The 143,262-nt window shown below is 39.8% G+C and overlaps 10 protein-coding genes and 1 pseudogene across 17 annotated transcripts in view; 5 read left to right on the plus strand and 6 right to left on the minus strand.

The window, feature by feature from the left end:
* The first annotated feature begins 396 nt into the window (after positions 1–396).
* On the plus strand, positions 397–11,050 carry LOC103971328 (protein STRUBBELIG-RECEPTOR FAMILY 6). 2 transcript variants are annotated; one of them, XM_009385322.3, is made up of 16 exons: positions 397–852; positions 1,578–1,710; positions 1,800–1,871; positions 1,943–2,014; positions 2,093–2,164; positions 2,236–2,307; positions 2,688–2,759; positions 2,836–2,901; positions 2,984–3,049; positions 3,143–3,441; positions 5,283–5,563; positions 6,368–6,639; positions 7,980–8,115; positions 10,003–10,139; positions 10,411–10,567; positions 10,731–11,050. In XM_009385322.3, the coding sequence occupies exons 1-16, from the start codon at positions 747–749 to the stop codon at positions 10,878–10,880; spliced, it is 2,163 nt and encodes a 720-aa protein (XP_009383597.2). In that variant the 5' UTR covers positions 397–746; the 3' UTR covers positions 10,881–11,050. The 2 variants fall into 2 exon arrangements, with proteins under 2 accessions (XP_009383597.2, XP_065028804.1); XM_065172732.1 differs by lacking the exon at positions 10,731–11,050 and having other exon boundaries at positions 693–852; positions 10,339–10,475.
* Positions 11,051–12,236: 1,186 nt separating this feature from the next.
* On the minus strand, positions 12,237–29,809 carry LOC103971327 (vacuolar cation/proton exchanger 2). 2 transcript variants are annotated; one of them, XM_009385321.3, is made up of 12 exons: positions 29,447–29,809; positions 27,478–27,726; positions 25,973–26,040; positions 25,843–25,871; positions 25,516–25,712; positions 25,214–25,426; positions 20,945–21,079; positions 19,302–19,418; positions 19,127–19,180; positions 15,991–16,107; positions 13,025–13,118; positions 12,237–12,448 (listed from the first exon to the last, which is right to left on the minus strand). In XM_009385321.3, the coding sequence occupies exons 2-12, from the start codon at positions 27,724–27,726 to the stop codon at positions 12,441–12,443; spliced, it is 1,281 nt and encodes a 426-aa protein (XP_009383596.2). In that variant the 5' UTR covers positions 29,447–29,809; the 3' UTR covers positions 12,237–12,440. The 2 variants fall into 2 exon arrangements, with proteins under 2 accessions (XP_009383596.2, XP_065031478.1); XM_065175406.1 differs by having other exon boundaries at positions 27,574–27,726; positions 29,447–29,587.
* Positions 29,810–31,072: 1,263 nt separating this feature from the next.
* On the minus strand, positions 31,073–44,386 carry LOC135652864 (pectinesterase 31-like). The gene is made up of 6 exons (XM_065174169.1): positions 44,135–44,386; positions 43,930–44,034; positions 43,729–43,806; positions 32,536–32,723; positions 31,814–31,987; positions 31,073–31,442 (listed from the first exon to the last, which is right to left on the minus strand). Exons 1-6 carry the CDS (start codon positions 44,378–44,380, stop codon positions 31,280–31,282), a joined length of 954 nt encoding a protein of 317 aa, XP_065030241.1. The 5' UTR covers positions 44,381–44,386; the 3' UTR covers positions 31,073–31,279.
* Positions 44,387–44,854: 468 nt separating this feature from the next.
* On the minus strand, positions 44,855–46,445 carry LOC135652863 (purine-uracil permease NCS1-like). Its single transcript, XM_065174168.1, has one exon. It carries the CDS (start codon positions 46,409–46,411, stop codon positions 44,861–44,863), a length of 1,551 nt encoding a protein of 516 aa, XP_065030240.1. The 5' UTR covers positions 46,412–46,445; the 3' UTR covers positions 44,855–44,860.
* Positions 46,446–46,742: 297 nt separating this feature from the next.
* On the minus strand, positions 46,743–61,568 carry LOC103971325 (cystathionine gamma-synthase 1, chloroplastic-like; annotated as a pseudogene).
* Positions 61,569–63,111: 1,543 nt separating this feature from the next.
* Positions 63,112–66,857, minus strand: LOC135653350 (protein BOBBER 1-like). Its single transcript, XM_065175242.1, has 6 exons — positions 66,365–66,857; positions 64,983–65,155; positions 64,808–64,856; positions 64,563–64,729; positions 63,636–63,719; positions 63,112–63,532 (listed from the first exon to the last, which is right to left on the minus strand). Exons 1-6 carry the CDS (start codon positions 66,771–66,773, stop codon positions 63,494–63,496), a joined length of 921 nt encoding a protein of 306 aa, XP_065031314.1. The 5' UTR covers positions 66,774–66,857; the 3' UTR covers positions 63,112–63,493.
* A 15,722-nt stretch (positions 66,858–82,579) lies between these two features.
* On the plus strand, positions 82,580–83,839 carry LOC135652549 (myb-related protein 306-like). Its single transcript, XM_065173551.1, has 3 exons — positions 82,580–82,890; positions 82,980–83,109; positions 83,186–83,839. The coding sequence occupies exons 1-3, from the start codon at positions 82,758–82,760 to the stop codon at positions 83,709–83,711; spliced, it is 789 nt and encodes a 262-aa protein (XP_065029623.1). The 5' UTR covers positions 82,580–82,757; the 3' UTR covers positions 83,712–83,839.
* A 216-nt stretch (positions 83,840–84,055) lies between these two features.
* LOC103971322 (meiosis-specific protein PAIR3) lies at positions 84,056–94,414 on the plus strand. 6 transcript variants are annotated; one of them, XR_010502150.1, is made up of 12 exons: positions 84,056–84,168; positions 86,255–86,333; positions 86,672–88,453; positions 88,560–88,704; positions 90,177–90,326; positions 90,402–90,465; positions 90,560–90,709; positions 90,781–90,839; positions 91,113–91,247; positions 91,883–91,974; positions 92,112–92,264; positions 94,283–94,414. XR_010502150.1 is itself a non-coding variant. In XM_009385313.3 (11 exons), the coding sequence occupies exons 2-11, from the start codon at positions 86,301–86,303 to the stop codon at positions 92,181–92,183; spliced, it is 2,682 nt and encodes an 893-aa protein (XP_009383588.2). In that variant the 5' UTR covers positions 84,056–84,168; positions 86,255–86,300; the 3' UTR covers positions 92,184–92,489. The 6 variants fall into 6 exon arrangements, 4 of the variants coding, with proteins under 4 accessions (XP_009383588.2, XP_009383589.2, XP_009383591.2 ...); XM_009385313.3 differs by lacking the exon at positions 94,283–94,414 and having other exon boundaries at positions 92,112–92,489; XM_009385314.3 differs by lacking the exon at positions 94,283–94,414 and having other exon boundaries at positions 86,672–88,444; positions 92,112–92,489.
* On the plus strand, positions 94,333–98,359 carry LOC103971320 (origin of replication complex subunit 6). Its single transcript, XM_009385312.3, has 10 exons — positions 94,333–94,582; positions 94,657–94,703; positions 94,797–94,901; positions 94,989–95,069; positions 95,480–95,591; positions 95,667–95,729; positions 95,823–95,910; positions 96,016–96,092; positions 97,924–98,017; positions 98,130–98,359. Exons 1-10 carry the CDS (start codon positions 94,463–94,465, stop codon positions 98,207–98,209), a joined length of 867 nt encoding a protein of 288 aa, XP_009383587.2. The 5' UTR covers positions 94,333–94,462; the 3' UTR covers positions 98,210–98,359.
* A 35,071-nt stretch (positions 98,360–133,430) lies between these two features.
* Positions 133,431–135,726, minus strand: LOC103971335 (uncharacterized). The gene is made up of 4 exons (XM_009385329.2): positions 135,421–135,726; positions 134,431–135,177; positions 134,196–134,313; positions 133,431–134,113 (listed from the first exon to the last, which is right to left on the minus strand). Exons 1-4 carry the CDS (start codon positions 135,724–135,726, stop codon positions 133,431–133,433), a joined length of 1,854 nt encoding a protein of 617 aa, XP_009383604.2.
* A 4,623-nt stretch (positions 135,727–140,349) lies between these two features.
* LOC135652873 (probable F-actin-capping protein subunit beta) overlaps positions 140,350–143,262 on the plus strand; it is a 3,289-nt gene continuing 376 nt past the window's right edge. Inside the window, exons 1-7 of the mRNA XM_065174176.1 lie at positions 140,350–140,628; positions 141,433–141,503; positions 141,659–141,772; positions 141,953–142,035; positions 142,143–142,216; positions 142,328–142,447; positions 143,135–143,230. Of these exons, the coding sequence (XP_065030248.1) occupies positions 140,500–140,628; positions 141,433–141,503; positions 141,659–141,772; positions 141,953–142,035; positions 142,143–142,216; positions 142,328–142,447; positions 143,135–143,230 (687 nt within the window). The 5' untranslated portion in view covers positions 140,350–140,499. The remainder of the gene's footprint in view (positions 140,629–141,432; positions 141,504–141,658; positions 141,773–141,952; positions 142,036–142,142; positions 142,217–142,327; positions 142,448–143,134; positions 143,231–143,262) is intronic.

Genomic DNA, 143,262 nt, shown 5'->3' on the forward strand with positions numbered 1-143,262 from the left:
ATCCCTTATTTGGGGGTAATATATATATATATATATATGTAATATTATAAAATAAAAACATTAGTTGCTTGCCGGAAGAGAAATGAAATGAAAGAGTAGTGGGAGGAGACCAATTGGCCTTCAATTATGCAACAGCTCATGATGGATTCTCTTAGTCATGCTATCTTGCAAGACATGTCATCGATGTCTTCCTAAATATTCTAATCTCATAACTATCTTATTAATCTTTTGACGCATTCTTAGCTTTTAAGTCAATCATATGATAATTCGGATCAGATTAATCAGCATCAAGATTATCACCGTCGGAATCCGACGGTGCCGATCCGCCCACCGACATGAGTCCGGTCACCGGACGGTGCCCATCTCTGTCGCTTTCTGTCTCCGTTCTCTTGGTTGGTTCTACAGCAGCGGCAGCAAAAAGCCCTCTTCTCTCAGCTCACAGTAACAGGACAGTAATCATTTCTTACCGTGATCGAGCATCTACTACCCGCCCCGATCATCGAGATCGGAATGTGATGATTGTCCTCTTTATCTTCTATAAATTCTTGGCTTTTGGATTCTTCTCCCTCGTCGTGCCAGCTTGCTTCCCTTCCTTCCTCTTTTCGGTGAATAATAATATATAGCAGAAATAGTCGAATTATTGGCATTATTATTGTTGTATAGTGTAGCCACAGCAGAGAGTCGAGGGGAGGGGGGGGAGAGAGGGGCTTGTCTGTTCCTGTAATCCTTGGTGCCGAGTGGGGAGAATGGCGAAGGCGAGAGGGAGAGAGACGCTGGCGATTGGGGTTCTCTTCGCCTGCATTTTGGTCGGCAATCCGGGAGGTGTCGGTGGCGCCACGGACCAGAATGACGGTGAGTGGTTTCAGATCCTCAGCAGCTTTTTCCTTTCTTTTTCTTGAAAGAAAAAGGGAGCTTCTTTTCTTCTCCTTTTCTTTTGGGTGGAATCTTTTTCGAGTCGGACTTAAGGTTAGATTTGAATGGAAAGATAGAGAGGATCGCCGCATTAACATGTTGATGCTGAATCTTGGTTCTTTTTTTATGTGGGCATTGTCTAAAAGGCGAAAATTCGTGTTCTTGATCCTTGTTCTTGCCTTCTTTGCTGGATTTTGGGATCAAAGATTTGGGTACCTTTTGGTTTATGGTGGGTGGTAAACGCTGGAACTATTTATGTAGATTTTGGTTGGATTTGAAGGAAGATCTAACCTTTGACGGAAAAAAGAGAGAAGATACGTTTCCAAACAAGGGGAGATGCCTTGATTTCTTGTTTGTGGGTTTAGGAGACAGAAGAGTGCTTCTACTTTTCAGGCGAATTTTACCCTTTGCTAGATGTTCCTGGTGTTTTGGCCTGCAACCCTGAGAAATGTAAATGAAAACCGTCCCGATTGCAACTGCATCACTCTCTTTTAAATAAAAGTTGCAATGAGCTAATTGAAATTGCCAATACTTCTGCTTCAATTTTTTTTTGCTCTTATCTTGAAAGCATTGGTTCCTACTGTATGTAATGAAGGGCATAGTCTGAGATTCACGATTTGCTAAGTTGAGTACTAAATTTTTTTGTTGTAATGTTCCATTTGCAGTTTCAACTCTCAATGTCCTGTTTACGAGCCTGAATTCACCATCTCAGCTAACCGGCTGGATTGCAAATGGTGGTGATCCCTGTGGGCAATCATGGCTGGGTGTTACATGCACTGGATCGGCCATTACAACTATGTGAGGTTTCATCAAAGTGGAATTGATGTTTGGAGATGTTGCTAATCCCTACTTTATCTGATACATGTTTCCCTTTTGGACTATATCAGCAAATTATCTGGGTTGGGACTCTCTGGAACACTAGGCTATAATTTGCAAACCATGACTTCACTGGCAGAACTGTGAGTTGGATAACTCTTCACTGTGTATATGTATTTAGAATTTGGAATTTAATTTCTTGATATTGACACAGTGACATGAGCAATAATAATATTGGAAGCGGAGGCCAGTTACCTTATAATCTTCCTCCAAACCTCCAGAGCCTGTAAGTTACCGTGAATGTGGATAGCATCAACTGTTTTCTTGGTTTCTTGTGACTATTTTATAAGGATAACATGTGCAGAAACCTTGGCGGTAACCAATTTTCTGGAAATATACCTTATTCAATCTCCCTGATGGTGACACTTAAATATCTGTAAGTGGCTTTGTAATTCCATTACTGATTATTAGATGCTTTCAAACTAAACCAATTTCTGATTGATGTAGAAATCTTGCTCATAATCAGCTACAAGGAAATCTGACCGAAATGTTTGGAGGCCTTACTAATCTCACAATAATGTAAGTACAACTTGTACTTTCTTGGCCTTGTTTTACTCATTGTTTCATAAAAAACACCTGTCCAATCATCAACCTTTCGGTTTGCCAGAATTTTTTTTTTCTGGAACACCTATTTCTGAATATTAAAGCTTGCATTTGGTGTACCATGTCACATTCTTAAATTCAGTTGCAGAGCTTGGGCTAAATTTCATGTTCTGGAAAATTATTGAAAATGGTGAATGATAATTTCTAGAAGGTTCATTGTTTTTGCCAATTTGTTCATTTCACCAGCAGATATTCCTGCTAGAAACTGATAGGCGATTGATGTTGCACTGATGTTTCCTTTGATGACATTATCCAAGTGAATATCTAAGTTAAAGATTAAGTTCTTCTTACTGCAGGGACCTGTCCTTCAATCAACTGACTGGTGATCTTCCGCAGAGCTTCAGCAACCTATCAAGTTTGACAACCTTGTATGTTGAATATATTTATTTCTAACATGTTTTCATAAAAAAGGTACTCATGTTAACATCCATTTACATTATGCAGATATTTGGAGAACAACCAATTTACTGGCCACATAGACATCCTTGCCAATCTTCCCCTACAAGATTTGTAAGTTTGTATACACAGAAATGTCCCTGTATAATAGAAATAGTTTGCATATTGTACACTTTTTACACATTCTTGCTTTTAGGAATGTGGCAAATAACCGCTTTACAGGATGGATTCCTGATCAGTTGAAAAAGATTAATAATCTTCGGTGAGTACTCATTGTTTTGTTGGCATAAATGATGACCTAATAACCATGTAAATTTCCATATAAAAGCCTCATGTACTTATCTTATATTTGTAGTACTGATGGTAACTCATGGAGCTCAACACCAGCACCTCCACCACCACCTTATAGGCCTCCTCCACCAGGTCGAAAAAGCAACCCAGGCCAACATTCTGGTGGAAGTAACAAATCATCTGGTGGCGGAAATAACTCTGGTATAGGTGCTGGGGTTATAGCGGGAATCGTCATATCTGTTTTGGTCGTAGGAGGAATACTTGCATTTTTCTTGATGAGGAGGAAATCACAAAAGCATTCAAAGGAAGAAATTTTTGAAAAAGATCCGCCTTTTGCCCCTCTTGCTTCCAATGATGCTAAAGGTAATTGGACTCGTATAAATGTATTTTCTTTGGATTATTTTATTTTATTTTATTTATTATACACATGAAGCATGTGATCTGCCAGCCTCTCTTCAATCAACTGCTGCCTTTAATTTGCATTTCCCACTTGAGGGCATGAGATCTGCTGTCCCATGCCATCCACTTCATCATTGGCATCCATTTCTTGCTTCAGTTTAGCTGCATCAACCAACTAAGAGAGAATTTTTGGCAGATCTCATGCAACCACTTGCAACAAGGGATGTGAGGGAGCATTTTTTTTTTTTTCAAATGTTGAACAAAGGACATTTTGGATTAATTTCTGACTCTATAATACCAATATGTTGCACAGATCGAAGTATTCCTATGTGTAATGTTGTATCATGACTTGGGATTGGACCAAATAGTTGCCTACTTATTCTGAGTGAATGTATCTTCACGCACTTTTAACGAAGTATTAACATGTACAAACTTATTAACTTCTCTGAACATACAAGGCCCGAAAGTTCTTTAGCTGAATGACCACTCAGCTGGGCCTTATAATTTATTAGAGACCTGTAACAGATATTTATCTGATGTATTTTTTTAATTTCATTTTTTAGATTTATGTTTTAATGACTAAAAACTCTACTTTTGAACAAGAATAATAATTTTAAAGCTATATAGCTTCGGTTTTTTTCCTTTTATTTGAGGTGTAATGTTTATGGTTTGTTGCATGCCATTCTTGATTAGTCATGTTTGTAGTGCTTTAACTTTTTTGTTGATGAAATTAAAACTCATCTATTGTTAGGCTACACCAATTGATTTAGATGGTTGATTTCTAGTTGTGTAAAGTTCTATTGCATAAGTTAGCCACTGATATAAAGCATCGGATTCCCTTTACATGTTGGTTAAATCTATAGAAAGCATTTGATAACACACATTTGGAACCTGTCAATGTTATATAACATTATAACCTCCAAAAGATAAATTGCCAACTAGATCTTTCTTTTTCACTTCATCGGAGCACGTTCTTTTTCAAAGTTCATCAATCCTTTTAATAGCTGGTAAAAAGCAAAGGCTGCTAAGTACAAGTAACGAGGTAGCCACTTTTCTTTTCACATAAACTCCTAACATGCATATAACTCAGGTAACTATCATGAGGTCGCCTGATCTGGAAGCATGATGAAATCATTCATAAATGCCTTTCATCCCATTTGACTTACTAAAGAAGGTAGAATTGAAATATAAAGGTGCAGAGGCACCAATACTCCAAGAACTTTATGTGATGGCATTGGGCACCATTTATTTAGGCCCTATGCAATTAAGGCTGCTGACCTGGTACAAGCGACCATTCATCAGGACTATTTGCTTGTCTCACTGTATCAGAAACTGGCTGGTTTTTTGGGAGAAATGTTGACTTAAGAGGTTCCCTATTAGAATTACTTGTATTGGCAAAATGTGCAGTTTGAAAGAACATCAATGCATTTTGGTTAAACGTTTGATGAAAGCTTTTCTTACTTGTTGTCTATTAGGATTCATATCAAGACTTTTGGACCATAAAATTTGATGAGTTGGACAAGTGTTGTAAACATGTTGTAGGTTAAATTCTTAAATAGATAACTCATGACAAATATCTAATCATAGTAGACTCAGTGACATTCAAAACATCATAAGCTGATTTCAGTCTTTGGCTTTTCATTTGTGCCTGTTGGTCTTTAGTTTTAGATTTGTACCAGACAAATTTTAAGATACTTTCCATGTGAAATGAACATTAGCTATTCTTTTCACTGTTATTAGGTAATTAGATTTCTGGTTCATACTATGTATTATTTTTTTGCTTATTGTTGAACAATCTTTTATAGAGATGAAGACAATCCAGGCATCCTCTACATCTCATACAGCAATATTGCCACCACCTGCTCCTATAAGCCTTAAACCTCCACCTATCGAGAGGCATAAATCATTTGACGAAGATGATTTCTCAAACAAGCCTATTGTGAAGAAGGCTAACACAACACCAATAAAGGCAGCTGTTTATTCAGTAGCAGATTTGCAGATTGCCACAGATAGCTTCAGCATAGATAATCTTGTAGGTGAAGGCTCTTTTGGTCGTGTTTACAAGGCACAATTTAGTGATGGAAAGGTAATATTTACTTCAAATGAGAGTGTTTCTATCCTTACATTGATCTTGATTCATTTTTATCTTTTCTTTCTCAACTAAGCATCTCTGTTATTTAGGTTTGAATAGCATATTTCATGTGAGGTGTCTGTTTCTCTTGGAAAAGGAGACTAACTTGGGAGATGAAACATTGGAGATATTTTATCATTAAAAATGAATCATATTAATGGGGAGTATTTGTTGTCACTAGAAGCAGCATCAAGTTCTGCAGGATGGCTGCAAAACTGATGGAACAACCATGCCAACTATATTGACAAATCAAAACCAAGTAGCATAAATTTCAAAAATAATTTTCTAAAAACACAAACAACCAACTATTTCTTTCACTTTCTAGCAGGTTCATCATCAATAATAAATAGAGATGGCATGTCTAATAATAGCTCATGAATTTTCATATTAGTAAGTTAATGCACTTCTATAACGACAGTAGAGCTCATGAATCATCATGCACAAGAAAGCACTTTAATTTTTCTACTGCAGTAGTAGTGGTTGTCATGTTCTTGTAAAATACTCGCTTACCTAGTTACAAGCTTCTATTGAGTTTCCATAGTAATATCCTTTCTTTTTTTCAATATGTTCATGAGACAAATTTTCTCGACGATGTAACTGAAAATTAGTTCTTGGAGATATTACTGCCCCTTATGTCCATAAATAAACATGTACTTCACAACACTCTCTTCATTAATGTTTTCTGCTCTTTGAAATTCTGTATAATAGTAGCTTCTTTCAGGAATTTAGGAACTGAAGATAAATACTATTTGTCTGTAGATTATGGCTGTGAAGAAGATAAATTCTTCAGCTCTGCCCAATCAATTACCAGATTGCTTCATTGAACTGGTTTCAAATATCTCACGTCTGCATCACCCAAATTTGTGTGAACTGGTAGGTTATTGTTCTGAACATGGGCAGCATCTACTGGTATATGAATTTTACAAGAATGGCTCGCTGCATGATCTGCTTCACCTCTCAGATGAATACAGCAAGTCATTGAGCTGGAATGCTCGTGTCAAAATAGCCCTTGGCACAGCACGAGCATTAGAGTAAGTGAAAATATGTTCTTCTTTTTTTGTCTTTTTGTTAAACCTGATTTTTTTTGTTTCTGTGGTTGACAAAATCATATATGCCATTTGATCAAGAAATTACTTCTAATCTTGCTTCAGGCTGGCTAGAAATATTCTCTGAGAATTTTCTTGTGTTGACACAGATGTCTTCCATCAACAAAATCAATGATCTCATTTCTCATCATTAGACTTAGAGAATCATTATTCTGACTCACAATCTTTACAGTATTGCATTTGTCTCTTGTATGGTGTTTTTGGCCTTCCTGAACTATTCAAGTACATGTTTGGACCATCTTCTCCGTGCAAATTTTTTAGGACTTAACATTGCCTTACATGATCAACCCATGAATCTTGTTCAAAGCTAGTAATGTCTTGTGGAGAAATTCAGCCATAAAATTGGACAAGTTTGCTGGTTCTACAGAAACTGTCTTATTGCAGAAGATTTCAATGGCTATGACAAACTTAATGGTTGACAGTCATTTTTTCATCTTAAAGAATGTCAAATTTCTCACAACCAGATAATAGTTTAATTGAGTACTCAGATTGAAGTATGTTATGTTAAGTTGAGGATTTGAATTGGTAGCATTAGTTATACATTTCTGCTGCTCTCTCGTACCCATTAGCAGTATTATGTTAAACGTCTTATCCTTTTTGCAACGAGGTTCTTCTATCTCACCTTTTTTTTTAAACCAACGAATAAACTATTTCTTTCAAGCAAAGTTTGAAATATCGTACCGTACCGACGTTTCGATAGTCGCTTGGTATGGTACAATACTGTATATCGAGCGGTATACCATTTGGTATACCGCTCGGTATATATATATATATATATATATATATATATATATATATATATATATATACCGTCCGGTAATGGGTGGTCCGTGTACCAGTCAACTGACAGACCGGTACATACCGCTCAGTACGGGCGGTATTATTCGAAACTGTATACCTTGCTTTCAAGTATAACAGGCATGAATGACCGACTTGATACACAAACTTGAGGTTGGGTGATTGAGTCCTAAATGCCTTGATACACAAACTTGTCAGTGACCTTTCACATCATATATGAAAATTGTCATAGTTACCAAAACCCCATTTAGGTATCAAATGATATGATTCCTAGTGAACAAATATATTATTTGCAATAAACCGAATAGTAATGTATTATGCAAAAACTCATGAATATTACAAACTATATATACTAATTCATGAATATTATCTACGAGTTGTAAAAGATGTATTGGTATTTCATATAGTTGAGGTATCTGTTCCCCTTTTTACTTCAAATCAATCATGTTGTTAAATGTTACTTGCAGGTATCTGCATGAAGTTTGCTCACCGTCTCTTGTCCACAAGAATTTTAAGTCATCCAATATATTGTTAGACATGGAGCTCAACCCACACCTTTCAGATTGTGGGTTCGAGAGCCTTGTTCCTGATGCAGAATTTCAGGTAAAGCTCTATGTCATATATGTCTACTTTGAATTAGTTTTTCTACAAGGTTTTAGCAGTAAATATATGTCGTTGATAATAACATTATATCTTTAGAATTATCTGCATTTTACCAGAGAAACATTTAGCAATTTCCTGAGGAAAAATCAGTTTCTTGTATTCTATGGTCACTTAAGCTAATCTCTGTTATTTGCCATTGTTATTTCATTCACAATATCAATTAAACAAAACTGTATACTATGTGACATTTAAGTCCTGCTTTATAGGAGGATGTGAATGAAGTGAAAGAATATGGAAAAGGAGGGGAGAAATTCAGTATATTAAGCAAGTTACTTAAGAATGAAGATGAATAACTGATGGATACTGATCCTTTTGACTTCTCAAGTTTCAGAGGTATGTCAGAAAGTTAGTTTCCCTCTGACAGTGGGGATTCAGAGAATCGTATAGCATGTAACTGGCTAACTTGCAGGAACAGATACTAAGCTTAAAATTGTGGCAGCATGTGTTGGTGCTGTATTGGATATGATTAATGGAGAGACTGACTAAGCTGTTGATGACATAGGATCCATTGGTTAAGAAGCTTAATTGCAGCACTAGCCATATAGGTTTAAGTTCAGGTGGATAACTTGGGTGTTAAAAGAAGAATGTGAGGCTAACAGCTATATGGACTTATTATATCTGACTGATGGAAGAAAGCATAGATCACAGATATGAGATGATAGTTGTGATGTTATTTTATGCATATGATTAGGGAGCTAGAGTTTGAAAGCTGTGTAGATGATGTCAAACAAGGGCTGAACCTGTTGTCCATTTAATAGGTCCGGTCTTATGGTATGTTATAGCCATGAGTAAGTGCTGATGAAGTTTTTTGTTTCTCATCTTTTTGCCTCATTCCTGTTCTTCTGGTGACAAGTGTGGTGGGGTCACTGTTCAGATTGAGGATTTCATAAGATCAGTCTTTAGAAGTGAACTTTAAGTAGTTGTAACAACAGTTTGAGATCCATGGCTGAGAAATATTTAACCTTGCCATAAGTCAAACAGCTCAACAAAGTGGATTAGTAGCTAACATTATTTTCTCTAAGATAAACATAGACCAATGCAGGGATCAGCCTAGACAAATTGTACTGAAATTCTAGACCCAAGATTTAATAGGAAAAGATATCAAGAGCTGCTAATGGCTGTGGCTCAATCCATGAAGCACAGTTCAACATGCTTGCATAAGTGTGTAAGACACCGACCCTGACCAGACACCTCTTGACATGTGCCCAACAGTTCAAAGAGATATTAGGATTATATATGTTTGCTTAAATCATGGATCTAAGGCCTTAGTACATGTTGATATTGACAATATATATGTATTTGGACTTTAGGCTTACTCCTTAATTTTGTATTATATATATCTGTTTATGTACATCTGTATGTGTGTCAAATACTTTTGTGAATGGTGCTTCTTATATGAATGGTTGTTATACTTCATTTTAGTTTTATATAAAAACTGCATCCCTGTGCATATCTACACATCATGACCATTGATTGTCTACGCTATACAAATCATAATATTATTATAGCCTATGAATTATGAAATATATATGTATCAATCGCCTCATAAGACTGTCAATGCGGTGCCCTGTCCTTTTGTTACATCTGCCATATCAGCATCTATATTGTGTTGTGTCCATGTCCTGTGTCCATATGCATGTTTAATACAGCTCAAGTGATGGATTCACCTCCTCTAGATGATAATTTTCTAGTTGTTTTGTAGGCGGTAGTACTGATATTTACATAGGATTCTTGCTAGAAGCAGTTATTTTTATCAACATGCTTGGATTAGTCTTTGCCATATAAATTTCCTTAAGATAATTAATTTTCCTTAATTTTTCTCTGAAGGCATCTGAACAGAATATGGCATCTGGATATAGTCCTCCTGAAGTTGCCATGTCTGGCCAGTATACTTTGAAGAGTGATGTCTACAACTTTGGTGTTGTCATGCTAGAACTTTTGACTGGGCGGAAGCCTTTCGACAGGTAACTCTATATTTGCTATAACTTGATTCACAAACAGAATCCAAGCACCAAATTTCTGTGATTCCAAACTTAACCTTGCTCTGCCTTTCAGAGTCAATTGAAAGGCATCTTGCCAGTCTACTTATTCGCATTCAATATACACATTCCTATAAGGATTTTCTTTTCATGCCTTGGGTGATATATTATCCATGTGGCGCAGCTGAAATCAGTTGGTTTTGTTGTTTGATGCTGATGCTGATGCTCTGGTTTGTCGTCGCAAAACTCCTTACAGCTCGAGACCAAGATCTGAGCAGTCATTGGTTCGATGGGCTACACCTCAGCTCCATGACATCGATGCACTAGACAGGATGATCGATCCTGACCTCAAGGGGCTATACCCTGCAAAATCGCTTTCTCGATTCGCTGATGTGATAGCTCTCTGCGTACAGGTAAAACCATGCATCACATACAATACTTTGTTTGATTCATTTTGCCTAGGCAAAACTTGACATATCTGGCATTGTGTACCAAAGCTGCAGTGTAGCTGTTTGCACTCATCTGGATTATGTTTGAACTTTAATTGAGTTCGTTGGATTTTGTTTCTGTTGGCAGCCCGAGCCTGAGTTCCGACCACCCATGTCAGAAGTTGTGCAAGCGCTAGTTCGCCTGGTTCAGAGGGCCAACATGAGCAGCAAGCGAACCGTAGGTGGAGAAGGACCAGAGACTCGGCGAGCCGATGAATCGGATGACTATACTTTCTAGTTGCATGAGATATATCCAGCTTGGTTTTGCAAAATCTTTTGCATGTTTATATACTTATTTCTCAGATATTGTTACACGTTACCTCTGTCTTTGGTTTCGTTGCTATGAAACATATTTTCGACTACAATCCTTACACTGCAATGAAATAAGCCTCTGTATCGCAGACTGAATCATTGTCCTGTCGCATCAGCCATCGGCGAATTCCGCCATGGACAAGGGAGAGTCTAGGGGTGCTTCAATTGGGCATTGGTACTGTTTCCAGGGTTTTAGGAGGAGAGAGGGAGGGTCTGATGGCGGTGGGCTGGCGAATGGGCCTTCAATGCTACCCCCGTCAAACTACTTTATTAAGTTGTTTAATTGAGTTTTAAATCGGCTTATAATAAGTTCTAATTCGGCCCAACTCATACATCCTTTGTAGTGATTACAGCTTATTTTATGATTTTTTTTTAATATGACTAGTCCCCTTTTCTAAAGTTAGGAAATAAGTTTTTCTTTGACTAAGAGAAGTATTTTTATTTAATATTTTTTTAATTATATATATTTGTTTTATTATATATATACTTAATTACTTAAGTCCTTATGATTTATTCGTATCTAAAATAATTTTTATATTTTAAAAAATATAACATGTAGGCTTCTATTTTGAAATCTGAGTTAATAAATATTAAAATCTACTTATCATTAATATAATTTATTTTTTTTAAAGAAAATCACTTCCTCAATAAGATGAACCATAATCTTTTTTAAACTTAAATTATACATATCATTATATTAATAATTTATTATAAATCAACATATCACATAAATAAACTATAACAGAAATAACTTATGTACTATGTTTTTAAAAATATAAAAATTATTTTAGATAAATAAATCATACAGATTTAAATGATGCATGATAAAAATCACATAGACTAAAATAAATTTGAACTCTTTTATAAACTTAAATTATACGTATTATTATATTAATAATTTATTATAAATCAATATATCACGTTAATAAACTATTAATGTTTGTTAACTGTTGAGAGAAACTTATATGTTATATTTTTTAAAATATAAAAATTATTTTAAATACGAGTAAACTATAAAAGATCCATTACCAAAATCAGATAAGCTAAAATAAATCTTAAACATGATATATATATATATACATATATATATATATATACATATATATACATATATATATATATATATATATATATATATATATATATATATATATAACACGGAAAGATTGAATAACAATGCAACTACTTTTAAGAAACGTTCATTTCCGTGCTTTAATCACACATTTTGGCAGGCCATCCTCGAGACCACTCCGATTCTTCCATCACGAGAGAAGATCAACAATGTGAAGAAAACAAAGATTATATAACAGCCGTGTGTCTTTTTCTTTTTAAGGGTGAAAACCTGTGATACAATAAACTGTCGTATAAAGGGTACAGATCAGTCCCCACATCCTTGAACAGCTAGCAGAGCATCCATTCTGCAAATACTAATCATGTTCCGCTCTAGCTTTGCCAAAATTCGAGATGAACTATTCCGGGGGATCAATCAATCACCTGACAAAAAAAAAAAAAACCCAAATTTACCATTTGCCTTTAAGTATTTTTGAAAAAAAAAATTAGGAAGAAATCTTTATTATATTAAACAACATATAAGACGCTACATATAGCAATTGTGCTAGGTTCCACATCGTACATTAGGCATAGTTTGTAGACAGAATAAAAGAAGCATTGCTAACAATTACAGCCTACCACAATATTTTTGAATGTAAATAAGAATGCTAAAAAAGCTGCCAAGGGAACAATGGCTTTGTCGTCAAAATAAGCTGCAGAAAGTACACGAGGAACAATGTGTGATAGGTTACTCCTTTTGACCTCAACTCAACATGAGAGTTTCTAGTGTTTCTCTGATGCAATGTTTTTAAAGCTCGTTCACATTGATCATGGACATTGTACCCTATTGCCTTGACTGTGTTCCTTGAGAGTACATGATTTATACAAGACCTTATACTGAAGATGCAATCCATTACAGGGACAACTGTGTTGATTAGTGGGGCAAAAAATTGGTTCTTATATATATATATATATATGTATATATCTCTTTGAACTGAAAAAAAGGTTTCCAATACTTACTTGCTACAGGATCTATATGTACAAAGAAACTTGCAGCAACTACGAGGTAGCACAAAATAAGCATTAGTCCCTTGAAATAATTTGCAGTACCTTCCTGAAAGAAATATCAGACAACAAGTAAAACATAGTATATTGCTTATCTAAAATTTATATTTATAATCTGCAGTTTAGATTAAACAGAGCAGATGAATCTTATGAAACTTGGAAAAATTCTCAAGCAGGTCAGAAGCTTATAAAATTTCCAGAGCAAATGAACCAAATTGTAAAGTTACTACAAACAATACCGAAAAAATAAAGACAACATAATTCTAAAAGTTTCATAAAAACATTTATGTACCAGAACATATCACAAAGTCTATTTTTCTCTAGATACAAACTTTCATAAGTATTGAGATATATGCTTCTTTCAAAGTTGATTATGATAATTTCTTGAAGCACCTCACAAAAGTACTAGATAATAACAGAACAATTAAAGCAGCTCTACCATTCAACAATTCCACCAATGCAAAAATATATATATCACATCAAAGTTAAAATTAGATGCTTAAGTGATCACTAAGGACTTATCATCAACCAAATAAAACTTCAACCACCGGATGCCATCAAGCTTGATCCAAAGTTACAGATATCAAAATAATTATACTGATATCTATTTATCAGTTTCTCCATTTTTAAGAATATCAGATGATTTATCAGTTTTTATCTATTTATATGTTTTAAAAAGAAGAAATATATACTAGCAATTATTTCACTCTCTAAATATATAGAGATTAAGTTTTCTTAATGTCAGCAATTATTTCAAACATAAAAACATACCTTTATCATAACTATATATCGTATTTGAATCTGTTTCTAGCAGCCAAGACATGTAAAACTTACACTTTACAATATGCAATTCTTCCAATCTAAAGTTAGGAACTAAAAACAGCCAAACAATTTTATTTGAATCTGTCTCATGGTGCTTGGTCTTATGCATAAGGATTACAAAATCATATAGAACAAGATGAGATTTTATAATTATGTCTTTCAACCTTTCACTTAGCAATCTCTATTCTCATTTAGAATAAACATAAAGTTATCCAGAAAATAGGGTACAAAATTAGTATATTTGCAATAACAATATAGATAATCATAACCAGAAAAGAAAATTATATATATATATATATATAAGGATTGTAATTTTAGCCCGTACCGGTATGGTATGTTGTGGCATATTGACAGTACACCCAAAATCATCAAAAAAAACCTCTAAAAATACCTAAAAAATAAAAAAAAAAATTAGATAAGGATTTTTAAGTTAGAAATAAATATAAATTTAATATAAATTTAGTAAAAATAATATAAATTGATCGAATATCAATCAAATTTTGATTAAATCATCATTAAAACCACTAATTATAATATTAAAAAACTTAATTAAAACCTAATATACATAAACATATGATCCAATCCTTAATATGAATGAAAAATAAAGATTTCACTTATTAAATGTCTATTTTTGAAAAAAAAAATCAATATTAAACACACTAATCACAACATTAAAGACCTTAATTACACCCTAATTAATAATATTTTATCATCAAAATATACCGAACAATATATTAGACATTAAGTCATACACCACATATAATAGGCTTAATCATCTCATAAATCGATAAAAATCTAGAAAGAGAATACACACCGTTTTATTAGAGTGTTCTTCCTATTAATCCTCTCAAATTAGCCTCCTAAATTTAATCCAATCCACAAATTATAGCTTTGTTGAGTTTTAGGAGAGTGAAAATGTAAGAATCAAAGTGAGAAATGAATGAAAAAGAGTTTGAGAGAGTTTAAAAGATTAAGTGAAATGAGTTGAAAGAGGGGGGAGGAAAGGGTTTAAAAACCTTTTTCTAAAACTCAAACGATTAAATTGACCGTTTGAAATAGGGCAATTTTAGCCCTTGATCGGCGACAGTCAAAATCCGATCGTTACCGGTAACCGGTAACGATCAGATTTCAACCGTTACCGCTCGGTAGAGGACGACCGCATACCGGACGGTATGCATCGGTATAACAAACCATATATATATATATATATATATATATATATATATATGTACATATATATATATATATATTCTGTTTGTACCCTGGTTTGAATTAGTGGCTGATGCAGTTTTACAAATATCCCCATCTAGAGTCCTCTTACAACTCCCGTCTAGATAGAGTCCTCTTAATTATACCACTTCGGTTGAAGCTGCCTGCCTTTTCTTATAATGGTTTCACTAACACTTAGAGTTAGTGTTTATAATATATAGTAATAATTCACACCCTCGATCATTATAGCAATCCTTAGCCCAAGTCACTAGCATATGAGAAAATTGATAGCCTTACCAATTGCAGTGGATACACTGCTATATATATGTTCAAGCTATCACTCTGTGCATGAATCTTTTCTGTCGTTAAAAGTTAAAAATTGCTTCCATGATAGTACCATATGAACCTTAAATACTTTTTGTAATATCATTCATGACCTGCCCCGTCTGATTTTAGTAACCTACCTGTAGTATCATCTGGTATCATTGAAAAAATAATACAAAAATAAATAAGAATGATAATGTACTTATATCAAGCAATATTTTTCAATACTGAAACTTAGTCGGACTAATAAATACTGATCCTTACCAACCAGTAAGATTGAAATTTGACACCTTGATTGGAAATTGATTGTAGCAAAATAACAGTAGAATGATGGTCTTTCATGGTTTTCAAATAGTGAGATAATAAGTAAAAATCTCAAAACAAATAATCATGCTGGCCAAGTAGAAAATTGGTCTAGACACCATATTAGCCCTAACAAAAAATGGAAAAAGGATCACATTGAAGTAATAACCATTTCTGGCATAATGCAACATAAATGATATAGCCAAGTAGTTATAATCAAATTATTATAAAGCTATCAAGTGGTAAAACTATTTCGGAGAGACCTGCAACATAAATGCTACAACCAGTACTGTTATAAAGAGAGTGGCTGTTTCAAATAGTTGGAAGTTCAAGTCCATTTGCCTCCCCATAATCCAACCAACAACCACACAGAAAGGAATCTGCAAATACCAACAAGAATCAGTTTATGTACATGATATCAATTTTCTATTATTAACACATGCAAATCTCAGAATCATCAGAAAGGATGAATGAGACCCGTATTATGGTTATAATGTTGCAATATAAGATATAATCAGCTCACACAATAGCTAGAATTGGCCAGAAAATTGGAATGCACTGCTCTGGCCTAAAAAGATAAAAAAGCAAGCACTAAACATTTCTGTGGATAAAAGGGGTTAAAAAATTGTAGGCTATTCATAAAAGCATGGATTGCAAAACCAAACGATTCGGTATGGTTTGACCTGTTTTTACTGGCCACAGTGCTGACCAATGCACTGAGCAGCCTAAATTAGATGATCTGGTATGATTCACCACATATATACATATATATACATATATACATATATACATATATACATATATATACATATATATATATATATATAGAAGGCATGCACCCAATGCAGCTCAAGAGGATTCATGAGTTGTCTCCACCCGTTGTCACTACTTGACGTCTGTCGCAGACTTAGCTGGTTTGGCAAAGAGGGAGGGCCCTTGCCCTATGAGGGTAGGTCAACTATGCTTAAGGCTTCCCTAACCCGTTGTGGTCAGGTTGGGGTCAAGGAAGAACCAGGCCTGGTCTACCGCGACAACATTCGGTTCGTGGCCAGTTTATCCTCTCTCCTGAGGTGTTCAGTGTCCTCTTGAAGTGAACATTGTGCCACCTGGATAGGCTGTTATTCCACCTCCATGTACAGTTGCACCACATAACTGCCCTTAGAGGGCAATTATGCCACCTCAGACACCACATCAGCAGGTAGTTGCATCATCGAGGCATCGACTATGCCACCTCAGTAGGCAATTGTGCCACGCCGACAATTGCCCTAATCATCCTAACCATTAATAGTTATAGACTGTGGGTATAAATAGTCTCTCATTCTCTTCTCTCTTTCCTGTAGTTCATATTCCACTACACTTCGAACAACCTATTAACTTGAGCCCTAGAACTGCACACGTAGTTTCGAGCCGGATGAGGCTATGGTATTGTATTGCGCTCTGGTATGGAAAACATAATCTCATACGCAAAGTGTGCGTAGGCTTACAAAGCACTCCAAAACCCGATTGAGCGGCTATAGTTGGACTTGCGACTATCTTTTTACTTTTAAAGTCCATGAATTTCTTCTTGTCTTCCAAGTGTTTGTTGAATTCATTAGGTGTTGTGCTTTTGAGCAAGATGTATGTCGCTTGTTTTTTAGACTAATCAAGTTTTTGTTGAATTGTTTGAGTGTTGTGCTTTTGAGCGAGATGTTAGGACTTGTCTGCCAATCATTTTTTAAACTAATCAACTCTCTTTTTGCATGTCTTTGGGGACCTGAGAAAGGTTACACTTGGGTTAACCCTTTGTGGACGAATATCACAAAGGTATCTCATGACTTAAACAATTCCAACTAAGTTCGTGATATTTAGTATCGGAGTGGGCAAGCGATTTGAGCAAACAACAAAGTTTGCAGCTCAGCCATGATGAAGCACCATGGTGAATCAAGGTTGAATCGAATGGGGCCACAAGTGTACTCTCGCTCTCAAAATGTGGAGCCACTCAAGAGGAGCATGACAGTCATAATGGTGTGCAAGTAGTTCGCAACTCCCCGCAAGCGAAGGACTTTGAACAGTAAAAACATAGCCGAAAGTCCAGCAACGATTCACGGACATGCATCAAACACCTTGATTGCATTGCACCATACAGTTCACTTTGGTACACCTCCTCTGCCACCTCTTTTCCACCTCTTATTCTTTCTCCTTTTTCTTCCTTCTTCCTCTTCCTTCTTCTAGTCCTTTCTCTCCCCTAGTAGTACCATGCTATGTTCCAATGTACCAATATCAATACATTAACATGGCGCGGACCCATACAGGTCCGACAATCAAAATTGCAAACCTTGGGTAAGAGACAAGCATAACAATAGAATTTCAGTAACAAGCATTAGATTCATGCATACTGTGGTCTGGAAGAAAACATACCATGACTCGTTAAAGGCAGTTAATCATCAGCATAGCAGAGAAGTGTAGCATTTAATTTTATATATTGTGTGTGTTGTTGTCTATTGTACCTTGCCAATGCCCGAAACATATCAAATGTATCCCTAGGTTATGTAAGTAATTGTTGTGCATGCAACAACCCACTGGAAAAAATTTACTATGTCAGAGTACAACTAATATATTTTCTAGCATAGGCACCTTCAATAACCACTAAAAGTTACATTTTGGGTTACACTAGGACTTCTTTACACACATTAAAATCCATAATTCTTCCATCTCTTCTATCAACATAGCTTGCTCATTTCTGGTCAGGCAAAGTCAGATTTGTTATCTTAACCATTTCTCATAAATGAAACTAGTTCAGGATGAGGAACCAAATCATGACAGTTTGTATACAAGTTTATAAAATTATCATTCATACTGGTTAGTATGGGCCAGTATTTACTGGCTCAACAACTTACCAAGATATAGACTGGATCTCTTCAGTATGGTTGTACCACTCGCATCAAAGTATGTTGAGATATATCATTTTGTAATTTTTTGGATGCATTAAAATTAGTCAAGTATATACAGATGTTGTCACTGCTCATGGGTGAACAATAACCCACATGGACAGAAGATACAAATCAGTTGTGCCTCGTCAGTATAGATCAGGATTGATAATAAGAGTTTCTTATTGTGTGCTCAATTTTCATATGAACAAAAACCAATTGTCAAAACTTTTGATATCTTTCTTCCTACCCTAGATTCTTTCTCCCCATATTTCACTTCCTTCCCAAATATTATATGGTATATTTGTTTCATGGCAGATTGTTATCTCATGCACATAAATAATTTCTTTTACCACATCTTATCCTCTTCAAACATCAAAAAGTAAGACTTAGTTCTAAGCAAAGAAATCTCAAGTACCGCCAGTCACTGACTGAAGAACTTGCAAGTGCAAAGCACAAACAAACTGAACACTAATTATGTCCATATGATTACCACAAACATCGATATTTGTGTAGAGGATCCAATTGCGACACCCAGTGTGATGTCCTGCAAAAAAAAGAAAACTTGTATCAACAAATATTGCCAATTGGATTTGAAATCCTCCAAGAAAAGTCAAACTAAAACCAATAGTGGTATGATAAAAGCAGATATGCCTCAAAGTACTAACCAGTTTGTCTTTCATAGCAAACATTATTGCGCTAGCATGCTCAGCAGCATTTCCAACAATAGGTAGCAAAATAACACTGATAAAAGCCACCGGCATGTTCATTGACTCTGATGCCCCCTGGAAGAAAATATCAAAAATACAATTAGATCATGGGCAACCACAGCAAATTATTACTTTAGTAAAAGAATATAATGTAATCTCCATAGTCTGCTTTACTAAATGAATACCGTACAATATCTAGAGTCTAATGTAAAAGCATGACAAGACAAAATTCAGTACGCATTGATTCAGAAGCAAAATATCAGCTTGGTCTACAAAGAAGAAACTATCAAGTAAGAAATCTATATACATGTTTGGCCTAAATTCTCCTATGTGTTCTAGTTTACCCTACATGGAGGGACCATACATGTCATATTTGTTGTGACTTCAGATCAATCTTGACATCAGCCAAGTCCACGATCATTTAGTAGAAAACAGAACATGTAGAGGGTGACTATGTTATAATAAATTATGGTACCTTGAATAGTCATGCCCAGAAAAATATGTACAAACTTCATTTGAAGAAAGAAAAATTGCAAGTCATATAAATTTACATAATCAAAATTTGTCATATGATCAAGCACAACACAAATGGATGTGAATCCAATAGCATATGGAAATATATTACTCAATTTCAGTATGGATAAGAAGAGTAGATCATAAAGATTAGAACAAAGTCCAGTTCCATTGCAGTTCTTTGTCTTAACATAAGTTGGCACACATCCACATATGCTGTGTGTCATATCATATCTCATTCCTATATGGCTTATCCATGGGAAACTTCACCAGATAGTAGACACCTGATAAACAATGGTAACAACATTTGGATTGGGGAAGGGTCAATGTGTGCAGCCTTGCCTTTATATTTAGAGAGATTGTTCCTCAATGGAACTTCTCCAAAGCTTGTGCTGTTCTTAGCAAAATTAAAATTGGGTGAGATCCTCTCATATTATATTGCATTCCCATCCAATAATTTTGCTCATGATCACATGTCAACAGCTAGTCATGCCCAACTTAATTTCTCTTGACTGATATTAACTTTGGGCTGTTAGTTGTCCTACTAGAATTAGATTGATATTTGTTTAAAAAAATCTTATGCCCACTGCATATCTTATACACAACTCTTATATTCTGAGATGAGAGAACATGAGAATAGGATTTTTTACTACAAAAATCAATTCTTTACTGCAGTGATGGAAAAACTCCATGCATAAAATATGCATGTGGGTTTTACATGTGGGAATATCATTTCTCTCTTTCATAACTGTATTAGCATTACCAGTTAGTCATTGACTTTTGGACATTGTCATAACAGTTCCAATTCTAGAGTTAATAAATTAGAGTGGGATGTCTATTACCCTTAATTTAATTAACAATCTGATGAATGAATGGAAATACAACTGCTGCCAAATTACATTTGTTTCCCTGTTATCATGGAAACTTCAAAACAGCTGCTTTCATTAAAATAAGGATTGGGTTATTCTATATCCCAAAGTGATAACTGGTCAAGTAACTCATGAATATCTATAATAACATGTAAGACAAACACACAAGATTGTTATGAATGAAGCAGAAAAAAGGGTACAAAAGGAAGAATCCAACACCTGTATAGCATCAACAAGGTATCCAGAGAGAATAGAAACCCAAACAGTCAAGACAGCAAGCCAGGATATTGCTTCCCATTGAGTTATCTCAGGAGCCTCCTCATCATCACTGTCGTTCTCATTCGCTACCTCTTCCTACAATGTAATATGAATTTTTAGGAACCATGTGTTTTGATGCATATCTAACACAAAATAACAATTGGTTAAATTTCAGACAATAGATTGACCACCAACCAATGTTTAAACAAATAAAATGACCTTTTGTATATCTTAGGCAAAAAAAAAAAACAAAGAATTTGTGATAAAAAATTTGTGATTAATGCTTTCGACTAAAGCTTAAGGCCAGACCTTGAAAAGTCAATAAAGAAAAAAAGAAAATAAAGAAAATTAAAATAAAGCTAGATGTATGACGAGCTAGAATTCACTCAGACACGAAGTCCTTTTATAGCTCCTTATGTTGAAACCCTTAAAATGCACTTAAAAAAATAGAAGAAAAAATTTATTTTTTGAAAATAATAATATGTATGCTATGACTAAAGCTGAAAAATATCAAGTTGTCTATTTGGTACAGGCCTGCATCGTATTACCCTAATTTATTGCCCCTGCAACCAAGATTTTAAATACTAGTCAGATTTATCCTAACTGATATTTACTGGTATATCCAAGAAACTATAAAAGACCATCCACTTGGTACCCGTGTTTGATGTACCATCCAAAACAATACGAAGCAGGCCGTACATGCCAGTCTGTCAACTAACCGATACATGATGCATCAGCCGATACAGTTCATACTGTATCAGCTGACACGAGTAGGTATGGGTTGGAACTGGACTGCTACCAACCAAAATTGGGTCAAGTTTGCCCCCAATGGTCAAATTGGTCTTTGGAACCTCTTTTGAACTATAAATCCCCTCCCTCCCCCCTCTTTCACTCACTCTCACTCTCATTCATTGTCATCCGCTCTCTCATTCTCACTCTCACTCCTAGTCACTGTCATCCTTATAACTTAGAATTCCTATTCATTTATGCCTCATATACACTCTATTCTATATAAATACAATAAAATTATCATTAGATTAGGATAAAAAAACCCTAAGAAATGGTTTTCTGTAAATTTTCGGCCATTTTCAATCTTTTTTCAAAAATCTGTACATGTCAGCAACAGAGATACATTACAGTATTCATGTACTGGCCCAAAAGTGAGTGAAAGAGGGGAGCAAGGGGCCTAAAAGTGGCCCCAACAATCAATTTGACCATTAGGGTCAAAGTAGACTCAATCTGAGCTACATCGGTCAAATTCCAATTGGTCTTGACCCGTATCATCTAATACATGACATGTTTCAATCGTGTCAGTCGATACATGCCCCGTACCAACCCATATTAGGTCATATTTCAGCATTCTTTTCATAACGGGCTAGTCTGTGTACCAATCAACTGGCACACAGTTACACACACCATTATGTACTATCTGTTTCATACCATTTCGGGTGTATGTGAAACCTTGCTAGCCAATATGAAGCAAATAAAAAATACAAGAAAAAGAACAAGAAACAACAGAAGCAATAAAAAATACAGGATAGAACTCTCTTCTCTAAACCCTTTCCTTCTATTATTCATTTCAAGACACTAGAGATAGGAGCGAGAACCAAAGAGATTATGCTTTTCTAATGTAGATGTGGGTTCATCATGCTTTAAATGGAAATTAAAATCCTTTATCATATTAAAAATGAATAGCCCAAGCACCTAGCCATCAATATTGGGTCGTTTATCATGCAAGTTAATAGCGCTAAACTATTTTAAGCTTAGTGTACCATGGTTCAACATGGGATGTGATATTGTATCAGATATGATTGATTAACTAGATGAACCTAAACCCACATGACCAAAAATATTTAAAGTTGTAAACCCAAGTTAATGGCTGTAAACCCATCTAGCCAAAAAATTATTATCACATCCATCCTCTCACTTCTAATAATCTCCACTGGGGTATCATAGGTATACCCTCTTATTAATGGATGATCCATATCTAAAACCTTAGGCTGGTGGTATAAACCACCTATACGATGAATTTGAAATGTCTTGCTTATTAAATAATATAGTATAAAATAGATAAGGTAAATATCAGATATTTGATGGTATTCTGTATGCTGTATAACCAGTGAATTCATAAATATCAACTAATTAGCTAAAGTAAAATTTTGGCACGAAAATTGCGTTCATACATTTAACATTGATTTTGTCACTATTGCTCCTGAGAAACTAACCAAATAAAAGCAAGCATGATGAATCCCTGGTAGTACACAAAGCGCTTATTCAATTGATAATCCTTGACAGTACAATGTGACCTCAACTTATCGTATGGCTAACAAAGAAAATTGCATGTTTAAGGACCAGAACATTTTATTTAAGGTGCTGCACCAGCTAGACCTACGACATCACCCTGACTAAACCTTGTAGCAACCTGTGCAAAATCACAGATGAAAGAACATTTAGATACACATGTCACATACCCAGACTAAACCTCGTAGCTACCTGTGCAAAATCAAAGATGAAAGAACATTTAGATACACATATCTAGACATGTGTATTGAAGCAAAATCATGCATGAAAGAATATTTAGTTATGCATATTGAAGCAAGCATCATCCCACAATAAGCAATGATTGCTTTCCAAATGAAATACATAGTGCAATAAACTAAACTTATTAACAAAGATATTCGATAATTTAAGCATCTCTGGCATTAAGAGAAGAGAGGTACAGATAATCCTTTTTTGCAATTTATATGATCAAATATGTACTAAACCACTCCTGAGCAAGGTTCACAATTTCGTAGCATACCGACGTATCGAGTTCAGCTCGATATGATACGGTACGAGTATACCGAGTGGTATGCTCTAGCGTACCTCTCGGTGTGTGTGTATATATATATATATATATATATATATATATATATATATATATATATATATATATATATATATATATATATATATATATATATATATATATATATATATATATATATATATATATATATAATAAAAAAAATTAATAAACAAAAATCGCCTCATTTCTTCTCCCCGTGCAGATGAGGAGAAGTTGTCGGCGACGTCGAGGCCTCGTCGCCTAGATGAGGAGAAGACGATATCTCATCTGCGACGTCCAATGAGGGAGGGCGGCAACGGATCGGGATCGTCGAGGGAGAGCGACGTCGGATCTCCAGGTTCTCCCTTTTCTTCTCCCTCTTTTTCCTTCTCCCTCGGCTAATATCATCCCATAGCATAAACAACCCCAATCGACCGTCACCAATCGATTTCGCTTGGTAATAGGGCGCAAATAGCCCTAATTGACGGTACTGCCCGATAGCGGACGATCCGCATACCAGTCTGCTAGCGGACCGGTACATACCGCCTGGTATGGGCGGTATCATTCAAAATTACAAACCTTGCTCCTGAGCACCATTAGAAACTTTTATATGCATCACCAATTAAAGGCACTCAAAATGTAGCAAAAAAATTAAGTAAATAACACTTGATGACTATAGTCACAAGTCTTGATTTAACGAGAACATATTCCATTTGGGTCTGCTTATGGGTTGGCAAGCTATAACAAATTAACAACTATGCATAATGAGAAGAAGATAACCACTTTCACATAACTAATGAGACATCTCAGCTTGAGAAACCTATAAAAATAAGAAAGAAATTCAGATCACGACATATTTCATATATATGTATATACAAAGAATGCAAACTTCTGTGGGACCTGTACCGGTCCCAGGCTGAACCGGTACATACCGTTGTAACTAGCATACCGACATTCGTACACCAATGTGTAACATAGAGGAAGTATTAAGAAGGACATGGAAGGAAAAAAAGTTGGCAGTGGCGGGAAACGAGGAAGAGGAAGGAAGAAGAGGAGGCCGTGGAGGAAGAGAAGGAAGAGGAAGAAGTTGGAGGAAGAGGAGGTGGAGGAGGAGGAAGTGTATCCAAGGTAGGCGAGCAGCAGATGGTAGCGACCTTCGCATGTACAGAGAAGAGGGCTGATGATTTCGGGCTCTGCACATATGGAGAAGAGAGGCCACAAATTGAACCCAGAAATTTAACTTTTTAAGATTTTATTTTAACTGGACAGGACTGGATCGGATCACCCGAAACAGGGGCAGTCCTCTTATCCGTTCATGCCCAGACCGGTACGAACCGTTCCAGGAAAACTTGCAATCTTTGTATATAAATTTCCAAGGCCACAAACTAGAACAGCTAGCTTACTTCGCCAATTGGTTTATAAAGTTCATGTTGACTCTTCAATTGAAAAAAGAGGTAGCCAGCATATGCCACAAGCATGATACAGCTGCTGAACCTTGAAAGAGCCAGTTCTGATCTTCCATAATGTAATTCTGAGTGTGTAAAATGAAGTACTGCTGGAAACATTAGACCCATCACTGCCATTAATAGCAATCCTGAGTTCACGACGGCAGCAGCCTGTTTCGCATAGAAGCCATATTATTGTTTCATACAAAAAAATACAACCAATCTATTGGACAAGAAGTTGTTCTGTTCGATAGAGTTACCTTATTGAAGACCTGATCTTTGTTGCAATGGACAATTCCACCAGTGAAGAAAGCACATCCCAGAACTAAGAGCATATTTGACAATATGGAGCCCAGCAAAGATTGCTGAACAACACGAATCATTCCATTGTTCAATGCATAAATTGATATTATCATCTCTGTTGCATTACCAAATGTAGCATTCAAAAGTCCTCCAACTGCAATTCCATGTGGTTAATTGCATCATTTAATGCTTGAAATTGACAAGAAAAAAATCAAGATAGTTCCATCACATAAGTGTATAATATTTATATAAGAAACAAAGTGCAACAATAAATATAGATGTACCTGTTGGACCAGTGTAACTTGCTAGCTGTCTGTGTTATAATAAATCAGCAACAACATATTAATTTGCAAACTCAGAATGAACAGATAAGAAATGCAATGGCAACCCAGATTGACAAACAGTGAAACTTACTCTGTGGCATAACCCAAACGCTCAGCCAGAGGTATTATTCCAATCAGACTGAAAAAGAAAACCCATCCCTGTAATTTGAAAAGTATGGTATTAAAAATACAACACAACTCAGAACCAAAGACGGTATATAATTGTCCCATATCAAAGATATAGCTTCCAGGACAAAATAAAGGTGCTTTGCACCCTTTCATTTATCAGTACAAGCAGTACGACTTGGTATGCATCTATATTAGTTTCATCAAATGAAAAAATAACTGTGACTAATATGAGCCACAGTACAAACCATCCACTTGTGGTACAAAATTGCCACAAAACACTGGTAGAGAATCAGTCAGGATGATAAGCAACTAGAATAATCATTTTTCTAGTAAACTGTGAGTGAACTGCAGCAGTCAAGACCTCAGTAATTTCAACCTGATACATTAGAAACTATAGTCACTTGTTCCAGACAAAACTTATAAATATGAAAGGAGAATGAGTCATAAACTATTATGATAAAGTCGTAGAAGCAATTGAGAAGTTATTCATAGTCTGTGAAACGTTGGATCACCATAACAACCAACTTGCCCAAATCAGATACTCATGTATCCACCAATACTACACGTTTATGTTTTAGATTTTTAATGTAAGCATTCCCTTTAAAAGGGTTAGTACAATGGTGAATGGCTAACATTGCCTGGATATTTTTGGCTAGAGTCAACGTTTCAGATATGTTGGCTTCAGCTCAAGATCAACTGATTGATAAAAGGTAATTAAACGAGTGGTTTCATGATTGATATGATTCAAGTGCCGATCTTCCACTCGAGTGCTTCATGGAAAGTTGAGGCTAGCAATCACTAGGAACTCCATATTTCTGACAGAATGAATGCATTATTATTCTGTCCCTTCCAGCCTAGAAAAAGGAAAAGAATGACTTTCTTGGTTAACAATTAAAGATGTTTATTGTAGTGGTTAGCACTTATCATAATGTAAAAGCAAATATCATATATCAGTAAGGAAAATATAGGTTTTCATCCATGCCATATTAAACAAACATTATAAGAAAGTCCTATATTTACCTGCCTGCAACCTTTGAACCTTATCCACCTTATCTACACTGATAGGCTGAAAAAGCCCGATTGGTGGGTCCTCTATGGCTCCCATGTGCTCTCTCCAGTTATTCCAAGGGGGTGAATTGGAGAAGACACACGTTGGCCAAACAGAATTGCTCAATATTATATCTTTTTTTAATGAATTGCTATTTTGGTATATATTTGAATCATGTTATATCAGAATCAGGCACTGGCCTTCATTCTTTATAGGCCATCATCGTTCCTCTATGCTCAGATGCATATTTACCATTATGAAACAAGCAAAGACAATAGGAGTTAGACAAGTCCACTATAAGATTGAGAAAGTAGGCAAATTGATTATTGCATGTAAAAGCAGTTTGAAATGAGAGTTGATCTATGGACCCAAAAAAGGCTTTGGAGCTGATAAAACTAAGGTGATAAGTAAATGCTTACATGCTTTCCGGTAAGATAGTGAAGCATGATTGCTAAAGGTCCAAAAGGTAATAACACATTAATTTTCGCCTTGATTAGCACAATGTAAATACTCATCAATATTCTATTTCTTGTCCTCCCAGGGGTGTATTGAGCAACAGTTGCAAATGATCCGATGTGATCAAATGTGTGCGTCTTCCTGGTAGCCAATGGTGAACCAACAATTGTATCTTCTGGGAGTTCAAGATCTGTCTTCTCATTAGGTCCCATCTGCACATGCACATCTTTTTGAGATCATAGTCATTTTTTATAAGAACAAGAGTTATAATTCTGAAGCACTAAACAACTAACATCATTTTACAGCACTAAGCATGATTTGCTTATCAAACATGAAGCACCATTATGCAAAATTAAATTACTCTAAAAAGTGCATCCAAGAATGGATAGATGAACATGGAGGACAAAAATTAGTCATAGTCCGAAAAAGAATCAGTCAATTTTTTTATTTGGAATTTGAATCACAAGGTAGTTGTTTGGTTGAGGTACCAACGATAAAATATAACCAAGGCTTAAGGCTTTGGTTGGTCAATGTCTACTATTCTGACCATGAGCCAGCAAGCAGATCAAAAAATGTCTCCTGGTCTGGATTCATACAAAATATACCACCCACGAGTTTATTCTATACTACTCATACTTTCACTAACGTCAAGCTGTACTAGGCTGTACTCTTGCTATCGATGACCCCAAAGATGAAAAAATGGCTGTCTCGGCAATTAAACCATTGGAACAAGCCTGTGCAGCAGCCAGTTCTATTAACAGCAGTCTCCCCCATGACAATAGAGTTTCCTGCTTGCCAACTGTTTTTGAGACAGGCCAAGATGCTAGTTTTCTAGTTATTAAAGATTTTATTGAGAAAAAAAAATAGCATTAATAGGGAGTCTGCCCTGCCCATGACGTATTAGAAAGTTCTGAAACCCCAAAAGCAAAGAAGGTAAAAAAATAACTAGAGTTACTGCAGTGAGACACATCCCAGAAACTAGGGTTCCCAAGCAACCTTCTAAGAGAAAGCCCAAGAGAGATTAAAAAAGAAAAAAATTGATGAGAAGATTTATAACCTCGTTTATATTCCAAAGAGTAAGGACAATTTTCCAATGTTCCAATTCCAATGGATGGAAACACCAAAATATCTTGAGGGTGAGAATAGTAAGAACAAGTGGATGGAAACAATTGAAGACCAACAAATGCGAAGATGAAGAATTGGGTTACCAAAAATGCACGCAAGGAACGTAGAAGGTTCACCAATGCAACGATTAAAGATTCAAGAGGTCTATAATGATCAGCATAAAGGACACATGAGCTAGTTTGACATTTCTGGGCATTGTTACACAACGAAGGGGTTTCTTTTAGTGTTCACCGCAAAGCAGATCGAGAGGCTCATTCCAAATCATACTCTAATTTCTCACGTTGACTACAGTACTTACCAATTCTACATATTGATGGAAATACGGGTTAATCTAAAGCCATCTTGATCAATTAAACACAACTTCGTCCCATCAAAGCAAGCAGCGAACAAGATGATATCGCCGGCTTAGACAAGATGAGGAAACCCAGGGTGACGATCCCAATTCCAAAGTAACAAGAAGTCCTCAAATCATGCCCAAGATGTTACAAACGAACCACAAAATTAACATCCCAACCAATGCAGGTAGAGAAACCTTGTCCTGTGTTTCTTGATTGAAGAATCAAGAAGACGGCGTAATGAACAGAATCTCACCATTCTGTACGATAAGATGATGAATGAAACACAGTTTGGATGCACGAGTAATATAGCTTTCAACAACAAGAGAGGATCGCGGGTTAGAGAAGCGGAAGAAAACACCAAGATAAAGCCCAGAATTGCAAAGAAACAAGAAATCCTCGAATGAAGCCCAAGATGCTATGATCGAACCACAAAATCAACATCCAAGGAATGCAGGTACGAAGGTCTTACCTCGGATCGTTGAATTTCACAGAAAGAGGGAGGAGGAGCCAGATCTCGGGTTCACGGCAGCCCAAGGACCGACGTGTCAAGAAACCGCATGTCGAAGACCGGACCAAGAACGAACCGGAAGAGAACACCAAAGAAGGTAAGAAAGGGCAAAAGAATGGGGGAGGGCTATAGTTAGGAATTCACGTGGATGGGGGGAGAGAGAGGGAGAGATCCATGAAAGCCGCAGAAAGGGTCGCAGGCGGCATCTCTTGTTCTTGGGTTACCCGGAAGGTGGCATCCGACTGCCACCGTCTCCATCATCTGCTCCAGATCTATCTTCGAACGATAATGCATACATAATATATAATGCTGGTAATCAATACTTATTAGCACGAGGACGAGCGCCCCGTGAAGTAATCTGGAGAAGCGGAGCTGTGTTGTGGAAAATCTGTCCTGCATCAGGATTCGTGCGGGTGCGAATCTCGAGGCTCCGGGCGGTGGTTTCGTCGGGCGTTGCTGTTTCCGGCAGCAGGGAGCGGACACGTGCGATCGTCGCGCCCCCAAACCCAAAGTTGCAAGCCCTAAAAACTGTCAGGGGTGATTCACGCGCGCGCGCATCTGACAGATGTTCCCTCCTTTCTGGGTCCCGCGTGGGATCCTGTTGCCGCTCCAACGGCCTTGACTGCATTTACTTTCCCGAGGTAAAAATATCCCGTCGGCATGGGTCAAACCGACCGGTGGAACGTTCCAGGTGTGATCCGGATGTCCTGTTAGATGACATCACCTTGACCTCTTTCGACGGGTGATTCAGTCCTCCGACAGGGCACCGGCGACCTCTCTGCCGTACATTATTACCACGTGCTAAGCACGTGGAGGACAAGGGACTACGGATAAACGATTGAAGCAATAATAAATTAGAGAGGCCAAATAGTAAATAAAGAATAGAAAACAATAAATTATTTATCTAAAAAAAAATTCTCACCAGCAATACGAATCGATTGTATCGGTCTTCTTACAATAGACCGATCGAGCCGACCTAATAATATTTGGCATTTGTTTGGAAGTTGTCTTCTCCCTGTTCGTTTTTCCTGTACGGCTAGAGATTCATGCAAAGTTGAACCTGCAATGTCCGGCTTTGTGGAAGTCAATGTAATAACAGCATCAAGATTTTGGCATGTTAAGAGGAAGACGAACAAACGAATTCTCAAAACTATACATATATTTCACGCTTTTGCTGCGGTGTCAGCCAACCTCGATTCTGAGCTCTGGTTCTTGCAAATGCTTCTGTTGCTGCTGGTCTTCAAACATCTACACGCCTGTGATGAAACCAGTTAATGCTCGAGGCAAAATTAAAAAAAAAAAAAAATTACTATCTCCAACATTGAAGTAAAAAATCAGCACCAGCACCAAAAATTTAACCTGTAATGTTTGTATAGACCATAGACATTCTAATGCAGAATTATAAAGAGTCGAAAGCAATCCTCCAAATGCCAGAAGAAGTGGCCACGGCAAGAAAAGAAGGTAGCAAATTGCTGCGAGCTCTTCGAGAGTCTCCACACTTGGTAGTCTACTGCAATGGATTAGCATTGCCACATAATCATATATAAGAGACTCTAATTTCCAGTATGTAACTTTAGTAGGACAAAATAATCCACAATAAAACTCTTCAACCACAACGAACATAATTGTTATCTGAATGTTCCATGTTAGGTGTGCAAATATTCCAAAATCGTTTAACTTTTCTATCAAAACCATACACTTTTACCCACTTAATTCACCAGTCAAACATAAACAGAATGACACTCAATTTTAGTGACCACAGCATTCGAATGCTAGACGATATCTTTGTGAACTCTAAGCTGAATGTGGTACTCTAATTGCCATTTTCTGCGCAAGCCAAGGCCAACTAGGGTCTGGGTCTACAAACAAGTGTGATATAAATTGTTCAGCCTCCTCGTCAACCAGTTCTCTTGACCATGTGGCTCTGTTTGTGAGACAACAACCTGGTCCAGAGCATCTGCAAAAAAATAAAAAGGCAGTTGAGACAAGAAACATGCAAGACTATCTCTGAGGCAACAAAGTGATTCATGAGAGACGATGATATTAAGACCATTGGGAAGAAACCACAATGAAGCAGATTCTCTAATTGTCAGTAAAAAATGATCTACATGCACAAAAAATGATGGTTTAATGCAAACATTGTAAGATGGATATTTCCAACCCCTTTTGATAAAACATAACAGCTTTTGATACCATGCGCATTAGATCTATCAATGCAACATGGATTTAGTGTTGTTTAAGCCCTTCCATGCCCAAAACAAATCTTCAATGGAGTGAGCCAGGGCAGTAAGAGGGGAACCAGCTTGAATCTCACAAAATGTAATTTACCTATACTCATAGAAACATGCACTTCGTTCATTCTCAGACTTGTCCCAGTTGTGCCACCCGACAGGTTTGATGCAAGCATCCATCCAAGTATATGCAAAAACAACCCTTCCAAAAGGTCCCCATGGACGCCCAAGATATGCATACGAAGTTCCACCATTTCCAGTGATAATACATCTGCATGGAACAAATATAAGAACACAACTTGCCAACAAACTCAACTTGACATGGAGAGTGTGTTCCAGATATCAACAAGGGAACCAAGTTCTGCAATGAAATGCTAATGAGGGTATATAGCAACTAATTGACAACAAGAGTAGTACGTGATGTATCTTTTCTACTGTGTAAATGCCAAATTGCTGGCATAAATTCTCAATCTAGTGATTTTTAATTCCTAACATACGTTATCTGGCTCAAATTCTCAAGATAATCCTTGGACACAGTATTACGCCTATAATCTTAATCACTTTGTAGTGAAATAACCATGAACAAATATTTGTAAAATCTATAGTTCTGACTTCTGAGAATCAAAAACTAGATGGTGTTTTCTTTTTTCTTTAATTACATGCTTGAGTGTACTTACAACCAGGAGATATTATACATGCAAAAGATCTTTGGCATCAAATATTAGATAAAGAAAAAAACACTAATTTGTTCTGACAAACCAAAATTGTGGAACTTTTCAATTACTAATCTCGTGCAGTTGGTGGAAAGGAATTATGTACCTTAAGAAGACATAACCAGTTGAATCTTGAGAAGATTTTCTACTTTGGGCAGTTATAAATCCTTGGGATTTGCAGTGGATATGACAATGTTCTAGGAGGGCAGTAGAATTCCCAAAAATGAAGTCGACACTTCCTTCAATGTAGCAATCTCTCAGATATTGCTTTCCATGATGTAAATACAGGGTATCCTGCACAAAGAAAGTTTGAACAAAAAAAATAACACCCTGTGATTTGTAGCAAAAATTCTGAACCTTACTGCTCGGTTGGAACCTAAACAGTATTAACATAATATTTCTTTATAACTAAACAGACAAACTTTCTCAGAAGAAACTTATTTCTTTATACACCAATTAGGTGTGATGAGTCATCCAGATTAGTGGCACAATGAGAACTCATCTTATGAAAATTTGAAGGCTTTTAGCTTTTAGAATTCATTTTTTCCTCAACATTGTTCGGTGGTTAATCGCCAACACCATATACTTGGAACTTACATCTTGTTTTGTATCAGAACTCAACCATTGGCAAACATGCACGTTGGACCTAGAATTCCAAATTTATTCCATACTTACATTCAGAATCGAAAATGATGTTCTTAATTTGAAAACAAGAAGCGACCAAATTAGAGGGCTAATTATATATTACCCCTTGTAGTTAGACCTCTTTAGCATCTCAATCCCTATATTTAAAAAATTTACATTAGAATCCTATAGTTATTAAAGTGAAATATCTAACTCCATTTACCATAACATCATCGGGTTTACCAACGAAACCACGAACAATGGGAAAAAAGATAATTTCAACATTCCAATTATGTTTTCAGTAGTGGGGGACGATGACACCACTAGGGGCTACGATTGCTGTTGTGGATGAGGAGGGAAAGCGACGATGTGAGGTAAGGCAAAAGGAGAGGAAGAAGAGAATGACACTGATACCGACGCTCTGCATCTGCATCAACGTTGCTTGCATCTGCATCGGCACAGACGCAGATATAGAGAGACACCTGCAGTTGTGGATGAGGAGGAAAAGCGACGGTGTGAGGTGAGGCAAAGCGAGAGGAAGAAGAGGACAACGCAGATACTGACGCTCTGCATCTGCATCAACGCTGCTTACATCTACATCGATGTCGACGCAGATGCAGAGCGGTGACGCTCTGCATCTACGTCAACGCTGCTCGACAACTGCGTCGGCGCTGATGCAGATGTCCAGCGACCCTTTCGCCACTCTGCATCTACGTTACCAAGCGACGTCAACGCAGATGCAAAGCATTGACAACTGCATCGTCCTCTTCCTCCTCTCCCTTTGCCTCACCTTTCACCGTTGCTCTTCCTCCTTATCTACAACAGCCACTCGTGGATAAATGGAGCTATATGTTTCACTTTCATAGCTATAAGGATTTTAATGTAAATTTATTAACTCTAGAGACCGAGATGCTAAAAAAGTCTAACTACAAGGGGTAATATGTAATTAGCCCCAAATTAGATGATCTTTTAATTCTTAAACATTCCAAATAGTTGATGTTGGTACTAGTATAGTGATAAGTTGCCCAATTGCCAACTGATATCATGGATTTGAATCTCAATCATTCTCTTGTACATGGAAAAATATTGCATGCATTTGACCCATCCTTACCTTGTAGTGATAGAAGTCTCATGCACTGGGTTATCCATTGGACATTATAATAAGATGGACCAAGCTTGATGTGGATATTTGAAAAGGAATTTAGGATGTTATATACAAAAACGAGCACATAGGATGCAAGTTTGCAGTTGTTCTCTGGAATGGTAAATCTTACTGGATCTATCTATTCAAAACTTATTATTTGCATATCGTCTTGGATTTGAGAGTATGTCACCTTTTTTATTGTCTTATGAAAAATGAAATGCATGAATTACAAGCATTTCATGGAATTAAACATGCTTGATCTTTTCAGTTCAATGGGAATATTCTGCACAACATACATACAGTATACACCTTCGTGAAAATGATGGCCATATATATTATGAACAGACCATTACTTCATGAAAGTATAACAATAAAAACATGATATTAACCAAATAAACTCCTTATGACCTTGTACAACAAAATGAAGTGATTGTCATAAAGATACTTTTTTTATCTTTAACGTATAATTTAAAGGATGATAAAAAATTTCAATATTTGGACTTTTTATGGTCCTATATATAGGAAAAAATGAAAACGTTACAGAGCATTTAAGCCATTAGAAATTCCAAAATTACCAACTTATAAGGGCAGAATACATATCTCTTTGTGCACTTTACAGACAAATATAATATTATCAAAGATAAAAGCTCCTTCGATGATGTTACCAATCATTTTCATGAACTAGGTGACAGGTGAAGAGGAAATCTGAGCATTGCCATCACAATCACTAGATCTTCTCTTCAAAATGCTAGGTCCATATGTTGAGCAAATTTCAACATACCATGTATCATTCTGGCCTTTATTGGCCAATCTGGATTGAAATCAATAATAGATAACATCAATTTTCTTTTTTGGAAATGAAGGATTTGAGTTAAGGGTGGGTCTTAGTACAATAGTAAGATTACTCCTTTGCAACTTAGAAGATCAGCTTCGCATCATAGAAATACTCTCTTTATATTTAGAAATTTTTCTTCAAGTCTTGAGCTTATAATAGATAACATCAATTTTCTTTTTTGGAAACGAAGGATTTGAGTTAAGGGTGGGTCTTAGTACAATAGTAAGATTACTCCTTTGCAACTTAGAAGATCAGCTTCGCATCATAGAAATACTCTCTTTATATTTAGATATAGGGCTATGTATATTAATCCTCCAAAGACCCTAAAAAGTATGAGAGTGAAGGATCTGAGTTGATTGAAGCAAACGAAGAGGATCACCCTACAAGGGACTTTTCTCTATTATAAGCTCAGGACTTGAAGAAAAATTCCCCTCTTTGTTTTGCAGCTTTTGCTTGATTAAGTTCCCAGCTGTAAATTCTTGAATTTCCTTCCAGTGACAAAATATTTTCTATATAATCCACAAATTTCAATGTAAACATTTAGTCTTGTAATGCCTTGCTGTTAATATTTGTTCACAAAATCACATATCATTATTATCTTTTATAATAATCTATTCAGCCAATTGATGGATCATTTATAGCTCCCTAGCCTACATAGTTTTTACAGAATCTCTTAATTTTAATGTTTCTATTTCTTTCTTGATTTTGCTTGTTTCTTTACCTGTATCATTTGCTTTCACACATTTTCAATAAAAATATCTAACCGAGTCAATTTATTACATCTGATCACATCGTAATCCTATGGACCAGTAACCATCACTACTGTGTGCAGGTTCATTCAGATACAATGTCCATTTCATCACTCTTATGCTTGGCAATCTCAAAAAAGAAAAACACTGGATCAACTAGGAAAACAAAGAGAATAGCTAAGCCCACATGGCTCAGGATCTCATATTGTTGAATCTTGTGATGTCAAGGAGTTTGTCTCACACTAGTCTTGCACTAAAAAAAAATGAAAACCTAAAATTGCCAGATTGATCCATGTATCTGCAAGAGCAGCTTCAGATCATACAAGGAGACTCACCTTTTGAACTCCATCCTACACTCGATTACAATCCTGCAGAAAGCAAGGGGTAACAGAAGATCCAAACCCCAATCCCATCATTGATCAGGGATGATCTCAACGACATTCAACCGGAGTCTCAAACATGCTCCACAGTTCACCCAACTGAGTCATCACACAAGCTTCAAAGCCCAATTCAGCCAGCCCAAGTCAAGCTCCTACTCAGTACCACATCAGCCAAAATCCCAATCCAAGTGGAACTCGGATTAGGGTAGCATGATGTCACGGACAAACTTCTAAACAGGATGTTTGATGTAATGCTTATATATGTCCGTGTCTTTTGGTATGTTCATGCTTTGTACAGCATGTAGAGGGACGGCAGAAGGCTTAATAGTCCCATTTTAGTTAGGTTGGTGGCCGCTTTAGGCTTGTAAATAAAGGTTGTGTCATAAGGACACGTGTGAGAGATTTTCGATCTGTAATGGACCATTTTACCCTTTGTTGTGCAATTGTTCAAAGCTTGTAAAGTTTGTTTGTAATTTGCATTGTCTATGAAGTGTTTTAGGAGATGTTTGCTTGTGGATCCCGAGTGAGGCGTTTTCTCTATCTTGTTCTCTCTTTTGTGGGTCCTAAGGGACCATGGGAGGCTTCGGGGAGGCTGACCTTTGCGGACGGACATGCAAGGGTGCCGCACGACTTAGGCAAAACCAGCTAAGTCCGTGACAGATGGCATCAGAGCGAGACAAGCACTCATAAAAACACTTAGCATGCAAATGTGGGGAACCTAGCGGGGCTGCGTTGAGGGCAGTCAGCACACGCGTGACCGTTTGGGGGGAAAACGGGCATGGAGATGTAGAGAAAAGGAGTCGCTCGGAGGAGCGGACATCTGACATTGGCATTCAGAGGAATGGCCAACCCTTCGCGCAAGAGGCACCACGAGAACAGGCAAGCTTGGAAGAATGCGGAGCGCACAAAGGTTGGGATGGCTGAGTTTGAGCTATGGCTCAACGTTGACAACTATACTTGATGGTGCTCAAGGCAAGCGAGGCGCTTGGTAAAGGATGAGACCATCCAAGGTGGAATAAGTTGCTCAACGACCAAAAGAGTTATGCAAAGCTCACAGAGGTGAGGGGAATTGCTAGCTCGAAGAATTTGGTACTCATGCATGAGCTTGTATGCGAACGATGGAATGTTCGTGGCCATCCCAAGGCGACCGAAACTCGGTGCCATGGAGCATTGAAATTTTCTCTTCGGTATGTGAAGAATACGTCCGTAGGAGGCTGAAGTGTGCAACGAGTTCAACATGTTGCTAGGCCTTGAGTGGTGCAACGGGGGTTGTATTGACGTGGAGTCGCAATCTAGCAAGTGCGTTTGCAGGAGGCAGAACAATGCACAGTTTGTTCAGCAGATCGAAGTAGTCCAAGGGGATAGTGGTCCCCGAAATGAAGAGAGATGTTGCTCCAACGGGACAGTTATCCAGGAGGGATAAGTCCCGGCTCTCCAAAGGGAGAATCATGTGGAACGAACCTCACAAGTTGAGGAGGAGTACCTCAACAAACAACAACTCCACGAAGCTCAATGGACTGAGCAAGCGGCGAGGAGTCGTCCCATGATCTCGCTCGAGAGAATGCATTGGTAGATGCATTGCGAGATCAAGTGGGGGAGCGACCCAAAGCAACACAAATGAAGGCACACTTGGAGTCAATATGGAGATCGGACTCAAGAGAGGGCTGACCCGTGGAATGGTGGGTGCGAGGGCCACCATCAACTCAATGCAAAAACGAGCGAAGCAACTTGGGTGTAACTTGGCGAAGTACCCAAGTCGCATGAAGGGAGCCAACATAGAATATGGAACATGGAGCGGAGGCATAGTGCTTTCCTTGGACAGAGGTCAAGAACATGAACTCTTGCAGAGGCAAGAGCAGGATCATGTTGTTCCATGGTCGTTTATTCTGATGGAGCGGACTCATCTTGCATGGTGCCAAAGATGAAGGGAGCTTTTGGACACATGCACCTTATCTCGGAGGAGCATTTGATGGAGGAACTAAGGCGACTCAATTTGCGGAGGCGAAGTTGGGTTCAGAAGGCCTTAGCACGGGGCAAGAGGACTCAGAGGCGGGTACTCTTGAAGATGTTAGGATCGGAGCGGCACTAAGAGGGGGGGGTGAATTAGTGCAGCGGTAAAGTGTGATAAACTTTTGACGATTTAAACACTTTCGGAAACTTCGTACGATAAAAGTAATGTTTTCGTTTGAAACCGTTTCGATTGCGTTTTAACTTGAAGAAATAAGTAAGACGGAGATAAAGAAGTAGAGCATTAAAGTGCAACTGGTTTGCAGTAATGTAAATGACAATAAGTAAATGTAAACCAGAGATCACGCCGATTTTACAGTGGTTCGGTCAAATGACCTACATCCACTTGCGAGGCCCCTCTTCGATGAGGCTCCCACCTTCCACTAGCAAATCTCTTGAAATGGAAGAGTAAATACCCCTCTTACAACTTTTACAAGCGGTTCACTCTCTTACAGATTTTCAGCAAGAAAGAAGGAGGTGAACACTAGCAAATTGAAAACAAGAAAGGCAAAGACTCTTCTAAGACTTTTCTATCAATCACTTGCTGCACAAAAAGTTGTATTCTCAGCTGAGACTTGAGGGGTATTTATAGGCCTTAAGAGGATTCAAATTTGGGCTCCAAAAATTTGAATTCTCTTATGTTCCCGATGCTGGCGGTGCCACCGCCCAGCCCAGGAGGTGTCACCGACCAGCTCTCGGGTGCTGGGCGGTGCCACCGCCTAGGCCAATTCAGCTCACTGGTTGGGCTCCAAACTTGGCCCAAACTAGTCCGAACTCGGGCCCAATTGGCCCCTACTTGGGTTATAGGATTAACACCTAATCCTAACCCTAATTAACGTGCTAACTACGAATTTAAAGACATTTTCTAAGCTATTACAAAGTCCGTAAGTCAAGACTTCTTCCGGCGAGCTTCCGGCGAACTTCCGATGGTCTTCCGATAAACTCTCGGAAACCATTTTGCGGACTCCCGACAAGCTCCTAGACTTCACGATTTGATCTTGGCAAGTTCCAATGAGCTTCTTCGGTAAGCTTCGATCTTTCTCGGTGAGCTCCGCGAACTTCCAACGAACCTTCCGGCGAGCTTCCGAAAAACCCTTCGGCAAGCTCCCTACTCATTCTTGGCTAGTTCCGGCAGCATTCCCGACGAACCTTCGGACTTCTGTCGAACTCTCGAACTCCCAACGAATCCTTCGCGCTTGACTCCAGCACTTTGTTTCGCTTTATGTCTTCATCGTTATCGTAGTTAATCCTACACACACAAATCAAAACTCAACTCCGATCTAGACAATTATTACAACGCGAATTGACATTCTGTTGCCCGGCACGTTATTGGTTGGCGCTTCGTCCGATTCTTCGGTGCATCGTCCTCTCTTGCGACTTGTTGCCCAATCGGCGATTGACCTCCGCAACCCCGATATCCTTGGCGCAATTTCGCTCTCCTTGGCCCGATGCCCAACATCCGAAGCATTCAGCCATCCAATATCCTGACGTGATCTCTTCCGGCGCAACGTCAATTCCTCCTGCGTCAACTGTCTAAACCTGATCGAGTAGACCTGCATCGCTCAAAATGCAGTTTAAATCATAAACACATATCAAGTGGTTTCATCATCAAAATACGAGATTCAACAGAATAATATGCCACAGTGTTGCCATTCAAGTTGCCATGAAAGAAACGGTGCGCAGCGGAGATTGTGCTGGTAGGGGCAGAGGCCCAAGATCCAAACAATGGTACACTAATTACAGCGAAGTCGGTGGACTTCGGGAGCTACTAGGCGATGAACTGTCCTAGAGCGGTGCTTCATCTAGGTGTGACCCAAGAGTGGGTGGATGAAGGTCGATTGCCAAAGGAGCGAACAAAATCGAAGGTGGAAGAGACCCTGCGATGTATTGGTAGAGGCCACACATGGAGGGATCACAATTCGAGTTCATCCCATAAGGATCAGAATGCAATGGAGATGTCACCAGGAGGCGACATGGTGCAGCAGATCGTGGTGGAACAGTTCGTGACAAATGCGATACACACGATCTAGTCCCGTGAGGGACTAAATCATATGGAGGTATGATCGGGAGCTACTGGAAGCTCCACTTCGGTGAACAACACGACGGCAAGAATGGCTATGGATTCAAGGAGTGAAGGTCATGGTACCGCAGAGGCGGGTCTTCCGTGCATACATCGAATTTTGCATCGGATGAAAACCTTGGTCATTAGCATATGGGGGTTGTGTTCCACCAAGGGAAAAGTTCGAATGCAAATACCAGTGAGTCCCATGGGAGGGACTTGATCATACAAAGGTATGATCGAAGCAGCTGGAGAGTTGGACTGCTCTAGAACTCATATTCGCTTAAGGGAGCCCGGCAAGTCAGAGGACAAGGTCGAGTAAGCGAACGTTGCTAACCAAGGAAGCTAAGGAGAACAGAATCGGTGCAAACCCTATAATGCGATGGCAGAGGCCATGCATGAGAGTTGTGCGATGGCAGAGGTCATGCATGAGAGTTGCAGTCTGTCTTTCCATCGACCAAAGGGAGCTGCTTGGAGAACACAGAGGTGTTGAAGTAGGGGATCGAAAGGGGGCGAGGAAGCGACGATGAGTCCAGAGGGACTTAGCTACCCAAAATCAAGCATCAGTTAGAATGGAGGTGGACTCGGAGGAGTGCCACAGAGACATATCTACTGATTGTGACAAAAAGGGATGCAGATGCGAGGCGACGGATAGTAGGGCCATGGGCATGATAGCGTCATGGTACCGTAGAGGCGGGACTTCCGTGAAAGTCATTGATCCCTTACTCTCATGGAGGGAGAGCGCTTGGTCGTGAAAGGGGCCGAGGAGGTGGAGCATGCAGAGGCAAACTCTAGGTACCGAGACAAGGCTGAAGGGCAGAGGCCAAGAAACTTCGTAAAACCGATGTCAACGAGCTTCTCATCAAGATAACCGAAAATGAAGGACTTCGGGTCAGGCAAGAGTGCATGACCAAGGAACGAAGCAGGCAGTACGCGGTGCTGTACCTTTGCTACTCAGTGGAGTAGGCGGCAGGGTTGATGGAGAAGACGGTACAATCCCAGAGGCGACCAAACCTATGAGAGAATTACTCCAATTTGGGGTGAAAACTTCCTGCATTCCAGAAGTTCGATGGCATTGAGAAGGTGAATCACAGTAACTTACTCGACGCAAGGAGTGCAAATACTTCAAGTGCTTCAGAAGTGTGAGCAAAGAGCAGGCGAAGGCCAGTAACCAGCTCGATGCATGGAGTACAAACTCGAGGAGGCGGGCGAAGTCAAGTAACCTTTGTCTTCTCAACTCTTAAGAGAATGGGCGAAACTGAGTACCCCAATTCTCTTATCTATCCAGCAAAGGAGCTCTGTATATGTTCAAAGACCCTTCAAAGATAATGGAAGACAATAGTTGTTAAATCCTCACCAACGGTGATCAGTGTTACTGAGAGTAGATTGTCCGCTTTATTTCCCAACGAAATGCCAATCGAAAGCGGAAGTGATGCGAACCTACTTGGATATGACAACTAAGTTAAAGAAGAGTCAATGAGCAAATTTTGTGGAGGAAGGACCCAAAACTTCATAAGTTTGTGAGACGATGCTCGTTAAAGCTCCAACAAGCATCCACCTAATTCAAGCAGCATGAGGCATTTGAGAGACTAGCGCAGTAAGGATGGTCTTTTCCTTCATTTGGAGGATTCGCAGGAACCAACAGAGATCAACACAACTCAGCCAACCCCACACTAGAGTCAAAGTCATTGGCGAGTTGAAGCAGCATAGCGGATTAAAGGTTCGACTACTCAAAAACAACAGCGGAGAGCAGCTGGGAGCCAAGAGGCGCATTACAACTGGAGCAGAAGATTGAAGACTCGGCAAAGGCGAGGAGTTGCAGTGTTGACAAAGGCTTCGACGAGGACGTCGAAGGAATAAGTGGGGGAGAATGTCACGGACAAACTTCTAAACCGGATGTTTGATGTAATGCTTATATATGTCCGTGTCTTTTGGTATGTTCATGCTTTGTACAGCATGTAGAGGGACGACCGAAGGCTTAATAGTCCCATTTTAGTTAGGTTGGTAGCCGTTTTAGGCTTGTAAATAAAGGTTGTGTCATGAGGACACGTGTAAGAGATTTTCGGTCTGTAATGGACCATTTTACCCTTTGTTGTGCAACTGTTCAGAGCTTGTAAAGCCTGTTTGTAATTTGCATTGTCTATGAAGTGTTTTCGGAGATGTTTGCTTGTGGATCCCGAGTGAGGCGTTTTCTCTATCTTGTTCTCTCTTTTGTGGGTCCTAAGGGACCATGGGAGGCTTCGGGGAGGCTGACCTTTGCGGACGGACACGCAAGGGTGCCGCACGACTTAGGCAAAACCAGCTAAGTCCGTGACAATGAGGCTAACTAAAGTAGCCACAAGGGGAGTCAGCCCTAGTCCTAAAGGGAACAGGACTTCCCATCAGCTGGCTCTAACCAAAAGTCCTAAAACCATCGGGACTTTCTACGCCTCATAAGCCTTTAAAAGAAAGGGGTCGCAGCCCCTTGAAAGCATCCCAAAACCAGTCAGCCCTAAGAGTTCCTTCCAGTCAAGAGTTAGAGTTAGAGAAGAGGAAGAGAAGGAGAGTTTGAGAAAAGAGCATCAGCCTTCTCCCTTCCGACTTCGACAGCCCTTCTTCTTCTTGTTCCCCAACCCATTGTAGCAGCGTTGTAGCAGAGAAACCATCAGACTTCAGCCGGCCTTGCAGCTCTTGAGGAGATCAAGTTGACAGCAACAAACAAACAAACAAGGCACAGCCTCCTTCCCTTGCAGCAGAAAGTTCTTGGCAGAAAGGAGTTGGAGAGTACTACAATCAGCCGGTCCTAGTTGCTGCTTTATCCCTTCCACAAACAACACTGATGTCTTCAATGTCTGCCTCATCCAAATCGCAGCCTCTTTGAAGCTGCAGAATTCGGCAGCAAGCAAATCTCAATAGCTCCTTCCAACCTGCGGCAGCAAACTTCAACCACAGAAAGAGATCTTCTTCAAAAATCAGCAGCTTCGTCTTCATCTTTGACTTCAAAAGACACAGCAGCAATAACAGTCCTTCTGCAGCCCCTAACCGAGGTGCGGATGGTTGAGAGGAACGGAGGGAAGAAAGAGAGAAACCAGCAGCAACCTGCGTTCTGCCGAGAGCGTTTTTTCAGTGCTTGCGCACGAGAAACTCTAAGCCTGTGTCGCTCAAGAACTCTTGATTCCTATTTTAGGTACTTCTGATTCTCTGCAAGAGTAGATTAAGATTGCTCTTTCAAAGTTGTATTTATTTATTTCAGTAAAGGCGCAACTCCTCCATCGAAACTTTCCATCCGAGACGTGATGGCTCGATGGATCGTCAAACCTAAACCCCATACAGACCAATTATATCAAAACTAATCCCAAGAACTTGCAAATTTGCCTTATTATTGAGTCTCTAGGTGACAACAAATTAAATTCAGATCGAAGCTTTTCATCTCAAGGATCATTAAGCTGATCCAAGCAGAGGACCCATCAACTTCACACAAGAACATATCATCAATAGAGTGAGTGGGAGGAAGGCCGGTACCTGCCACCCGAGGAACCTGCAATTGTAGAATGCGCATCGGTCGGCAGTTACCCGGACCGCTACAGCCTGCCCCGAACCCTACACGTTCATCCACAAGAACAAGATATGTGTCGGTGCGTTTCTACAGCTAGAAAAGATAGCACGGTAGCAGTAGAAAAAGGGGAAGCAAAGGACGGGCTCAAGGGCACGAATCAGCTAGACCTGGGGGGCTTTGTTCTCGAAGGTGATGTTCTCCGCGATGAAGTCCTCTCCTTCGACGATGGTGCTCCCGCACCCGAAAGTCCCCGTCCCAATCACTCGAGACGGCTACAAAGAATGGCGGAAAAAAGGGGGAAAAGGAAGCACGTTTTATGAGTCCATGATGATCAACAAGTGCGTGCGCGAGGTGGGGAGAAGAGCGTGAGACCTGGTGGTGGTTGATGCGGGTGGCGGTGTTGTCCCAGGAGAGGATGGTGGACTCGGGGCGGGAGGCGGCGAGGGTGATGAAGTTCTTTGTCTTGGGCACGTAGACGGGCTCCCGGTACAGGCCCGGCGCCACCTGTATAACTGTCCGCACCCGGTTCGAGAGCGGCACCGCGTCGATCGCCTCCTGCACCGTCCGGAATTCGCCGCTGCCGTCCGTCGCAACCCTCAGCACCCGATTGGAAGGCATCTCCTCTCTCTCTCTCTCTCTCTCTCTCCTCTCTGTTACCTGTTGTTGTAACCTTCGTTTCGGTTCCTTCTCCTACGGCGGGAAGGGCGTTTGCGACAGCGAGGTCGGTCGACTCCACGGAATCGTTCGTCTTCACGCGTGGATAGATATCATCACATCTGCTTGGACATCACGCTACTTCTGACTGCTGGGTCTCCGAGCGGAACCGGTCCGGACCGACCGGCCAATTGAATTCCAAATGTGCGACACACTGACGTGATCAATTGAGGCCCGCACCGGGCAATTGCGATCCAACACAGTTCGAGAAGGTTACCGAGTCGAGCATGGAGACGAGACACCCGCCATTAGCATGAGCAGCTTAACGATGTTTGGGAACTTGTGCAAATCCAATTGATTCTTTTGGTACAATAATACCATGCATTGATCCTCCGATGCATTGCGTCCCATTTTCGTATGAAGATTTACAGAGAAACGAATGGCCTACAATTTGATCGTCCAATGCCGAAACAGGGGCTCCTCCAATGCCGGAGGAGAAGAAGAAGACAGCGTCACCTGGCAGTCATCACGACCACCTCTCCTGCTGCAGAAAGCAGAGATAACCAAGTAGATGCCCACCGACGAGAAGAAGCCAAAGAACCAGCTAACGTTGTAGATGAAGACGAGCGCTCCCGGTACAGACTTCACCACCCTCACCCTGTGAAGGAAGCCAGGGACTACCGGCGCGAGGCTGGCCATGACCGTCGCCATGGCCACCACGTTGTATCCCCCGGTGTAGTAGTACCTCCCCGCCGCGCTGCTCCAGTAGAGCTCCTCCACGTCGAGCTCCATCCGCCGCACGACATAGTAGTCCGCGAGCAGGACGCCGGCTATCGGGCCCATGACCGCCGAGTAGCTGACGAGCCACGTGTATACGAAGCTGTCCGTGGACCTAAAGATCCGCCATGGCTGGAAGAGGATCGCCGTCAGGGCCGTGAGCAGCGCGCCGCCCCTGAAGCTGAAGGTGGCCGGACGGAAGCTCACCAGCGCGTTGGCCGGAGCCACCACGTTGGCGGGGATGTTGGTGGTGACCACGGCGAGGGTTATCCCCGGGACGGCGAGCAGCTTGGCCAGCGTGCCGTCGATCATGGAGAGGAGCTCGATGGGGTTGGAGACCACCCGACCGAAGATGACCATCGTGGAGGAGGTGACGGCGAGGCCGACGAAGGCGAAGGCTCCCATGTAGAGGGGGAGGCCCAGCTGCCCTGCCACCTGGTCCGCCTGGCTCCTGGCGTAGCGAGAGAAGTCCGGGATGCTCAGTGCCACTGCCGCCCAGCTGCCGACGTTGGCGGTGAGCGACGGGAAGAAGAGTGCCCAGAATTCGGGTGGCGACAGCCGGGGCGGCAGAGAGAGCATGGGGCCGAACCCACCGGCGCTGCGGTAAGCCCAGCCCAAGAGCAAAGCGGCGAGCAGTGCAAGAATGGGAGCTGAGATCTTCTGTAGCGCTCTGATGCCATGCATGCCCTTCCACAGCAGCACGAGCTGGGCCGCCCAGAAGAGGAGGAAGGCTGCGAGCTCCAGCGGCGAGGTGGCGAGCCACGGGAGCGGCGTCGCGTAGGGGGAGAGGCGGAGGGAAGCCGGGAGGAGGAGGAAGACGGCCTGGCCGCCGATCCAGGTCTCGATGCCGAACCAGCCGCAGGCGACGAGTGCGCGGAGGAGGACGACGACATGGGCGCCGCGGACGCCGAAGGTGGCGCGGGCGAGGACCGGGAATGGGACGCCGTAGCGGGTGCCGGGCTGCGCGGCGGCGAGGAGTGGCCCGAGGAGGATGACCTTGGCGGCGACGACGACGGCCACGCCCTGCCACCAGGACATGCCGGCCTCGACGAGGCTACCGGCCAAGTAGTAGGACGGGACGCCCACCACGAGGCCGATCCACAGGCTGGCCATGTCCCACGCGGTGGCGGTGCGCTGGGCGGGGGTGGTCGGGTGGAAGTCAACGTTGCCGCCGGGAGCGGCGCCTCCACCATCATCGTTCCCGCTGGGCAAACACATGGTGACCAAACTTTCGTTAGCTGCAGCGCGATGCCTGCGGTTGTTGAAGGACATTAATATAAAATGGATGGATGCGATGCCCGCGGAAGTTAAAAGGACATTAATATAATAAGGTAAAGGACAGTCGGGACACCGAAGGGTGTTGACAACGACGGAGAAGGATTATTGCAGAAGGTAGAAAGAGGCAGGAAATAGGATAAGAGAAATGATGTCCGAAAATAATTTCAGAAGAGCCCAATGTTGTTGTTTGTACAACAAAAATAAATAAATAAAAGGCAAATAATGCAACAATAATTTCCCTTTGCAAGCATCACTTAGAATCCCAAGTAAATTGAGACAAAACTCCAACCTATAAAAAATAATTAGTACACAAAGGCCTCTCTCTACCTCTACATATTAGATAGTACACATAATACGAAGGCTATTATAGTTATCCACACGACATGTGCCTGCACTCGAACACTTGAAAAAAAAGTACTGCAACATGTACCGACATGCTATGCTATGCTATTCTATTCTATTCTATGATTGTACGTCAATACATACTGATTCGACCCGAGATCAGCATGAGTTCGATATCTGCAACATCACACCATACCTATAAGTAGAAAAAAAGAAAGAAAACTTACTCTCTGAGTTAAATCCTATCGTTGTGTTAGAACTGTCTAAGAAATTACAATCTTGAGCATCATGTAAAAATGGTAAGGCGAAAGCAATAGATAGATAGCTACTGCTCATCACTCTAACCATCTCATCTCATGGAGCATTCAGAAGCATAATGCACAACGGCTTGTGCTCGATCAGGTTCACAAGAGAGCTCAACGCTAATTAGATCTTGTCCAAGGCCTGAATGATATCAGCTTTGAGATCCTCGAAACCCTCAATCCCAACACTGAACCTGACCAGGTTGTCCTTTGATTCCATATTTGGCTGCTCTTTCCGAACCGCTGAGGTCCCTGTGTAGAAAAGATGACTGAGAAAACTAGCACTGGTTCTTTCGTGTGTCATCAAATATTTCGTGCCTAGTTTATATTATTCTAGCATGTGGATAGGATTCTAAGTGTTGCCAAATCCTTCGTCAATAATCTACCGTAAAATAGCGTAGACACGAGGTATTACCAATAAGACATGATGGCAGGTTGGTCTACTATGCTCTCGCAGCCTCCAAAGGAAGGGGCAAGGTACGGTATATTTAAAGAATCAACAAAATTCTTTCTAGTGTTCAAGTCTCCGGCCACCTGCATCATCAACATGTAGAGATACAAACAAACAAATCGAAAAATGCTGATGATGATGATGATGGAGTGAAGGAACTTGCCTCAAAACTGACAGACACCCCCGAAACCAGTCATTTGGCGCTTGGCAATGTGATGCTCCGGGTGACTTGGAAGGCCAGGATAATAGACATGAATTATCTGGCAAAGCTGTGTGTTAGGTTTCTCACCAACAAGATTGATAAAGCAGTATAAACCAATTGGAGGTTCTTTCCTGTGCACCATTTTTCTTTTTTGAGTCAATGGGCAGAACACAAAAATTTGTGTATAAGATCCAAGATAAATTTTCAAGGCATTCCTAGAAAAAACCAAATATCTAACTTCCAAAAGAAATGCAGGACAAATAGACAGGCAGACTCCTGCACAACATTTAAACATGAACCTAAATGTTTCCATGTGAGGAAAGAAGCTTATCACCAGTAGGTGTTCTAAGGTGATGAAAAGCAGTGGACAAGGCATCTTGTTGCCCATGGTCATATTCTAAAATATACAAAATATTAGTTATGATCAGGTATTAGGGAAGAGTAGAAGGAGCGATTGATGGGGATATAAATAGGAATAACCTTTGTATACGAATAAATACTAGAATATCATAATACGCAGCGGAATTAAATGGAACCACAATCAAATAGAACACCAAGATATACGTGGAAAACCCCTTCAATGTGAAGGGTAAAAACCATGGGGCAAACTAGAGATAATCCATTATGAGAATAATGAATATACAAATCTCAATCTCTTGCCCTAAACCCTAGCAACAATCACAAGAGAATAACTGGGATACAAGGATCACGTCACTGCCAACAATATCTAAAACCTCCCCAAGTAATCACAGCAAGAGTCTACCGTAGATTTGATCTAACCTGAAATGAGAATACTGCTAGATGATTGAGAACAGCCTCTCTGCGTTGTCCTTGTCTTCTTCCCTTTCTTTCTCTTCCTTTTTTTGCCTTGTTTTCCTCCTTTTCTTTGGAATCTATTAGGAACCTTTTTATGAGCTTTTGAATAATGTTTATTGAGTCTGTTTAGTCCAGTTGTTTATTGAATTGGTTTGGTTCACTTAGAGTCAAGTAAAGGTTTATTTAATATTTATTTATTATTAGAGTTCAAGTCATGATGGACTCTGGGTGGAACTCTATAAATAGAGATGTAACTGCTTCTTTTCAGTAATCTATGAAAAATACTATTTTTGTCTTGTGACAAACTCTAGGAGGTCGATCCCCTCGAAGCGATCAAGGAGGTCGATCCCCTCGAAGTGATCATCCCCTTTCTCTTCTTCTTTTTTACGATAAGACTTTAGGGTCTTATCATTTGGTATCAGAGCGACGATAAGACTTTAGGGCCCCTGTTTCCGGCCAGCCCACCTACCGCCGCTGCTGCCCAGTCGATAGCCACCACCGTCGCCGTTGCCCTCCCCCCCGGCCAGCGACCTCGCTGCCCGCATCTCGCTCGAGCGAGAAGGGCCGCAGCCGCCGTTTCCCAGCCAGCAGACCACCCATCGCCGCTTCTACCGTCGGCGATGCTGCCCTAGCCGCACCGCCATGGCTGCCTTACCTCGGTTGCAGCTTCGGCCGCGCAATCTGTCAGCGTCACTGTTTCTGTGGTGCGATAAAAATAAAGCAGCCGCCGGTCCCTCAACTGCTGCAAGCGCCGGTTGCATCTACTGCCGCCGCTGCTTCTCGGCCACTTCAACGTCACCCCTCTCCTTCGTTGCCGAGCCACCACCGCTGCCAGCCACCGTGCGACGACCATCGCATGCCTCCCAGCTGCCGATCCTCCTTGCTCTGCATCCGTAGTGACAGAAACAAGGCAACTCACCGGTTGCCCTTATTCCCAAACGCGACACCGCCGACTCCTCCTTCTCCACCGCCGCCGTTGCTTCTCGGCCGCTCGACCATCGCCGCCGCCACTCCCCAGCCAGCAACGTCCCCTCCTCGTTGCGTCGTACCCGCCACAACCACATCCTCTCCCCTTTGAAGCCCATCTGGTCGAAAGGGGCCCCTGCCTCCCCTGCTTTCGGCCAGCCCCACCACAGCCGCTGCATTCCGGCCAGCGACCACCGTCGCCGCTGCTCCCCAGCCAGCAGCCTTCCCTCCTTGATGCTCCACCCTGTTTGAGCGAGAAGGACCATGGCCGCTGCTTCCCGGCTAGTGGACCAACCCCGTCGTCACTTCTACCGTCGGCGACGCTGCCACAACCGCGCCACCATCGCTGCTCCGCTGCCCCCAGTCGCACCACCGTCACTGCCTTCCCTTGGGTCGCAACCGTCGCAATTGCAGTCGCTCGACCTCCCCTCTTCGTGGCAACCACAACAGAGTAACTTTGCATTTTTTTGCCACAGCCACCAATCACCACAGTTCTTGGCTAGCAACCACTACCGCCACTACTCCTGGCCAACGATTAACCCATCGTTCTATACCAGCCGCCCTCCAACAGCGAACGCAGCAATCACAGCAAGTATACTGCCCTGCCTCAACCCCAGCAACGCACGCAACACTGATTCTTCTTCTCAACCCCGGCCGCTTTAACGCCACCTCCCCCTTACTTAGCATATTCTACCACAACTGCAGGTTGCCATCACCACAGGTTGCCATCACCGCAGCCTCAACCCCGCTGCTCGGCGATCGCCCCTTAGGTCGCAATAGCTGTAGCCACATCGACGCAGTCGCCTTCTAGCCCCGGAGCTCTCACCCTACGCAGCGATAGAAACAGGGCAACAACTCTTCCTCTAACGCAGCGACCGCAGCACTGCCTTGGCGTCCACCTCCTCGGCAACTTCGCATCGACAGTGTTGATGCCCTTGACTGACACCAAAAATAGGAGTTGAGATTATAGATTTGCAGTCTTACGCAATGGCCACTGATAACTTGGTGAAAGCACAAATGGAAGCATTGGAAATCAGAATTGAGAACCGACTGCAAGAAACACTTAATGATTTCAAAAAGAGCCTACTGGAGAGTCTCAGCAAATTTCAACAAAATGGGGGCTCAAGTTCTACGTTGCACAGATCTAAAAATACAGGGCCCCAAGATTGTGACACAAATTACTCACACATGAAGATGGAATTTCCGAGATGGAAAGATGGAGATCCGACCAATTAGATCTCTGAGGTAGAAAATTTTTTTCCGTTTTCACAGAACCCCAGAAGAATCCAAGGTAGAAGTGGCCTCAATCCAGCTCGAGGGAGATGCACTCCAGTGGTACAATTGGTATGAAACTTTCCACGGAGTTCCTTCGTGGGAGCAGTTCAAAAGAGAACTTCTTGTTCGCTTTGGCCCATCCGAATATGAGAATGTTGATTGCCAGCTTGCCAAAATTCGTCAGACTTCTACAATGTTAGAATATCAGAGTAGGTTTGAAAGATTATCAAATCAAGCTAGAGATTGGTCAGACCGACAACTTTCCACGGAGTTCCTTCGTGGGAGCAGTTCAAAAGAGGACTTCTTGTTCGCTTTGGCCCATCCGAATATGAGAATGTTGATTGCCAGCTTGCCAAAATTCGTTAGACTTCTACAATGTTAGAATATCATAGTAGGTTTGAAAAATTGTCAAATCAAGCTAGAGATTGGTCAGACCGACAACTTCTGGATACATTTATTGAAGGGCTTATTCCAGAGATCCGGTGTGAAGTTAAGGCTCGTCAACCCCGCACTATGATAGCTGCGATCTCATTTGCAAATCTACATGAGAAAAAAATTGGCAAGGAAAGATTAGCAAGGGATTTGTACTATGATAAAAATTGGAGTATAGAGCACTGATGTAAACAAGGGCAACTTCTGATGATTGAGCCAATTAGAGAGGAACCGGAAGTAAAAGAGTTGGACTCCGATCATAAAGGTATGAAAACCGATGAAGATATTGAAGCCATCACACATACAGTACATGCATTGGCTGGCTACACTAACCCACAAACTATGAAAATCGGAGGAACTTTGAAGCATCAACCTATTACTATTTTGATTGATACAGATAGCACTAATAATTTTATGGACAGGAAAGTTGCAACCCAATTAGCCTACCACATTGAAGGCTGTGATATATTCGAAGCTGATGGACGGATTTTAACTTATGATAGCAAAGGCCAGGAATTTCTTGCAACGATTACTACACTGAAAGATCGACCTATTGCTTACACTGTCAGAAAGTGGAGACTATACTTACTTGATCAAACGGTTGTGATGCGTTACAGATAGCTTATGACTGAAGTGCTAAAAGATAAGTTCCCCGAGATTGATGCTGCTTAGCCTTGAGGACAAGGCTGATTTGAAGAAGGAGGAACTGTTAGGAACCTTTTTATGAGCTTTTGAATAATGTTTATTGAGTCTGTTTAGTCCAGTTATTTATTGAAACGGTTTGGTTCAGTTAGAATCAAGTAGAGGTTTATTTAATATTTATTTATTATTAGAGTTCAAGTCCTGATGGACTCTGGGTGGAACTCTATAAATAGGGATGTAACTGCTTCTTTTCAGTAATCTATGAAAAATATTATTTTTGTCTTGTGACAAACCTTAGGAGGCCGATCTCCTCGAAGCGATCAAGGAGGGCCGATCCCCTCGAAGTGATCATCCCCTTTCTCTTCTTCTTTTTTACGATAAGACTTTAGGGTCTTATCAGAATCCCGTGGCTATTTTTTTCTCCCACGTTGCTACCCTATTTATGCCTTTTTCTACCTCCAAAATGTAGCCACCACACCCCTCGTAATGTTAATTAGGTTAGGTTAAGAGGGGGTGAGTTGTGGGCTGCCCAAGCCCACTATGGGCTGAATTTGTGGGCTGTCAGCCCAACAACCTCCCCCTTCAGCCCATAAGGGAGGTTGTCCCATGACTCCTCAATATGAAGCCATGCCGACCAGCTGTCGGCATATCTCCTGTCTTTCTTTTGGTAAAGTTTTTGTCAACATGCTTGCTCCGTTGTCATCTGTGTGAATTTTCTGAAGCTGCAACTGCTTCTCTTTAAATACATTTCGAATCCAGTAGTATCTGACATCTATATGCTTTGACTTGGAATGAAACATTGGGTTCTTATACAAATGGATGGCACTCTGGCTGTCACAATACACCACATAATTTTTTTGTTTCAGCCTCAATTTTTGTAAGAATTCTTTCATCCATAACATTTCTTTGCATACCTCTGTAGCAGCAATATATTCTGCTTCTGTGGTGGAGAGAGCAATACACCTTTGCAACCTGGATTGCCATGACACAGCTCCCCTTGCAAAAGTAAGTATATAACCTGAAGTAGACTTTCTCGTATCTATATCTCTTGTCATATCTGCATCTGTGTAACCTGTCAACACATGTGGTCCACCTCTAAAGCTTAAACAAACCTTAGAGCTCCCTCTGAGATATCTAAAAATCCACTTCACTGCTACCCAGTGCTCTTTGCTTAGATTTGCAAGAAATCTGCTAGTAACACCAACTGCATATGCGATGTCTGGCCTCGTACATACCATTGCATACATTAAACTTCCAACTGCTGAAGCATAAGGAACCTTTTACATTTTCTCATTCTCCTCATTACTTCACGGACTCTGTTTTGAGCACAACTTGAAGTGACCTGCAAGAGGAGAACCAACTGGTTTTGCATTGCTCATACTGAATATTTCCAATATCTTCTCGATGTATTTCTCCTGTGACAACCAAATCTTCTTATTTTTCCTGTCACGGGAAATCTGCATACCTAGTATTTGCTTTGCTAGCCCCGTGTCCTTCATTGCAAAAGACTCACTCAATTCCTTCTTCAATCTGTCAATTTTAGACATATCTTTTCTAAGAATAAGCATGTCATCAACATAAAGTAAGAAAATAATAAAATTCTCACCAAACCATTTGATGTACACACAATGATCTGAAGCCGTTTTTTTGTATCCATTTTCTATCATAAATTAATCAAACTTTTTGTATCACTGTTTTGGAGCTTGCTTTAGCCCATACAAGCTCTTCTTTAATTTACAGACAAAGTTCTCTTTACCTTTAACTTTGAAGTCTTCTGGTTGCTCCATATAAATTTCCTCCTCCAAATCCCCATGAAGGAAAGTTGTCTTCACATCTAACTACTCAACCTCCAAGTCCTGACTAGCAGCAATACCAAGAGTAACACGAATAGAAGACATTTTAATAACAGGAGAAAAAATCTCTTCAAAGTCAATACCTTTCTTTTGACCAAAGTCTTTCACAACCAATCTAGCTTTGTACTTTGGTTGAGAACAATATTCTTGAGTCTTCAACCTGAAAACCCACTTGTTCTTCAAGGCCTTCATTCCATTTGGTAGTAGCGCCAAATCATAAGTGTGGTTCTTCTGAAGAGCATTCATCTCTTCCTACATAGCAACTAACCACTTCTCTTTCTGCTCACTTTCAACTACTTTTTGGTAACTCTCTGGTTCACCTGCATCAGTAAGCATCACATACTCATATGTAGAGTATCTTCTGGAAGGTTGACGTTGTCTAGAAGATCTTCTCAACTGAGGTTCTGCTGGAACTTGCTCTCCTACTTCTTCTTGCTCAACATGTCCTGTAGGTAGATCAACGTCAGGCTCTACGTCATCTTCCTACACATCTCCCCTATCACCCTGATATACTGGAGGAATAACTGGGTCACAATCTGCTAATCCTTCTGTAGAAGTTTTGGTTGGTGCCTTCTTCTTCAAATCCTCAAAGGTTTGATCCTCAAAGAAGACCACATCTCTGCTTCTAAACACCTTCTGCTTTTCTAGATCCCAAAGCCTGTAACCAAAATGATCATGTGAGTAACCAAGAAAAATACATTCTTTAGTCTTACCATCCAGCTTGGACCTCTCATTATCTGGAACATGTGCAAATGCACGACAACCAAACACTCTCAAATGCTTGTAGGAAACATCTTTCCCTAACCATACATACTCTGCAACATCACCATCTAGGGTTGTACATGATGATAAGTTGATCACATCAACTGCAGTCCTCAAAGCCTCATCCCAAAACCTTTTGGGTAGCTTGGCCTGTAAAAGCATACATCTGATCTTTTCCATGATGGTGCGGTTCATCCTCTCTACAATTGCATTATGCTGAGGTGTACCAGGAACTATCATCTCATATTGGATCCCATGTGACCTGCAATAGTCATTAAACAATCTTGTATACTCACCATCATTATCTGATATTATGCATTTCAATTGCCTTTCTGTCTCCCTTTCAATCCTAGCATGAAACTCTTTGAAGACATTAATTACCTGATCTTTAGTCTTCAAAGCATAGGCCCAAACTTTCCTGAAAAAATCATCTATAAAAGTGATAAAATAAAGTGCACCACTTATACCAAGAACATCAACAGATCCACCAGGAGTTTTTGTCCTCAAAGGACCACGTACATCTATATAAACACGATCTAAGACATGCATTTTTCTAGACAAAGCAGGACTAGCAAATGAAACTCTATGTTGTTTACCTGCCAAACAATTAATACAAGGGTTCAGATGTATACCTCTGAGGTCTGGTAATACCTCTCTCTTGGAAAGAGCTTGTAGCCCCTTCTCTCTCATGTATCCCAGCCGCCTCCATGCTGAAGTCTTTTTCTGTAACATTTAACTGCTCACCATAAGCTTTAGCTTGCAACATGTACAAAGTATGACATTTCTTTCCATTAGCTATAACAAGAGAACCCTTACTGAGCTTTCATTGCCTTTTGTGAAATCTGTTATCATAGTCTTCATCATCTAGCCTTCCAACTGAAATTAAATTCAGCCTCAAGTCAATCACATGTCTCATATCCTTAAGCACCAACTTGCAGCCTAGGTTGGTCTTTAAATGGATATCACCCATGCCTATGATGTCTGCCGTGCCATAGTTGCCCATCTTGACAACACCAAAATTTCCATACCTGTATGTAGCAAAAAACTCCCTCCGTGGTGTAGCATAATAAGAAGCATCTATGTCAATCACCTACTCAAGATCCTGACACACACAAGAAAAAATATCATCAGAAGGAGACAAAATCAAATAATCACCACCCTACATTGTAGTTGTGATATTATCTTTTGACTCTATAGACTCCACTTCTTTTCCCTTTTTCTTGCTCTTCTTAGGTTGCTTACATTGGTTCTTGTAATGTCTTTTCTCACCACAATTATAGCAAACAATATATTTTCTTGATCTTGACTTGCTTCTACCCATGCGTGAACTGCTTCTAGACTTTGACCTTCCTTTGTTCTATGAGATAAGTGCTTGTGAATCATTCTGAGATGTTGCCGAACTCTTTCTTCTCAACTCCTCATTCAATAAACTACTTGTTACTTGACTCATAGTGACAATACCATCTGGCGCAGAATTACTGAGGGAAACCACTAGTGTCTCCCAACTTTTTGGTAATGAATTGAGAAGTAACAATGCCTGCAACTCATTATCAAGAGATATTTTCATAGAGGATAACTGGTTAGTAATACTTTGCATTTCATTCAAATGTTCAACAATAGAAGTACCTTCTCTATATTTTAGGTTCACAAGTTTTTTGATAAAAAAAGCTTTGTTGCCGACTGTTTTTCTTTCATAGAGACTTTCCAATATTTTCCAAAGAGAATATGTAGAAATTTCAGTAGAAATATGGTGAAAGTCACTATCATCAAACCACTGTCGAATAAATCCAATTGTTTTTCGATCTAACCTCTTTCACTCATCATCTGTCATAGTTATGGGTTTTGCACTATCCCCCCGCAAAGGTCCATACAAATCTTTGCAACACAAGAGATCTTCCATTCTTGGTTTCCATATCATCCAATTGTTTCCGTTTAAACTAATCATGCGAGAAACATTACTGACCTCTATGTTCAAATACAAAATTAAATCACCAAAATCCTTTTGTTCTGATACCAGTTGATGAGGATATAAACAGAATAACCTTTGTATATTAACAAATACTAGAAGACCATAATACGCAACGGAATTAAATGGAACCACAATTAAATGGAACACCAAGATATACGTGGAAAATCCCTTCAATGTGAAGGGTAAAAACCACGAGGCAAACTAGAGATAATCCACTTGAGAATTATGAATATACAAATCTCAATCTCTTGCCCTAAACCCTAGCAACAATCACAAGAGAATAACTGGGATACAAGGATCACGTCACTGCCAACAATATCTAAAACCTCCCCAAGTAATCACAGCAAGAGTCTACTATAGATTTGATCTAACCTGAGATGAGAACACTACTAGATAATTCAGAACAGCCTCTCTATGTTGTTCTTGTCTTCTTCCCTTTCTTTCTCTTCCTTTTCTGCCTTGTTTTCCTCCTTTTCTTTGGAATCCCGTGACTGTTTTCTTCTCCCACATTGCTATCCTATTTATGCCTTTTTCTACCTCACACCCCCCTAATGTTAATTAAGGTTAAGTTAAGAGGGGGTGAGCTGTGGGCTGCCCAAGCCCACTATGGACTGAATTTGTGGGTTGTCAGCCCAATAACGAGTAGGTGGAGATGTGATAGATGAAAATCAGAAAATCATGGAGTTGACGAAGGTGATGTAGAGAAAGAATAGAGAAATAGATGATAAGAGCTTCAGAAGAAAAGAGGATAATTAGTCGAGAGGAGATGATGCAAAAGAGTTGGAAAGAAGAAAAAAAGCAAAGGAGATGGAAAGGAAGTAGAGTGATGATGAGGACATGATTGAGACTATACTAAAGGGAGATGGTTGAGGAATTGAAATCTTATCCAACAAATTTTAGAGGATGTATGCGACTCTGCTACTTAGCTAGTTAAAATTGTTTGACTCTGTTACTTATCAAAGCTTCAAGATCGAATCTCATCCTCCCCATTTATCACTTGCAAAGAAAAAAAAAAAAGGAAAAAGAGATGATGGAATAGAGATGGAAGCGACAAGCAGAAAAAAGCAAGATTTGATTTATAGTTATCTATCTAGATAGTTATCATGATTTAATAGTTACAGGATGATTTCAATAACCACCTCAATCATGATCTAGTAGTGATAAGGTGGTTTCAATAATTACCTCAATCTAGTAGTCATAGGGTGGTTATCACTAGGTCCTATAAATAGGATCATAGTTTATGAAGTAAGACAGAGTGAGTCTGTGTGCATTTGGTATCTTGTAAGTATTTTTATCAATCCTCCTGTTTTTTAATACTACATCAGTTTTCTCTTCTTTTTACTTGCATCGTAGTATTCTGTTTTTCCTTTGCTCCTCCATCCTCAATACAGTATACTGAAAGAATTCATCATACATATTCAACCAAAACACTGGATCCATTGGCACTATCAGACCCACCCAAGTGGGTGTAGCACATATGTGACAACATGGAACACAGTACTCATCAGCTTCCATGGTTGGCCACTTGGAGCAACTGATATGGCATAGTCCCAGCACTAGATATGATAGATAGTATGCTACCACCTCATATGTAGTCCACATGGCCCATTTCAGAACACTACTCCAGTATGTAAGGTCATAAAAGAAGCCAATACACCAAAAATCTAGCTATAAAGATGACTTCTGCAGTATTTGTAGGGTGACAAGTTCGGAAAGTATTAAAGATCTCTATAGATTCTGCAAAAGAAGACAATGAGGAGAATGTGGATCGGAAACAATTGAGTAAAGAATTCATCTCGAGGAGACTAGAGATTTGAAATGAGACCCAAGCACATGCCCTTTACCTAGGGAAAGAATCACTCTGTATCTCACAAGCCTTCATTTTCCTAGTCACAAGGACTCCCTTAGAAGGTTGTAAGATCCATGTGTCAATATAATTTTCCCCAAGGTCATGCATGCATCCTTGGTGATTACCATCTTGAGGAGACCAACTGCAATGTGATTTTGGAACAAGGAAAGGGGTCATGTAGGTTCATGGACAAGTTGTGGAGGTTATGCCAGTCTTTCTTCATTGTTATCACCGGATGGCACCAAATGGTAAGAATTACAAGTCGCAACCTGATGGGTACAAGGGAAAACTGAGAATTGAATAAGCGAAAATATAGTAGGCCTCCTCCGAGCAAGAAGACTGAAGGATTAAAATACTGTTAGGTGAACATTGAACATTTGCAAAATTCTTGACCATTGGTTACATGATTGACATTGGTGATTATGATGTCCTAGAACAAGGTTCACATGAAGTCTTACAAACCAACATCGACCAATTTAATTGCCATTGTGGTTATCAGCGGCCATAGAAAACTGCTTCCCATTGAATCATGAGTGAAATCGAAATACAATTCATATTTCAGCAGAGAATTACCCAAAAACCCTAGAAGGAGAAAACACAAGGTTGCTTTTTTCATGTACCTTGGGATGCTTCTCTAAAAATTGGGCCATCTTTATTGCTGTACTATTCTGGTACTCTACGCGCAGATGCAGCGTCTTCATGCCTCGGAGAATCATATATGCAGCATTCTGGAAATAAGATTCTGCCAGTTAGTTAAATGAATTTTGCAAAATGTCCAATCCATTTAAGTGCAAAGATAAAGATTTACGTAATAATACTATAGCTAATGATTTGCACATGTTTGATGTAAATCATCAGTGATCAATATTTCTCCCAAATCATTCTTAACAGGCCATGCACAACTGGCAGGGAACTAGAGAGTGACACATTGCAGCTAAAATTAAAAACTTCTTGATATCAATATGTTGCTCTGAGAACTGTCACACACAACTTGAATAAAGAGAACACAAGGGATAGGAGAATTTGCCCATGTTTTCGTAAATCTTAAAGTCTGAAGCTCACAGCTGACATCGTGTGTGTAACAAATACAAATAATTAAGAGTCCAATGGAAATTCCCTTACAGAATTAAGAACACCACCGATAACGTGATGATACTGGCGAATTTTGGAGACAAGTTCCTCAGAACCACTGATGCAACCACCAAGCACCTAAAAAAGGTTAAATCATTTTTATATGTTAAGCAAAAACAAGAAATGAGAAAATAATTGTGTAGCTATTTTTGATGGCTTACATCATTGTGCCCAGCAATAAACTTTGTAGCAGAATGTAAAACTAGATCACCACCCAGAGTTAATGCCTTCTGATTCACAGGTGAGGCAAAGGTACCATCTACACAAACCAAGGCTCCTTTGTCGTGGCAGAGTTGTGAAACCAACTCGATATCAACACATCGGAGGAATGGATTAGTTGGAGATTCCGTAAAGAAAACAGTTACCTAATAAAAACACATTTGTTAGCTTGACTGCAACTGGGAGTATTCTAAAGCATAAGAGTAAAGTACTCATGGCCTTATTTACCCACATTATTTTGATCAAGTGCACCTTTTAGGGACTCGATGTCAGCAGGATCAATGATAGTGACCTTCATTTCAATGACAAAGAAATCAGGAACACAGAATAACAAAAGAAAAGTTGGCATTTGGGCACATAATTGCAGAGGCTAAGTTTATATTATACACTGCTATGAATTTATACAGCCTCCCGGCCAGTCAACCAAGATAAAGCAGTCTTCATATGTGACGAGAGACTTGGAGGATTACCGAAATTCCCATTTTTGGAAGCTCATTTTGGATGAAGATTCTAGTCTTCCTATGACAGTCTATGGTGGTCACAATGTGCCCACCAGAAGGGACCAGAGCCAACAGCATAGCTAGCCACACTGGCATACATGCCAGATGACACAAACAAAGTGGATTCGGCTCTTTCCAGGGCACTGCTCCAGCAAAAGAATTAGCATCAGCATAGAGTATATTTCAGCAGATCCCACATATCCATCAAGCACAAGCAACAGGCACCTCATCTTCTCCTCCAAAGCCTGTGTTGTTGGGTTGCCGTATCTACCGTACTCAAAGCTAGCATGTCTCTTTTCCTGCAAATTACTTACAAGAATTAAGACCTTACATATCACCAAAAAAACCGGAAGAGAAGTTATTGCAATTGATAGTTATCGAATCGATCAGATACCTTGAAATCAAATCAGCTCATCTGAGTTGTTGAACCAGTAAGCCGATCGACCGGAGTGGTAATGGCATCTGTGGCTGTACGGCGTCCAAATCTCTCACCTATCGGGCCATGACAACAATGTCTTTGAAGCAACGCATGCAATAATCTCAGATCCCAATATGAACATATATTTGGGCGGGCAAATAATCTGAATAATTGGCCGAGATCTCACGAATTTGGGGGGGAGGGGGGGAGAAGGCCGATTTCTACCATCAAAACCTTAGATCGTGAAAGGAAGTGGAAGAGATAACACGTCAAAGAGTAAGATGAGAGAGATCAATCACCAGCGTGGACCGCGAGGCTCCCATCGGAGTTGAGCGACGCTGCAGCCTTTGCGACGGCAGCGGAGGCCTTCGCTTCCCCCGTCAACGGAAACGGTGACTCTACAGGCGTGCTCTGGGACGCACCACCACTAACGAGGGTCGCGTCCTCCGCCGCGACGGCGGCGTCCTCGGAGGCCGCGGACCGGGGGGTCTCGAACGCTGGCGAGCTGTTCGACCACGAGGCCGCCACGATCTGAGCGACGCCGATGTTGCAGCAACTCCGGCGCGCCTTGGTGCTCAGCTGGCGCACGAAGTTGGGGGGGGAACCGCAGGATGAGAGCGGAGGAGAGGCCAGCGAAGCGAGGTGCGACGCTGCGGAGGAAGGAAGGGGAGAAGGATGACGCCTGCTTCCCGGGACGAGGGCGGGCGCCGGATTTGGAGGATTGTCGGTCAGCGGCGGCGGAGAGGAGGAATGAAGTGTCGACGGCGGCGGAGAGGGCCATCCGTGGCAGCGGCGCCGGCGCGACCTCTTCTTTGAATACGCGAAGAAACACTCGTCCACGTCTTCTTCTCTCCGGTGACGTGACGGGGTATTTAAAAGGCAGGAGTGGGTCCCACCATGGTTCTCCTGTTTGATTGGCCAACAGGAAATGTGTGGCCGTTGTCGGGTGAACTGCGGTCGCCTTCTGGGGAGGCTGCGTTGGCGGGTTAGTGCAGTGGGCTGCCAACGCAGCCATCCAAGACCAGGGCAAAACAGCGGGTCCGCCGTGTGGGCTGACACAGTGAGAGGGAGAGGTGATGGTAATGTTACGGGCAGTTAGGTGTCCGAATCAACTGGTGCCTAAGTGGGAGATTGACGTGTCCCGCAATCTCGTACCCATCACGCGAATCACGAGGCGGTCTCCCACAGAATCAGGATCATATGTGTCCAAACCCGGACCCGTTCTATTTCCTGGGTAAAAGTGAGAGGATAACAAACATCGATACTAAGTCAATGGTCGAGAAATCTCAAACTGGAAAGTTTGGATTCGGGTCGAAGATACTGGTATACGACGAACCAAGGATCCGTCGTTTAATGGATTTAGATCCAAGAATTTGCACCCATTTGCAGCGTTGCGTTGTGTTAGCGGTCCGGATCATTAATGAAGGTCCACCCGCGTAGTAGTTGCTGTATCCAACGTCAAGGCAGGCAATTACAATGATGATAACCTTGAACCGAATAGAGTTAGTCATTATTGGCCAAGAGAGTCAAGAAAGGCCATTACAATGATGAGAAATATATATATATATATATATATGACAGCAACGGATACAGGAGGAACAAGTCAAAACTCACAAGGATTCCATGCCCCATTCCAGCACGAATATCTACCAGCTAACCGACACATCTCTTTCAAATGCAGCATGTTGCTTGACTTTGTGTGCAAACTATGAAAGAACAGTCGACAGCTTAGTCTCAAGGGAAATAAAATATCACATGACAGGCGCAATACGATATCTTATAAGATAGCTTTGTTTATCGTAGCAGAAGCATCCTTTATGGGCTGTTACATACAATTAAAGTCGGTATTCCCCATCATAATCCAAGAAATAAATCATTTTATTGTATTTATTTACTTATTTTTGGATCTGACTGCTCTCTGCAGTTGCAATGGCTTCTCATGACGAAATCTGTTATTTACCTTCTTAAAATCAAAACACACAGATAAAAGCATACTCTACATTCTGTTTCCAAACATAAAGAACAAAGATGATGGAAGCACACATCAACATCAATCTAATGAGAATTTCTAGTATCTAAGCTACTACTATTGACTAGAGAAACTCGGGAAACAAGCTGTTGGTTGACAATTACAAGAGTAAAAGGCCAAAAAATGTCAACATTTACCCAGCTACAGACCATTCTCTCATGTAAAGATGGCGGCAAAGTCATCTACTAAACATAATCAAAGTTGCAAGTCTGTAACAAATGTCTAACATTGCCACCTGCCTCAAAACGTATTCATGAAAAGATGTTTCCAATATATAACTGCAGCAGCAAACATGAAGTCAAAGAGCAAGAAAGCACTTTAGAGGAGCAAGCATAGTCAAAATGCCAAGGAAAATAAGCAACATAGCAGCAATTTACCAATTAGTTGTCCAGGGAACAGTAGACATGTTACCATTCATTAGTCTGAGACAGATTGAGTTCCTAGCATAAGAGAACAACCAAAACATATTTGCAATTGGCTCGTTGACATAAACAACTTCATAGCAAGCGGCATAAATGCCCAAAGTACCACAATGTCACAAAGGCAACAAGGTCCCAACCATGAAAAGTAATACCTCCACAAGCAAAACATAGATGCAAGTTTCAGTTGCAAACATCACGGCTTTTTCCGTTACCAAGAGATCAATTAGTCCCTCAAGTTCACAAAACATGGCAGATGATTGTACTACTAAGCACTACTAAGGAAAACAAGGAACAGAAAAGGAGGGCTGCAAAAGGATCTTCAACCAATCTGCCAAACTGACAACTGCTTAAGAGCATGATTTTCCTAATTCCATTATCAGGTATCCTTGAGCTTGAAGAGCTGCTGCATTTATAACTTATTTGCAAGCAGAAAAAGGAAATCTTAGCCTAGTTTTGCCCTTGAAAAGTCCATCTCTGGGTGCTGCACAAGCAAAAAATCAGAAATTCTATGAGACTCAAAAACAAACAGGTTGGTAAACGCTGAATCCTGCAAAGATGTTAAGAAATTAGAGAAGCTTATTCACCTGGGCCATGAACTTTTTGAGAATTTCCTGCTTCTGCATCTCATCACTTGTTGGAAGACCCATGGATTTCTGTCGCTGGTCAAACTGTAAAAAAAGAAAAAAATCAAGCTAGCTCCAGACAACATAAAAGTATAACATAACACTAAATCCAACTCATGTTAAAAAAAAAGAACTATTAAGATATATCAGGGATAAACCTGATAAAACAAAGTGCAAGTTTAGCAAACTTTGTGATAATTATATTGCAGCAATTATTTTAGGAAAGAAAAAAGAACATATTATTTCGTTAAAGCAAGCTGAATGCAACAGTCTCCTGCGAAGTCAGAGCTCATGCAATACCCAAATATTATAATTAGGAAAAAAATATTGATTTCTATGGTTTAAAAAGATCCATTTATCTATCACATATCAGGGAGATCATAGAAGGTGAACAAATGGTTTAAAAGCAAAAGTTTTTGAGATACTAGATTGCAAAATTCAAATGAAAAGAAGACTAATTTTTTTAGTAAAGCAAAATTACAGTAAGCTCATGAGGTATCAGCGCTCATAATGTCAACCAATTCATTTAGAATGGAGTTGAACCACTCCAGAAATTCAAGCAAATTTAGCCAATCAATGTCACAGATGGCTCAGGCATGATAGATAAATGGCTCAGGCATGATACAACTTATACCGGGTACTGAAACACTCCAAAACAATGTCACAGATGGCTCAGGCATGATACAAGTTCCATTCAGCAAAATGAACATTATGCAGGTTGAAAAATAATTTCTGACAGAAATGTAGACAGAAATCATAAAATACCTGTTGTCCAACCACAAGAAAGAATATTTTTTAACGATTGCACCACAAACAAAAATACTAAAACAATCCAAGACAAAACCAGATAACAAACATAACGGTTTTCTTCACAAATGAGTAATTTACCATCATTTTCTCTACAGTTTGCCGAGTTTCAGGATCCAGATCAGATAACTTGCTATTCTCAGGTTCTACTTTCTGCGTATCAATTTCAGGGTCACCCTTTACCACACATTTCCACCATTCCATCTGATTTTGCTTGGTCAAAAGTACAGAAATGAATTTTCCATCCTCTGTGTGCCAATGGAATTTACTAGTAAGCTCTAAAAGCAATAACATAATTTGCACCAAAGGTAGTCACAAAAACATACCTATGCTCCAAAAACAATCTTCTGCTTTCACTGGTTGATAAAGATCCCCCTGGAAAGGTGTTAGCAATAAAAATGTAAGCGCTCCAAGAAGAGAAGAGCGTACCAGCAAATAATCCAAGAACAATTTCTCAATGTAGCATTGCCTAGAAAAATGACCCGTTACATAGACACTTACATCGATAATTAGAGGTTGTCCCCTTAAGCCAACCTTCAGATGAGTCTTCTTTATCTCGCAAGTAACAAACCTTGATTTTGTCCCCTGAGGAACTGGAATGCTCACGGTGACCTCTTGAAGTGTTTGTGTCCAAGAATAATTATCTAAGTCCAGACCATTTCCAGAATTTGGCTCTGCAAAATGAGGAACAGAATAAGGAAAATATTTTTTCCCAAGTAAAAACTTAAAAACATACAAGAACTTAACCAAAGACATCAAGAATTAAAGACTGCTACATATAAAGAAAACAAGTGTTTATCATTTAATTCTCAAGGAAGGAAAGAAAATGGCGTTTACCAGTTCTAATAATATTGCCAAAACACCCTTGGCCTTTTAGAATATCCCCTCCTGCTCTCTACTACAGCCCATTAAATTTTGCTGTCTGCTCTTTTGTAATCTCTATTTGGTGTATTGATTAATTTTTCCATTTATACATGTAATGAAGCTCAGTGTACTGTTATATATCACGTTATGATGTATCCTCCTCTCTTGTGGTCTTAAGTTATTTTTGTAATGGTGTTGTTTAATCAACAGAGATTTAGTTGACATGGAATACTGTTGGATTGCCGGTTTAATTTGCTCTTGTTCCTGAGTCTTGCTTGATGGGAACTACCTTTTAAATAATTCAGATATTCAAAACTGAATTAACAACTAGTATTAGAGGAACCCTTGGCCTTTCAGTCAATTTAAATATTAAACATGTTCTGAGTATCCATCATATATAGAATTTCACATTTTGCTGTTCTATTCAATCATCCATAGAATTTCCCACTGTAGTAATGTGACAGATTCTGCTGTTCCAGATTGATAATCATAAAAAGTTATTGTCATATGTAACAACTTGTAGAACAATACGACTATAGCTCATACATGTTAAAAATATTAGACATTTTAGCCCCCCTAAAGAGAAAGATAAACCCTTGCCTTTTCCCATCGATCAAAACATTAAACATGTTCCGAGCATTCGTATCTAAAGAATTTCCCACTTTGCCGGACCTAAGACCACCATAAAAATTAAAGAAACAAGCACAATCAATGCACGTCCCCACGAAGTATCTGATTTGCTGTTCCATTCGAAGCATCCAAATATACAAGGATCCCTCCTAAAAATCAAATTTTGCATCTTCAGAAGAACCACAAATAGTCATAGTCTGTTCCTTTTCTAGTCATTCGCATGATCCAGAACCTATTACTCATGTTTCAGGTTAAATCTTGGGCATGTGCACAGGAAAGCAGGCAAACTCTTCAGAATCGACATCATAGGTTCAAACTTATTACCGGACAAGTACTACAGAGCTAAATGTTACGGAAATAATGATCTCAAAAGGAAGAAGAGAGCTTACTCCGCACACCCTCCTTCTCCTCATCCTTGGCCGCCGCAGCGGCCTCCGTCTTCTGATCCTTGGCCTCCGTCTTCTCAGCGGCCTTCTGTGCCGCCTCCTTGAGCCGCTTCTCGGCCTTGGCAGCCTCATCGGCCGCCCTTTTCTTCAGCCTCTCCTCGGCGTCGACCTTCTCCTTGGCGGCGGTCACCGCTCGTACGACCTTTGTCACCGCCGCCTCATCCGTGAAGAAATCCGACTGCCGTCTGACGAGGTCGATGGCAGCCTCGAGGAAGGGCATCGGCCCCTTTTTGGCGAGCACCGAGGCCAAGGACTCCTCATCGGGATCCGCCTGCGGAGCGGGGGGCGGAGAAGAGGAAGAGGGGTTTTGCTGCTCTTGCGCCTCTTCCTCGACCTCAGAGATCACGGCCATGGCGGCGGCGTCACGTTGGAGGGAGAGAGAGGGAAAGAGGAGCAGGAAACAGAGAGCTAGATTTAACGGAAGAGTTGCGAGGGTTTGAGAGAGAGAGAGAGACGTGGGTTGGAAGAAAGCCTAGAAGCTTCTGTAGGAATGCCATAGGTGTAACTTCAACCATTAAACTTACGGAAACTCTTTCAAATACCCAACTTATGATTGGACAAAATGTGGGGTTAACTTGTAGGGCCACCAAAGAGGCTGTGTTCTTCTAATCATAGGAAGGTATTCGTTCAAAGGGCTAAATCATGGGTTACTGAAGCCTCGTTTTTCCAGATACTTCAGGAAAGGGTGCGGTCCGATCTGATGGATCATCAACAAGTTTGTCTCCTCAACGTGTGTTTTTGAGCTAAATCGATGTGTTTCTGTTTTATGTTTTAGCTGCCTGCAACAAAATGTTTAAATTGAATGGCATCATTTTTGGCAACAATATGATAATGTCTTCTTATTCGGCACATTCTCTTTTCCAGTATTTGGGTTTTGTATTTTATGCGAAACATTTTCTTGTTTCCCAATATTCTGAAAGTAAATAGAACGTTTTCTTGTTTTCAAGATCTTATCATGAGATGATGTTATTTTAATTAACATTAATTAGATGCTTGTGAGGATTGTTCTTGAAAACAAGCATCTAATTATGTTAGGTTACGTTCCTACTAATTAGATCAGTGTTACCTCTCATGTTCATAGTTAATATGAGATTGTGTAGTGAAGGAAATAAAATAAGAAAATTGATTATTTTTGAGAAAATAAGAATAGAAAGGTAGAGACAGAATATGGATATCATGTTGTATAGTTTTGAATTTTTTATTTGGAAAAATATGTTAAAACAAAATAATTATTTTTCCTTCTTCATCAAAATAACAACTTGATATCAAAATGTAAATATCAACCAGCACAGCATAAACAATAGAGCAATAAATCAATGAGACCAAATTTTTAATGTGGAAAACTCAATGTGAAAAAAATCACGGGACCATAGTCCACCTCAAACTTTCACTATCAATAGTAATGATAACAAGTTTACAGTAAATCTTCTTTAGAATAACCAGAGGATCATAATAACATCAAGAATAGCATATCATCATCACATAGGATGGATCTCATCAAAAAGAATTCTAGATCTCACAAAATGGGTATAATAGGAAAGTACCTCAGAGAGGGTAAACTGCAGATCAACACCGTTAGGATTGTAGAGCTTGCTGCAAGGATTCTCTGCATAAAATTTGAGTCAAAACTGATAATATTTGGTCATTGATCGTCAAGTAGAAAACTCAAGATCCTAATCTTTCTCTCTCATTTTCTCTCTCTCTCTCTCTCCTCTCGCTGTGCGTTGTGTGTCGTCGTCGTTCTCTGCACGCACGCTGCCCTCTCTCCTTTTTCGCTCTTTGCGTCGTCACCACTCGCTGCACAATCTCGTTGCACCGATTGCCCTCGTTCGCTGCTTTCTTTTTAATTATTGATTTGGGCTCCAAATGCCCAATTGTCCAAGTCCACATATGGGCTGGACCTAACAATTCTCTTCCTCCAACTCATAGTGGGCTGTACCAAGCCCGCTCTTCGTCTACATGCTTTAAGCTTCTCATTAGGTAAAGACTTTGTCAATATATCTGAATCATTCTCATTGGTATGCACTTTTTCCAACTATAATTCTTTCATCTCAAACACATCATGAATCCAGTGATATCTCACATCAATATGCTTAGATCTAGAATGATATGTTGAATTATTGAAGAGCTGAATGACGCTCTGACTATCACAGTAAATAGTATATCATTTTTGTTTCAAGCTCAATTCCTGTATAAACTTTTTCATCCATAAAGCTTCCTTGTAGGTTTCAGTAATTACTATGTATTATGCTTTTGTGGTTGATAGAGCAACACAATTCTGTAACTTTGATTGCCAAGAGATTACTCCCCCTGCAAATGTCATCAAGAACCCCGAAGTGGACTTCCTGAAATCAATATTACCAGCCATGTTTGCATCTGTGTAACCTTTTAACACAGGTTCATCATTGCCAAAACATAAACATAACCTGGTACCTCTTGTCTGCATCTGTGTAGCCTTCTAACACAGGTTCATTATTGCCAAAACATAAACATAACCTGGAAGTACCTCTTAGATATCTTAATATCCATTTCACTGCTGTCCAATTTTTCTTTCCATGATTAGAGAGAAATCGGCTGACAACTCCAACTACATGGGCTATATCTGGCCTAATACAAACTATAGTATACATCAAACTGCCTACTGCAGACGAGTAAGGCACTCTGGACATTTCTTCTTTTTCTTTCTCACTTGTAGGACATTATTTCGAACTAAGCTTGAAATGACCTGCAAGTGAAGAACAAACTGCTTTGGCTTTACTCATGTTAAATTTTTCAAGAACCTTTTCAATGTAAGTCTCCTAAGATAGCCAAATCTTTCTTTTCTTCCTATCACGAAAAATCTTCATGCCAAGTATTTGTTTCACCGATCCCAAGTCTTTCATGGCAAAAGACTTACTTAGCTCTCTTTTAAGTTTTTCAATTTTACCAGTATCATGACCAACAATTAGTAGGAGAATAATGAACATATAGCAGGAGAATAACGAAATCATTATCTAAATTTTTTTTCATAAACACACAATGATCAGATGTGGTTCTATCATACACTTGGCTCATTATAAATGAATCAAACTTCTATCATACCCTTAGCATATCATATCACTATCTAGGTGTCTATTTGAGTCCATATAAGCTTTTCCTAAGCTTACACACAAGATTTTCTTTTCCCTTAACTTTGAAACCTTTTTGTTACTCCATATAAATTTCTTTTTCTAAGTCACCATGATGAAATGTTATTTTCACATCAAGTTGCTCAACTTCTAAATTCAAGCGGGCAACTAAACCAAGAACAACTTGGATAGAGGACATTTTCACAACTAGAGAAAATATTTCTTCAAAGTCAATACCTTTCTTCTGACTGAATCCTTTCATAATTAGTTATGCCTTATATCTTTGTTGTGAGCTATTATTTTTAGACTTCAATTTGTAAACTCATTTATTCTTGAGAGCTTTCTTCTCTTTATGCAACTTTACCAAGTCATAGGTGTGGTTCTCAAGCAAAGATCACATCTCTTCTTGCATGGCTTTAACCCACTCATTCTTATGCTTATGTAGAATAGCTTCTTGATAAGTTTCTGGCTCTCCCCCGTTAGTAAGTATAATATACTCATGTGGAGGATATCTAGTAGATGGTTGTTGCTTTCTAATGGATCTTCTCAATAGAATCTCAATTGGTGGTGGAGGTGCTTGTTCAGTTGGTTCAGCATCATCAACTATAGGAGTCTCACCACTAGCATTCTCACTATAATCTTCTTCTTCATCTCCCCCATGATCATCATGAACTACGAGTGAAGGAACTGGACCCAAACTCCAAGGAATATAAATAGAGGTTTTTAGCTTCTCAACATTATTACCATCATCAAATAATTGGTCTTCCAGAAATACAACATCTCTGCTTCTAATAATTTTCTTATTCACTGGATCACATAATCTGTACTCAAACTCTTCATGATTATATCTCAAGAAGATACATGCTTTTGCCTTACTATCAAGCGTGGACCTTTCATCTTTGGGAATATGAACAAATGCTTTACACCCAAAGACTCTTAAATAATTATAAGATATATCTTTTCCTTTCCATACTCTCTTTAGAACATCACCTTTCAAAGGAACTGATGGAGAAAGATTTATGAGGTTACTTGTAGTTCTCATAGCCTCCCCAAAATGACTTTGGTAACTTAGTGTGAGAAAGCATACACCTAATCCTTTCTTCAATGGTTTTATTCATCCTTTCTGCCACACCGTTCTGCTGAAGAGTTTTAGGAACTGTTTTCTTAAGCCTGATACCATGAAACCTGTAATAATTCTTAAAAGGACCCCTGTACTCGCCACCATTATCTGATCGAACACACTTTAACTTTCTACGAGTTTCTCTTTCAATATTGACATGAAACTCCTTGAAAACATCGAGTACCTGGTCTTTAGATTTTAAAGTAAAAATTCACACTTTTCTAGAATGGTCATCAATAAAAGTAACAAAATAAAGAGCACCTCTAAGAGTTCTAGTTTACATAGTACAAACATCAATATGAACTAAATCAATAACATCCGATCTTCTAAATGATGGATAAGTATGAAATGCAACTCTATGTGTTTTTCCAACTAAACAATGATCACAAGATTTAAGAGATGTACCTTGCAACTCTGGTAAGAACTACTTTCTAGTAAGAGTTTGAAGTCATTTCTCGTTGATATGACCAAGTCTGTTGTGCCAAAGATCTATACTTTCACCTTTTTGAATTGCATTAATCTCTCCTTTATGTAGCTTAGCTTCCATGACATAAAAAGAATTAAGCTTCTTTCCTCTTGCCACAATTAGAGAACCTTTGGTGAGTTTACATTTGCTTTCACTAAAATAATGTGCAAAGCCCTCCTCATCAAGTCTGCCCATAGATATCAAGTTAAGACGAATATCTGGAACATGTCTTACATCTTTGAGTATCAATTTGTTCCCAATACTGGTCTCCAAGCAAATATCTCCAATACTCAAAATCTTAGATGTACCACTGTTTTCCATTTTGATATTACCAAAATCACCAGCAGTATAAGACCTGAAGAAATCACCATGAGAAGTAACATGAAATGAAGCACCAGAGTCAATTACCCAGTTACTATCCTGAGCTACAAGATTGACACAACCGTCATCACAAACAATAGTGATATCACATTTAGTAGCAACTGTATTGGTCTCTTTCTCATTTTTCTTCCTTTCATTATGTTCTCGCTTCCAAAACCTACACTCTTTCTTCATGTGACATGGTCTGTTACAGTGGAAACATTTGATATCTCTTCTAGACTTGGATCTTCCTCTATAACCATATGGATTTCTACTATGACTTCTTCCACGTCTTTCTTGTTTTTCAGTAATAAATGCACCAGAAGAAGATACACCTTGTTCTTTCCTTCTAGCATCTTCATTTAGCAAACTATCTTTAACCATATCTATAGTTAGAGTCCCCTCTGGCGTGAAGTTACAAATAGTCACCACAAACATTTCCCAACTTTCTGGTAAAGAGCTGAGAAGTAATAATCCTTGCATCTCATCATCTATATTTATTTTTATAGCAATCAACTTATTTGCAAGACTCTGAAATAGGCTTATATGCTCAAAAATATTACCACCATTTTTATACTTCAAATTTACAAATCTTCTGACGAGAGAAATTCTATTTCCCACTGTCTTTTTCGCAAAGAGATTTTCTAACCTTTGCCAAACAATATCAGCTCTGGTTTTATCCGAAATATGCTCATGCAAGTATATATCCATCAATCTTCTAATATAGGAAATAGCTTTTCTATGTTGAACTTTTCATTCTTCATCGTCCATAGTAGAAGGTTTATCTTTAATCTTGATGGGTTTATACAAATATTTGCAATAAAGCAAATCTTCCATCATATACCTTTAAGTAGAATAATTTGATGAGTTCAATTTAATCATACCATCCGCCTACTCCATTTTAATTACACAAGAAAAACTAGCACCAAATAACTTGTTGCTCTAATACTACTTGTTGGGAAAAACCTATTAAAGCGGAATAATTCTTTTCCCTCTTTGTGTATCAAAATAGGTTCATCATCAAAATACCAACTTGATATCAAAATGCAAATATCAACTAGCAAAGCATAAACAATAGAGCAATAAATCAATCATACGGTGAAACCAAATTTTTAATGTGGAAAATCCAATGTGGGAAAAACCACGGAATCGTAGTCTACCTCAAACTTCCACTATCAATAGTAATGATAATAAGTTTATAGTAAATCTTCTCTAGAATAACTAGAGGATCATAATAACATCAACATCAAGAACATAGATCTTAGCTCAAGAATAACATATCATCATCACATATGATGGATCTCATCAAAAGAGAATTCTAGATATCACAAAGTGGGTACAGTAGGAAAGTACATCAGAGAGGGTAAACTGCAGATCAACACCATTAGAATTGTAGAACTTACTACAAGAATTCTCTGCATGAAATTTGAGTCAAAACTAATAACTTTTGACCACTGATCGTCAAGTAGAAAACTTAACATCTTAATATTTCTTTCTCTTTTTTTTTTGTCTATGCTCTTTTCTATCTCTTTCCTCTTGTTGTGCGCTCGTCGTTCTCTGTACGTTCTCTGTACGCACGTACGCTGTCCTCTCTCCTTTTTCTCTCTTTGTTCTTCTCTTCTCTCTCTATATGCCGTCGCCACTCGCTACGCGATCTCGTTGCATCGATTGCCCTCGTTCGTTGCTTCCTTTTTAATTATTGATTTGGGCTCCAAATGCCCAATTGTCCAAGCCCACATATGGGTGGACCCAACATTTTTAAATATTACTTCTCATGGTATTAATTTATATTGTTCGAATGATATGAGAAAAAAAATAGTGTCAAGGCTACATAATTATTTTCAAAAAATAATTTATATAATTTAAGTACGTGATGAATCATCTAATTATTTTCAAAAAGTAATAATGCATATCATTGACATAATTTATAAGGTGTATTATTATTTAAAAGTATTGCAAGAAAAATTATATGTTGACAATTTAGAAAAGCGATTTGAATAGTTAAGTATTTTATTATTTAAAATTACTATAAAATAATCTATACGTTTGTGATCAAAGAAAAATTGTATGATTTGCATTTATTGAAATAAATGTTTGCTTGTTTTCAAAATATTTCAATATTATATTTAAAAATAATTGAAATTTTTATTATTATTATTGATTTCAAATAATATGTGATTCGGATGCTCAAACTCTTAATTTGTAAATGTATCCTATATATTATTTTATGTTACATTGTAGTTGTTTGATTACTATGACTATAATTTTGACTATAATATATATATATATATATATATATATATATATATATATATATATATATATATATATATTATTGCTCAATTGGTTGATTGCATGTATTTCCAAGTTATATGAAGCATGCATCATTAAATTTTAGGTTGATGAAAGTGTGCTTTTGAATTGGATGATGTATTTTCTATTTCTTGGCATTGTTGTGCGGATACATTTTCATCGCTATGTGTTGTGGTCATTATAGGGAGTGTGTATAATCCTACTTTTGCTGCATTGTTCCTTTTTGAGTCTAATTTTGGTATGGGTTGGATTGAAGTACTTATTAAGGACAATGTCTCTGTAGACAATATGATGAGGATTATGAATATAACATTTTGGCAAGTTTTCTTAGTAGTTCTCATGTAAACTTAGTACTTCTCCTAACACGATCAATGATCAGATTTAAATGATGTTAAATCTATTGTGGTTGAGAAAGATTTAAAAGCAGGATAGAATATATTGGTGATAGGCTCATGAGATTACTAGTTAAAATTACTCGGTTGTAATTTCGTTGTTCCAATTAAACTGATAAGATCCTAAAGTCTTATCGTCGCTCTGATACCAAATGATAAGACCCTAAAGGTCTTATCGTCGCTCTGATACCAAATGATAAGACCCTAAAGTCTTATCGTGGAAAAAAGGAGAGAAATGGGGATGATAATGATCGCTTCGAGGGGATCGGCCTCCTTGATCGCTTCGAGGGGATCGGCCTCCTTGATCGCTTCGAGGGGATTGGCCCTCCTTGATCACTTCGAGGGGATCGACCCTCCTTGATCACTTCGAGGGGATCGACCTCCTAGGGTTTGTCCAAAGATAGAATAGTATTTTTCATAGATTACTGAAAAGAAGCAGTTACATCCCTATTTATAGAGTTCCACCCAGAGTCCATCAGGCCTTGAACTCTAATAATAAATAAATATTAAATAAACCTCTACTTGACTCTAATTGAACCAAATCGACTCAATAAACAACTGGACTAAATAGACTCAATAAACATTATTCAAAAGCTTAGAAAAAGGGTCCTAACAGTTCCTCCCTCTTCAAATCAGCCTTGTCCTCAAGGCTAAGCAGCATCAATCTCTAGGAGCTTCTCTTTCAGTACTTTAGTCATAGACTATCTGTAACGCATCACAACCCGTTGATCAAGTAAGTATGATCTCCACTTTTTAATAGTGTAAGCAACAAGTCGGTCTTTCAATGTAGCAATCGTTGCATGAAACTTCTGGCCCTGTATAATCAATTTTATCTTTGAACCTTTGCTATCACAAGTGAAAATCCATCCATCAACGATCTTTACTTCGAATTTGTCATAGTCTTCAATGTGGTGGGCCAATCGGTCAACAGTCTCACTGTCCATAAAATTGTTAGTGCTACCAGTATCAATCAAAACTATAACAGGCTGATGTTTCAGAGTTTCGCCAACTTCCATAGTTTGCGGGTTAGAGTAGTCGGCTAATGCATGCATTGTATATATAGTAGTTCCAACATCTTTATTAGAATTTATACCTTCATGATCGGAGTCCACATCTTAACTTTCGGTTCCTCTCCAATTGGTTCAATCATCAGAAGTTGCCCTTGTTTACATCGGTGCTCCATACTCCATTTTTCATCATAATACAAACCCCTTGCTGATCTTTCCTTGCTAATTTTTTTCTCATGCAGATTTGCAAATGAGATTGCAGCTATCATAGTACGGGGTTGACGAGCCTTAACTTCACACCGGATCTCTGGAATAAGCCCTTCAATAAATGTATCCAGAAGTTATCGGTTCGACCAATCTCTAGCTTGATTTGATAATCTTTCAAACCTACTCTGATATTCTAACACTGTAGAAGTTTGATGAATTTTGGCGAGCTGGCAATCAACATTCTCATATTCGGATGGGCCAAAGCGAACAAGAAGCCTTCTTTTGAACTGCTCCCACGAAGGAACTCCGTGAAAAGTTTCATACCAATCATACCACTGGAGTGCATCTCCCTCGAGTTGGATTGAGGCCACTTCTACCTTGGATTCTTCTGGGGTTCTGTGAAAACGGAAAACATTTTCTGCCTTAGAGATCCAATTGGTCGGATCTCCATCTTTCCATCTCGGAAATTCCATCTTCATGTGTGAGTAATTTGTGTTATAATCTTGGGGCCCTTTTCTTGTATTTTCAAATCTGTGCAACGTAGAACTTGAGCTCCCACCTTGTTGAAATTTACTAAGGCTCCCCAGTAAGTCCTTTTTGAAATCATTAAGTACTTCTTGTAATCGGTTCTCAATTCTAATTTTCAATGCTTCCATTTGTGCTTTCACTGAGTTATCGGTGGCCATTGCGTAAGACTGCAAATCTGTAATCTCAACTCCTGTTTTTGGTGTCGGACAAGGGCATCAACACTGTAGATGCGAAGTTACCGAGGAGGTGGACGCCAATGGCAGTGCTGCGATCGCTGCGTTGGAGGAAGAGTAGCTGCCCTGTTTCTATCGAGGCGTGGGGTGAGAGCGCCGAGGTTGGAAGGCGACTGCGTTGATGTGGCTGCAGCTGGGGGCAGCGTTGCCAAGGGCCTGTCGCTGCGGTGGTTGTGACGGTGCGGATGGAAGGCAGCGTTGCTATGTCTCTACCGCACTACGAAGGCGTTGGTGACGTCGATGGATCGCGTGCGGTTGAGGACACAACGGTGTCATTGAAGCGACCGGGGTTGAGGCTGCAGTGGTGGCAACCGGTGGCTGCGGCAACGAAGCAGAGCAAGGGGGCTACAGCAACGGTGCAGATCGACGGGGTTGAGGTGAAGGCTGCGGTGGCTGGCAGTAGTAGTCGTTGCTGGCCGGAGCGCAGCGGCAGCGGTGGAGAAGGAGGCAGCAAGGGTCGTGGCAGGCTGCAGCAACATAGGAAGCTATGTTTCGGCAACCGTTGCAATGAGGGCTGCGGCAACCGGAGGCTACCAGGCTGGGCGGCGAGCGGCGTCGTCGCTGGCTGGGCAGCAGTGGCGACGATTGTGGCAACCGGCGTTCGCAGCAGCAAGAGGACCCACGACTGCAGCAGCAAGGGGACCCGCGACTGCGACGGTGGTAACTGCCCTGTTTCGGTCACTACGGATGCAGAGCAAATGGACGCAGCGGCTGGGAAGCGAGCGGGAGCAGCGGCTGGGATGCGAGCGGCGGTCGTCACGGGGGAGCAGCGGCTGGCAGGCGACGGTGACAGCGCTCGAGGCGACGGCAGCGGCTGGAAACAAGGGCAGCAGATGTGAGTTGCCCGTGATTGCCCTGTTTCGGTTACAAAAGATGCAGAGCAAGGGGGAGCGGCGGCTGGGAGGCGAGCAGCAGTCGCCGCACGGTGGCTGGCCGTAGTGGTGGGTCGGCTGGAAGGCGACGGCGCTCGAGGCGTGGCTGCGATCGACGAGGGGCTGCGGCAACAGAGGAAGCTCTGTTTCTGCAACCGCTGCAACGAGGGGCTGCGGTAACCGGCGGCTGCGGCTGCGACCCAAGGGGAGGCGGGCGGCGGTGGAGAGGCAGCGGTGGTGGCGTGGCTGGGAGCAGCGTCACCAACGATCGCCGAGGAGGAGAGGTCGAGCGGCTGCGCTGCGACGCAAGGGGAGGCGGGCGGCGCCAGCAGTAGGGCTGGGATGGACGCTGGCAGCGTCGTCTCCTGGCCGGGGAACAGCGACGGCGGTGGTCGCCGGCCGGGAAGCGGGGCGATGGTGGGCGCTGCCGGAGAGCAGCAGCGGCGGGTGGGCTGGCCGGAAGCACGGGACGCAGGGGCTGCGGCTTCTTTTCTTCTCTCTCTTCTTTCTTTCTTTCCTTTTTTTTTTTTCTTTTTTTTTTTGATAACTTCGTTGCAGCGAGAACGTGAAGGATTGCTGCTCTGAGGGGATCGGCCCTCCTTCATCATTTCGAGGGGATCGACCCTCTTTGATCACTTCGAGGGGATCGGCCTCCTAGGGTTTGTCCAAAGACAGAATAGTATTTTTCATAAATTACTGAAAAGAAACAGTTACATCCCTATTTATAGAGTTCCACCCAGAGTCCATCAGGACTTGAACTCTAATAATAAATAAATATTAAATAAATCTATACTTGATTCTAATTGAATCAAATCGACTCAATAAACAACTGGATTAAATAGACTCAATAAACATTATTCAAAAGCTTAGAAAAAGGATCCTAACATAAACTCACTCAAATATTACGGTAGTCCTCTAAATATTGTAAGTTTGTTTAAAACACGATTTATGGAATGGTATGTATTGGACTCTACTAAATCAGCATGGTCCAATGCCCAAAACATCGAATAATCATGTTATGAAGAGCTTGGTCTTTGGATCTAAATCTTCAAAAAAATTTCTTGTACTTAGGTCTTTGGATCACTAATTGCATTGTTTTAATTGCTGAGACAAGGCAGTAGTGATTTGGTGATTGATTGTGCAAATATCGGTATCACTGAGTAGCAGTTCTAAATATTGCATCCACAAGAAGAATCATATATATATATATATATATATATATATATATATATATATATATATATATATATCCTACATTATTTCCTTTGCAGAGAAAAAAAAAGAAAAAAAGAAAAATATGTGGTGAACAATGGTTTGTTTTTGTTGTATTCATATTGCAGTTCTGAATAGAGATTATCTCAGGAAATTCTTGTCATATTTTGGGTTCCACAAGTGATACAAAATATGTTCTTTCATTGTCTTTCCTTGATTGGTGATGTCGTCTATTGACTCAGCTCTCGGACGAAGCATGACTGAGGCCTTCAGGAAGTTGCCATGAAATTTCGCACACAATTGATTGAACTGACACTGTCTGTCTGAGGAAGGAGAGAGAGATCAATGGTGGGATGAAAAGACTTCAAAAAGTTAGGGTGATGCCTCTCCAGGGACAACCGATCACTTATATCCCACCATCATCATCATGCACAAATAACTCAGTGGTCCTGTCCTAGTCATGGCAGTCCTTGACATGAACTGCCAACACCCCGGTCTTTACCCCAACTTCTTGGTCGACTGTTTTGCACTGTAGATGGTTTGACATGATCAACAACATTAATGAGTGGGTCAACTTCAGTTTGGGGGTTCGGCCACTCGATCAAGGTGGCTACATCTCTTGGAACCATCACCTTTTCTCTTTTATTATGTTTGATGAAGCATTCATGACGCTTGAAGCTGCTAAATCGATTGTTGACGAAATAAGATCATCGTTTCAGTGTCATCTTAGTTGGGACTGTGGCAATGGTTGCATGTTGTCTTAATCCATTAGAGCAAGAAGGTGGCCAAAGGTGGGCGTTATTAGACTGCGTTTGACATTGTGCCTAACACATTGGTTGAAGCATACCCATGTCTCCTTGGGAAGTTTGTATGATCATCGTCTTGAGAGAGAGAGGGGGGGAGAAGCATGGCATTTTTCGGATAACTTTGCATGTTGTTAGGAAATCTTTACACCATGGTCGAGGTGTCACGCGGTTCGGTCCGGTCCCGGATGCGTAAGGTCGTCCACGTGAATGCTCGGGTGATGAGGGTTCGAGCCGGGTTGGCTTCGAGTCTCGTCCCCTGAGCATAGTCTTCTCTCTTGATGAGTGGCCTGCTTTTCCGTCGCTGAGCTCCTGCACACAGGTCGAGGTTGGGAGGGAGATTTTTTAACCTGACCCCTATGAAGCTTAAGTCAGCTTTTAGTGGAATGAGAGGGAGTTGAGTGTTCGAAGTGCCTCCTCCTCCGAATTAAGGAGGATTAGCTTTTATACCTACGAGGATGAGTTGGTCGTACGGTCAATTCACTATGACCAGCTCCTTGGGCGGTGGCCGACTTAAGCTTCTATATGAGCGCCAATCGACCTGCACGGATCGGCATCACGCGACGCCACCCCGAGCTTTTCGAGATGATTGTACCATGATGATGTCGTTCGTACGGAGGGGGCGACAAGCAATTGCCCACCACGTGTGTGCTGTGCACCACATCGTATTTGAGGTTTCACGTCTGCATCATTGTGTCTGCTTGCCTGGGTCCACATGGGCGATGCTAAAATATACCGTATCACATGTTATACTACATCTGAATAGAGTTGGTGCTATTGTTGGACTTCTTGATGTCATATATCTGATTCAGCAAGATAATTTTCTTGAGAGAGAGAGAGAAAGAAAAACAAAAAAAGAAGCATGACATTTTCCGGATATGTTTGCGTATAATACGTGTAGAGCTGGTGCTGTAGTTTCCTTCTTGATGTGAGAGACCCGATTCAATAAGATTATCGTCTTGAGAGAGAGAGAGAGAGAGAGAGAGAGATGTTTGGTTCTTTCAGGTTTGCACGGCGTAGAGAATGGAATAGCAGCCATGAATTAGGTGCTTCCCATTCCCTTGACTGCGTCCGGTGCAAGGCGGTCACCATCGCCACGCATGCACGCATGCGTGCGAGTCTGCTTGGCCATGTGGGTTTCTTCCCACTTGCATGACTGCCGCACTGCTCCGATGTCTTCCATTGATTCCAAGTCCACAACTCGCTCCCCTTCTTTTACTCCTCTCCGTGTCACGTATCGCATGGTGTTGCAATCAAAATGGTGGTTGTCTTCCCCTTTCAAGGAATAAATATTTTAGACCCATGTATAAACGGGTAATAGATTGTGTATATAATATAATGATCGGGCAATTATACATCAAATCTTAAATATTATAATAGAAGATTATAATAAAATATTTTATGAAAGAAAAGAGAAAACAGAAAAATAAGATAGTAAAATATGATCACTCTATTAACTTGGTTTTTTTTATAATTTTTTTAAAAACTAATTTATATGGTCGATAAAGCTTAGCTAGCCTAAATATGATAATGTGCTAGTCATACATATACGAATATATATTCAAAACATCATCCAAGTTATTTTGTATGCGGTCATATTATCGGATCTCATTAGAACTTCAAAGTTAATCACATCTTAAACATCGGTTTGATGATAGTGTATCGGATCCATTTACCAAAGGTTAAGAGTTTGTTAACACCTTAAACAATGGGCTTCCATAGAATCATCTGTTTTCATCTCAAATATTATATATATTTTTTCATTTCTAAACAAACAATACTTGAAAAATGATCAAATCAATTTCTAGTCGATGATCAAATTTACAATAATAAAAAAAAAATTAAATTTTATATTTCCATAAATAATACAAAATTTTGTTTTTAGAATTCATGGGGAGATAAATATATCCATGATTCCAGTAGAAAAATGAAGCAGCATGCCAACATATCATTAATACTACAAAAGAAGTAGGCGAAAAAATGTGAGGAAGTTTTCAACTGTGCATCCATTAATGAATTTGCTTGACTTGGATCAGAATTTACTTGCTAACTTGTAACTTATTCTAAAATGATTGACCTCGACATCCCAGGAAAATTTTGACTTAGAAACTGTTGGTGATTTTGATTGATCAAAACTGGTTTCTGACATCCTCCACCTCATTAAGTGATCAGGTCCTACACAGTTGAATTTTTTTTCCTACATTATCTACCCATGAAACCGATGCATATTAATGAGTTTTTGCTTCAAAAAATCTAATAGGAAAAGAAGGCTAGAAAAGCTTTTCATGATTACACACATGTTCATCGAAATCCCTTTTTGTTTCTGTAATTTTATAGCCATGTAAAAATTGGGATTATATGTGTATATATAATGGAAAAAAAATTAAGATATTTTTATTAGAATTTGATCTTGTTTTTGCTTTTGTATGTGCCATCACAAATGATTAAACAATATCATATGGGATACATCAGAAATTAGCAGCCAAAAGAAGTAGTGTCATGCATAATTCCAATGCAATCTTCTCATTCTCCCAATTAATATGTGAAATTCAATATATATACATATATATATCTTAGGACAGACCTCCAGATTTTTTTCTCTTTAATTTTATATTAATTATAATTGCTATTTTTAGGAGATCATATATTATAGTCCTTCGAAATGGAGAATTTGGAGATGTAATTACATAAATATTTAGATAAATCAAATCTAAAATCGTGGCTCAAATGCAACACATGAAATGGACTCGATCGTTCTCCTGATGTCAAGGGGGTTGACAAATATAAAATTCAATGATGTGGCTGTAAGACTCGACAGCCTCGACTCAGCTATAGGTGCAACTCCGTGGGTGTTAGTTCATGATAAGAGCAGGTGGCAAGTTGTGGTAGGTCAAAAGTGGTGAAAGACCAGAAGTCAGCCACCGATCTCTCACCTCGGTTCATGAGCCACGAGGTCAACGTCCCCCGCCGTTGACGATTTGACCCTCCTGTTCCCTTCTTTCTCTCAACAGTGTCTTGGTCGAGACAGCTGTGATGCACTCTTCCTTTAAGTCTCTACTTATCCATTGATGGAATTCTGTTAACCGTCATCTCTTTGCCAAACCTTGCGTACAAGAAGCGGCAGTAGTAGAAGGACTAAAGCAAGTCTTAATCTCCTGAGCTTGATCTGCCAGGAGGAATTTATAATTCCATTTCCAGTCAAGTAAGACAAATGGTAAATAACATTTCTCATTGGACATGCATGAGCATGGATAGATAGATAGATAGAGAAAGAGAGACATTTCTCATTGGACATGTCTGAGCATAGATAGATAGATAGATAGATAGAGAAAGAGAGAGAGAGAGAGAGATAATAGGGAGATGGATTGATAGAGAAATAAATGAAGGAAGCTTCCCTTGTGCGATCTAAGATGTCGATGGTACATCAGAGTAAATGCAACCGGCTGCCTTCTTTTGACTCATCTTGCAATCGATGCATGCCTGCCTTGGTCAGCGGATCCTGAGCGAAGAAAGACTTCCCTCGTGTCTTTTGTGTATATATATATGGGTGGCAAAGGTTGGAAGGAACGCACCCTCAGACCCTTGCCTTTGCCCCCTTTGTGTCGAAGAGGAGGAGCAAAAGGAGGGAAGGAAACGGACACCATCTTTGTATACATATACTCTCTCTCTCTCTCTCTCGTTCTTCATTCCTCGAGGAACAATAGCCCAAGGGCGACATGAGCAGGCCACTGGGTTCTGAGACGGTTGGTGTGAAGAAGGGTCCTTGGACGCCAGAAGAGGATCTAATCTTGTTCTCCTACATCAAGGAGCATGGTCCAGGAAAATGGAATGATGTTCCTGTCAAGACCGGTGACTCGATCAAGTCATATTGTGATTCCTTGATGAATTACATAACGATACCTGTTACATCAACATCGGGTTATGTTTTGGTTTTGTAGGTCTCATGAGATGCAGCAAGAGCTGCAGGCTCAGGTGGACAAACTACCTGAGGCCAGGAATCAAGCGTGGCAACTTCACCGATCAAGAGGATAGAATGATAGTTCACCTCCAAGCTCTCCTTGGCAACAGGTCAGAATCACTACTGCTCTTATGGTCTCAGCTCGATGGTCGGTCACGTTGATTCTTGTGTTATGACTCCATGCAGATGGGCTGCCATAGCTTCTTATCTACCTGAAAGGACTGACAACGACATCAAGAACCACTGGAACGCCCATCTGAAGAAGAAGCTCAGGAAGCTCGATGCTGATGCCGACGTCTCGAAGAGCGGCAGCAAGAAGCATTCCAACGAGCAGTCCATCTCCAGAGGACAGTGGGAGAGGTGTCTCCAAACCGACATCCACAAGGCGAAGCGAGACTTGTGCGACGCCTTGTTGATCGAGAAGCCGAGCTCCCCGCCTCACTCCAAGTTCCCCTCCGACGCCAGCAGCAGCACGCCGTGCGCATCGAGCACGGACGACATGGCCGGGCTTCTCCAAGGCTGGACCACCGATGACTCGCCGAAACCCGGAGATTCATCCTCCAGCCATCGGTTTGCCGACTCCATGAGCGAGGTTTGGGCGGACCAAGCACCACTCATCCTGTTCGATCCGTGGTTCTTTGACGACAGCTCGGCGCAGGGGCAAGAGAAGCTTTTCGGCATGGCGATGGATGAAACAGCTGAATTGTTTTAAGAAATTGCTGTCGCTTCTCGAGTCCTTGTCTTCTTCCGACGCATTACCATCGCAGATTTCAAAGGTGTAGGACATGGAACTGTCACTTGTGACGAACCTATATAAAAAGATCCAATACAGTGACTAATAAGCACATTTGAATAAAAAGGATAAGATTTTGTTCTTCAGTCGTCAATTCAAAATGGTTGCAATCTCAAGATGAGAACAGTCGAGCCAATTCGGCACCGTTGAACTCAGATTAAGCTCATTAGGCCACCCGGTCCAACTGAACCGCGGATCTCCCGGTTGGGTCAAGCCAGGGCCTTAGTATAAAAGGCGGCCCCTCGTTCGGTTGCGGTGGAGGGAAAGCAGCCCTTGTTTCCGAATTTTGAAGCGCGTTTCGCAGAGCCGATAGAGGGAGAGGAGGAGGAGGAGATCAGCGCTGAGAGCGTTGGATCCGCAAACGATGAGGGGAGAGGTGAGATCTCCTCCGATCTCCTTGTTCCTTCCGTTGTTTCCCTCGGATCTGTTGATGTTAGCCTTCTTGGATGGAGGTGTTCCTGGAATCTGCGATCTAATTGTTGTCATCTTCCTCTATCGTGTATCCGATCTTGCGTTTCTTTTGTGGGCTCGCTCCGATTAGATCCAGCTGCTGCGGCTTTTCTCGACTTGCACTTGCAAGTTGGGAATTCTGCATCAGCTCTGCTTCACGACGAATTTAGGGTTTCTGTAATTTCATTATGGTGGTAATTTAGTTGATTGATGTATTTGAAGTGTTCCTCTGGAGAATGAGTGGGCTTTTTCCTCTAGAGGCAGGGTCTTCATAGTCGGTTCACACAACGTGTTGCGCTCGTCGTTCTTTGTGAACCTCTATACTCTACTAACGCGGGATTTGCTGAATTGGGATTTCTGAGTCATCGCTAACTAGGTTATGGCGAATTTAGATATTTCATGTTACTGGAATTTTGATATATTATGTAGGGAATATTAGAGTCTCGGCTCTTGAACCTATTTCAGTTTTACTTTGCACATCATAATTGATACCAAACACCAAAAAGCTTTTTCTGTTTGTTTTATCTGTGAAAGATTTCATGGCTTTTTTTAGATGGATTGTCAATTTTAATTAATTAATTATATCATTTTTAATATGATTTTACAGTTGCATTGCTGATAAATTTATAAAAGACTGGTTTGTTCCCGGCTTGACATTGTTTGACCACATGGCTAATTTTTTCCTTGTTAATATGTCATGGTTCGAGATGTGTATGGAATATAAGTAAACTGTGTTTTATGTAAAAAATTTATGTGATTACTTTTTTTTGTCATGCCTAGTTTCTCATCAGTTTATAAGAGAAGCCCATTTCTAAGGGTGCAAACTTTTTTTCATAGCTGAATGTCACATCATTGTAACAAAAGTGATTCTAGGCAAGGTATGCAATATTGTATCGTATCAGTGTTTCAAGATTGGCTCGGTATGGTACGATATCGTGTACCGAGCGGTACACCTAATTTAGGCGTAAAACCTTCCGAAAATACTTGAAAATAAAAAAAAAGGTTAGGATAGGGTTTTTAAGTTAGAAATAAATATAGTAATAGCATAAGTTTAGCAAAATCAATGTAAATTAGGTAAGAATAGTATCACATATCTTTTTCGGGCTTTGAAGAATATTTTGTGCAAGATTTGTATTTCAGTCCATTATGAATTGTCCTTATGTAAACATATCTCTTGATTAGAAAGTTCTTCCTCTTAATCTTCCCAAATTAGTCTTGATTCAATTCACAAATCGTTGTTTTGTAGAGTTTAGGAGAGTACAAATGTGAGAAAAAAGAGTTTGAAATAGTTTAAAAGAGTATGAAAATGTAATAGAGTGAAATATGGGAGAAGAAGATGTTTAAATACTATGAGAAAGGGCTCCAACGGTCAATTTTACCGTTGGAGCATTGTATCACTGTAGCACGTTCCGTCCGGTAACGGGCGATCCGCGTATCGGTATGCCGTCGGACTTACCGGACGGTCCGCGTATCGGTATGCCGTCGGACCGGTATGTACCGCCCATATCGGACGGTACCATTCGAAATTGCATACCATAATTCTAGGTACATATCTCTTGTTCTTCATGAAAATGCAGGCCGATAAGGAAATTTTTTGCTTGCCAGTAGAGAACAAGTTAACAAGTAGCACATAATATGGATGATAATAGAAAAACGGTGACACATATCTTATCTATCTTTCAACTTCTCAGGTATTATAAATTTTAAAATTTTATATTGAGGTAAAACAATAAAAAATGGTCATCCATATGTTATGGAGTTTTATAATGGATTATATCTAGAAACAGTCTAGAGTAACAATTGTTGTTAGCAGGCTGAAAGTACTTCGAAAATTTCATGAGAGGATACATGTGAAAGCTGACGAACAAATTATGTTTCAAAAAATTTTTATTTCCTTTGTCATGTTTTACATGATGGGGCTAAATTGACTTGGTAATCTAATGGTTGTTCTTCAGAAAGTGTATCTTTTCTTATTCTGTTATCTTCTGAAGCTTTTTTTCCTTGCTTGTTAGGTTCAACCTAACATTGACTGTTATAGTTGACTTGCATGGGAGCAAAATGACCAATACTGAACCACTGAAGTTGCAAGATGTAAGTGGTTCCTATAAAAGCTTCAAAATGATACACAACAATAGCAGGCTGTAAACTATTTGGTTTGGGTATATGGATTTTTCCAGTCATTAAGGTATGTACAAGGCAAAAGGTTGAAAATGATGAAAACACAAGAACCTCTGATGTTATGGAGGAAAACTTTTTCTGGTTGATGAGTTTTAAGTTGCTTTTAGCTGTTAATATCGAACATCATGCCTTAGGAGTCTTTTTGCTTGAATAATTTATTGTAGGGTCAAGTTTTTTGTTGTTTTCATGCTTTTATTGTCGAAATAGATGTCCCATTTATATTATAACAAGATTCAAATGGCGAAATTTAGGCTGGGGCAAATGATTGTTGGAGTTTGGGCAGTAATCCCTATCCTTCTGATAGATTTTCCAAGGTATCAATTGGGATTACTATTAATAAGTTTCCAATGCTGGCATCTGGAGCAAAAATTAAAGATAGACTTACAGTTCCTGCTTGCGAGAGAATACATTCATCTCAAGAAAACATTGTAAAAGAAAACAAAGTACCTGAGGTTACTGAGACCACAAAGCAAAATGGAAAACTGACTAATAAAGAGCAGATGGCTTCAGAAAAATTATCCACAAGATTTAAACCTCATGAGACACCAAGCTCTCAAATTCATGTATTTGCTGAGCAAACTACAGTACTTGATACAGAAGAAGGTATGCTCAAGAACATAGCAGTTGTTGATGCTAAAGTAGATCAGGCAGGTAAAGCTGAGAAGCCTTCAGCGTGCTTTTCCAGAAAGCCCCTACTTCATGAAACACCAACTGCAGAGAAATTTCTGTTCTTTGTAAACCAAGCTTCAGTTCTACAGTCACAGGATGGAGTACATAAGGAAACTGATTCTCTTGCTTGCGGAAAGAGATTAGAGAAGGATGAAAACACTGAAAGGGCAGTCGCATTTGCCACCATGCAGAAAATGCAAATGCTACAAAAAGGTGTGGGTTATGAACAGCCTGATGAAGTGACTACGGACAACAATGGGGCCCTGAAGAAGAAGATTTGGGAGATACTTGGTATGGCTTCAGAGAGCAAGCAGAATATGAACTTGCCAAATTCTGAAGACAAAGAGGCATACCATGGTAAACAATTTGGTATGGCTCCAAAAAGCAATCATACTATGGACTCATCAACTCCTGGAGACAAAATGACACTCAGTAGAAATCAAAGAGGGGAATTTCTGAAAGAAAAATCAGTCAAACCAAAACAGAACCCAGATGCTATTGAGACTCATTTGGAGAGTCCGAAAGAAATCATTAGAGGACCTATTACTCATTATTTTACACGAAAGAGAGCTTCATGTAGAACATTCCAGAAGTTGCACAGGGGTAATTTGTATCCGAAGATTCCATTGTCTGCCTCCAGCACAGAATCTAAACCAAAGTTGGAAGATAAGAACATCTTTGCCTTTGATCAAGAGGAAGCAAAAGCAGTCACTTCAGGCCGATATGTCAGTGGCCATCCTAATATATCGAAAAGGAAGAGGAGTGAGCAGAAAAACAAGAGAATTAAGTTCAGGGCAGCCCCACTTCCTAAAAAGTTGGTTTCTGACAAGACTCTAAAATCCAATGAAAAAGAACAAACAGTGTTATCTTCTGTTAAAGTAACATCAAGGAGACAGGAAACAAGGTCCTCTCCTTGTCTAGTGTTTCAGCATGACAAAGACCAATTGCAAACATCAAACCAGGTTCCAATTTTGAACCACCACTTACAATTAGGAGCAAATAAGCATTTAGCAATGCCACCAGTATTAAGCAGTGCAGAAACTGAAGAACATTCTGGTAGTCTGAAAAGGAAGAGGAATTCATGGAAACATGATAAAAGCCAAGTGCCAAATGATGTGCATCTGGAGAAGGAGATTGATCATCCATCAGTAGAAAAAACTTCAATTCCATTGGTTGATTTTCAGTGTCCATCTTTTGCGAAGGATGCAAATCCACCTCCACCATTATGCAAACTACTCAATGAGGACCTCTGTACACCAGTAGCAAATTGGAGAAAAATTCCATCAAGAACATCTTCTAGGCCACAAATTTTGGAGAACCACAAACAAGAAACTGACAACTCAAATTCAGATACGGTATCCACTGTATCCTTTTTCTTGTTATCTTTGCAATTCGACTTATATTTCATTGTCTGTCAAGCCTGAACTATATGCTCCACGATTCTATTTCGTTTGCCTTAATGTGCTTTAGGATGAAACCATAGAGATTCATGAGTCAGAGAATGTGATGCTTCCACATGATGCAGAAGGAAAAGAAACTGAAAAGCAACCTTCTCTATCTCCAAGAAAAAACCAGAGATATAAGAGCTTTGAAGCAAGTGACTTCATTAATGAAGGTGGTTTAATTTCCAGCTGATAGGCCTAAATGTATAGAGTGCATTATCTTGCCACCTTTCTTTTATATATATATATATATATATATATATATATATATATATATATATATATATATGTGTAGTTGAGCTGGATATGTAAAATGTATCTGATTGAGATTTGCCATCCAAAATTTCCTGGATGAGGTACAGATTTTGCCTGGGTTATAGTTATTTCAGGATATTAGATAATCCAGATATGGTTTAAAACTTCAAATATTAGATGCACCTACGTTAATCCTTCTAGAAAGAGATCACTTGACCAATTCTTTCTAGTTATGGTATCTTTTTCTTCTTTTTTCCTTTCCTCAAGCCATAAGCCTTCCATTAAAAAATGTTGTTGACTTGTTTGTTCATTGTGAAAGGTTCTATAGATTATTTCTGCATGGTATCTTAAAAGCTCAGTGGGAACATATATGGTATATGGCTTTGGCTAACATCTGATACATGCATATAGTGTTTATCTCGAATGGAGTTGTGGATAGTATTTGATTTGTATCTCTTTCCGTTTGTAGAAAATGTGGTTGGTAATTTCCATTTCCATTCCATATCTTTACAAAAGTCAAAATTTGACCCAGAAAAGTGGTCAGAGATGTGTACATGCCTGTCTGGTCCATATCTGTTCCATGCTTAATTGAACATAATATGACATTAAATTTCAGCTTGTATAAGATTTCATTACTTTGTTCCTTTTCATTATTATTACATGGACATATTAGATGATAAGTTGTGATATCCATTTTTCATCCTTATTTAGTTAAATGCTTTCTGCTCCTCAAATCTAGTGTAAATATTGTTGGCTGTGCTTTGTCCTGATGAGGATGTTGCCTTGGTTGTTCTACTATGATATGATTATCAGTAGCAAGTAATTGCAATAGGCAGTAAATATTGTATTTTAAGGTTGGCCAGCCATTTAGGTCTGCACCAAAGAATTGTGATGTTATTTTAAGAATTGATTGACACTAGTATTAATCAGTTATTTTCAGGCACATTAATGATAGAGCAGAAAAATTGAATGGAGATGCATATCATTAAGATAGTAGGTAACAAATGCCTCAATATTTTTTTTTTTGTCTAGAGAAAATATAGATGTGAGATATTGTCATGATTGTTTACTACTTGTTCTGTTGTGCTTGATATTAGCCAGTGGTTTTAGGTTGGTAACCTCTTATTGTGATTTGTCTTTCCTTTTTTTGTTGGAAGTTAATCTAGTCGGTGCAACTATATATTTTGGATTGTCAATTTTATTGTTTAGTAGAAATATCAGGAATCTGGTGCAATGTGTTTGGAGAACATGGTAGAAAGAGTTGTAACGAGTGTTTGTAGAACATGTTAGAGAATTGATTTGTTCCTATGATAATTTGTATGGTTCTTTAAATCTTTGTTGATTTTCTTGTGTTTAGAATAGCATGCACAATCTTGAATTCCATGTGCAGATTACAGATCATCTGAAGAATGGTTCTTGAACTCTGGTAGTCTTCCTGAATCTCCTGTTGGAATTCATCGGATGAAAAGGGTAAACTACCTAAAAGATACCAAAATAAGCAAAAGCAGCCTATCCTCACCACCTCATGTTGGCACTTCAAGTAATTAAAAAACACTATCTTTTACATATTTTATATCTAAGATCAAGTGATCTCCCCTCCCATAATCTAATTCAGGAATTGAAGAAGCTACTGGATTACATGAAATCTTGGAGCATTATCCAGAGGATGAGTTGGCTAGGTCTATCCCTTCTAGGATTAAATGATTCTTTTTTTTGTATCAACGTTTTATATTCTGCTCACATTAACTGTGTTCCATTCCTGCCATATAATAGGTCTGTGTGCCAACTGGTGCGACTTCTGGAAAAATTCAAATCTAAAATAAGGTCACAAATATGCAAAAAAAGCTCAAAGATACTTTTGGATGCTGGAGAAAAAGTACATCTGCAGCTACAACATGCTGAATCTCAGATGGAAGCAGATCTGTAAGTTTTTGCATTGCGATGAAGCAATGACATTTTTTATCAAAAGCCTTACCTGTGACACTGTTTTTCAGAGGGAAGTTCCTTGGCATTGGCAAATCCAAGGGTAAATGCTTGGAGTCAAAATTCCAAGGTATAAACTTCAAATGCAATTTTCTGACATAAAGAGATAAAATGTCTCAATTAAATTTTACATACAATGTCAATTTTGAAACCTAATGAGGATATGACCAAGGACTTGAGGAGTAGACATAGGCCTGCAAGATGCCTCATTTGCCAATTGTAGTTCTCTTTGGCTTTGTGTTTTAGTTAAAATTGACTTTACTACTTTGTAAATCATGTGGTATATTTTATTCTCTGCCTTTTCATTTCTTTTTCCTCTAGTTGATTAGCTGAAGTGACACAGAGCAACAAGAAAGACTGAGGTTCATGCACAACAAGTTCAAGGAGGAGGTTGATCAGCATCTCCTAGGCTGCAGGAGCACTCTTGAGGAAATCGAGGCATACAAAATCGAGCTAAAAGGAAGTTTGGACAGGCAAAGTAAGTCTCATTTAAAACTTTAAGAAGTTGGTGCACTAAGTCAAGTCCCAAAGTTGGTAGTGATGGACAAGTAGCATTTCAAGTGAAAATAAATCTGGTGTCTTTCACACATAAATACCAGAGTGAACATGATTGAGCACTAGATCATGCATTACATGTAATGCCTGTTAAAGGGATATGGTGGTTCTTTAAGTTTTTCTTTTGACGGGTTGTTTTCTTGAAATAATCTCCATGACAAATTATTGGTTTCCTTGAGTTGCAGTGATAAACATCAGTCACCTGTCTTATGGCGTTTGCCAACTGTAGTGATCATGCAGCTTCATTCTGTAGATATTTTCTGTCTTGTGGTAGGATTACACAGTACAATATGCACATACACTTGCCTGCACTAAACATCATTTGCATTAGCATTTCACTGGACCCATTCTTTTCTAGTATCATCCTGTATTTGAATGCATGATATATGTTGTATCATGATATTGAATCCACAAAAATTTACTTAAAAGAATGTTTTCTGAGGTTTGCTTTTTGTTATGGATAGACATGTTCCAAAAGCCATCTGCCTCTAAAGTTTGTTATGAGTTCATTTGTTATTTATTTTCTTGGTGATATTATTTGCACTCGTAAATATGCAGAGGCTTCACATAGAAAGCTTCTTCTGCAAGTTGAGGGAGCAATAGAATATCAAATAAGTGATGCAGAAACAAGAGTTGCGACACTTCATAAGGTGAGTTCTTTAAATAGTTGTTCCAACTGAATGGTAAATCCAATTACATATGTAGCGTGCAGAACTATTAGTTGAGAACATCTCGCTCATTAGTCTTCTCCTTTCCTACACATTGCACCTGTATTGGTTGACTGCAGGAAGCTGATAGAAAAATAAATGGATTAAAGCATGTTCTGAAGGAGTGGTTGTTAGAAGGCACAGTTAACTGAAGATTTGTTACAAGAAGGATGATGGCAGGATACACATGGCCTTCTGCCTGAACTAAGACCGAGAAGAATGAAAAGGTGCAGGTACTGTTTTGCCACTTGGAATGTTGGTAAAGAAAACCTACTGCAATTTCCATTTTCTGTTTGTCCATTTTGTAGGATTGTTCTAACTGATGTGCAGTTTTTTTTTTTTTTTTGTTTTGGAGTCTTGCTGGCCAATAGAGTAATATTTACCGATCAATATAGATTGTTTATCCAATGTAATGATGTCAGGTCTTAATTGAAAGTGTCAGAGATTAAATTCTGCTGAGTGGATGAACGAAACTAGAGTGGAAATAGATTTAAAGTTTTGTAGGAGCACCCAAATTAATAAGCTGCATCGAGTATGGTTCAGTCAGATTAGAAACGATGATTTGATGCTGCATTGCAGATGCCAGTATCATGTTACCTTAGGGTAGCATTAGCATTTCAACTTTAGAATACTAATGAAAAATTTTAAATTTCTCATAGTACCTGTGACATTTTTTTAAAATTATAAGATTGCTAATGTATAATAGAATCCCTAACCCTGTCTTAATGTAATGCCATTATTTAGTAAGAAACCAGCATGATATATTTCTTCTAATGAGAAATTTTATTTATTTATTTATTTTTTAAATATAATTTTATATTTATTTATATGATTATTTTATATTTGTTATATATTTAGGCCATAACAAATTTTTTTTATAACAATACATATATTCATTTATTTTTAAAATTTTATTTACTTATTAATTTAAATACAAAACATTTATTTATTTATTTAATACATATTAAAAATATTAGAAGGATAAATTTATCATATAATATTCAATATACTTTAGAAATATAATTGTATCAAATAACACTTGCATCAATAGTTTTCATCTTTTTTTTTTTTAAATTAAATGTGTTAAATATTCTATAACTATTCATTCACTCACACTTTTTATTCTGAATATATGTTAAAAATTCAAATATATTTTAAAGCACACTCTTAGTGAGTGAATCCCTCATGAGTGAGCAACATCTCTCGAGCCTTAAATATGCCATGAAATGTGCATCCATTAAACTTGTACAATTTTGTTTGATACTGAAATGTGCCACCAAGTTTCTCCTACTCTGTGCAAACTTGTAACCTTTTTCTTTAATTCAACTAATAAAATAGTACTTGCTTCAATAAACTTTGTGGATTAAAAAAGAACCATAACTGATAATTTCGTTTTATATTTATGCTTACATCCATTTTAAAATTAGAATTTTTAGTTTTAATTGTCATAACTTGCTTAATCGCCTTGTAATAAAGAATAAATTTGCTTTGAAGAAAGAAAGCTCAAATACAATAAATAAAACCTAAATTATAAAAAAAATTGATGTTGCTTATATTCATGATTTATTAGGAATAGTTTTTATTAGTAATAAGATAGTATAAATTTATTTTAAGGAGGTTTGTACAAGTGGCAATTACATGAAATAAGTCAATTGAAATTAGCAATAAGATGAAAGGTAGTAAAAGAAAAAAAAATCTATTTTTGGAAATAATAAAAATAAATAGGCGATATATATATTCCTCCAAAGTAAATAATTTATGTATTTGTCCCCTCTAAATTTAACGTATATATATATATATCTGTGTGTATACAATTTATATTTGCAAAGTTCAAGAACATATAGATATGCCATTGTAATTGATCTCCATGAATTGATCATTGGCATAATAATATTGAAACTCAAATTGACACTAATGCGTTTTTACATATAAAAGATATTAGAAAAATATGAAGGTTCAAATAATTGGTGATAGTAATAAAAGGCATTTCAGATATTTAAAATTTTAATTTTGAAGTTAAAAAATTTATAATTATTAGGAGTTAATTTAAGTTTACTCAATGGATATTATCGAGAGTAGCATATATATATATATATTTATAATCTAAATTTGAAAGAATATATATATGGAAAATCCAAATAATTGGAAGGATATGGATGTAATATTAAAACTGTGAGGAGGATATTTCAAAACCTTGAAAGGATAGATATGTAAAATCGCCATATAAATTCGATAATTTCGTAAATTTCAGGTGGAAAAGGAGCTCTTATAGGTCGCGACTTTCCTTCTCCCGCCAAAATTTTCACGGGCAATTGGAAGGCCCTTCCCGCCAGCGTTCCCCGCCAAATCCTTTCCTTCCCATCCCCCTCCCCTCCCTTCGCTCACCTCAAATGCCGCTTCCTCTCGCAACCCCTCCACCTCCCCGACCGCCATGGACTTCTCAACCATCGCCTCCAGGCTCGGCCTCGCTGGCTCCAAGCCCCTCATCCGCAAGGCCGAGGAGCTCCGCCGCTTCTCCGACGTCCAGTTCAATTCCTCCATCATTGGTGTTGTAAGGCCTTGCCTCTCCCCTCGCTCGACGTTGCGTCTCCGTTCTTCCACCCTAAACTATTCTTCTTTTGGCAGGGCGAGATCGCCAAAGCCATCATTTGCCTGGAGCTGGCGGCATCGAGGTACCCCCGTTGACCTGCACATCACCTGTTTGATTAATTGCTTTTGAACTGTCTGGCCATGCAAAGATTAAGCTTTTGAATATGTAAATGTAGGTTTGACGTGGTGTTTGATCGGCAAAGTGCGATAAAGATGAGCGGCATGTCGGAAAAAGCTTACATGAGGTCACTTAATGCCATGAAGAATGGTATCGGAGTCAAGTGGGTTTCTTTCCAATTTTGAAGTATTCATTTGAGTTCATCAGGCTTTGATGGATGCCTAGAGTTTGCCGATGCGTTTTCTTGCAGGCCGAGTCTGGATGTTCGGCAACTTGGGATTCAGTTTGGTTGTGTTAGGCTCATCCCCTTCGTGAAGAAGGGCTTGACTCTGTAAGATCCAATCCCTTGGTCTCATTTCATGTGTTTCTCTTAAGCAATGAACAACACCATAATAATCATGTAGTTTCTTATGACTTGTCTTGACATTATATGTGTCAATTGAATGCCCATTAATAAGAATCCCTAACATTTTTGGTAACCTTTCTCTTCTTAATGATTCTTAGATCCTGAATATCAAGATCATGATAAAAAAAAGAAAGTTCTTGGTGTATTATGAATTCAATTGGGCTACAGATATATGAATCTACTGCAAATTTTAAGAAGGATTTAGCAAACGAAAATTGTTGTGAAATTATAGTTAGACCATTTATGTGTTGTAGTTCTGCATATAATCTTGTGCTTGCTCATATATAATTAGTTACCCTAGGCATGTCTTAAGATATGATTATTCTGTTTTCCAGATACAAGGACCGTTTTCTAGCAGTACTTCCACCCTCTCGTCGGACAAGCACAGATTTCAATCGGCCAGTATTTACAGCAGTTGCCTTCTATTTATGTGCCAAAAGGCATAAGGTAATAGCTAGCCTTTGTGCTCCTTGGATTTTTTCCCCCCAACCAATATTGAGAAATTTATTTTTCTTCTTACAGCTGAAGGTAGACAAATTGAGGTTGATTGAGTTATGTGGCACATCTGAATCTGAGTTTGCTACTGTAAGAGAGATACAAACTTGTTAAGTCTCATCTCTTGAATTTTTTGGGCTATTCTAGTAGTATGAGATATATGCTCTTGATTGTGGGATCTAGGTTTCAACTTCTATGGGTGACCTCTGCTTTGATGTTTTTGGGATTTTCAAAGAAAAGAAAAATCCAAAGGCTGTCAAAGGTCATCGAGGTATATATGTCTTTGATTACTTGATACGGGAGATATCTATGTAATAGAGACATTATGAGATTGAAATTATTTAGTCATTCATAATTTTCATCTTGATAATTACAGAGCTTTTAGATGCCCTTCCCAGTAAAAGGAGACGTGCAGATGATGGTGATGCCTCTGATGATTCTTCTGGAGATGAGGTAGGTCATACATTCTTGATAACTTTCTTCAGCCAACTGTTGACAGTATGCTGGAACTATGCCCACATGTTAGCAACCTTTAATAAATGTCTTTAAGATTTGAACATTTGAGGATTATGTGTTTGTGCAGTTACATGTGACTCAATGTAGTACCATGGCTAGAAATCACATCAATGGCTCTTCCCTTATAAATTTATGGTTGCATTAGTTTTATGATGAATATTTGAGAGATCACTCACATAAAGATTTATAGTGTGCAAAAGTCTTACATTGGAAGTTGATAAGATTAAGATTGATTTATTAGGATTTAATGGGTGTACTATTATGAACTTTAGCCTAGGCATTTTGGTTGGTGGTTTGGGCTCAACAAAGTTGATAAATAAGTTATTCTATTAGGTTGGGTTGTGACATTTGATATTAGAACTAATCTAATGTTGAGGTATGGTGAGGGAGCTTGAGTAGGAAAAGATTATATGTGGATGGAGTCAAGTTACTCATCATTGTGTGGAGCTATCATTGGGTTATGCCTTACATGTATTATGCCAGTGTTTGATTTGAGATATATTGAGTTTTGACGATGATGTCAAGCCCTTAAGTGGGAGAATTTGTAACATTAAAAAAAGTTTCACATTAGAAGTGAATAAAACTAAGATTAACTTATTAAGGTTTGATGAGTGTACTATTATCAACTTTAACTTAAATATTTTGATTAGTGGTTTGAGTTCAATGAAACTGACGGGCTAGTTATCCCATCAGGTTGGGTCGTGACATGTAGGCCTTTATATCATTAGTTCGTAATCATCAAAATTGAACTAGATTGCTTGGTCAGATAAAAAAACTTATGAATTGGCTTCAAGAGTTATCCAGTTCTAATAAAATCTTGACTTTGTAAATCAAGTTCACTAGTAATTGGGTGTGTTTGAGTGATAGCAACATCATGAATTAGAGGAAAGCCTTGCAATCTTTTTGTTTCCTGTTGCTCTCCCTGCTTGTTCTGTATTGCCATTTCATTGTTATGCCCATTTTGTTGCAGCTGTCGGTTTTATCAGAGAGAGGAATAAGTGGAGGAGAAGAAACAGAAGAGCATAAAAAAGGGATAAAAGGGAAGAAAAAAAGGACTAGAGAAGAGATAGGAAGAGAAGAGGAGCATATGAAGGAAAAAAGGGAGAAGAGATAGGAGCTGATGGGAGAAGAGATTAAAGAAATAGGGAGAAAAGGAAATCAAACACTTGTGATATTATTGTTTCTTACTATTGTTATTGAAATAAAGGAGAAACTTAAAAATTAAAAATCCGATATCGTGTCTTGATTTTTTGCAATGACCAATTGGTCCATTGACCTAATCAATGACCTAGTGAACCAAAACTTAGCTGGTCAGTGATTGTTTGGTTCTGATAATTATGGCTCAGCAATATTGGTGATGGATAAGGTGAAACCTGTTACTGTCTGCTTCTATCTTAAGCAAAAAGGAAAGAATGCAGGAGATAAATGAGTATCCAGTTGACAGACAAGGATTCTTTTATATGTAATGCTTAGTAAATACTTTTGCAGCTTTGTTTCCTGTAATTGAAATAAACTTTCTTTCATATGGAATCCTTAGAAAGTACTTTTGGAACTTGATGTAAGAACATTAAGCTGGCTTTACATCACATTCTTGCCATTCATATCTTATTCAACTGAAAATTATGATTCTACTTATCCTTGCTGAGACACCAGGGATGTGTTAATCTTTTATTATGTCCATTAATCCATTGGCTAAACAACAGCCCAGAATCTGGTTGGTTTACTCTTTTAATTTATGCCGTACTTGTATGTACATTGAATCTTGCAGCTTTCAAGCTACAAGAGGCACAAAAAGATGGAAAAACAAGCCTATGAAAATTGGAAGATTTCAGTGATCTCCTCTAACAAGCAAGAAAAGACAGGTGTAGTACTCTTTTTTCCTTCTTTGATGTGTATTATACTATGCAATAATCATTCACAATAGCGACACTGACATAACCAACTAAGGTTTATCATTAATATTTTCCTTGGTAGCACCCCTCAAGGCAAAGAAGCAAGCCACACTCAATTTCACGAGGAAGTCTCCCAGCTCAATTGCATTAGAAGCTTTATAATAAGACTGTGATGAGTTGGAGCCACCAGGATTAGAGATGGAACTAAAGATATACTGTTGTTTTGATGATGACCTATAGTTGAATGAGTATAATTTTTATCATGTAATATCACTTGTGCTCTGATATGTAGTGACCATGTGAAATGGAAGCTTAAATCTTGGTAGGCAGATGTAGAATCTGTAAATGATCCAAAGTTGCTAATCCAACTCCAGCTGGGTGCTGACTGTGAAATTAAATCAGCTAAACTGGCTTGATTCTTTTGTAATTGAAATTATGAACTGATTTTGGATCAATTTTGCTATTGGGTGCAGTGGTGGTTCTATTGATAACATCTCTAGTTGTTATTCATCAAATTTTTTGGTGGTTTGATGAATTTATTATATTATTAATTTGGTTGTAATTATTTCGTTAGATTCTACTGTAGCATCTAAACCGCTATAAAATCCCTATTTATAGATCTAAACCACCCCTGTAGAATCCTAAATAATTTAGTTAGGTTCAGTATTTTGATCTAAATAAGATGATATGAGCATTGTCTCTACCGAGAGGTGCTCTTCATCTTGATATATGTTCCTTTTCCGTTTCCATGTGGAGCATGTGCATATCATGCAGCCACACCAAACACTATCAGGAAACGAGAAGTTACCATTAGATTATATATATATATATATAAATATATATATATACTCGTGACCATCAGATGTTACTACTGAAGAAGACCTACTCTTCTCGGGATCCTCCGAGGAGGCTCCTGATGATCTCAGCCTCAGGGCTGTTAACGTCCATGGTCACCATGAGGACGGAGAGCCGGTCGCTCAGGTCATCCATCTCCCGTTGCAGGCTCTTGATATATCTGCATGTCCCCCTTCAGCACCTTGGACGCGGACACCTGCGTACGAAGTGCACCTCCTCCTCCACTCGTGTTCCGGCGACAGCGGTGGCGGCGGGACTCGGCCGGGAGCAACGACTGGAGCTTGGAGACGAGCTCATCGTCGGCGATCCTCCTGCCTCCGCCCGACATGATCTTAGTGCCTACAACAACCTCTCCTTTTTCTCTCGTCTTCTCCTCTCGGACTTCGGAGAGAGTGCATTGAAAAGAAATGGCATGGCTTCTTGCGTCTGTTATGATGGGGGCCGGGTTACCATTTCACTTGGGACCCGAAACACGCGTCTCTTCTTCTGCTTTCAGCGTTGGAAATTTCTGCTTGATCACAGTGGTGTCTTCCCTTGGTCGCAACTGTAGATGGAGATGAAGGCAAGAGAAAGAGGTTGGGTTGGAGAGGAGGGAACAAGGAACTGTAAGAAGGAGCATGTCGCCATGCACGGTGGTGTCTCTCGCCCGCTATGTGTGTGACGCGTGGTCGATGTTGACAGTATAATTGTACTGATATGATTTGGTTTACTGCTTTCAACTCGTCTCATCCTAATTTGTATGACTTTATTTCCTTTTACCTATGCGAGCTGATGTGTCGATGACACGAGTTGGTCCACGGGTCGATGTCGAAAATTCGTGATCGATTGGCAGAAGTGCCGAAGTCGACTATGTCAGGAAGTCGGGATACATTGGCGCCGTCTGAGGGATGACGTCTCTTGGTTAGGGCACTGACTTCGTCTTCCACGAAGGCGTCTCTCGGTTGGGATGTTGGCTTCATCTTCCGAGAGGGCGTCTCTTAGTCGGGGCGACCGCGCTTCTCAGGGTGGCTGAGCTCCTGCACATAAGGCCCTCGTCGAGGGTTCCCGATAGTGGCCCCTCGTCGAATAAGTTAGTGGTTGATTCTCCTTTTCTTTCTTTCCTCTGGCCAGATGTCAGCTAGAGAATTTTATACTATTATGCGAGCACCGACCATACGCGGGTTTGGCACGGTGATTAATTCCCGAGGGGCGAAGTGGACCTTTGTGCGGCTGCTGTCTCATAATGCGCGGAACGGTGCCAGGCAACACTGTCCCGAGCATTCCGGGACGGGAGGTATCGAGGGGTGCCTCGGCATGGTCCCCCCACGTGCCGATGTAGCAGGGGCATGGGTGGTGATGTGGCTGGAGTCCAAAATATGCCTTATCACTTCTCCCCCCTACCGAGACATGCCACGGGTCCTTGCTAGAGGGCGAGGGGCGCGTCGAGTTCGTAGGGGTGCCGCATTCGGATTGATTGCTCGTGAGGGATAATCGGGCTGGTTTGTCGCGGGGCTGCCTAGCGGGCCGTGCTTTGTGTCTTGGGGAGGGATGGACTTATTGGCCGAGTGACTGACAAGTCGCTGGTCAGGGAACCGAGCTATGCGACTCGGGCAAGGACTGAACATGCTGACCGAGGAACTGAACTCGGGCTCAGGTTTGGACTGACGAGTAGTCGGTCGGGGGACCGAGCTGTGCGACTCGGGCAAGGACTGAACCTGCTGGCCGAGGAACTAAACTCGGGCTCAGGTTTGGACTAACGAGTCGCTGGTCGGGGGACCGAGCTATGCGACTCAAGTAAGGACTTAACCTGTTGGCCAAGGAATTGAACTCGGGCTCAAGTTTGGACTGACGAGTCACCGGTCGGGGGACCGAGCTATGCGACTCGGGCAAGGACTGAACCTACTGGCTGAGGAACTGAACTCGAGCTCAGGTTTAGACTGACGAGTCACCCGTCGGGGGATCGAGCCGTGCGACTCGGGTAAGGACTTAACCTGCTGGCCGAGGAACTAAACTCGGGCTCAGGTTTGGACTGATGAGTTGCTAGTCGGGGGGATCGAGCTATGCGACTCGGGCAAGGACTGACCCTGTCGGTCAAGGAACTGAACTTGGGCTCAGGTTGTTAGGATCAGAGCGACACTAAGAAGGGGGGGGGGGGCGTGAATTAGTGCAGCGGATTAAAACTTGTAAGTTTGAAATCAATTTCGTAAATGTGTAGAGATTTCGATTCGACGAAGAATGACTTAGCTAAAATAGCTCAAGTAAAGGTAGTCAAGAGTAGGGAGATGAAAATCGAATGATTTGAAGCTAAGTAAAGAAATGATTCAGAAAATTAAACACTCACATATTCAAGGAACACCACGATGTATAGTGGTTCGGTCAAATGACCTCCATCCACTTTCGAAGCCTTCTTCGATGAAGCTCCCAACTTCTACTAGCAAATCACTTTGAAGAGGAAGGACCAAATACCCCTCTTACAACCTTCTTATAAGTGGTTCACTCTCTTATAGATTTTTTTCAAAGAGAAAGAGGGAGGTGAACACTTAAGCTATTGAAAACAAGATTTTGTTAGAGCTTTTTCTCACTTTCTAACTTCTAAAAAAGGTATAATCTTGGTTGAGAATTGAGGGGTATTTATAGGCCTTAAGAGGATTCAAATTTGGGCTCCAAATTTGAATTACTTTTGGGTTTTCCGGTGCTGGCGGTGCCACCGCCTGTTAGTGTCTGACACTGACAGTGTACTGGTGGTGCCACCACCAGACCTCTCAGGTTCTGGGCGATGCCACCGCTTGGATTGTTCCAGCTCACTAGTTGGGCTTCAAACTTGGCCCAAACCAGTCCAAACTCGGGCCCAATTGGCCCATAACCGGGTTATAGGATTAACCCTTAATCCTAACCCAAATTATATGCAAACTATAAAATTAAGACAGCCCTTAACAAATTTTTAACCGGCAACATCGAGTTTCCTTCTAGCGAGCTTTTTGACGAACTTCCGGCGGACTTCCAATACACTCTCGGATTTCTTCCGGCGGACTCCTAGCAGGCTCCCGGTCTTGTGGCGAGTTCAATGAGTCTTTAGCAAGTATCTGAACCTTCTCGGTGATCTCTGTGAACCTCCGACGATCTTTCCGGTGGACTTCCGAAAACTTCGGCAAGTCCTTGATTCTTTCTCGGTTGGTTCCGGCAGCACTTCCGACGATTCTTTGGACTTTCGGCGGACTCTCAAACACCTATCAAACTTGACTCCGGTAAACTTGCTTTATATCTTCAAGTTATCATAGTTAATCCTGGACACTTAAACTCAATAATATGGATTAGATCAATTAATCTATCAATTGTCTTCATCATCAAAATATGAGATTCAACAATCTCCCCTTTTTTTATGATGACAATCAATTGATAACGGAGTTAATCATAACTCCCCTTATCTATATGCCATATTATGAGAAGATAAAAATACTTGAATTCAATCTCTTTGAATTCAAGCCTAAACCGATAAGTTCTATCCATTGAACTTATCGTTATTCTTAACAAGCATGAGTAAATACGAAACTTCGTATTTCTCATAATTTCAAGGCATGAAAATTATTTTCAAGCCAAATGATAAAATACAATTATCATTTCAACAAGAAATAATAATAATTTGAAATTTTAACATGGATCTCATGATATAAATACAAGACATAATTTCATATGATCATGAGATGATTGCTTATCATATATATATATATATATATAATGATAAACATAATATGACAACCAATCTAAAAACTTTCATATGTGATATGCTCAAAAATTACGATGCTTTTAAGGAATATAACACATATAAGACAATTTTCATTACATTATACAGTATATAAGCTATTGCAATACGATACATATAAGTCATGCTAATTTCATATTTGCACAAGTCATCAATTTTTTTGCACATTCTTCTCCCCCTTTGTCATCAACAAAAAGGAGATGAGTTTTCAAGCATAAAACTCGTGATCATTGAAGCCATTCATAAAATCATCTCATAAGAAAAAAAATCTTGAAAAGGAGATGTCAAAATTGACAAAGCTTCAACTTGGCATTAAGATCGATCATTCAAGGAAGACATAACATGAAGGTGCCATCAAAATGTTGACAAAATTTTGGAAAGAAACATCCAATATCATATACTAGGATAATGTCAAACGCATGTCAAGGTAGCATAGAGGTTTATAATAATAAGAAAGGTTTAACACAACGATTATTCCTTAGGAGGAATTCCAAAGTTCCTATACATGACATCTATCTTCTGGTTCATTTGTCGTAGTTCCCTTAAAATTTCAACTTTCTATAATCGAATTTACTCTTGCTATGATTTGAGTTGCTCTTATTGTGATTTAATTTGATTTAATTCTGCCATGATGGGATCTTCAGAAGATAAAGCAGGAGCTGGTCCTGAAGGTGCTGCACTAAAGGGACTAGGTGGAAGAGATTCATTTCCCTTAAAAATGGGTGTTTTAGGGTATTCTACTGGTGGGGGAACTAGATCTGTCCTTCTAGGTTGCCTAATTCATATACCATTGCCAAAAGTATACCTAAGTCTCTTGAGTAGGTTTCTATTGATAGTGTTAAATCGATCGGCCTGTATTATTTCTTCATCGGGTGAGACACAAATATTATAAGCAAGCATTAATCGAGTGACTAACCTCCCATATGGTAACATTGAGTCTTTAGCTATTATGTCCTATATATATTGCTAGATTAAGTATCCAAAATAATTATTTTGGCCGGTCATAATCCAATACATAGTACTTAACTCTATTTGACTAATCTCATCATGATGAAATTGTTTAGGAAGTAGGATGCTTATCATGATGTGATGAGAAAATTTAGAGTTAAAGGGCAATAAGTGCTCGCAACTTTTGAGAATTATGCGTAGGTTCGGATTTGCAAAAACAGTTTCTAAGGCTTCGGAGTAAGTTGCTCCAATTGCATTGATATCCCATTTACTTCTAAAATAACAACCCCTATCCTTTTCAGCAATTCCAATTAACTTACATATAGTGCTATCAAAGATTCGAATTTGTGTTCCTAAGAGGTAGGTAGTTAAGCTATCATTGTCCATACTTAAGTTTGCGTAAATTAACCTAACCAACCTAGGGTAAATTAGTTCATCGATTTGTAGGATAGATAAGACATCTAAATTTGCAAACCATCTAATGGGTTCTAGGTTTTCAAGTTCATTGAGATCAACATGTTTGCCCTTATGTATTATTCTTGTTTCGAAATTTGAATACCTAAGGGCTACTTCATTAGATCTAAAGAGGATTTGGTCATAGGAATCTCCTTCCACCCTTTTCCCTTTGGTTCTTGATGATCTCTTAGGAGCCATATCTAATCATCATGATAGATTAAGAGAGAACTTTAAAGAATATGTTAAATAATAAGAGGAAGAAAAAAAATTTTAGATCTTACCTTATATAAGTTTCCTTGGGAGGTAGAGAGCTTGATCCAAGAAGAACCCCTCTCTTAGGCTTCTAGAGGCTTAGAATGAGGTTGAGAGAGGTTTAGAGGGCTTTGTGAGAGTGCTAGGGAGGGTGCTCTCGGGTTGGGGGCGATTCCACTGTTGACCCTAACCCCCCCCTCTTTATAAGGGAGTTCTCGGGCGGTGCCATCGCCAACCGAGCGGTGCCACCGCTTGGGGACCGAGCACCCAGGCGGTGCTACCATCGGTTCTGGCGGTGCCACCGTTGGTATGTTAAAAAATGATTTTTTTTTTTCAGAAGTTTTAATGTGTTTGATTTAAGATAGGATAGTGTCTTGGATCATTCTTTAAGATGTCATTCAAAATCGAAAAGAAAGAAGTCAAATCCACGAAAACTGAAAATAGGATAAAAAATTTTCGAAAAATATATACAATCAAGCTCATTCACAAGGACAATTCAACATGCCTAATTCCCTTCTAATAAAGTCAAATTGATCTTCATTTAAGGCTTTTATAAAAATATCCGCTAATTGATACATTGTATCAATAAATTCTAGAATGACATTATTATTATTGACATGATCTCATATAAAGTGATGTCTAATGTCAATATGCTTAGTTCTAGAGTGTTGAATTGGATTTTTGGTTAGACAAATGTTAGGATCCTTTTATTTTTCCTTTTATTTTCTGTGCTTTCCTTTTATTTTCTACGTATTTATTAAGTCTGTTTAGTTTAGCTAAAGTCGGAACTCTATAAATAGAGATGTAACTGCTTCTTTTCGATCATCTATGACAAATACTATTTTGTCTTTTGACAAACCCTAGGAGGCCGATCCCCTCGAAGCGATCAAGGAGGCCGATCCCCTCGAAGTGATCATCCCTTTCTCTTCTTTTTTACGATAAGACTTTAGGGTCTTATCAATTGGTATCAGAGCGGCGATCCTTCGTGCATTCCTGCTGCAACGTAACTAAAAAAGAAAAAAAAAAGGAAAGGAAGAGAGAAAGCAGAGAGAGAAGAAGAAGAAGTCGCAGCCATGCATCCCTGCTTCCTCTGCTTGTGGCCAGCCCACCGCCCCCCCCCCCCCCTCGCAGTCGCAGCCACAGCCGTCGGTTGCCCCCCCTCTTCACGGCGACCGAAACAGGGCAACTCACCGCTGCTGCCCTTGTTTCCAGCCGCGCCTCCACCAACCGCACCTCCTCCAGCACTCCTCTTTCCTTCGAGTGCCGTTGCCGCCCAGCCGACCCATCACCGCTATGGGCCACCGTGCGACGATCGCCGCTCGCCTCCCAGCTGTCGCCGCCGCTCCACCTTGCTCTGCATCTAACCGAAACAGAGCACACTTGCTCCGCCCTTGTTTCAGTCGCGCCACACCTTGCTCTGCATCTAACCGAAACATAGCACACTTGCTCTACCCTTGTTTCAGCCGCGCCACAATCGCGTGGGTTCCCTTGCTGCTGCCGGCTGTCGCCACCATCGTTGCTACTGCCCAGCTATTGTGCAGATACCCTTGACTAGACATCAGAAATAAGAACTGGGGATTACCGACTTGCAATCGTATGCAATGGCTACCAATAACTTAGTGAAGGCACAAATGGAAGCGTTGGAAACCAGAATTGAAAATCGGCTACAAGAAACTGTTCATGATTTCAAAAAGAGCTTGTTAGAGCACTTTAGCAGATTTCAACAAGATGGAAGCTCAAGTTCTACGCTAAATAGATCGAGAGATACAGGAAAAGGGCCCCAGGATGGTGACACACACTACCCACGTATCAGGGTAGAATTTCCACGATGGGAAGATGGGGATCCGACCAGTTGGATCTCTAGGGCGGAAATTTTTTTTCGTTTTCACAGAACTCCAGAAGAATCCAAGGTAGAAGTGGCCTCAATCCAGCTCGATGGAGATGCAATCCAGTGGTATGATTAGTACGAAACTTGCCATGGAATTCCTTCGTGGGAGCAGTTTAAAAGAGGACTTCTTATTTGCTTTGGCCCATCCGAATATGAGAATGTTGATAGCCAACTCGTCAAAATTCGTCAGACTTCTACAGTGTTGGAATATCAGAGTAGATTTGAAAGATTGTCCAACCAAGCTAGAGATTGGTCAGAATGACAACTTCTGGGTACATTTATTGAAGGGCTTATTCCCGAGATCCGGTGTGAGGTTAAGGCTCGTCAACCTCGTATTATGATGGTTGCGATTTCATTTGCACGCCTACATAAAGAAAAAATCAGTGTGGAATATCGTCGAAATAGAGGTGCCAATAAACAGGTGATTAGCAGGCAACCTACCTCATCTACTCCAAGTCAAAACTATAACACTAGCAAACTAACCCGAGAAGAACTCAAAGAAAGGTTAGCGAAGGGTTTGTGCTGGCATTGCGATGAAAAGTGGAGTAAGGAGCATCGATGCAAACAAGAATGACTTTTGATGATTGAACCGATCGAGGAGGAACCGGAAGTAGAAGTATCATATTCCGATCATGAAGAAGTGGAAATTAATGATGATGTTGAAGCCATCACACATACAGTGCATGCATTGGCTAGTTACTCTAATCCACAAACTATGAAAATTGGGGGAACTCTGAAACACCAGTCTGTCACTGTTTTGATTGATACGGGTAGCACTAATAATTTTATGGATAGGAAAATTACAGCCATATTAGCTTACCACATTGAATGTTGTGACAAATTTGAAGTCAAGGTCGCCGATGGACGGATTTTAACCTGTGACAGCAAGTGCTCAAAGATAAAACTAATTTTGCAAGGTCAAGAATTATTTGTGGATTTCTTTTTATTTCCCTTGGAAGACTATGAAGTGGTGCTCGGAATTGAATGGCTATCAACCCTAGGTGATGTCTCCTGAAATTTTTCTAAACTGATTATGAAGTTCTTTATTAATGGAAGACAGGTGACTCTCAAAGGAAGACGTGGGGGTAAGGTTACAACTATCACGAGCCATCGAATGGAGCGGGTCCTTCGGAAGACACACACTGGATTTTTGGTGCAATTGCATAACATTGAAAAGGAAATGACAGTGAACATTCCGGCTGGAAATATTGAATCATTGCTAACAGAGTTTGCGGATATATTTGCAGAGCCACACTGACTTCCACCTCTTAGATGTCATGATCATCGGATTCCACTATTACCCGAGAAGGCACCAACCAATGTCCGACCGTATAGATATCCACATTTCCAAAAGGCAGAGATAGAGAGGATTGTCATAGAGATGCTCAAAACAGGAGTTATACGAGCTAGTGTTAGCCCATATTCTTCCCCAATCTTACTAGTCAGAAAGAAGGATGGCTCATGACGGATGTGTGTCAACTATCGAGCACTTAACAACATTATAGTGAAAGATAAATATCCTATTCCAGTAGTGGATGAACTATTGGACGAATTAGGAGGAGCTCAGGTCTTCACTAAATTGGACCTATGATCGGGCTATCATCAAATCAGAGTACATGAAGGGGATATTCAGAAAACTGCCTTCAGGACACATAATGGCCATTATGAGTTTCTAGTAATGCCTTTTGGGTTAACCAATGCGCCCTCTACCTTCCAGAGTTTAATGAATGATATATTTCGGGCTCATCTCCGTAAGTTTGTTTTAGTTTTCTTTGATGATATTTTAATATACAGTCATTCCTTAGAAAGCCATTTATTATATTTACGAACTATCTTTAATATTCTTTGTGAGTATGGTCAAATAATCCTGAGATCCAAAACATCATTAAAAAATTAGAAGAAGCCCTAGGTTCTATCTCAAATTATAGTTGGGATTCGGTGGACTTGTGCTATAAAGGTCGAATAGTGGTTGCCCCACATTCTTCTTGCCAATTAATAATTCTAAAGGAGTTCCATTCATCACCAATTGCTGGTCACTCGGGATTTCTCCGCACTTATAAGCGAGTTCGACAACTTTTTTACTGGAAAAGTATGAAAAATTTTATCAAGAAATTTGTTACTGAATGTGATGTTTGCTAACGTCACAAAAGTGGGACAATAGCCACCCCAGGCTTACTACAGCCCCTCCCTATTCCTGATGCTACTTGGACCGACATATCTATGGATTTCATTGACAGTCTCCCATCATCTCAAGGAAAGAGTACTATATTTGTAGTCGTGGATAGACTTACAAAGTATGCTCATTTCTGTGCTTTACGACATCCTTATACTACTGCAAGTGTTGCTCGTATTTTTGTGGAAAACATAGCTAAATTGCATGGGAGTCCTCGTTCCATTGTTAGTGACAGAGACAAGATTTTTACTAGCTCTTTCTGGACAGAACTTTTTTGTTTACAAGGTACTCAGCTGAATATGAGCACTGCTTATCATCCACAAATAGATGGGCAAACTGAAGTGGTAAACAGGTGCCTAGAAAATTACCTCCGATGTTTTACTAGTGACAAGCCGAAGGAATAGGTCAAATGGCTTCCCTGGGCAGAGTGGTGGTATAATACCTCTTACCATTCTTCTATTAAAATGACTCCATTTGAAGCAGTTTATGGCCAACCCCCACCTACAATTACAAAGTATGTACCCGGTTCTTCTAAAGTTGATCAAGTGGACAAGGAATTGATGGATAGAAATAAGATTATTCAGCTTTTAAAGGATAACCTCACAGCCGCACAAGCAAGAATGAAACAACAAGCTGATAAACACCGAAGTGAACGAGAATTTACTGTAGGTGATTGGGTTTTCCTTCGTCTTCAACTCTACAAGCAAACTTTCATAAAGGTCCGATCTTCCATGAAGCTATCTCCTTGGTTTTTTTGGGCCTTATAAGGTATTAGAATGCATTGGACCAGTGGCCTATTGCTTGGATTTGCCTGTTAGCTCTAAACTACATCTAGTCTTTCATGTTGCATGCCTTAAAAGGAAATTGGGTGAAGATGCAATAGTGCAGTGCCACTTGCCAGACACTTCTACTACTAGGGAAGTTCAAGCTCAACCACAGGTCATACTTGATCGATGAGTTGTAATGTACCGCAGACATCCTGTAACTGAAGTGCTGGTGCAATGGGCCAACTTACCAAAGGAAGATGCCACTTGGGAGTCCTACAACATGCTAAAGGAGAAGTTTCCAGAATTTGATGCTGCTCAGCCTTGAAGACAAGGCTGAATTGAAGGAGGCGGGATTGTTAGGATCCTTTTATTTTTCCTTTTATTTTCTGTGCTTTCCTTCTATTTTCTGCGTATTTATTAAGTCTGTTTAGTTTAGCTAAAGTCAGAACTCTATAAATAGAGATGTAACTATTTCTTTTCGATCATCTATGACAAATACTATTTTGTCTTTTGATAAACCCTAGGAGGCCGATCCCCTCGAAGTGATCAAGGAGGGCCGATCCCCTCGAAGAGATCAAGGAGGCCGATCCCCTCGAAGTGATCATCCCTTTCTCTTCTTCTTTTTTACGATAAGACTTTATGGTCTTATTAACAAATAGCACTTGTATTATCACATTTTATAAGAATGTTCTTTAAGTAAATTCCATAGTCTTTCAACGTATTTTTCATTTAAACAACTTGTGCACAGCATGCACTTGCAGCTATGTATTCGGCTTCCGCCGTAGATAGTGTAACCAAATTTTGTTTCTTGGAAGTCCAAGAAACGAGTGCATGTCTTAAAAATTGACATGTTCCGGATGTGCCTTTTTTATCTATCCTACATCCGCCAAAATTGACATCTGCATAAGCTATTAAATCAAAATTATCAGATTTTGGATACCATAATCCTAAATTAGGAGTTCCCTTAAGATATCTAAGGATTCTTTTAACACTTTTAAGATGAGACAATTTAGGATTAGCTTAAAACCTAGCACAAAGTCCTACACTAAACATGATATCCGATCTAGTTACGGTGAGGTAAAGTAAACTACCAATCATTCCCCTATATGTTTTTTGATCAAAACTTTCACCACTTTCATCCATGTTTAACTTAGTGGAAATACTCATAGGAGTGTTTATAACTTTTGAACCATCCATGTTAAATCGTTTTAACAATTCTAATGTATATTTAGATTGATTAAGAAATATACCATTACTAAGTTTTTTAATTTGTAATCCTAAAAAGAAGGTTAATTCTCTCATTAGGCTCATTTCAAATTCATGACCCATACACTTGGCAAATGATTCACATAGTAATTCATCCGAAGAACCAAAAATAATATCGTCAATATAAATTTGAACAATAAGAAAATTATTTTTAAAATATTTGATAAACAATGTAGTATCAACCTTGCCTTTTGTAAAATTATTTAAAATAAGAAAGGAACTAAGCCTTTCATACCAAGCTCTAGGAGCTTGCTTTAAGCCATAGAGAGCCTTAGTCAATTTAAATACATGATTAGAAAGAAGAGAATTTTCAAATCCGGAAGGTTGTTCAACATACACTTCTTCGGAAATAAAACTATTCAAGAAAGTACTTTTGACATCCATTTGAAATAGTTTAAATTCATTACTACTAGCATAGGCAAGGAGCATCCTAATGGCTTCTAATCTTGTCATAGGAGCGAAGGTCTCTTCGTAGTTGATACCTTCTTCTTGGTTGAAACCTTTGGCCACTAGTCTAGCCTTGTTTCTAACCACAATATCGCATTCATCTTGCTTGTTTCTAAAGATCCATTTAGTACCAATGACTAAATGGTCATTAGGTCTAGGAACAAGCTTACATACCTCATTCCTCTCAAATTGGTTCAATTCCTCTTGCATTACAATAACCCATGAATCATATTTAAATGCTTCATCAATGCATTTAAGTTCAATTTGAGAAAGGAAGGCGGCGTTAGCACAAAAATTCTTGAAGGATGAACGAGTTTGAACCCCTTTTGATGTATCTCCTATAATTAGCTCCCTTGGATGAGCATCTACATACTTCCATTCCTTGGGTAAGGAAATTTCGAAGAAAATACATCCAAGTTGCTATTTTGAAGAGGGGGTTCATTTAAATTCAAATTATCAAAACCAAGATCATCATCAAAATCATTTTTCTTTAACTCGAAAATTTTATTAAAAACTACATGAATAGACTCTTCTATAACTAGGGTTCTTTTGTTAAAAACACGAAAAGCCTTAGAAACGGAAAAGTAACCAAGAAAGATGCCTTCATCGGATTTAGCATCAAATTTTCCTAAGGCATCCTTTTCATTCAAAATAACGAATTTACAACCGAAAACTTTAAAATAAGAAATATTTGGTTTTTTGTTATTCTATAATTCATAGGGAGTTTTTGATAGAGATGGTATTATTAGAACCCTATTCATGACATAGCAAGCTGTATTAACGGCTTCGACCTAAAAATACTTAGGTAGACTGTGTTCATTTAACATGGTTCTTGTCATTTCTTGTAAATTTCTATTTTTTCTTTCAACTATCCCATTTTGTTGAGGATTTCTCGGAGTGGAGAAGTTGTGGTCATATCCATTGGATTCACAAAAACTTTGGAAGTCACGGTTTTGAAATTCGTCATCGTGATCACTCCGAATTAATGAAATCATGAAGCCTTTTTTGTTTTGAGTAAGTTTATAAAATTTAGAGAAACATTTGAAACAATCACTTTTGTGAGCCAAGAAATAGGTCCAAGTGTATCTACTATAATAATCTATAATTACGAAGGCATATTTGCTTCCTCCTTGACTCGTTGTGTCAATTGGTCCAAATAAGTCTAAATGGATCAATTGCAATAGTCTAGTGGTGCTAATTTGATTTTTTGATTTGAAATTAGTTTTTATTTGTTTTCTTAGTTGACAAGTATCACACACTTTGTCCTTAACAAACTTCATATTGGGAATCCCTCATACTAACTCTATAGATGAAATCTTAGATATTAGTTTCATACGTACATAGCCTAATCTCCTATGCCAAAGCCAAGCATCATCATTTAAAATGAAAAAGCATATATTTCATTACTAAGTTCATCAAGGTTGATAGTGTAGACATTATTTTGTTTTAAGGTAATCATTGATATGTTATTATTTGGTTTTTCAATAATGTACACATTAGATTCAAATCTAATGATGTAACCTTTATCGCATAATTGACTAATACTTAAGAGATTATATTTTAATCCATCAACTAGTAATACATTATCAATTGAAAAACTTGATTTGTTACCTATGGTTCCCTTGCCAATGATTTTACCTTTGTTGTTGTCTCCGAAGGTGACATACCATTCTTCTTTGCTAGTGAGTATAGAGAAATGAGATGGATCTCTGGTCATGTGTCTTGAGCATCCACTATCAAGATACCATCTCTTGCTCTTAGCTTGTGAGTTTGTCTACAAAAGAGGATGGTTTTTAGGTACCCATTTGATTTTGGGTGCCTCAAAAATTGATCTACTAATTTTGTCATTCATTATTGAATTATTTATAGTTCCTTTAGGAACCTATATCAATTTATGTGGATTAATTTTCTTAAATGGACATTTGTAAACAACTTGTTCGGATTTACAACAAAAGTTGCATTTCAAATGAGGTGAAACATGTAATGTGGGTCCTTTAATGAAGGTGATAGGATTTTGGTGAGATCCTCTTTGTAGCTATTTGTGCATCATTATATTTTCAAATTTGAACATGCAAACTCATTATTATATGATTCCAAATCATCATTCCTATTATTTCAATCAGTGTTTCAATCATCTTTGTAGCTTATCATGTACAATATATCAAATCATCTAATATGATACAAACATTTATTTTCAAAGTATTTATCACTTCATTTTGATCATGATACCAAACATTCATCATTTAGAGCATTCATGACATTAAATCAACATTTATAATACTTCATTTTAGCAACAACTCATAGCATTTTAAATCATGATTCACATCATATGCAATACATCACATCATAATTAGAAAGCTCAAGTATTGCGTGCATCATTACAAATCATAAATGTTTCATATCATGATGATATCAATTTTGTTAAATTATATCCTACCATGCATGATCATAACCTTTCATTTGTATACATCAAAATAAATTAATGAATATTTCATGTATTCATATCATCACATAAGGAATATCAAGAAGAAAATAATTGGGTGATGAGATAAACCTTTCATGAATACAAAGAATTGCATAAAAATCATATCATGAATACAAGGAATACATGTCACAATCTTTCAAGAGAAAAATCATCATTCATTTTCAATTCATTCAATTTGACAAATCATGATCATGAGTTTGATAAAACTCATTTCAAATTTAAATCATCAAAATCATTTTTATGGCTCACAAAATTTATAATATAAATAGATTCATGATTTCATTGATAATATATTTTTCCCCCTTTTTTAAGTGTTTCAACTTAAGTGATCGATTTCATGTTAGCATGCCTTTTCATTTATGTCAAATCAAAACATGCATCAATTTTTAAAGCCACTGTTATTATCATGAAAATCGATAATCCATAATTATCAAGAATCATCATACATAATTTCAAAAATATATACTCATTAATCATAACTTCAAATTAAACATGATTTAATATACTCAAAATCGAGAAATAACAATGGACATCAACATGATACACATTATTACTTCTTAACCATGATTTCATATTTTCAATCAAAATCATTTTGTTTGTTTATAAAATATGCAACATTATCATTTTCGAAATTACTAGCATGATCATAAATTTTTTTTTTAATAAACTTATTAAGATTTAGTGTTCGAAGTTCAAGTTCATCATTGTCCTCATCACTTGAGTCATCGCTCAAGTGATATTCATTTGTCCGGAGTTCCAAATCCTTCCTGTTCTTTGGAAGGTGATTTTGTTCATCATGTTCATCATGTGCATTGTGCACCATTTCATATATCATCAATGAACCAATTAGTTCTTCAAGTGGTAAGTTGTTTAGGTTTTTAGCTTCTTGTATTGCAGTTACTTTTGAGTCCCACCTCTTAGAAAAAGAATGCAAAATCTTGTTTACGAGTTTAAAATCCGAAAAATATTTTCCAAGAGCTCTTAAACTATTGACGACATCCGCGAAACGGGTGTACATGTTGCCTATAGTCTCGCTTGGTTGCATTCGAAAAAGCTCAAAATCATACAATAAAATATTAACTTTCGAGTCTTTGACTCTACTAGTTCCCTCATGCGTGATTTCAAGTGTTCGCCAAATGTCAAAAGTCGTTTCGCACGTAGAAATCCGATTGAACTCATTTTTGTCCAAAGCGCAAAATAAGGCATTCATAGCCTTTGCGTTTAAAGAAAAATACTTCTTCTCCAAATCCGACCATTCGTTCATCGGTTTAGAGGGAAGTTGAAAACCATTTTCAACGATATTCCATAAATCCAAATTCATAGAAATCAAGAAAACTCTCATTCGAGTTTTCCAATAAGTGTAGTCCAATCCGTTAAACAACGGTGGATGAAAGACCGATAAGCCCTCTTGAAAGCTATGAAGAGCCATTTCTCTCGGGTGTAAATCCGAAATGAGAAATACCGGGCTCTGATACCAATTGTTAGGATCAAGAGCACTAAGAGGGGGGGTGAATTAGTGCAGCGGAAAACCTTCTGCGATTAAAATCGAAAACTGCTTTCGTTCGATAGAAGTGATTTCGGTAAGAAAGCCGATTCGTAAATCACTTCAACTTTTGACTAGGAGAGATGCAGCAAAGATATGAATGCAGTTTGCAGTTATGATGGAAATCAGAATATAAGCACAAACTGAAATACGACGTTCGTACGATAAAAGCGATTTTGGTATAAAAACTGATTTGTAAACCACTTTAACTTGAGATAAGGCGAGATGCAGTTAAAGCAAAGATATAAAGTCAGTTTACAGTTATAATGGAAATCAGAACGTAAGCGCAAACTGAAATACGACGTTCGTACGATAAAACTGATTTGCGTCTTAAACCTCGATTCGGAAAGCACTGAACTATAAAACACGTTCGTAAAAACACAGAAGACAATAAGCTATTGAGGAGGTTTGCAGTAAAGATAAGATGCTCAAAGTAAATGCAAACCGAGATTTAGAGTGGTTCGGTCAATCTTGACCTACTCCACTTTTGGCTTCCTCCATCGACGAGGTCACCGACGTCAACTAGAGGCCTTCCTTCAATAGGCGAAGGCCAACCACCCTTTTACAGTTTCACTCCTTTTGACGGGCTTAGGAGACAACCCTTACAGAATTTTCTCTCCTCTCTTTACAACTCAGAACTTGGAAGAAAAGAGGGAGAAGAACTTTTGGCCTTTACAACAATTTTGAGCTCTAAGAATCACAGAAAAAGATCAAGATTTCGGTGTAAGTTCTGTGCTCTCAGTGTTGAATGGGTGGGGTATTTATAGGCCCCAACCCAGTTCAAATTTGGAGCTCAAAATTGTCAATTCCAGGAATTCCGGGATCAGGCGGTTGCACCTCCTGACTGGAGCGGTTGCACCGCTTGGCAGAGCTCAAAGACTGAGCCTCTGGGCGGTGCTACCTCCTGTCAGGGGCGGTTGCACCTCCTGATAGAGCTTGAAGACCGAGCTCAGGCGGTTGCACCTCCTGACTGAGGCGGTTGCACCGCTTGGCAGAGCTCGAAGATTGAGCTCAGGCGGTGCCACCTCCTGTCAGGGGAGGTTGCACCGCCCAGTCTAGCTCGGAGACTGAGCCCCAAGCGATGCCACCGCCTGGCTAGAGCGGTTGCACCTCCCAGTCTCGCTCGGAGACTGAGCCCAGGCGGTGCAACCTCCTGCCTTGGGCGGTTCAACCGTTTGGCAAAAATCAGGGTCCGAATGGGTTGATCCATTCGGCCCAATTAGGGTTTTTCAGGGGCCCAATTGCCCCAAGATTAAGCTAATGGGATCACCTCCCATTTTCAACTTAATCAATGTGCTAACTACGATTTTTCTGAGACATTTACTGCAACTTGCTCCGGTGCGTCAATCGCTTCTTCCAGCGAGCTTCCGACGAACTTCCGTTGATCATCCGATGAACCCTCGGTGATGCTCCTGCGGACTTCCGGCAAACTCCTGGACTTGCGACGATTCACTTAGCGAGTGTTAGGATCGAGAGCACTAAGAGGGGGGAGGGGGTGAATTAGTGCAGCGAAAATCTTTCAGCGATTAAGAACTAAAGCTGCGTTCTTTCGATAAAAACTATTTTGATGCAAAAGCCGATTCTAAGATTACTTATGATTAAGTGCAGTTTACGTTTAAACACAGTTAGCGTCTAAACGCAGTTTGCGTCTAAATGCAGATTGCGTCTAAACTCAGATTGCGTCTAAGCGCAGTTTGCGTCTAAGCGCAGATTGCGTCTAAGCGCAGTTTGCGCCTAAACACAGTTTGCGTCTAAGCGCAGTTTAAGCAGAAGTATAAAGACAATGTGCTGCTATTGTACAGCTCAAAAAGTAATCTGCAAAAAGCGGATTTACGTCTAAACGCAGATTTACGTCTAAACGCAGATTTACGTCTAAAACGTAGATTTACGTCTGAACTTTAAAACTCGTTTGTATATTCGCAGAAGGCAGTATGCAATTGAAATCAAGACGTAAACGTAAACTGAAATCTGATGATTGTGCGAGGAAAGCCGATTTACGTCTAAATGCAGTTTTACGTCTAAATGTTGAAACTCGTTGGTAAAATTGCAGAAGACAGTTTGCAGTTATAAATAGAATCAATATGTAAATGTAAACTGCAAAGAAACTCGTTCGTAAAAGCGCAGAAGACAGTTCGCAGTTACAAACAGATTCAAGACGTAAATGTAAGCTGCAATGTAAAGATCGTACGAAAACACCTTTTGACGTCTGAATGCAGATTCAGAAAGATTAGAACTTAGAAGCTTGTTCGTAAAAGCGCAGAGAGCAATAGCTATGTAGGAGGTTTGCAGTAATGATAAAGTGCTCAAAATAAACGCAAACCAGAGATTTAGAGTGGTTCGGTCAGTCTTGACCTACTCCACTTTTGGCTTCCTCCACCGGCGAGGTCACCGACGTCAACTAGGGGCCTTCCTTCAATGGGCGAAGGCCAACTGCCCTTTTACAGTTTCTCTCCTTTTGACGGGCTTAGGAGACAACCCTTACAGATCCTTTCTCTCCTCTCTTTACAACTCAAGACTTGAAGAACAGAGAAGAGGAGAACTTTAGGACTTTACACAAATTTGAGCTCTTAGAGTCACTGAAAAGATCAAGAATTCGGTATGGATCTGTATCTTTTCAGTGCTGAATGGGTGGGGTATTTATAGGCCCCAACCCAATTCAAATTTGGAGCTCAAAACGATCAAATCCTGGAATTCCGGGATCAGGCGGTTGCACCTCTTGACTGGAGAGGTTGCACCGCCTGGCAGAGCTCGAAGACTGAGCCCAGGCAGTGCCACCTCTTGATTGAGGCGGTTGCACCTCTCTGCCAGAGCTCGAAGACCGAGCTCAGGCGGTGCCACCTCTCTGTCAGGGAGGTTGCACCGCCCAGTCTTGCTCGAAGATTGAGCTCAGGCGGTGCCACCTCCTGGCTGGGGAGGTTGCACCGCCCAGTCTCGCTGGGAGGCTTAGCCCAGGCGGTGCCACCTCCTGGCCTAGGCGGTTGCACCTCCTGGTGCAATCAGGGTCCGAATGGTTAACTCCATTCGGCCCAATTTCAGTCTTTCAGGGGCCCAATTGCCCCAAGATTAAGCTAATGGGATCACCTCCCATTTTCCAACTTAATCAACATGCTAACTACGATTAGATCTAAGACAATTTCTGCAGCTTTGCTTCGGTGCGTCAATCGCTTCTTCCGGCGAGTTTCCGGCGAACTTCCGTCGATCATCCGATGAACCCTCGGTGATGCTCCTGCAGACTTCCGGCAAACTCCTGGACTTTGCGACGATCCACTTGGCAAGTTCCGACGAGCTTCGCTTGGCAAGCTTCTGGACTTCTCGGATCTGTTCTCGCAGAACCTCCGACGACCGTCCGAACTTCCATCGAACTCTCGAACTCCCAATGTGATCATGAACTTGACTCCGGCGCAACTCCTGCTGCTTGTCTAACTTTCATCGTAGTTAATCCTGCACACTTATCTCAACACATAGATTAGACAACAAATGACAATTGACTTCATTATCAAAATTCGAGATTCAACAGCGTGTTCCGATGAGCTTCTTTGGCAAGCTTATGGACTTCTCGGATTTGTTCCCGCAGAACTTCCGACGACTGTCCGAACTTCCGTCGAACTCTCGAACTCCCAACGTGATCATTGTCTTGACTCCGGCGCAACTCCTGCTGCATGTCTTTCTTCTATCGTAGTTAATCCTGCACACTCAAAATAAAACTTTGATCAAGACAATTAATCCTAAGCAATTAACCAAGTTGTCCGGCATGTCATTGGTCCCTCGACGCTTCGTCCGATTCTTCGGCGCATCGTCCTCTCCTGCAGCCTATTGCCCAATCGGCCAGTTGACTTCGCAACTCCGATATCCTTGGCACAATACCTGCTCTTCTTGGCCCGATGCCCGAGTCCATGGCCCGAAGCTTTTTGTCGATACGTCGACCGATCCACCGGCCCGACGTCCAATCTTCTGACATGTTCCTTCGACACAACATGATTTTCCTGCTTTAATTGTCTCATCCTGATCGAAGCATCCTGCTGTTGAATCTCGGATTTTGATGATGAAATCAATTGATGGGTTAATTGATCTAATCCATATTATTGAGTTAAGTGTGCAGGATTAACTACGATAACCAGAAAACACAAAGCAAGAATACCGGAGTCAAGATTGATGGACGTTTAAGAGTCCGAAGAATCGTCGGAGATGCTCCCGGAACCAACCGAGAAGAAATCGGGAACCTATCGGAATTTTCGGAAGTTCGCCGAAGAGATCGTCGGAGGTTCACGGAGATCACCGAGAAGGCTCGGCTACTCGTTAAAGTCATCACAAGATCGGGAGCTTGATGGGAGTCCGTCGGAAGAAGCTCGTTGGAAAGCTCGCCGAAACAAGACTCGACGTTCGCGGTTGAAAGCTTGCTTAGGATGTGTTTTTGTTATGTAGTTCACTTGTAATTAGGATTAGGATTAAGAGATAATCCTATATCCTGGTTAGGGGCCAACTGGGCCCAAAGTCAAATATGGTTTGGGCTTCAAAATTAAGCCAAACCAGTGAAATCGGAGAGCCAGGCGGTGGCACCGCCTGGCTGGGCGGTGGCACCGCCCAGCACCCGAGAGCTGGGCGGTGACACCTCCTTGGCTGGGCGGTTGCACCGTCCAGCACCCGAGCGCTGGGCGGTGGCACCGCCTAGCTGGGCGGTGGCACCGCCTAGCTGGGCGGTGGCACCTCCAGCACCGGGAACCCTAAGAGAAATCAAATTTTGGAGCCCAAAATTTGAATCCTCTTGAGGCCTATAAATACCCCTCAAATCTCAGCTGAGGTTACAACTTTTGAGAAGCATTTTGATTGAGAGAAAAGTCTTAGAAAGTCTTAGAAAGTCTTAGCAAGTCTTGTTTTCAATTTGCTAGAGAGTTCTCCTCCTTCTTTCCTATTGAAAATTTGTAAGAGGTTGAACTGCTTGTAAAAGGTTGTAAGAGGGGTGTTTACCCTTCCATTTCAAGAGATTTGCTAGTGGAAGGTGGGAGCCTCATCGAAGAGGGGCATCGCAAGTGGAGTAGGTCATTTGACCGAACCACTCTAAAAATCGACGTAATCTCTGGTTTGCATTTTATTACTGTCATTTACATTACTGCAAATATTCTTACTGCTTTAGTTCCTTATTACCCTTTCTGCGCAACTTTAAGAATACGCTTTCAAGTTAAACTTTTCAAGTTCCGTTCTTATCGTACGAAAGATTATGTTAAAATCGAAGTTTTAATCCGCTGCACTAATTCACCCCCCCCTCTTAGTGCCGCTCCGATCCTAACAAGTGGTATCAGAGCAAGGTTATCTCTCATATTTGGTTTAATACCCAAGAGAGATGGCTTACTCCGGCATGCAAGAGGGCCATTCTATTGCACGACCACCTTTGTTTAATGGGTCGGATTACACATATTGGAAGACTCGCATGAGAATCTTCCTCATTTCTATGGACTTTGAGCTTTGGTCTATTGTCGAGAATGGATTTCAAAAATCTTCTCTTCCGATGAGCGAATGGAATGAATCGGAGAAGAAGGTTTTTGCTTTAAATGCAAAGGCTATGAATGCCTTGTTTTGTGCATTAGACAAAAACGAATTTAATCATGTTTCAATGTGTGATTTAGCTTTTGATATTTGGAGAACTCTTGAGGTCACTCGTGAAGGCACTAGCCGAGTGAAAGAGTCCAAAATCAACATCCTTGTGCACTCTTACGAACTTTTCCGAATGAAACTAAGTGAGTCCATCGGAGACATGTACACCCGGTTTACGGATGTCATCAATGGACTCAAAGCTCTTGGTAAAGATTTTACTAACTTTGAACTAGTAACTAAAATCTTAAGATCCCTCCCTAAAAGTTGGGATCCAAAAGTTACGGCCATTCAAGAGGCCAAAGACCTTAAAGCATTCCCTCTTGAAGAACTCATTGGGTCTCTAATGACCTACGAAATGACATGTCAAGCTCATGACGAGCTCGAGAACCCCCTTCCAAAGAACAGGAAGGATATGACACTCAAATCACAAGAAGACCACTTGAAAGGAACATCAAGTGATGAGGACAGTGACAATGACATTGCACTTTTGACTCAAAAATTTAAAAAATATTTAAGAAAGAACAAACTTAAAAATAATGTAAAAAATAAATTTGAACAAAAGAAGGACCAAGTGATTTGCTATGAATGCAAAAAATCGGGACACTACAAGAATGATTGTCCTCAAGCCAAAAAGAGGACATCAAAGAAGAAAGCGCTCAAGGCAACATGGGATGATTCAAGAGCGTCCGAAGAAGAGGAGTCCAACACCGAGCAAGTTGCTCATTATGCGCTAATGGCTTTAGGAGAAGAGGTATGTGATTTATTTAATGAAGATTTATCTCTTGAAGAACTCTCTATCGCTTTTCATGAATTATTTGATGAATGTAGAACTGTTAGCAAGAAGTTAAGTATCTTAAAGAAAGAGCATGCTTTGCTACAAGATAAGTTTGATAGTCTTCAAACTCCTCCATGCTCTAAGTGTGAGCATTTAGAAGCAATAAAAAATGAAAATTTGCTTCTTAAGGAAACCTTAAACAAGTTTAAGGTTGGTAGCAAAGGATTAGATATGATCCTTGCACACAAGGGTCACATTGCAAATAGAAATGGAATTGGATTTGTAAAAGGATTACATCAAAATCCAACCACTTTCATAAAAGGACCTACATTACATGTTTCCTCTTATATGAAATGCAACTTCTGTTGCAAATCCGGACATATTGCCTACAAATGTCCATTTAGGAAAATTAGTTCACAAAAATTAATATGGGTTCCTAAAGGAACTATAAAGGATTCAAAAATAAATAACAAGGTTAGTGGGTCAATTTTTGAGGCACCCAAAATCAAATGGGTACCTAAAAATCATCCTCTTTTGCAGACAAACCCACAAGCTAGGAGCAAGAGATGGTATCTCGATAGTGGATGCTCAAGACATATGACTGGAGATCCATCCTATTTCTCTATGCTCACTAGCAAAGAAGAAGGGTACGTCACCTTCGGAGACAACAACAAAGGCAAAATCATTGGCAAGGGAACTATTGGTAACAAATTTAGTTTTTCCATTGATGATGTTTTACTAGTTGATGGATTGAAACATAATCTCTTGAGTATTAGTCAACTATGCGATAAAGGTTATATCGTTAGATTTGAATCAAATATGTGCATTATTGAAAAACCAAATCATAACATGACTATGATTGCTTTAAAGCAAAATAATGTCTATACCATCAATCTTGATGAACTAAGTAATGAAATGTGTTTCTCCGCCGTAAATAATGATGCTTGGCTTTGGCATAGGAGATTAGGTCACGCAAGCATGAAAACAATATCTAAAATCTCATCTCAAGAATTAGTATGAGGGATTCCGAATATGAAGTTTATTAAGGATAAGGTATGCGATGCATGTCAACTAGGCAAACAAATAAAAACAAGCTTCAAACCAAAAAAATCAAATTAGCACCACTAGACCATTATAATTGATCCATTTAGACTTATTTGGACCAATTGATACAACAAGTCTAGGTGGAAGCAAATATGCTTTTGTGATTGTGGATGACTACTCTAGATACACTTGGACCTATTTCTTAGCTCACAAAAGTGATTGCTTCAAGTGTTTCTCTAAGTTTTGTAAACTCACTCAAAACGAAAAAGGCTTCATGATTTCATCAATTCGGAGTGATCACGGTGGTGAATTCCAAAATCGTGACTTTCAAAATTTTTGCGAAGTTAATGGGTACAATCATAACTTCTCAACTCCAAGAAATCCTCAACAAAATGGAATAGTTGAAAGGAAAAATAGAAACCTACAAGAAATGGCAAGAACTATGTTAAATGAACATAGTTTACCCAAATATTTTTGGGCCGAAGCCGTAAATACGGCTTGTTACATCATGAATAGGGTCCTAATAAGACCATCTCTATCAAAAACTCCCTATGAATTATGGAATAACAAAAAACCAAATATTTCTTATTTTAAAGTTTTTGGTTGTAAATGCTTCATTTTAAATGAAAAGGATGCCTTAGGTAAATTTGATGCCAAATCCGATGAAGGCATCTTTCTTGGCTACTCTTCCGTTTCTAAGGCTTTTCGGATTTTTAATAAAAGAACCTTAGTAATAGAAGAGTCTATTCATGTAGTTTTTAATGAAATTTCTGATTTAAAGAAAAATGATTTTGATGATGATTTTGGTTTTGACAATTTGAATTTAAATGAAGCCTCTCCTCAAAATAGTCATTTGAATGCATTTTCTTCCGAAATTTCTTTACCAAAAGAATGGAAGTATGTAGATGCTCATCCAAAAGAGCAAATTATAGGAGATACATCAAAAAGGGTTCAAACTCATTCTTCTTTCAAAAATTTCTGTGCTAACGCCGCTTTCCTTTCTCAAATTGAACCTAAATGCATTGACGAAGCCTTAAAAGATGATTTTTGGGTCATTGCAATGCAAGAAGAATTGAACCAATTTGAGAGGAATGAGGTATGGAAGCTTGTTCCTAGACCAAGTGACCACTTAGTCATAGGTACTAAGTGGGTCTTTAGAAACAAGCAAGACGAAAATGGTATCGTGGTTAGAAACAAGGCTAGATTAGTGGCCAAAGGTTTCAACCAAGAAGAAGGTATCGATTACGAAGAAACCTTCGCTCCCGTGGCTCGATTAGAAGCCATAAGGATGCTCCTTGCATATGCTAGTAGTAATAATTTTAAACTATTTCAAATGGATGTTAAAAGTGCTTTCTTGAATGGTTTTATTTCCGAAGAAGTATATGTCGAACAACCTCCCGGATTTGAAAATTCTCTTCTTCCTAATCATGTATTCAAATTGACTAAGGCCCTCTATGGCTTGAAACAAGCTCCTAGAGCTTGGTATGAAAGGCTTAGTTCCTTTCTTATTTTAAATAATTTTACCAAAGGCAAGGTTGATACTACATTGTTTATTAAACATTTTAAAAATAATTTTCTTATTGTACAAATTTATGTTGACGATATTATTTTTGGCTCTTCGGATGATTCACTATGTGAATCATTTGCCAAATGTATGAGTCATGAATTTGAAATGAGTTTAATGGGTGAATTAACTTTCTTTTTAGGATTACAAATCAAACAACTTAGTGATGGTATATTTCTTAACCAATCCAAATATACATTAGAATTGTTAAAACGATTTAACATGGATAATTCAAAAGCAATAAATACCCCTATGAGCACTGCGACTAAGTTAGATATGGATGAAAATAGTGAAAATTTCGATCAAAAAACATATAGGGGAATGATAGGTAGTCTACTCTACCTCACCGCGACTAGATCAGATATTATGTTTAGTGTAAGACTTTGCGCTAGGTTTCAATCTAATCCTAAATTATCTCATCTTAAGAGTGTTAAAAGAATATTTAGATATCTTAAAGGAACTCCAAATTTAGGATTGTGGTATCCAAAATCTGAAAAATTTGATCTAATAGCTTATGCAGACGCCGATTTTGGCGGATGCAGGATCGATAGAAAAAGTACATCCGGAACATGCCAATTTTTAGGACATGCACTTGTTTCTTGGACTTCCAAGAAACAAAATTCAGTTGCACTATCTACGGCAGAAGCCGAATACATTGCTGCAAGTGCATGTTGTGCACAAGTCATTTGGATGAAAAATACATTAGAAGACTATGGAATTCACTTTAAAAACATTCCCATAAAATGTGATAATACTAGTGCCATATGTCTTACTAAAAATCCAATTCAGCATTCTAGAACTAAGCACATCGACGTTAGGCATCATTTCATACGCGATCATATCCTTAACAATGATGTTGTTCTAGAATTCATTGACACAAAGCATCAATTAGCAGATATATTTACAAAAGCTTTGAATGAAGACCAATTTGAATTCATTAGAAGGGAATTAGGTATGTTAAATTGTCCCTAAGAATAAACTTGTTTGAATGGATTTTCCGTAAAGTTTTTCATTCTCTCTCCGTTCCTCGGTGACTTGTTAAATTATCTTATCCTATCTTGAGTCAAACACCGCTTCCATCTGATCAAGATTAATAATTTTATGATATTTTGAATCTCGAAATTGATTTTGATGGCTTGATTATGAGTTTCAAGTTGACGAATTAAATTTGAATGGATTTGTATTCGAATTATGATCTTGACTTATTGGAGTTACTACTTAAAATTTTTTTTCTTATCCCAATCTCTTCTTTGTACATCTACAATTTTTGTTATTTATAAAAAGAAGAGATTTGATAATATGGATGAATGCTAAATTTTCCTTTAAGATGAACTCTGCGTAAATATTTTAGCATACTTAATTTTGAATGATAAAATCTTTGTATGATCAATAATAATATAGATGAGTGATGTATGATCAATGATAAAATCTTTGTATGATAAATTATGTGCTTCAAGTCTCATTCCCTTTTTGTTGATGACAAAGGGGGAGAAAAGTGATGACTTGTATCATTTTAATAGCATGACTTATATGAATTGCAAAAGCTTGTGTGATATGAATGTCTTATATGCCTTGCAAAATCCTTGAGAATATCACAAGATTGATTGATCATATTGAAAGCATGCCTTACATCGATATCATGAAATTCATGTTGAAAATCTTTATCTCCTATCGTAGTAAAAATTGTCCCATATCATTTGACTTATGATTTTCATCGAAGTTTCGCATTTACTATTGCTTAATGAGAATAACGATAAGCTCTACGGTTAGAACTTATCGGTTTATGCTTGAATTCAATGGATGAAATTCAAGTGTTTTCACCTTCTCATAATATGGCATATAGATAGGGGGAGTTATGTTTAACTCCGTCATCAATTGATTGTCATCATCAAAAAGGGGGAGATTGTTGAATCTCGGATTTTGATGATGAAATCAATTGATGGGTTAATTGATCTAATCCATATTATTGAGTTAAGTGTGCAGGATTAACTACGATAACCAGAAAACACAAAGCAAGAATACCGGAATCAAGATTGATGGACGTTTAAGAGTCCGAAGAATCGTCGGAGATGCTGCCGGAACCAACCGAGAAGAAATCGGGAACCTATCGGAATTTTCGAAAGTTCGCCGAAGAGATCGTCGGAGGTTCACGGAGATCACCGAGAAGGCTCGGCTACTCGTTAAAGTCATCACAAGATCGGGAGCTTGATGGGAGTTCGTCGGAAGAAGCTCGTCGGAAAGCTCGCCGAAACAAGACTCGACGTTCGCGGTTGAAAGCTTGCTTATGATGTGTTTTTGTTATGTAGTTCACTTGTAATTAGGATTAGGATTAAGAGATAATCCTATATCCTGGTTAGGGGCCAACTGGGCCCAAAGTCAGATATGGTTTGGGCTTCAAAATTAAGCCAAACCAGTGAAATCGGAGAGCCAGGCGGTGGCACCGCCTGGCTGGGTGGTGACACCTCCTTGGCTGGGCGGTTGCACCGTCCAGCACCCGAGCGCTGGGCGATGGCACCGCCTGGTTGGGCGGTGGCACCTCCAGCACCGAGAACCCTAAGAGAATTCAAATTTTGGAGCCCAAAATTTGAATCCTCTTGAGGCCTATAAATACCCCTCAAATCTCAGCTGAGGTTACAACTTTTGAGAAGCATTTTGATTGAGAGAAAAGTCTTAGAAAGTCTTAGCAAGTCTTGTTTTCAATTTGCTAGAGAGTTCTCCTCCTTCTTTCCTATTGAAAATTTGTAAGAGGTTGAACTGCTTGTAAAAGGTTGTAAGAGGGGTGTTTACCCTTCCATTTCAAGAGATTTGCTAGTGGAAGGTGGGAGCCTCATCGAAGAGGGGCATCACAAGTGGAGTAGGTCATTTGACCGAACCACTCTAAAAATCGGCGTAATCTCTGGTTTGCATTTTATTACTGTCATTTACATTACTGCAAATATTCTTACTGCTTTAGTTCCTTATTACCCTTGCTGCGCAACTTTAAGAATACGCTTTCAAGTTAAACTTTTCAAGTTCCGTTCTTATCGTACGAAAGATTTTGTTAAAATCGAAGTTTTAATCCGCTGCACTAATTCACCCCCCCCCCTCTTAGTGCCGCTCCGATCCTAACACCTGCGTCACTCAAAACGCAGATTAAATCATAAACATATATCAAGTAGTTTCATCATCAAAATACGAGATTCAACAATCTCCCCCTTTTTGATGATGACAACCACTTGATGACGGAGTTAAACTTAACTCCCGGAGTTTAAACAAACTCCCCCTATCAATATGCCATATCGATAGAACCTTGAATTCAAACTGAATTCAAGTCATTGCAATATTCATCATGAATACTTGCAACACGTCATCATGAACTTATGCATAAACTTATGCATAACATGTCATGTCATCAACATAGTTCTCCCCCTTTGTCATCAACAAAAAGGAGAAGTCCAACTATTCTTGTGTTTGGAATATTAGTTTAACTTATTGCATGAAAAACATAATATCCTTGGCACAATACCCGCTCTTCTTGGCCCGATGCCCGAGTCCACGGCCCGAAGCTTTCTGTCGATACGTCGACCGATCCACCGGCCCGACGTCCAATCTTCTGACATGTTCCTTCGGCACAACATGATTTTCCTGCTTTAATTGTCTCATCATGATCGAAGCATCCTGCGTCACTCAAAACGCAGATTAAATCATAAACATATATCAAGTAGTTTCATCATCAAAATACGAGATTCAACAGTTTCTTAGAGATGAATTAGGAGTTGTAAAGGAATAGGAGTCTTGAGTAGAAGTAATATTAGGAGTTGGTTAGAAGTAGGAGTCTTGAGTAGGAGTCCTATTAGGAGTTAGGGTTTAGAAACCCTATAAATAGTCATGTATTCCTCCTCTTTTGATAAGCAATAGATGAATCTTTTCTGCAGCCTTTGAGCAGCAACTTGGAGGGAGGAACCCCTATAGAGTTCCATGGAGGTCGATCCCCTAAAGAGATCAACCCAAAGTTTAGAATCTGCAAGGGTTCTAACACCTGGTATCAAAGCAGCGTTCTTGGCATCTCGCTGCCCTTCCATAGCCATCCATCATCCCTCCACAACCACCCAAAGCAATTCCCACAATTGCTTAAAAGATCGTCGCCAAATTTCGCCATCATCTCTACCACCACGGATCATCCTTTGATCTCCCAGTGAATTGCAACAGGTTCTGGTTTTCTACCTTACTGCTACTGCAATTTAGTTATCCTTATTTGAAAATCCCAAAAAAATTATTCCTATATTGCTGCATAAACTTTTCGTCATAAAGTTTTGATCTCTACGACGAATGATACATTGCAGAATTCCAACCGTATAGCACCGTCTGTTTGATCTTGCTACTATCTTTTTTCCATCCAAATCTCTATGAAATTTTTATGAAATCTTTGACATTTCATAATAGCAGATTTCCTTTGGTTTTGTCAAAAAATTCTCAATATAAACCATTGATATTTTACGTCTAATCTGCTATACTTGAAAATCTGCACTGTAAAATTTCAGCAGCATAGCACTGTTTTTTTGATCTTGATACTACGTTTTTTCTATCCAAATCTCTATGAAATTTTTATGATAGCTTTGACACTTCCTAACAGTATAATTCCCTTTGGTTTCATCAAAAAATTCTCAATATAAATCACTGATCTTTTACGTCCAATCTGCTATACTTAAAAATCTGTGCTGCAGAAAATTTCAGCCGCATATTGTTGCCTTTACCCATCTATTTACAATATTTTTTGAATTAAATTTTTTATACACTTCATAGATCATCTTGGCTTCCATCTAAGATTGATCTATTAAGAAATTCATCTCAAAAAATGATTTTGTGTTGCTGCAAATTTTCGTCGTATCCCGTTGAAATTTCTCGACGAGAATTCTGCAATCGCGACTTGCACCAATTTCCTTGCTGTCATATAAACTGTGATTTTGCTATAAATTCCCTCCTCAATTCTCTCAAGTTTTTGGTGGAAATTACGTCGAGAAACCGTTGTTTCTTCGACGATAATTCTACTCTTACAAGACAGCACATACTTGCTGCAGCTTCCACTTATTTCTATCAAACCTTTGCTACCATCTACCATAGATCCAAAACTTTCATCTATAGTCCTAAAACTCCACCAAACCACACCCTCAAACTGCACCCAAAATAGCCACAAAACAAGCCTAAACCATAGCCTACATCCACCAATCTACCAACCCTTTCGACTATCACCTCTCTCAACCAATACATGCCTTTAACCCGACAACAAAAGAGAGATCTTAACATCACAGATTTGGCGACATATACTATGGCATCTGAGGAGATAATCAATGCTAAATTCGAAGCGTTCGAGGCGCAAATGGAGGATAAGATTCGGACGCTCTTTACCGAACTCAGATTGGGCCGACCACTAAGCCCGAAGAAATCACATCAAGGAGAGAGCTTTACCCAATCGCACCAAGCCCAAAGATATGACTTCCAAGAGAGGGGAAGCTCTATGACCAACCCCAACTATCCATGCATTAGAGTGGACTTCCCTAGATGGGAAGAAGGAGACCCGATTGGTTGGATCTCGCGCGCGGAGCGATATTTTCGGTACCATAAAACCGCAGATGCATCTATGGTGAAAATTGCAGCTATACATCTTGAAGGGGATGCTATATAGTAGTTTGACTGGTTTGAATATACTTATGGAGTCCTTTCATGGCGACAATTCAAAGAAGGACTGCTGATCCGCTTCAAACCAACCGATTACGAGAATATTGATGGACAACTAGCAAAGATCCAACAAACCTCTACCATTTAGGAGTACCAAACCAGGTTTGAAAGGTTATCTAATTAAACTCATGATTGGTCTCAAAAATAGCTATTGAGGACATTTATTGAGGGCTTGAAGCCGGAGATCCGAGGAGAAGTTAAAGCGCGACAACTATATATGCTTATGGCAGCCATCTCTTTCGCACGACATCAAGAGGAGCAATTGAACCATGAAGCTCAGGGGACTAGGGTCGCTCCTCAACCAGTAATATTGAAGCCCTCAGCCCCCCCTACTATCGACCAAGTCCCTACACCAAAGAGGTTAACAAGAGAAGAGCTTCGAGAGCGATATGCGAAGGGGATATGTTGGCATTATGACGAGCCGTAAGCATCGCTGTAGTAAAGGGAGACTTCTTATGATTGAACCAATAGAAGAAGAGGTCATTGAATATCCAGAAGAGAGCCTTGAACATGAAGAAGAAGATGCAGAAGAAGAGCCACAACCGACCGAAGTTACGGTACATACACTAGCTGGCTACTCAAACCCGCAAACGATGAAAGTTGGAGGCCTTCTCAAACAACTACCGATCACTGTTCTCATAGACACAGGCAGTACTAATAACTTTCTAAACAGTAAGGTTACTATCCAGATGGCCTTACCTATCAAGAATTGCAACAGGTTTGACGTTAAGGTCACCGATGGATGGATTTTGAAGTATGATCGTAGGCGCTCGCAAGTGAAACTATTGCTGATCATGAGGCCTTACCAAGAGATAATTGCATATTTCTTCCTTCTCCCTCTTGATGATCATGAGGCCATGCTCATAATTAAATGGTTGACGACATTAGGTGATATTTCTTGGAATTTTATACAACTAATTATGAAATTTTACAATAAGGAGAAACAGGTGATACTGAACGGGAAACGTGGGGGCGATGTAACAACGATTTTCACACAACAAATGGAGAAGGTTTTGCATAAAGCATGCAGCAGATTTTTGGTGCAACTTGAGCAGCAAACTAAGGGAGAGCTAATAGAATTTGAAGATCCAATCCCACTTCCTTTGCTTGCTGAATTTTCAGATATATTTGACGAACCGTACAACCTACCTCTTACCCGTCGGCATGATCATTATATAATGATTCTTTCAGGCAAACCTCAAGCAAATACTCGGCCATATCAATATCTACATCTCTAGAAGGATGAAATAGAAAGGATTATAAAAGAGATGCTCGAAACAGGAGTTATTCGGCCAAGTTGCAACCTCTACTCTTCACCGGTGCTACTTGTACGCAAGAAGGATGGAACATGGCGAATATGCGTTGATTACCGAGCTCTCAATGGCATAACCATCAAGGACAAATACCTTATTCCAATAGCAGATGAATTGCTAGATGAAAGGGAGCACAAATCTTCACAAAGCTGGACCTTTGATCCGGGTATCATCAAATATGAGTATGCGAAGAAGACATACCGAAAACCACCTTTTGAACACACAACAACCACTATGAATTTTTGCTTTCTTCAACAGAAGGTGGAATATCTTGGGCATATCATATCAGAGGAAGGTGTGACAGTGGACCCCTTCAAAATTGAAGCAATTCAAAACTGACCTACCCCAAGGAACATAAAATTGCTACATGGCTTTCTGGGTTTAACAGGCTACTATCGTAAGTTCATGAAAAACTATGGAAATATTAATACACCACTTACTTTCTTACTGGAAAAAGATGTCTTCCAATGGTTAGACAGAGCCTCCGCTACCTTCGACAAACTTAAGGCAGCCATGACGACGACGCCGGTGCTAACACTACCAGATTACAACCGACCCTTCATTATTGAGGCCGACGCATCTGGAGTCAGAATTGGAGCCATTATCATGCAAGATGGTCAACCACTCCAGACACTAGCAAGGCATTATCTCCCTCCCATCAAAATAAGTCAACATATGATAAGGAGATGCTCGCCATTGTGCGCGTAGCAACGAGGTGGAGACCCTACTTGATTGGTCGACGATTTCAAATTAAAACCGACCATAAAAGCCTCAAATACTTTTTGGAGTGAAAGATATCATCCCCTGAGCAGCAAAAATGGGTAACAAAACTTCTTGGATTTGATTATGAAATAACTTACAAAAAGGGGAAAGAGAATGTTATTGCATATGCGCTTTCGCAGCTACCCGAGCAAGCTGAAGTTTCGGTTATTTCATGACTTCCTTGAGGATATTAAGATGGAATGGCAGGAAGATTCAGAGACTAGTAAGATTATAAAAAAATTGGAGGAAGCACCAAGCTCCGTGGCTCATTACAATTGAGACTCAAAAGAATTACACTATTAGGGACGTATTGTGTTTATGATAAATTCTACTTGCATCTTCACGAGTAGATTTTGGACAAAGTTATTCCATATACATGGTACTAAATTGAAAAGGGTACGGCATATCACCCACAAATCAACGGCCAGACAAAAGTTGCAAATAGGTGCTTGGAGACAGCTCAAAGCCACCCACCAAATATGACTATCCAAGGAGAACTCCAGACCCAGCCAAGTGCCATTATTGATCGATGGATCGTGACTCGACGACGACGACCCACTACTAAAGTGCTAATACAGTGGGTGAACCTACCAACAGAAGATGCCACTTGGGAGAACTATGATGACTTGAAGATCAAATTCCCAAAATTCATGAATCATCAGCCTCGAGGGCAAGGCTGATTTGAAGAGGGCGGGTCTATTAGGACTCTAGCTAGGAGAGTCCTAATTGAGAGGGACATTCATGTAAAACCTACATAAGCCGACCCCTATTAAAGAGGTGAAGAGGCTGGCTAGGGTTAGAAGGTTGTTTCTTAGAGATGAATTAGGAGTTGTAAAGGAATAGGAGTCTTGAGTAGAAGTCATATTAGGAGTTGGTTAGAAGTAGGAGTCCTATTAGGAGTTAGGGTTTAGAAACCCTATAAATAGCCATGTATTCCTCCTCTTTTGATAAGCAATAGATGAATCTTTTCTGCAACCTTTGAGCAGCAACTTGGAGGGAGGAACCCCTATAGAGTTCCATGGAGGTCGATCCCCTAAAGAGATCAACCCCAAGTTTAGAATCTACAAGGGTTCTAACACCATTTTAGGCTTTTCTTGTATCCATAGAACCTTGATCAAGTTTTGAGCAGCTTGCTCCTTCCAAATGCCTTCCAATAAACAAGTTAAGGCTTCTTTCATCCTTTTAGCTTTAGCTCTTGTCATTGGTCCTCCATGAATAGTTAAAGGGTCTTTGGTATAATTATAATCAACTTGCTCATTCATATCACTGGCCCCTACTCCCTCAGCGGTTGCCGATCCGTCCACATGCAGGGCCCACGTATGGTCGTCGGGTCCTTGCCCAACGGCATGATACTCGGGGGTTAGTTCGGAGATGAAGTCGGCCAATACCTGGGCTTTTATGGCCGTCCTGGGGGTGTATTGGATGTCAAACTCGCTTAGCTCGACTGACCATCACAGCATCCGACTTGATGCATCAAACTTCGAGAGGATTTGCCGCAGGGGTTGGTCGGTTATTACCTTGATTGTGTGGTCTTGGAAGTATAGTCGCAGCATTCAGGCTGTCTTTATTAGTGCGAGGATCAACCTCTCGATCGGGGGGTAACGTACCTCGAGTCCGACGAGAACGTGGCTAACATAATGGATAGGTTGCTATGCCAATGATGCCTCTCGGGTTAACACTGAGCTAACCGCCCATTCCGAGGTCGCCAGGTAAAGACCGAGGACTTCGCCTAGCTCGGGTGATGCAAGTCGGGGGAGTTGAATGAGATGCGTCTTGAGTTTCTGGAAGGCCTCCTCGCATTCCTAGTTCCATGTGAAGGTGTCGGTTTGTCGGAGCACTCGGAAGAAGGGGAGGTACTTGTCTCTTGATCGTGAATTGAACCTACTAAGTGCTATTAGCCTCCCGGTGAGGCGTTGTACTTCCTTGATAGAGCGTGGAGGCTGCATCTCAATTATGGCCCGAACCTTTTTTGGATTTGTATCTATTCCTCTCTGGTGGATGACAAATCTGAAGAATTTTCCCGAACGAACCCCGAAGACACACTTCGATGGGTTTAGGCGCATGCCGAACCGCTTGAGGGTCCGAAAGGTCTCTGCTAGATCAGCCATGTGTGTGCTTGCTGACTTGCTTTTTACGATCATGTTGTCGACATACACCTCCATGTTTCTCCTGAGTTGTTGTTTGAACAACTCATTGACGATTCTTTGATATGTTCCCCCGGTGTTCTTCAGACCAAAGAGCATTACTTTGTAGCAATATACTCCCCTGTCGGTAATGAAGGCGATGTGCTCCTGGTCTTGCAATGCCATTCGGATCTGGTTATATCCCGAGAACGAGTCCATGAATGTTAGAAGTTCGTACCCTGCTGTGGCATCCACTAGTTGATTTACTCTCGGGAGTGGATAGCAGTCTTTGGGGCATGCTCGGTTGAGATCGGTGTAGTTAACACACATCCTCCAGCTCTCATTGTGTTTCTTAACAAGGACTATATTTGACAACCACCAGGGGTATTTCACCTCAGTTATGAATCCAGCCTCTCTAAGGCAATCTACCTCATTGATGATTACCTTCTGTCAGTCGGGGGGCAAACTTCCTCGGCTTTTGCTTCACCGGTCGAGCCTCGGGGTGGATGTTGAGGTGGTGCTTAGTTACTCCCGAGTTGATCTTTGGCATGTCTTTTGAGGACTATGCGAACACATCAGCATTCCTCCTCAAGAAGTCGATGAGCTGGAGCTGGTTTGCTTCGAGGATTATCGTCCTGACCTTCACAGTCATGTCATGTCAATCCCTCTTCAAGGGTACCTCGGTGAGTTGTTCAGGGGGCTCCAGATGCATTGGTGTCCTGGCTTCCTCACGGGGATCCAGGGCTTGATGGGGGCATGACTTCTCCGGAAGAGTGACCGCTATAAGGTAGCACCGCCTTGATTCTCCCGGATTGCTTCGGGATTCCTTGACCCCTATCGAAGTCAAAAATTTTATGGCCTGGTAGTAAGTGGAAACCACCACTTTCAGTTTGTTAAGTGTCGGGCGGCTGAGAATGACATTGTAGGTCGAGGGCAGGTTGACTACCATGAAGGTAGTCATCGTCGTCTTGGCTCTTGGTTCTTCCCTAATGGTAACGGGGAGGATGGTAGTCCCGAGTGGGGAGATGGAATCCTCGGTGAATTTGGTGAGCCCCGACGCTATGGGAATGAGGTCCTCATTAGTTAGGCTGAGCTTCTTGAAGGCATCGAGGTATAGCACGTTGGCAGAGCTCCTGGTGTCGACCAGCACTCTCTTGACCCAAGCGTTGGCGATCCGGATGGAGATTACCATAGCATCATCACGGTGGGAGCATTCACCCTCCTCGGTTTTGAAAGTGATTTCAGGCTCGGACTCGAGTCTGGGGTGTTTTTCCACCATACCATGGGTGTAGGCCTTCCTTGTCGTCGAGCTACTGCCGTCGGCCGCCAGTCCACCGGTAATGACATCGATTTGTTTCTCGACTGGGCCCCTAGGGTGCAGAGATGCTTCTCTTGGTTCCTTGAGGTAGTGCTCGAGGTGACCTCTCTAGATCAATTCTTCAATCTGATTTCAGAGGTAGTGGCAGTCTTCTGTATCATGGCTGTAATCCTGATGGAACCTATAATATTTAGATCGGTCTTTGTGAGCAGCATTCAAGGGGTTGGGTTATCGCAAGAGGCCCTTCTCCCTGTTCTGGAGGAAGATCTCGGTACGAGATGTGTTCAGGGGGAGAGGTGAGGGCCTCAGGAGTAGTTGCTCGGGTCAGTCGGGCCTTCTGTGAGGTTCCACTGGTGCTGCTGAAGTTGTTCCTCTAGCTTGCTCCATCCTCGGCCTCTTGCTATCCTTGTGCCTCCCCGCCATTAGGGCTTCAGCGGCGATGTACTGGTTGGCACGTTGGAACATCTCGGGGATGGTCACGGGTAGCTTCTCAATCAACGACCAGAAGAACCTCGAGGGTCTCAAGCCCATCAAAAATGCTTGCATGATCACAAAAGGATGAGCATCCAGGAATCCTCGGATTTCAACTGCAAAGTTTGCTACAAATTGGGAGAGCGGTTCGTCTTTGCGTTGGGATAACGCGAGCAAGGTGGCCATGGAAGGCCTGGGTCACATGTTGGCCAGGAAGTTTTGCTCAAACTCCCTCGCGAGCTGGTCAAAGGATGAGATCGAGGACGGGCGCAATCGGCTGAACCATGCTCATGCCGGTCCTCTGAAGGTAGTCGGGAATGCTCGACACATCAAGGTGTCGGAGGTGCTGTAAAGGGCCATTTGTGCCCGAAATGCGGCGACATGTTCCGTGGGGTTGGAGCCACCGTCATACGTTTCTAATCCCGATAGCTTGAAGTTGAGCAGCACAGGCTTGTCCTATATTTCCTGAGCGAATGGGAATCCACCCGAGCTACCTTCTCTTGTCTCACCGCGCAACTTCTGGAATTCATGTTGGAACTTATCTAGGCGTCGGTTGACTACAAATAGTTGGATCCTGAATGAGTCATCCGCCTAGTCCGATGATAAGGTGTCGGGCTCGGGGTGGGGTGGAGCGACTCGGCAAGGTGCAGGCACGCTCTGCTTGGGGAGGCTTCTCGGGTTTGCTGTATGCTCTCGGGCTTCTCTCATCCCGACTTGTTCCCTGCCTGGCCTTTGCTGTGTTGGGTCGGTTGGGGGAGCTGCTAGCTGCACGATCTACGGAATGAGCAAGACGATCGTCTGCATCATTCCTGCCAAGGTTTGTACTTGCTTAGCTAGGCCGAGGAACACCTCGGGCGAAACTGCCGAGTGTCTATAGTATATTCGGGGCGAGAGAGCCCTGGATCATTGAACATATGCTAGTAGTGATCCGACGTCGGGGCTGGGATGCCCCCATCCCTGAGGACGGGGAGGGGTTGATCACCGAGTCCAAGAGGGGGGTGATCACCTGGTAGTTCTCCCTCAGGGTGAGCTCTTGCGACATCGGCCCTCCTTCTAGTGTCAAAAAATATTGGTGAACTGATGCGTCGTGGCCGATGAGTCAGCACGGCTTGGTTTACGAGTCGATGTCGGGAGTTCGCGATTGATTGGCAGAAGTGCCAAAGTTGACTATGTTAGAAAGTCGGGATGCGGTGGTGTCGTCTGAGGGATGGAGTCTCTCAGTCGGGGCGTCGACTCCATCTTCCGAGAAGGCATCTCTCGATTGGGATGCTGGTTCCATCTTCCGAAAGGGCATCTCTCGGTCGGGGCGATCGCGCTTCTCAGGATGGCTGAGCTCCTGCACATAAGGCCCTCGTCGGGGGTTCTCGACAATGGCCCCTTATCGAATAAGTTAGTGATTGATTCTTCTTTTTTATCTCTCCTCTAGCCAGATGTCGACCAGGGACTTTTATACTATTATATGAGGACCGACTATATACAGGTTTGGCGCGGTGATCGATTCCCGAGGGGCGAGGTGGTATCTTTATGTGGTCGTCGTTCCGGAATGCGTGAAACGATGCTAGGCGGCGTCGTCTCGAGCATTCCGAGACGGGACATACCAAGGGGTGCCTCGGCATAGCTTTTGACTCGACATGCGATGGTCCCTCCACGTGCCGATATGGTAGGAGCGCGGATGATAACGTGATTAGAGTCCAAAATATGTCTTATCAATCCCAATATTCGTATCACTTTTCATCTTTGAAGTATGCGTCTTCGGATATCAGTTTACTTGGTGCAGGGAAAGGGATCACTAGGCAGGTGTCGTCACTGCCTCATCTGAAGAAGGGAGACATGACGTTGGCACTTAATTGCAACAGGGAGAGAGAGAAAGAGAGATGCATCTGGTCTCCATCAGACGTGATGACTTGTGGTTGCATGAGGTAGACAAGCGTGCATGGGATGCCTCCAGCTCGTGGCATGTTCCGGATTTCCTATGGCCTCTCTCTCTCTTTCTCTCTCTCTCTCTCTCTCTCTCTCAACCCTTCTTTACCTCATTTGACAGACCGAAGAAGACGATCCCAATCGCACCTTAATTAAGCTGACCTTCTCGATCAATAGTCTGCACGATCAATAGTCTGCACCTGAATTAATTGCACCGCACACTTGGCTTCTAGTCATCCTCCTATGTTTATTATATATTGGATACCTTAACCGGAAAATAGATAAATTGATTTTTCTATAATAATTTTGACAATAATGTTAGGGTTAATTTTAAAGAAAATTATTAAAAATAATTTTTAATGGTTGGTATTAAAAAATGTCCCTTTGACAATAAATACTGTAATTTTTAAGCTCTATAAATATATTCCTAACATCTCTTTTTTTTTTTATTATTATTCATTTAGAAGTAACTAAACAATTCCTCCTCCTCTATCTTGTTCTAGATAATACCAATTGATTCCTAAGACGGAAGTCTTGATTAATCTATTATATTTCTCTTTAAGATAACATCATGCTTTTTTATTATAAATTTTCTATTATATTCATCTTTTATTATTATTATATGAATGTCATCTCTATCCACACCAAAGGGATAAGAAAATTCATTCTATCAGGATATAGATGGAATATAATGACTTCGAATTCGTCTATCCACATCGTCATTTTGGTGCGCGAAATTCGTGTTTTGATTTTGATAGTAACCCCTCCGTCAACTCAAAGATTTATTTGGTTTCTAAGTTCATAACTTTAAACGACTTAGGCTTTTCTCCGTATTCAATTTTAGTCATCTTATTTTGTTATCAATGATGAAATTATGGGTAGTTCTCATGTCCATGTCCATTATGGCATGGATTGTTCAATCATTGAACTTAATATTCATGTCCATAAGCTCGTTAGTCCTTGTGTTAAGTTATTTTATTTTTGTTTGCTTTCCCATTTGATCTTACAGTACATTTAATAATTGTATTGTTTCCATCCAAAGGTCTTTGAGACTTTTTTAATTTTGTTTTCGTTTGATTTTGATAATTAAATTAAATTTGTTAGAGCATTGAGCATTTGCCTTTAGACATTCTCTTACCATATGCAACCCTCGTTAAATAATAGAGTTTAGACAAACTCTTCCTCTTATATTCAACAGTAGTCTTTCTTATATTCAGTTTCTCAAATATTATTTCTTCTTCCTCGTATAATTGAAAGAAATAAAGTCGATGAACCTTTCTATTAAAAATTTAAAATAGTAAACAAATATAAAGAATCTTGTAGTCTACTCCAAGTATGAATTTAACAAAAATATCGTCGTCTAATATGAAGAGGAATTTTGAATAAAGTTATTTAAATTTATGGCGATTTTAGGAGTTCGTTATTTTTAGAAATTATTAGGCTTCAAGTGTCTCTGAAGCATTCGTCGAACAAGTGGAGGGAGACCGAACTTAGTGTCCCAACGGAGGAGGAGATGGATGGAAACTGAGAGAGAAAAAGGATTAAGAAAGAAGGGGAAAACAAAAAAGAAAAAAAGAAATGGGAGAAGATAGAGATGGGACCCAACAGTTATGATCTAATTTGATTTGGCTTTCTTTCTCCTTCGGTTTGGGCAGATTTCCGCTTGAATATCACTAAATAGATAATAATCAAACCAAAAGATAAAATGATATATCTTTCCATTTATGAAATCCCTAATAATTTTTTGAATAGAAGACATTATTCAATAAAAGAAAAAATAGTAACGAAGTTTTAACCAAACAAAAAAAAGGAGAAAGAAACTCCAACAACAAAAACAACATTATAGAACTTTTAAAAAAAGCCCTATACCACTTCTCAAATACTAATTCATACATTATTTAAGCATTGATATAAGAGAATATAAAAATACATAATAATTATGATCATATATAATTCGATATTTAAATTTTATAATAATCAAAATTAACTCCTACTAAGATTAAAAAATATTTTAGTAAGAAAAAGAATCTCGGTGATATTTTTAGTATATATATATATATATATATATATATTTATAATTATCATTTCTACCTATTTATTTTTTATTTTTCTAAAATTTTCCTCTCCCTTTGCACAATTCAAAGGGAAAGGACGACATAATTTTCTAGTGCATTCAGGGTTTCTCCAACATGTATATCTCACAACATGCACTTTGGTTCACTTGTAAATGTTGTCCTAAAGAACTTAAGTACCTCCAAACCGCACTACTCGCCATATCTTCCAGTAATCAAACAAAAGAACGACTAATATGAATCTTACTAACTTCATCTGCCAGATTTTATTTTAGATATTCATATAGAATTTAGCAAGGATGTTGCGATACAAATGCAGTCCCTCCAACAATCACTCCAAATGATTGAGAGAACCTATTGCTTCATGATAGTCACCTTAGATAGTAGTAGTAGCTGGTCGTCCTTAAGGTTTACTGTGAGAGAAAATACTTTGTATAGTAACTAACATAATAAGGATAATGGATTAAGACTTTTGATGGTAATTGATATATCGTGTCAAACTCTAGATAGAGATGAATATTTCCTAGTATCACGAATATTATGACACTCTAACTCGATCCTAATTCATGAAATCATTTTTTTTATGATGGATCGATGTGGCCGAAACAATCAGTGGGCCTTAATCGGCCTGGCCCAATTAAGGGATTATAGTTGTTATTTCTTGTAATATTCCAATATATTTCCAGCCCAATAAATTAGTGATCTTTTTTTTTATTATTGATGAAAAAAATAAATAAATAAATAAATAATATACAGCTTTTTAGTGACCCTATAAAATTAAAGAGTATATAAAAAAAATAAAAATAAAAATAAAGTCTCGGGAGGGAAACTCGGATCGCTCAAACGGCCTCTTCCTTCGCTTCTCGACGAACCAAAAAACGTAAACAACGAGTCCCCCCTTTTTTGGCCTCCTTCACCGGCGATTCCACACGGAGACGAAGGAAGAAGATAGGGTAATCGTCTGAAGATGGAGGCAGCAATGGATCTGATGCGCAGGATCTCCCCCAAGGAGAGCGAGACGGCGCTGTCCGCCCTGCTCTCCCTCCTCCCCCACCACTCCGCCGATCTCCTCTCCCAAGTCGACCTCCCCCTCCAGGTCCTTCCTTCTCGCCTCTCATCCATCTCTGACTCCCGCTGCCGGGTTCCAAGTTGGTATCTTTGCACGTCTCCGTCGCATTTCGCGGTCCGTTTTCTTTCGTATTTGTCGATCTGATCGTTTGTTCTTCTCGTCGATCCGTGTGCCTATCGGTGGGATTTGTTCAAATGCCTCCTTCCTTTGCCTTTCGGTTTCTTCTCCTCGTGAGGTTCTTTCTTTCCTTTCTTCTCGTGCTTGGATTTATCTCTTTGCCGCCTAGGGTTCCATTTGGAGAGCCATATCCATCGGATGTTGCGTCAAAATATGATTTTTTTTGTGGGAAATCGACCACCAATACCTGATTGTCCGATTATTTTTCGAGGATTTCCTCCTCCGTTTCGTGATATCTTAACGTTTCTTTTATTATTCTTTCGATTAATCTGCCTCTCTTTTCCTTTCTGTTTTCATGATGTCCTCTCCGGTAGCTTTCGAGTTACAAAATCGAGACTTGTTGTATGCCATGTTTGCTAGTCATCATCAATCATGGCAATCATAATGCATGAAGAAAAGACAGGTTGAACTTAACCTTTTTTTTTTTTAGATGAGAAAGCAACGATTTGACCTTATTTTAGATAATTTTTTTTCCTATGTTTCGGTTTGTTAGGAAGTCAATTTTATGTTCTTACTGAATTATGCAAAATTTAGCTTTTTTGATAGATGTCCCAGTTGAGTATAGGACAGACATCATCGAGGTTAATTTCACATGACGCCAACGTGCTTTTGCTTGCCTCCAAAAATAACCCTTTCTTTTAATCAAGAGAGCAGGTTTGTATGGATCAGCAGCTGATGAAGGAGTTCATATTGTGCGAGTACAACAGGGATGCGGATTCATATAGGTAACCCTTTCTTCATTTGAACTATTCTTAGTGCTCTGGCCTCAATACATTTCAGGATAATGGTGAATTATATCTTGTGTTTGTTTTCTGGCTGGTTCGCTTCGCCTTCTGAAAGTCTCAAGTATTGATTTCCATTGTTTGACATTAATATGCAGATCGCCATGGTCTAACAAGTATTTCCCTCCTCTGGAAGATGGACCTCTTCCCTCTCCGCAACTGAGGAAATTGGAAATTGAAGCAAACGAAGTTTTTACTGTTTATCGTGACCAGTGAGGTCCTTTACTTTCTTGGGTTTAGACGTTTGTCATGATATAATTTGAATGACCATGAATTATGTTCTGTGTTTATCATTCTTTCTTCCCGCTCTAATCCAGAAACAAACGTTCTTCTTTAGCTTTTCTAGTCCGGTAGATATAGTAACCACTTTTCTCTACACTCTTGACTCATAGGTATTATGAAGGGGGTGTTTCATCTGTTTACATATGGGAGGATCACAATGAAAGTTTCATTGCATGCTTCTTGATTAAGAAAGGTACTTTCTTTACTTTATTTTTTTTTGGGGGTGGGGTGGGGAGGGAAATATCCCTTGAAGAAATGGTACCCTTTTTTAGTGACATGTCAATGTAATTTCAAATGAAGATGGATCAAGAACAGGGCATGGTAGAAGAGGATATTTGCAAGAAGGGTCCTGGGATGCTGTTCATGTTATTGAGGTTTTCTCAAGATGGACCCTCGATTATTAAAGTTGTTTGAGTGCTTTCATACTTTCTGCCTGGCTAAAGTGCTTTTAGTGGTAATTATTAGACCTTTACATGTACTAATAGGTTGGACCAGAGGAAGAGGGAACAGCTCATTATCGCTTAACCAGCACCGTCATGCTGTCTTTGACCACAGAAGACAAATCATCAGGAACTTTTAATCTGTCAGGTTCAATCAGAAGACAGGTACCTTATCGGGAAAGAATTTTATTCGCTGGTGGTTATTAGATTTACTTACTGATCTCAGTTTTAAACTTTTGCTGACATTACCTCAGATGATAGGCTTGAGTATATTGCAAGCCAAGTAGAACTGTACAGAAATGGGCTTTTAGAGTGCATGTGGAATCAAATGAAACATCTATTTTGCTAGCATATCCATCATTGCCATGCTTTTTTATTCCCACCAATTTACTGAAAGGATACATTATATCTGAAGTTAAGATGTAATGTCTGGCAACACAATTTAATTAGTTATTGGGTGTAAACTTAGGTTGTTCCACGACCCAAGCTGTTTACCTCTTGGCTCGCTTGGATGGATTGCTTGTTTATGTCGTGCCTTATTGAATGTTTGAAATTTGTCAGTTTCATTAAAGCTGAAGCTAGTTAGTCAACAATGTCCAGACATCCTAGTGTTCTTTAGATGGGTTCATCCAATGTCAGGTTTTGGGTCCTTTGGATTTGCTTCCATCTCAAGTAGGTACAAGGCAGTTAGATGTCATTGGTAAGATCATATCCATGTTATTGTAGCAATCTTTTTTCAATGTGCCGTGTTACAATCAGCTAAGCTTGTGCAAAAGAATAAAATAAAAAAGTTTAAATAATTGAGGGAAGATAACCAAATAGTCTCACCTGACAATTTCATATACAATGCAGATGAGTCATGACCTTTCGGTGGCAGAGGGTCACTTGTGTAACATGGGAAAGATGATTGAGGAGATGGAAGGAAAACTCAGAAACTCGCTGGATCAGGTATTCTCTCTTATCCTTTGGTGATGCTAGAT

Source organism: Musa acuminata, chromosome BXJ3-11 (assembly GCF_036884655.1).
Source record: "Musa acuminata AAA Group cultivar baxijiao chromosome BXJ3-11, Cavendish_Baxijiao_AAA, whole genome shotgun sequence".
In the NCBI taxonomy this organism is placed as follows: Eukaryota; Viridiplantae; Streptophyta; class Magnoliopsida; order Zingiberales; family Musaceae; genus Musa; species Musa acuminata.

Bases quoted from the DNA above. Each gene is read 5' to 3' on its own strand.
- LOC103971328 (XM_009385322.3), top strand. From the start codon at position 747: ATGGCGAAGGCGAGAGGGAGAGAGACGCTGGCGATTGGGGTTCTCTTC. The intron at 3,050-3,142 runs GTGAGTACTCAT...TTATATTTGTAG, and splicing joins AAAAAGATTAATAATCTTCG to TACTGATGGTAACTCATGGA. The intron at 3,442-5,282 runs GTAATTGGACTC...AATCTTTTATAG, and splicing joins TGCTTCCAATGATGCTAAAG to AGATGAAGACAATCCAGGCA.
- LOC103971327 (XM_009385321.3), bottom strand. From the start codon at position 27,726: ATGGGACCTAATGAGAAGACAGATCTTGAACTCCCAGAAGATACAATT. The intron at 25,713-25,842 runs GTACATCTATAT...ATGGAATTGCAG, and splicing joins AAGTTACACTGGTCCAACAG to TTGGAGGACTTTTGAATGCT. The intron at 21,080-25,213 runs GTAAGCTAGCTG...ATTACATTGTAG, and splicing joins TTTATAAACCAATTGGCGAA to GAAGAGGTAGCGAATGAGAA.
- LOC135652864 (XM_065174169.1), bottom strand. From the start codon at position 44,380: ATGCCTTCCAATCGGGTGCTGAGGGTTGCGACGGACGGCAGCGGCGAA. The intron at 44,035-44,134 runs GTCTCACGCTCT...CATTCTTTGTAG, and splicing joins CCCGCATCAACCACCACCAG to CCGTCTCGAGTGATTGGGAC. The intron at 31,443-31,813 runs GTAAATTACATT...ATTTTTTTGCAG, and splicing joins GCATGTTTCTATGAGTATAG to ATGCTCTGGACCAGGTTGTT.
- LOC135652863 (XM_065174168.1), bottom strand. From the start codon at position 46,411: ATGTGTTTGCCCAGCGGGAACGATGATGGTGGAGGCGCCGCTCCCGGC.
- LOC135653350 (XM_065175242.1), bottom strand. From the start codon at position 66,773: ATGGCCGTGATCTCTGAGGTCGAGGAAGAGGCGCAAGAGCAGCAAAAC. The intron at 64,857-64,982 runs GTAAGTGTCTAT...ACACCTTTCCAG, and splicing joins GACAACCTCTAATTATCGAT to GGGGATCTTTATCAACCAGT. The intron at 64,730-64,807 runs GTATGTTTTTGT...ATTGGCACACAG, and splicing joins AGATTGTTTTTGGAGCATAG to AGGATGGAAAATTCATTTCT.
- LOC135652549 (XM_065173551.1), top strand. From the start codon at position 82,758: ATGAGCAGGCCACTGGGTTCTGAGACGGTTGGTGTGAAGAAGGGTCCT. The intron at 82,891-82,979 runs GTGACTCGATCA...TTGGTTTTGTAG, and splicing joins TGATGTTCCTGTCAAGACCG to GTCTCATGAGATGCAGCAAG. The intron at 83,110-83,185 runs GTCAGAATCACT...GACTCCATGCAG, and splicing joins CAAGCTCTCCTTGGCAACAG to ATGGGCTGCCATAGCTTCTT.
- LOC103971322 (XM_009385313.3), top strand. From the start codon at position 86,301: ATGACCAATACTGAACCACTGAAGTTGCAAGAT. The intron at 90,327-90,401 runs GTAATTAAAAAA...AATCTAATTCAG, and splicing joins ACCTCATGTTGGCACTTCAA to GAATTGAAGAAGCTACTGGA. The intron at 91,248-91,882 runs GTAAGTCTCATT...GTAAATATGCAG, and splicing joins AGGAAGTTTGGACAGGCAAA to AGGCTTCACATAGAAAGCTT.
- LOC103971320 (XM_009385312.3), top strand. From the start codon at position 94,463: ATGGACTTCTCAACCATCGCCTCCAGGCTCGGCCTCGCTGGCTCCAAG. The intron at 94,902-94,988 runs GTGGGTTTCTTT...GTTTTCTTGCAG, and splicing joins AAGAATGGTATCGGAGTCAA to GCCGAGTCTGGATGTTCGGC. The intron at 95,730-95,822 runs GTAAGAGAGATA...TGTGGGATCTAG, and splicing joins CTGAATCTGAGTTTGCTACT to GTTTCAACTTCTATGGGTGA.
- LOC103971335 (XM_009385329.2), bottom strand. From the start codon at position 135,726: ATGGCCACCTTGCTCGCGTTATCCCAACGCAAAGACGAACCGCTCTCC. The intron at 134,314-134,430 runs GTACCCTTGAAG...GTGTTCGCATAG, and splicing joins CCCCTGAACAACTCACCGAG to TCCTCAAAAGACATGCCAAA. The intron at 134,114-134,195 runs GTAATCATCAAT...TGTCAAATATAG, and splicing joins TGCCCCCCGACTGACAGAAG to TCCTTGTTAAGAAACACAAT.